The following is a 144,179-nucleotide window of genomic DNA, read 5'->3' as shown; positions in this document are numbered from 1 at the left end:
AACAAAAAACAAAACAAAAACAAAACAAAAACAAAAAATCTGCTAGTTTCACTCATTTAGTTTCACTCATTTAAACTCTGGCTGCAGGATTCTGTTCACCCCTGCCATCATGTTCCCCAAAATAATACTAATTCAGTCTTCTATATATCAGTTCTCAACCCACTCAATAAACCAGACAGGATGATGGTAACAGTATTGCCTACTTAAAATTGTGTTTGATCTTCATTGCGTGTGTGTGTGTGTGTGTGTGTGTGTGTGTGTGTGTGTGTGTGTGTGTGTGTGTGTGTGCGTGTGTGTGTGTGTGTGTGTGTGTGTGTGTGTGTTAGTCGGGTTAATACATTTTCTGTTTTTATGTAACTTTTTATGTACCTTCCCCCTTTTTCTGAAACAAAACTCCGTTCACTCCAAATTTTGTTTCAGAAACATCTAAATGAAAAACTCTGTCATAGTCAGGCACAGCTAAACCCCAAATGCTTGCAGGTTACCATCGGCAACCACACTGAGTGTTGTTAACCCCTTCTACAAATACCCTCTTTTAATGTGTAACACTTTGTGTATGATTTTTGTTATCTCTGGTGCATATAATGTGCATGTGTGGTGTCACCTTTCCATTGTTCTAACAGTACACTTGCATACCTCAGTGCTTGTCTTCCTCCCCCTTTTGTGGTGGTCTGGACACTGTGTCAATCCTCCACTTCCAGGCAGTCGCTTGTCTCCCCGGATTCCTTAACCTGATTTGATTCCCCACACTAAAACAGCAGCCTCAGCCCTCTTCTGCTCCTTTTCTTCTCTCCCACTTGTCAGTCCAATGGCAGTCAGTTTTCTCAGCTTTGTCCCGTGTATCTCTTTGTCCCACTGTCTCTTTCATCGCCATCTCACTCCAAACATGGCAAATGTCAAACTCAGACAGTCTTCTCAAAAGTCCTTCACACACAGTGAGGTTGCAGCTTGCTGGAAACGCATCTCCATCCATCCAATCTAGATGGTGGTTCTTCTCTTTCTGATGCCGTTTGCCCACAGCGCTGCTGGACCTCTCTGATCAGGACTCTGGTATTGTCTCTTGGACTCTTGTCCACTGTTGATGTTCATGCTTGTGCTTCTGGAACTGCACTCGGTGTCTTCAGGGAGAGATCAGCTTCCTTGGAGCTCGCTTGTTCAGGATGAGGACGGGGAGCTGCAAAACAATTCAGCCAAAAAAATTCTGGCTGGGTGTTTCTAATTTTTCTAACGATTTTAACCTATAATTTTCTTCCGACTGCTGCCCGTGGAGAATTGATCCAGGTCCGTTCCCCACCTGTAATCAACAGACTGAGAGACTTTCATTATTCACTGTGACTGCATATGTTTTCATCACTCCTAAAGCAACACATCTCTACTTATTTTGTTTTGAACTCTACTGACTTTAAACCCCAAAAATAAATTTTTATTTGGTCTTAACCGCAAACACAAAAATCTTCTTGATGTTGTTGTTAATTATTTTCATCCACCACACTCCAAATTATGTTTTCTTTTGTGTCCAGCAGGGGAAGGAGGTGACATGTAGCGTCACTGCTTCCCCCAGTTGAAGACAATTTCCCACTCACACTTCCACACTTTTTATTTTCTTTGTTTTCATCATTTTCTTTCTCTTTTTTTTATTACCCCATTGTTTTACACCCACACATTAACCTGTTAACTCACTCCTCCAACCTCATTTTCCTTTCACCCCAACAGCTCTCATACAGTCAGCAATCAAATTCTCCATTCATCCTTGAGTACTTGATCACCTTTAAATGTCACTGTTAATTTTATCAATTTATTTATCATTACTTTAACACTAATCCACTCTTTAATTTGCTTTATTTACTTTAGTTCACTTTCTCCTCTTTGATCACTACGATTTCTTTACTATTTATTATTTCACAAAAAAATCAACTAATCTACTTTGTCTCCCTCTTTGTCATCAAGGAATTCACACACACTCACAGGCTGGTCACTCGCCCCCACCTTTCTTCCTCTCTCACACACACGCACATTTTACTCTTCGTTCGTTCCACCTGTGGACCCGCCCCCTCGAGGCTGGCTCACACACACTTCATGCTTCTCGCAGTCCCATTCAAACTTTCTGCGCGACACTTCTTCCTCTGCTTATTCCGGACAACGCCCTAATCGGCACACAGAGCGGGTGCCGTCCGCTCGTGCGCCTCACAAATTATTCAAACTGCGCCACGGACTCGATACCGCGGTTTCTCTTCCCCTAAAAAATATAAAACCAAATTAAACCCACCAATTGACTTCACAGTTTGCAACAATTCGCGACACGGCCTCCTACCGCGATTTCTGCACACCACAAACACACACTTTTAGACACGAATTCTTTTTATTACTTTAATCGACTCCCGTACTTCAGACGAGACACAGACTCTAACGGCGCTTTCACACACACACGCAATCTACACACTGCAGTCAGTGGGCTGAGCCAAGCAGTCGTTCTCTCACTAACAAAGCAACTTGCCCCCACTCTCATGCACATTATCAACCACGACTAGGATCCAACACCTAGCTTTGGTTATTTAGGGCGCCCTCAGTGCCCAGGTTACCAACCTGGCAAATCCCAAGGACGCGTCCGACCAAGGGTGGAGTTGCCAAACTCTGAGCGCACACGGCCCTTAGCCGGCGACAAAGCTTTTCAGCCCCGCTTTCTAACTAATAATAACACACGTTTCCTGCTTTAACGCACGGGGACGGATCAAACACCGCCACTTTTTTCCTAATAACTAAGACGGATGAAACACCGATTCTATTAATCCGTAACAAGCGTCTCCTGCTTTAACGCACCGAGATATCCTTACGGGGCGCTAAACATCAACCTGAAGTTCTTATCAAAAGTCTCTTGCTTTAGTCGCTCACAGTACGCTAAACATCAACTTGGAGTTCTTAAAAAAGTCGCACTGAGACGGACGCTAGCCGCCTTTTTTTCCTACTGAGTGAATTTACACTGTGATACGTTCAACTTAGCGAACAGATAATTTAGGCTTTAAACAATATGCACGGTTCGAAAATAAACAGGTGGTGCTTACCTTTTAATCATGTGAGCTAGCTCTCTGTTCGCCTCGTTTCACGATCTCAGCTCTGCCAATTCATCTCTGGGCCTCGAGCGAATCCCGCGGGTTCGGCACCAAAACTGTTGAGAAATCAGTTTTACCCCGGTTCTTTTATTCCTCGAGCATCCAGAGATGGCACCGGACTCAGTAGTCATTTTCACAAAATCTTTATTCATCTTTACTCATCTTCATTTACTCATCTTCATTTAAGCATGCACTTCTAGAAGGGAAGACGAGGCCGGTGTCCCTCTGCAAAAATCTTCACCCCTTTGTTAGTTACAGCCAGCTTTATAGAGGTGACCCCATCATAAAAAAACCCCTACGGTGTGCTGGAAACTCTGTGTCTGTGTCTATGTGAGTGCTCGTGAGTGAGTGTGTGCGCATACCTGTGTGTATGTGTGTGCACATGAGTGAGTGTGCGTGTGGATGTGTGTGCGTGACAGTTAAAACACTGTGGGTGTAGTTGACTCCCTAGAGGTCATAAAACCCATCTCCCTTCCAGAGCACAGTTACAAATGTTGAGACCCCCACCCAAACATCCTCTGGGGAATTTCCACTCAGTGGGGGAGGTCTACAATCTACTCCTATAATCAACCTTTATTATAGTGAGGGCAGTGTCAGTGTCTCTACAACAGTTCTACATTATATTTTAACACATTTCTAAACTCTAAATCAGCTAAACATTCTACACTTCCTCACCTGTTGTTTTTGCTCGTTTATAGGAGGAAGAGATACAGAGCTGGAGGTTGGAGAGAAGGAGCCCGTGGATTAAGCTATTGGAGGAGAACACACACTCGGAGAATCGCTTTGGAAACTCACCTGCGCACCACTGGGAGTTTGGAGAAGATCACTGTTGGACTTTGCACTTCACTTTATGTTTTGAAACTGTTTTTGGGCACTGTAAATAAACGCACTGTGTACTTTGCATCCTGAGCTCCGCGACTGAGTCCGTACTTTCCCATTACCCATGACACACAGACACACAAGAAAAGAAGCAGGCAACATGAGGTCAAGTTATGGCAATTTTATTTGTGTATTTCAGTGCATGTATTTAGATTAGAGTTTTAAAAAACAAACAAACGTCCCAAGAAGAAGGATGGGGAGAAAGAAAGGTGGAGAGAGGAGGAAGAAACTATTGATGTCCTCAAACTCGATGCTGCTGGGTCAGTTCTTCCTCAGCAGTCTGCTCCAGAATCCCCTCCTGTCCTCGGCTTGCTTTGCTTTTGCCTTCAGTTCGTTTAAGGTCTTGTTGAGCTGCTCCTCGGCATCTTTAAATGTTTCTTTCAGCTGCTGTTTGGCCAGTTTCACTTTGTGTTTGAGGAGCTCTTTAGCTTCCTTTTTGTGCTTTCGTATTTCTTTAAGTGCGTCTTTGCAGTCTTTCTTGGTCACCGCAGAGCCGCTCATTTCTTTCTTGAATGCCTTCACCTCAATTTTCTCTTCTGCAAGTTCTTCTTGCACTTTCATCAGTTCCTTCTTCATGTTTTCATTGTGACTCTTTGTATCTTCAATTTCTTTCTTTGCTTCCTGTATTTTAATTTTCTCTTCCTCCAACACTTTTTGAGCTTCCAACAATTCTTTCTTCATATTTTCAATCTCATTTTCTGCCTCGTGGTTACGTTTTTTCTCCTCTTCAAGTTGTTGCTTCACATGCAGTAATTCCTTCCTTAGTGTTTCAGCTTCAGCCGTTACATTTGCAGCTTCTTGAGTTGCCAACTGCATTTTCCTTTTGCCCTCTTCAAAATCTTCCTGCACCTCCTGTAATTCCTGCATCACATTTCCTGCCTCCTTCTTTGCAGTTTGATATTTATTGTTGGCTTCTTGTGCTGTGCTTTTCTCTTCCTCCAATGCTTTTTGAGCTTCCAACAGTTCTTTCTTCATGTTTTCATTCTGGTTTTCTGCCTGTTGTTTTCCCATTTTCTCTCCTTTAAGTTTGAGGCCCACATGCAGTAATTCCTGCAATACTACTTCAGTTTCAAACTGTGAATTTTTAGCTTCTCCTCTTGATTTTTCTGCCTCTTCTTTTAATTTGACATTTTCAGCCTGTATCATTTGAAGTTCTTCTTGCAGGTTAATCAGCTGTACTGAATTGTGAGGTGAAGCACTCGCCGATCCTCTTCTCGTTCTCCCCTGATTCATTTTGGCCTTTTAAACAAAGGAGCCAACGTTTTGTAGAGGAGTGAAGTGAAGTTTTCGATGTTTCTTCGTCAGTTGTCGTTTGTCCTGCACAGAGATGCTGCTGTAGATGTGTCTCTAGCTGTGTCTGGATACAATGAAACATGCTGGAACTAAGTGCTTGTGTTGCACAGTTCTACTGAACATTCCATTTCATGCATGCTCCGCCCACATGGTCAGGAATGTCAGGTGCTGCATCGCCAAATGCTGCTCCGTTGCCTAGCAATAACAGCTGTTTACTTTTTGGGGTCTGGTTCATTGATTAATAAAGAAAACATGTCCAAGTATTGGGTGCTGAGGCTCAGCGCATATTCTAGCCTGCTGTGTGGGTGGGCAGCTAGAAATCACTGGTGGGCAACATGATTGTTTCAGGATGACCTGCCATTATCCAATCACACATCTGCTTACCTGTATCTTTTGCTCGTTTCTCTTCTTTTCTATTTTTTCTAAACTGAGCACCAGATGGCTTTGAACTTTTCCTGTCCATCTTCCACTGGTTTTAATTTTGCACTCCAGTATGAGCACCCATTCCCCAAACCGAGGATCACCACAACATAACCTAATAGACCTACACCTTGGTTCACAGATTCACTTTGTCTAAGGTTTATTTCTGGGATTTCACACAACCCAGGATTCAAATCATGAATACATAATTTACAACATTATGAGTGAAATGTGCTCTACTTGGAAGCAGCCGGCCCCTCCCCTTTCGACGGGTTGTGTGTGAGACTTTAAATCATCAAACTGTAAATTATACATTTTAAATTGTTATTGATCCTTTACCCCGAGTCCTAAAGTGTATATTTATTTTCTTACTCTTCTTATATTTATTGTTTGTTTACTTGCACTGCTGTAGCTGGAGCCTCGTCGTCTCGTCTCTCTATATGCTGGACTGTCTGTAGCGGAGATGACAATAAAGTTTACTTTGACTTCAGCAGCGAGCAGGCGCACCGAGGGCTCTCGCGCTCTCGCTTTTCGCGTATAGAATTTCGAAAAAACATCAGTGCAAATTATAAGTCTTATTATAATGTCTGGTGTTTTCGTGTTTGTTGGTTTGTTTTATTTTTTATTTTATTTTATAGAAAACCGATCGGTGCCTGTACCATTCCCAATATGAGCTGGCTGACGTCGGGGCAGCATGAGTACAAGCAATTTATTTATTTATTTTTGCCGATGCCCATGATGCCACCGCGGGCAACCGCCCATGTCGCCCGTATCAAAAACCGCTACTGGTGATGGTGTTGTGTTTAGTATGTTGCTCTCTTCTTTTTCTCTAAACAGGTGATCCAGGAGATTTTTTTTCTCTTCTTTCTCTTTTTAAGTGCCCTTTCTCACTGTCCCTCTTCCCTTCTGTTTTTCTTTTCCTTCCTCTTTCTTTCTCCCTTTCCTATCCCTCAGTCATGTCTGTCCTGTCTGTAACAACTGAAAATAAAATAAAATAAATAATAACAACAAAGGTCGATCAAATGGACCAATACGGCAAGGCCGTGATGATCCATTTGGCAAAGTAAATCCATTGGGTCTCCTTGTTGGTCTTCAGACAACAATTCTGATGGCTAAAGGACCAAATGGGACAGGCAAAAAAAAAAGTGAAGTTGACTAAAAGATCTCAGAAAGCAACATCGTGGACATCTAAAGAAACAGCTAAGAAACACTGAACTCTATCAGTCTGGAAAGGGTTACAAAGGCATTTCAAGCGCTTTGGGAATCGAACCACGATGAGGGCCTTAATCCAGAAAATGTGGAAAACCTGAAGGCCCCACTTGTCTCATTTAATGTGCCCTGAAGCTCAAGTGCAGCAGGACAATAATGCAAAACACAGCAGCAAGATCATCTCTGAATGGCTCAAAAAACAACATGGAGGTTGTCAAAGTGCAGACTGCAATCAGATTGAGATGGTTTAGCATGACCTTAAAAACTCAGCCTATGCTGGAAAACCCTCCAACCCTCCAGTTATTGCAAATGCTTGATTGCAGTTCTTGCTAGATGACAAAACCACTTATTAGGTTTAGAAGGAAATGACTTTTTCTACATGAGGTAAATTTGGAGCTGTTTCCCCAAACTCAATGAAATCATCATTTAAAAAACTACAATCTGTATTTACTCTGAACATCTGTGTTAACATTTGGAAACATGTAAGTGTAACAAACATGTTAAAACATAAGAAATCAGGAAGGGACATGTCCAGGAATTTCTTTTACTTATGTATTAATCACATTATTTTATTGTATGATACCTTGGTGCCACTGGATTTTAACATGTCTCACACTCATACAGTAAGACAAATGGCGGTGGTGTAGTAAGGAAGTTGGGGGAAGCAGACAGCTCCACAGGAAGAGTCTTTTGTGTCTTCAAGGACTCTGGGAGGTAGCAAGGGAGTGTGAACCTTAAGGTGTGAAACAGCTGTGTACTGCCTTTTGTTCCTGGAGAAGGTATTTCACTGAGAGCCATGCTGGGCTCAGACTCTGCTGACCGTCTGTCCCGCAGTCATGCAGGGACTTCATCAAGCTTGGTTGTCTGTTCTTTGTGTGTTTGATTAAAGAACGTTAGCTACCGCTCACCGCTCATCTGCAGGCTTTATTTGAATGGAAAACTTCCACAACAGGGGCCAACATCAAATTAATCCTGATGGATTAAGAATGAGATGTCACTCAAGTTCATGTGCGTGTGAAGGCACATGTGCAACCTTTGGAAGTAGTGCGTTCGTGTTTGGCCCAACAATGCATGCAAAGTCAGGTGCTGTAGATTATTCCTGATTGAGTCTCAGCAGGTTAAAAAAAGCATTAAACACCTCATCAATTTACTAAGTAAATCAAGGGCGTAGATTTGGTTTTGGCATTGGTGGGGACGGATGATTCAACCACTGAACCCTGCCCCGTTTCTTATTTTTCCTTTTTGTCTTTGCTTCTTGATAAAAGGAGAAATATACTTGCCTACATATGCTATTCTACGTGCTTTTAAACCATTTAAAATTACAATTCATAGTTTAATATGTGAATTATATAATGTTAAATTACTATTAAACAAATGACTGACTAAGTACTTTAGGCTTTAGTTTACTTCAGCCATATTTCATATAAATCAGGTATCATACAAAAATAAAAATAGCTTCAAATACAGTCGTGACAATAAAAGAATATGACTTTAAGGACTTAACAACATTACTTCAGTTACACCAACATCTCTGACACATCAGCACTAAGGGAACACTGAATGACCTGGTGGTTTTGTCCATAAAACTACTCATCTAAGATTAACACAAAGTAAAAGATCTCTCAGCAAAATTATGCAACATTTTAGGCACTGTTGCCCCGATCAGATCAGTGAGCTGGGATGTTTTATTCTAAACATGAACTACTGTTACAGCAACAGACATGGACATGCCCCACACAACAAACACAGGCCTGCTCCTCTCGTTAGCTGAAATGAACTGCTGGCATATTTGTTTTACATCTATAATGTCCAACCTCTCCTGGTGGCCATGGCATCACATTATTCATGGTTACATACAATTTTAGACTGATGTGGACCAAGTCTAGCGCCTACTTGCCAACCTTGAGACCTCAGAATTAGGGAGACCCGGAGGAATCCTCCCAAGAGATTAATAAAGTTTAATTTAACCTAATTTAATCTAATAACTTCAATCTCAGCCAAAACGATTTACTCACCAACAAATAAAACACAACTCGTCACGTCCCCTCCGTCCATGCCAAATCTACGCCCTTGAAGTAAATATATTTCTAGAGGTGCTAGGCACATGAAATCCTCATCAGATGTCGATAACAACCCATCCAATTTTCAGATTGATTAAGATCAGGTGATTGGCTGGTCATATGGGCAGCTCTGTTTTCTTTCTCTGAAATCAGTTGAGTTTCCTTAGCTGTGTGTTTGCGATCATGGGTTTTTCTGAAATGCTAACTCTCATTTCATCTTCATCATCCTGATGGATGACAGTGGATTTTTAGCAAGAATGTCTCTACATTTTTTCATTGATCTTTCTTTCAGTTAATTGAAGTGTGCCAGTGCCATATGCTGGAATACAGCCCCAAACCATGATGTTCCCACCTCCAAACTTCACTATTGGTATGGTATTTTTGCGGTGATATGGCATTGCCTTTTGACCTCCAGACATGGTGGGTGTTATGGCATATGTCCAGATTATTATCCCAGTATTTCACAGACATATCCTAAATTCTTCTGTAACCAATGCCATCAGTATGTTGTGGAGGTCTTGCATGAGTTCATGGGGTTTACCCATTATGTGCGGGGTTTTTTGTGTGACACCATAATAAGACACATTTTGATAGGCCATCATTTGAAACTAAACCAGCTAATATTAATCTGGACTAAGTGTCAGGATTGCTTTCTAAATATTGATAGATTTCAGCTGTGGTAATGTCTTTCCAGGTCTTTTTGCACCTCCCTTTTGTTCATGTTTTCAACACTTTTTCCCTGTGTCATTTGTTGTTATTACACATACATTTATATATCTGTGGTTTGATTCCTTTGCATGTGTGGATTTGATGGGTTGTAGCAACATCTGATGAGAATGTCATGTCAGTAACACCTTTAGAAATATATCTACTTAGAAAATTGGTGACATCTTCAATACTTATTTTAACCACTATATGTAACCCCAGCCTGTATGTAAATCAAAGAGCTACATGCTGTGAGGCATTGGTGCTCACTACCACACAACCACACAAGCGGGCTGCCCCATTTCATTCAATTAAAGTGTAAAGAGGAGAAGATGGCGCCGGGTGTCATGGCATGCTGTCTCTCGGTTCTGCAATATTTATGTTTTGTGTTCTTAGTGGTGTCTCTGCTAGTTTTAAAAACCCACTCTTTGTTGGTGTATGAGCGACAGACGCTGCTTAATATCCGTGACTCACTGCTGAAGTTTCCCAGCGTTAACGAGCGATGTGGAAGACTCCCGCCGCCTCTGGCGTCGGTACCGGGGGAACTGCATCGCCGTGATCCCCCCTGGAATCCTTCGAAACGGAAGCGCTGGAGAAGTGGACGAATGCGTGGAACACGCTCTGGGAAGCGTGTTTGGGTTAGAACTCGGATGCGGCAGGTTCTTACCATCGGTGACCCTGGCTGTTTAGGACTTTATTTTGGCCTGAAACAGCGCTGCCTTCTTCCTGTTTACCCTACGTCATCGGAGCACACTCACCCGAGGCTGCTTTATTGGTCGCCATGCCGACGGGATACGAGGGGAGGTGGAGCAAATATAAACAACCTACAATTACTGCCTGCTAACACGGATGGACAGAGAGTTAAATTAGCTCTCTTAAATGCAAGATCTGTATCAAATAAAACTCATGTTCTTCGGGACTTTTTTGATACTCATATGCTGGACATCTTGCTCCTAACTGAGACATGGCTGCGTGTTGGTGAAGTGGCACCCTTGCTGGAACTTTGCCCCTCCGATGGCAGCTTTTTCAGCTCCCCCAGGTTGTCTGGGAGGTAGCCTCTATCATCAAAGACTGTTTTAAATGCAAACAGATACAAAGTCCTGGTGTTTTTACCTCATTTGAGTCCCAACTCCTGACTTTAAGCTGTCCTGTGGTTCTAATTATAGTCATCTATCGTCCACCTAAATATAATGACTTGTTTACTTCGTAATTTTCAGACTTCTTGACATGTTTTATCGCTCACTACGAAAGGATTCTTATAGTGGGGGACTTTAATATTCATCTGTGTTGTGAGGATAAACCCCTGGTCAAAGATTTCTTAAATGTAATTGATTCCTTAAACTTCACACAATTTGTGTCTGGGCCAACATGTAAGGGCCACACCCTAGACCTTGTCTTGGGTTACGGACTGAATGTATCAATGACTGAAAATTGTGTTTTACCTATCTTAGACCACTCAGCAATTTTATTTGATATTTTAATCCCTAAATCTCCAGTTTCTGAGAGGGGAAGATTGCCCCTCAGATCATCTCGTTATATTAGCCCCGAAGCATTGCTTGGAGTTAAATTACATCTACCTGATGTATTGGACCCTATTTATACCCAGGAGTTACAGTATGTGTAGATACCTTGACTGTGAACCTTAATAATACACTTCTTGAATTACTGGACTCTGTTGCTCCCATAAAGAAGTCGAAATGTCAACAAAGGAACCCTATGCCTTGGCTAAATGAGGAGCTCCTGAACTTGAGAAGAAATTGTAGAAAAGCAGAGCGTCACTGGAGATCTTCCAGACTAGAAGTATTTCTCCAGGCTTGGAAGGACTCACTGTCTTCTTTTCAATCAGCGATGTCGGCAGCGAAAGCAAATTATTTCTCAAATCTTATCATGAGTCATAAACATAACTCAAAACTCCTTTTCAACACAGTGTCGCAACAGAAAGTAACTCAACTCTCTGCTGTTCAAATTTGACAGCTCATGACTTTCTTATGTTTTTCAGAGACAGGGCTGAAACACTTAGGAATCAGATTACTCCCTCCTAAAGCTTTTCATTAGACTACTCGGCTGCTTTGCCCGTTGGTGCCGATAAACTATTTTCTGACTTCGAGGTCATTTCCCTGTATGGATTAACTAAGGTTGTAAAAGCAGCTCGATGTACAACCTGTTCTTTGGATCCTCTACCAGCCTGGGTTACAAAGGAACTGTGGTCAGCATTAGGACCCTACAGTCTGTTTCTTTTAAATACTTCAGTGACGACTGGAGTCTTTCCTGAATGTTTTAAATCAGCTGTGGTAGTGCCGATCTTGAAAAAGCCTGGACTGGATGTTGATATGGTTGCAAACTATAGACCCATCTCACATCTGTCTTTTTTTTCTAAAATCTTTGAAAAAGTGGTTTTTAAGCAGCTCACTGAGCATTTGTCAACAAGCAATCTGTTTGAAGCATTTCAGTCTGCTTTTAAACCAAATCACTCCACAGAAACAGCTTTAGTAAAAGTGGTAAATGATCTGCTGGTTAATGCAGACAATGATCGCACTTCAGTTTTATTACTGCTGGATCTAAGTGCTGCGTTTGACACTGTGGATCACTGCATTTTATTAGATAGGCTTGAACATTTTATTGGAATTACAGGAAATGTTTTATCATGGCTGAGATCTTACCTGTCTGGGAGGTCTCAGACTGTTAGTTTTAAAAATGATCTCTTTGAGACCTGTGCAGTGAGGCATGGGGTCCGTCAGGGCTCTGTACTTGGACCATTGCTGTTTTCTATGTACCTGCTGCCTCTTGGTGTTCTATTACGTTCTTTTAATGTAACCTTTCATTGTTTCGCTGATGACCTGCAGCTTTATGTTCCTTTAACCATTGGAAATTGTGCTGAAGTCTCTAAACTAGAATCTTGTCTATCTGCAATTAAGGGCTGGTTATCAGATAATTTCTTGCTCCTAAATAATGATAAGACAGAGTTGATGGTCATTGGGCCACACAAATTTCAGCACTTGTCCCAAAATTTAATCTTGAGAATTGATGACAGTGTCATAAATTGTAGGGACAAGGTAAAAACCTTGGGCGTGTGGTTTGACATGGTGCTCTCGTTTTAAATCTCATGTAATAGAGATAACAAAGACCGCCTTTTATCATTTGAGGAACATAGCCAGACAAGTTTTGTCAAGCGACACTGCAGAGGTTCTTGTCCATGCATTTGTGTCTTCTCGTATTGATTATTGCAATGCTCTTCTTTCTGGGCTACCAAAGAAAAGTTTTAGAGGTCTACAGATGGTGCAAAATGCAGCTGCTCGCATTTTAACAAGAACTGGGAAATTTGAGCACATTAGCCCTGTTCTGAGATCTCTGCATTGGCTACCTTGTCAGGTTCGAGCAGATTTTAAGGTCCTGCTGCTCACCTACAAGGCTTTAAACGGATTGGCACCTTCATACCTCTCCGACCTTTTACATCTTTACGTTCCATCCCGTGCTCTCCGATCTCAGGACTCTGGCCTTCTAAAGGTTCCTAGAGCCAGAAAAAAGACAATTGGAGAGCGTGCTTTTTCTTTTCGTGCCCCGTTTCTGTGGAACAACCTCCCTCAAGATGTTAGGCAGGCATGCTCCGTGGAGGTTTTTAAAACTAAGCTGAAGACACATTTGTTCACTTTATCTTACAAGTCTTAATTCCTGGCTTTTAGTTTTTAAATTCTTACTGTTTTTAACTTGTGTTGTGTCTTTTACGTGTATTGCTATGTATCGCTTTTTATTATTTATTTATTTTTTATCTCTTTAGTTTTAAACAGTTGTACAGCACTTTGTTTGAAAGTGCTTTATAAATAAAGTTATTATTATTATTATTATTATTATTATTAATCAGTTCACAAAATGAAAACATAGCAATAATTGTCACTTAAAATTAGAGCAGCTCAATTACATATAATGTAGTAAGGCACAGTTTTAAAAATATTTAATCATGTATATGAGTTTCTTTTGTTTTTGTCTATTTTTTTTCTATGAAGCACATCAAAGACAAATATTCAAGCCAATCACTGGAACACGTTATGAATTGATTTAGTTTATTTTTGTCAAGAAAATATTGAGTCAAATGCAATGCTTTCTGTTTCTGCTCTCACTCAGGACAGTGATGTTTATCATGCTTCTGTGGCTCAGGGCCAGTTGCAGCACTTGCAGGAGTCCCAGTAGATGAGACCAGGCTGGCAATGGTGCAGGTAGGTGTTTCCTTGGAAGCACTGGAAGTAGGTGGTTTTGTCAGCTGGGTTTTCATACAACCCATCAGGACGGCCACGGCAGAAGTCAGCAGCAGGATCCTTAGTTGTGGTAGGGCGTGGTGTAGTGGTAGGTTTTGGACCAAAGCCTGTATCACAGGAAATTGAAAAAAGGTTATATGCAGAAAGTGACCAAACTTTTGTTTTTATTCTTTTGTTTCTTTCTGCTGAGAGTCCTTAATGACCTTCTTTTATTTGCTGACTCAGGGTGCTCTACGGTCTTAGTTTTATTGGACTTGACATCTGCCTTTGTTACGCTGGACCATAATATCCTCCTAATGAGGCTTGAACATACAGTAGGCATAAGGGGTAGTGCCTTTAACTGGTTTAGATCGTATCTATCGGATAGGTCCTACTCCGTCACTGCTTCTTTTCCTCTGTTGCTTCCCTGTGGTGTGCCCCAGGGATCTGTGTTGGGCCCTATGTTGTTTTCATTGTATGTGCTCTATCTTCTCTATCTTCGAGAAGTATAATATCTCCTTTCACTTTTATGCTGACCATATTCAAATTTACTTTCGACTGTCTGATGACATTTCGTCGCCAGTACACTGTCTGCTAGAGTGCTTGAGAGAGGTCCAAGACTGGCTCTCTGATAACTCTTATATTAAATGAGAAGAAAACAGAAACAGTGTAGTTTAATAACCATATTCCCCGGGGCCAATTTGCTGATACTCTTGGACCCCCTAAAACCCCCACCTTACATTTACGAATTCTCAGTGATTTTATCCACTAGATTACGCTGAGATGCTTTATTTCCTGTTTTATCTGTATTGATTGTTTAACTAGCATTTCTCACTTGTTAGTTTATTTGTACCCTGTTATCTGTTATGTTTTAACCTTGTTGTGAAGCACTTTGGTGTACCTTTGGTTTTACATCTGCTATATAAATAAAGTTGTGTTGTATTCTATTGTATTTTATAAACGCTGAGTTAGCTGAATTACACCACTTACCCATTGAAATCCTGAGGTGGTTGATGAGAGGATAATCTCCAGCTGAGCAGAAAGATCCACTGAAGTCATCCATATCCATAGTCCACACATGAGCACCTCCCAAATTGTGGGCAGTCAGCCACTGGACCTGCAGGACAGCCAACAAAACTGATTATAATAAAAGTGGGCACAATTCAATAGAACAGAACAAATGCAAGAACTTGTCTTATTTGAGGCATATCAAACCTGTTTACCTTGGAAGAATAGCTGCGCTGGTCATCATAGCCCAACCAGGAACTCCCATAGGTGGCATATGGAACCTCTTGCTCAGAGATCCATCCAAGAGTAGCAGTATTAGTGAAGTCACAGATCTGGTAACCCAGAAACAACACAGGCTTTTGGACTGACATTTTCCTTCTTAAGTGGATTAATGGTAGGTGAAGAGGTTCTTGCATAGGGCTTTTCTACTCTACTTGAGCACTCACAGGGATTTATGAAACATGCATTCATACAAGCACCTTTTCCACACCTAAATGCTTTCTATCTAACATTCACACTTTGATGAACACATTGGAGAGCAACATGGGCTTCAATACCTTGCCTAAGGATACTGGACCAGCCAGGGATCAAAACACAGAGCTTCCAATTAATAGATGACCTCCTCTACTTCCTGAGCTACAGCCACCAATCATGGAGTAATAGGTGACTTACAGCACAAACAAACTTGAGCTTTTTATGAATGTGTTATTGTACCTCATAGAAGGCCCAGAAACCTTCAGTGCGAGTGTAGGGTCCAGCACCTGCGGGCCCATTGGCTGGTGCTCCCAGGCCATTTGCCCCACCGCTAAGACGGAAGGTCCTTCCATAAGTAGGGAAACCTAGCAGCAGCTTTTCAGATGGTGCTCCCAGAGAGACCCAGTGGGCTATAGAGGAGTTCTACAAAACAGGGAGACGAACATTGCATAAAGCTTGTGTTAAACTTGTTATGTTACATTTGATTGGATAACCTTTATCTGAAGAAGAAAGCGAGGACAGATGTAGATGTGATAGTGTGGTTCTTACTATGTTGTAATGAAGTTGTATGCCAGAGTCCACAGCGCTCTCATACAGTGGGCTGTTGTGTCCAGTTACTGGATCCCAGTGACCATGGTAGTCATAGGTCATGATGTTGATAAAGTCAAAGTGTCTGTTGGGTTGGAAATTTTTGTTCAATACATTTGTTCATTTGTGAAAGACACAGACCATATGGGACCTTTGTGGTCACACAATACATGTAAAATTGGGCTCTGTGTCATTTGAAATAAGGAACACTAATAATTAATACTAATGAGTTATTTGCTAATGCTAAAGTTCAGTAATGGTGAAAATTTTGGGGGGGATTCCTTACTTTCCTGAAAATATGTACAAATGCTGAAATCAAGCTTACGGTGCAATCTTGGCGACCTCATATGCTCTATCAACAGTCTGAGGAATTGCAGCAGCATTGGCCGATAGCAGCAGCTGAGTTCTCTTGTTTTCTATGGCATCAGCCTCGAATGCTTTTACAAGCTCCTATAGGGGGAAAGGGCAAAAGCAACGCAGAGCCAGTCAGAGAAAATTCTGATTACAACAGTGAAGAATGATTATTCTCAAAGCAATGCACTGTTATGATAAAGGGTTTTTTGGGTTTTGTGAAGAAAAGGTGTCAGTTGTTACATAAATACAGTAATGTATAAGTAAAGTAATGTATATTGTAAACTGTTAGGAAAAAGAATGGTGACAGAGGCAAAATGAAAGAAAACACGGTAGGGTACATTCATCCTTTCATCAACCACAGGGTACAGAATGTAACACAAGAAACAAGATTTCCAGTGCAGTGTTATTTCAAGGTCAAAGACACACAGGACCTTATTTTCATTTAATATTTGTGAGGTTTAACATATGAGACCATGGAGACACTGAATGGATTGCTTATTATTGGCTGCTCTGTTTTACAAGAATTATTTCATTTCATCAACAAAATTTTGCAATGCAGTGATCAACAAAAATTCAACAAAAAGCAACTTTTTGAAATTAACCCAACCAAAAGAATCCAGTGGTAGAGAAAACACTCGATATTCAGCATCCATTCATTTTTTCCTGCTTATTCAGTTCAGGGTCCTGCTGCTACAGGGTGAGAGGCAGGTTACACTCTTCGTAGGTCACCAGTTTTTCACAGGGCTAACACAGAGACACCATTCACACTCATACTCACACCTACTGTCACCGCTAACAGCGCTAATCATCATGCCACAATGTAGTCTAGCTTCAACATTGCATTTAAAATTTGAGGCCAGTGTGAGCTGTGTTTACCGTGACCAATAGAGTGAACTTCTCCTTGTCACCTTCTGGGCTACCATTGTGTCCAGGATATTCCCAGTCCAGGTTTATCCCGTCGAAGTTATGGGCGTGCAGGAAACTGATGGCAGACTTGATAAAGAGTGCACGATTCTCAGAAGTGGAAACCATAGCAATGAATCTGGTGGGATGCAGGGAAATATAAAACATGACATCTCGTCTACATGAAAGTAATAGAGGTAGATATGAGATCTGAGAACTGGTGACGGTGAAACTCACGGGCTCACTCCATTAACAGTTCCTCCAACAGTCAGCAGAGTCTTCAGTGCAGGGTTGCTGTTAGCAGAGAGCAGGAGACACAAAGACATAACCTTAAATAATTAAGGAACACCTGACTTCCAGTCAGATTGCTGTCATCGTTGTGATCCCAATTATTTCTAAATAATTACAAATATTGTGACAGAATTCAAGGTTACTCATCCTTCTTATTTAAATGTTCTTCTAAAAGCTACTCTGCTGAAAGAAGCTGCGATGGAAACACTGAAACGTGGCTTTTGGCTTAAAAGTGGTTGCAGGCTAATATTAAATTGTGGTTAATACTGGTGCATTGCACGACTGAACTCACACATTCTTCAGGCTGTTAAGGCTCCTGTACAGCTCCTCATCATTGTGCTCAATGGGGCTGATCTGGTTGAAGCTGTTAATGGTGGCCAGAGCATAGATGACATGGGTGCACAGGAAGGGATCGATGTTATCTGGTGTGAATTTGCCAGCACTCGGTCTGTACTGGGCCCAGTTGGTCATATGGCACACCAGCTTATTGGCTGAACCTAAGGGCAGATAGAGCAAAGACTCGTTGGGTTTATTCTGAAACGTTGATCATGGTGGCAAGACTCGGTCAATGAACACAGGTACTTACAAATGTGTATAACACACAGAATGCCCAGAGCTGAAAAAAGGAAACAAGAAAACGTGAAAATCGTCGCTTTTGTTATTACTGTTGTTAGATATGATTGTTAACATTTTAGCTGATGCCCGGTGCTGGTAAATTGATGTGTTTTAAATGCCATGCAGCCATCTGCCTTGTTGTTGAGAAACACCATAAATCCTTAAATCATCGCCTGAGCCGTGATCTCTAGTAAATACACGTAATCTTTATCCAAGATAGAAGGATAGAAAAAAATACAGAGTAATTAAAATAACAATAATGATGAACTCAGTATTATAATGACGATGCTCTACCGCTCAATAAATTAACAAGGAAAAATTAATGGAAGAATGAATGAACGTTATTTACCTATAAGGAGTTTTGCCATGTTGTGGTCTGGAGACTTCCCTGGTGTCCTTCTGTAGAACTGAGCTTCTGAGTAATTATAAATCAGTGTCATTAGATACTTCATCCTACACGAGTCACAAAATCAGAGCTTCAACTACAATTGCTCCTTAATTAGTCAAATGAACATTACCTGAGTGAAATTTTACAGATTGTTAAAACAACACAAAAAAAAATCTAAAAACTAACTGAATCCTTAATTTGAGGCTTATGTGTAGTTGCTAGTATGTGCACTACAATGTACAAACAATATTCCCAGTTGCAGCAAAATACTAGCTGTGTACAACACAAATCAGAACCCGACTGAACTCATCGATCTCATTACCTTCCAGCAAGGCACACTGGAGCAGACTTCAGAGCTTGATGGAGTTGGACAGATTTATATCTTACTCATTCATGACTAATAGAAAGTATCAAAGTGCAAGTGATAAAGATTCAGGATGGTGGGAGTCTAGGTGACGTGCCTAATAACCCCCCTTCCAGGTAAGACATGGTAAACCCAATCAATAATTTGACTTGGAAATGAGCTATCAGATCAATAGCTGACATTGCAATGATAAGCATAATCAGTACTGTATCTATTAATTAATAACAGCAAATTATCCAGCCATACATTTTCTTCTGGTTAACCACTTCAGGTTTGTCTGGGTGCTGAAACCTTTCCCAGCTGTTAGGTTGAGATCAACTGTAATGATGCAGTGTGTGCAGAATGTTCATTGGCTGTAGATTAAAGTCAGAATGCAAAGCCAAGTATTTAAAAACTCTTATATCCTTATATAATTATATTAATTTAGTACTGGGCACATTTCTAAAAATGTGGGACTGTGTATAAAATGGCTGTAAGTTAATGCAGCACCATTTTAAATCCTTTGAATTAAAGCTGAAAGCTGATTTAATTTAAAACAGAGACCAACAGTGACACAATATACGACCCTGGAAGAATGAACATTTTCAGGGATTTCTATGAAACTTTATATTCACCACAAATAAATCCATCTAAAAATGAAATTAATCATTTCCTTGAAAAACGTAACTCTTCCAAAATGACTAGACAGTCAAGCAATGGCACTGGAGTCCCCACTGACGCCAGGTGAACTCCAGGAAGCCCTGATAAGTATGCCCAGTAATAAGGCTCCAGGTCCAGACGGCTTTCCAGCAGAATTCTACAAATAACTCTGGACAATTCTGCCACCAGTATCCCACATGATGTAGCAGGAATTCATGGAAAATGGCAGACTACCAACAAATATGAACTCTGCAAATATTAGTCTCTTGCTAAAACCAGGGAAAGACCCTGTATCCCTCAAGCTATCGTCCAATATCCCTTATTAATGCAGACCTCAAAATAATCTGCAAAGCTCTCTCAAAGAGACTAGAGGAGATAACCCCCCTCTTAATTCATCCTGACCAAACTGGTTTCATAAAAGGTAGGCACTCATCAACAAACACATGTAGATTACTTAATTTGATACTGTTCATGCAGAAAAAACACTGAAACCAAAAAATTATCTCTAAATGCAGAAAAAGCGTTTGAGAGCGTTAACTGGAAATTTTTATTTGCAACTTGACACAAATTTGGTTTGGAAACTCATAAACTGGTTAAAAAGTATTATACAATTTTCCAACAGCTTGTGTCAGAACAAATGACCAGACATCCTCCAGCTTCTGTCTCCTGAGGGCATCAGGCAGGGATGCCCACTCTCCCCTTCACTGTTTGCAGTGTTTTTGAAACAGTAGCAGCAGCAATTAGACAGAATACAGTGATTAAGGGCATAATATGCAAGGATGTAGAACCTTTTACTTTCATGTAGTAGCCTGACTACATCTTCTAAGGTATTAATATCTTTCCGCTTCTTTCTTTTTGGAGGCTCTGAGATGTTGCTTTTCCTCCAGAACTCACAAACCAATCTCTCTGAGGTAATTACATTAATAAACTATTTTTCAAGAGTTTTCAGATTATTCGATTAACTGGTCAAAATCTACAGTTCTTCCGATTAATTGCTCCTTCCATAATTCTTCTTCTACCCCACTGTAACCTGGGAATACTCAATATTTAGGTATTAATTTCTGTCCTAAGCTTGCAGATTTAACTAAATTAAACCACATCCCACTAATAAAGAAAGAAGAAGGTGATCTGGCTAGATGGAAATCTTTACCCATATCACTCATGGGAAGGGTCGCTGCAGTAAAAATGATGGTCTTGCCAAAAATCAATTATTTATTGTCAATGATCCCGAACAAACCGTCACCAGACTGGTTCAGATCTTTGGATTCTCATATTTCTAAATTCCTTTGGAAACATAAACTCAGTGTATCAGAGGACCAAGGATAAAGGAGGATTAGATCTACCTAACTTTCAGCACTACTTCTTAGCCAACAGGCTTCAGTTCATCTCAGGATGGTTCAAACACACTCTGTTAGATGAACCTTGGCTAGATGTAGAACAAGCACTATGCAATAATCTAGAGATTTCAGACAATTTATCAGCTCAAACATCAAACGACATGAATGCTTTAAAAGCATCAGCATCACCTCTTCTCAGACAGCATGGTGGGAGTTTCTGAAGTTGACAGAGTCTTCATTAATCCCATGCAAACGTACACCTATCTGGAACAACCCTGACATATTACAAAACATTAATATGATTAATTTTCCAGATTGGAGTGGTAAAGGAATCAAATACTTAGAACATATATTAGAAGGAACAGAATTTATCTCATTTGACGGACTAGTTACACAATATAGAATAGAATAGAATAGAATAGAATAGCCTTTATTGTCATTGTACAGAGTACAACAAAATTGGAGTGCCACTCCCTTGGTGCAAGTTTCAATAATAAATATAAATGTAAAATATAAAAAGTACAAAAAAAACAATCGTAAGTACTCAAACAATAGTATGTACAATATATACAGGATAGCAGCATTAATATAATGACAGTGACGGTATGGAATAGGTTCAATTGTTTTTGTGCTTATTTACTACGGTGATAGCTCTGGGAAAGAAGCTATCCCTGAATCTGTTTGTCCTGGTTTTATGTGACCTGTACCGTCGGCCTGACGGTAATAGTTCAAACAGTTGGTTGCTGGGGTGAGAGTGGTCCTTGATGATATTGCCAGCTCTGCTGAGGTACCGAGAATTTGCAGTGACCTCCAGGCTGGGCAGAGAGCAGCCAGTGATCTTCTGGGCTGTGTTGATGACCCTCTGCAGTACTTTCCTGTCTGCAGCTGAGCACCCTGCATACCATGTTGTTATGCCGTACGTTAGGATGCTCTCTATGGTGGCTCTGTAAAATGTCACCAGCAGCATCTCCTCCAGGTTGTTCCTCCTGAGCACTCTCAGAAAGTGGAGACGCTGCTGGGCCTTTTTAACCACCGCTGTAGTATTTGCAGTCCAGGAGAGGTCATCAGATATCTGCACGCCCAGAAACCTCATGGAGTGTACCCTCTCCACACAGCTCCCGTGAATGTAAAGTGGGGCCGGGTCTGCTCTGCCCTTCCTGAAGTCCAAGATAAGTTCTTTAGTTTTCGTGGTGTTCAGTTGGAGGTTGTTAACTGAACACCACTCAGTCAGTCTGTTGACCTCATCTCTGTAGTCCGACTCATCCCCCCTTGAGATGAGTCCAACCACTGTGGTGTCATCCGCGAACTTTATGATGGTGTTTGAGAGATGGGTAGGGGAGCAGTCGGATGTGTAGAGCATAAACAGGAGGGGATTCAAAACACATCCTTGTGGAGACCCGGTGCTGAGTGTGATGGTGCTGGACCGGTGGGGGCCGAGTCTGACAGACTGTGGTCTATTTGTCAGGAAGTCCTTGATCCAGAGGCAGATGGGGGTGGAGAGTCCCAGGTGAGACAGTTTCTGGACCAGGATCTCCGGGATGATATGATTGAATGCTGAGCTGAAGTCCAGAAAGAGCATTCTCACATAGCTTCCTCGGTGCTCCAGGTGACTCAGCGCAGTGTGGAGCGCTATGGTGATAGCGTCCTCGGTGGAACGATTTGTCCTGTAGGCAAATTGGTGGGGGTCCAGAGTGGGAGGCAGACCGGCCCTGATGTGCTGACAGACCAGTCTCTCAAAGCACTTCATCACTACAGGCGTAAGTGCAACAGGCCTGTAGTCATTTGGGCTGGCCACAGCTGTCTTCTTGGCGATGGGGATGATGGTGGAGGTTTTGAGGCAGGGTGGGACGGTGTTTGATGACAAGGAAAGGTTGAAGATTTTAGTGAAGACTCCGGTCAGTTCGTCAGCACATGCTCTGAGAACCTTTCCATGTATTCCATCAGGACCTGCCGCCTTCCTGGGATTCACTGACCTTAGAACACACCTCACTTGGTGCTCCCTAAGTGTTAGTGTGCCAGTGCTGGGGGCGGGTGGAAGTGGTGTGGCAGCTGAGGGCTTGGTCGTCTCAAAGCGGGCGAAGAAACAGTTTAGATCCTCAGCCAGCGAGGCATCAGTCCTAGATGTTGCCTGGTTATTGCTTCTGTAGTTGGTAATGTGATTGATCCCCTGCCACATTTTTCTGGGGTCGTTGTCAGCAAAGTGATCTTCAATCCTCCTCCTATAGGCAGCCTTAGCTTTCCTGATGCCTCTACTCAGGTCTGCCCTGGCCGCCCTATACGCAGCCCTGTCCCCTGACTTGAAGGCAGTGTTGCGGCTTTTTAGGAGGGATTGCACTTCGCTATTCATCCAGGGTTTTTGATTTGGAAACACCCTGACCCTTTTGTTGACGGTGACATTGTCAACACAGTTCCTGATGTACGAGAGTACAGTGTCCGTGTACTCCTGGAGGTTGTGGCTGGAGAATAAATCCCATACAGTTGTTGAGAAGCAGTCCTGCAGTTGAGAAAGGGCTCCTTCAGGCCAGGTTTTTATTGTCTTTGTCTGGGGCTTTGTTTTTCTCAGCAGGGGGGTGTAGGTGGGGGTGAGGGACATGCAGAGGTGGTCAGATCCAGCCAGGTGGGGGAGGGGTGTCGCTCTGAAAGCATGCCTGATGTTTGAATAGACATGGTCCAAAGTGTGTTCTCCTCTCGTAGCAAAGTCCACGAACTGGACAAATTTAGGAAGCACAGTCTTTAGGCACGCTTTGTTAAAGTCGCCGGCGACAATAAAAACCCCATCGGGGTGGGCAAGCTGTTGTTTGTTTATGGTGTTGAGCAAGAGGCTGAGAGCCGTGCTAACGTTAGCATCCGGCGGTATATAAACAGCTATCACAATAACTACTGTAAACTCCCTCGGGATGTAAAAAGGTCTGCACGAGACTGCCAGAACCTCCAAATCAGGAGAACAGTGTGTGTGAATGATCCTGCTGTTACAACACCACTCGTTATGCACGTAAACACATAGCCCCCCTCCTCTGCTTTTACCTGAGTTGCTGTTTCTGTCATGCCGGTGTAGCGTGCGGCCTGCTAACTCGACTGCAGCGTCGGGAATCAGCGGGTGGAGCCACGTCTCCGTAATAAGAATAATGCTGCAGTTACGTGCAAAGCTTGTGTTGGCTATCTGTAGCTCCAATTCGTCAAGTTTGTGGGTGATGGATCTGGCGTTCGATAGGAAAAGGCTCGGAAGTGCTGGCCGGTGTGGATGTTTGCGTAGCCTAGCGTCTGAGCCCGACCGGCATCCCCTCTTCTGCTTTCTTTCCCTCCGTCGCCTTCTACGCTTGCTGGGCGGGCAGACCATCCACGGTGACCCTGGCGGTCTCGCTATCTCCACCAGGATGTTGTGTGTTCGCTGATAGTCGCCAGAAACAGACAAACTATATTTAAAACCTAGATCAATTAGGTTCTGGCGACTGTAAGAGATGGCGGCGTTGCAAACATTCAAAAATATCCACATTAAAAGTAAAAACGAGCACCAAACTGGAGAGCTAAGAGCCGCTGCACCCGTGCGCGCCGCCATCTTGGTTTTCTTTTGTTTTTGTTTTTTTTATGGGATCAACAAGAAAAGATTTTTAGAATATCAACAAATTAAATCCATAGTAAAAAAGAAATTTAAACCGGGTCAAGTTGAACAACAAACACCACCAAGTGTGGTTCAATTTCTTACTCTTAAAACCCCCAAATTACTATCCAAAACATACAGAATGCTTTCTAAAACAGATGAATCAATATCACTTCCTATTGCAAAATGGGAAGCGGATTTATCAGTTAACTTAGACCTAAACTTCTGGTCTCAGATTTGCTTAAAAACCTTTAAATTGATTAGAAATCCCAGTCTTCAGTTAATTCAATACAAAATACTACATAGAGTGCACTATACAGGTCATAGGATGTTCAAGATGGGCTTTACGTCTACCAACAACTGCTCACACTGTCAAGGCAATACACCGGACAATTAGGCTACGTTCACACTGCAGGCGAAAGCGCATCAAATCCGATTTTTTGACCCTATGCGACCCATATCCGATCATGCTATGACAGTGTGAACGGCGCAAATCCGATATTTTCAAATCCGATCTGGGTCACTTTCGTATGTGGTACTGAATCCGATACATATCCGATGTTTTAGAAAGCGACTGCTGTTTGAACGGTCAAGTCGCATTAAATCCGCCTTTTACGTCACCGACACAAGACTGAAGCCAATTATCAGCGCCAGAGAAGCGCCCGAGAAGACATCGCGAACGCTTCCTGGCCATCCAGTGTAGATGTCAGTGAAACTGTTGGGAAGACAACGTAAACATTTTATTTGTACTGTATAATCTGCAGATTCTGACAGAAATCTACAGCTATCCTTTGAAGCACCGCTCCTCTCTTAAACGGCAATAAGGATCATTATTAGGTTATTTACATTATTATGTTATTTTGTTATTTACATTATTATGTAAATAACAAAATAACTTAAAGCAAAAATTGGGAAACGTGAAGACCGAAGTCTTTATATTAAGGGCCATCAGTCAAACAATACTGTTGCTCTGGGTCTAAACAGAGCGCGTTGTGTGTGACATCTTCTTTTGCGCATGCGGGCCGCTTTGAGCGTTCACACTAGAGAGCGTTTGCTGTCGCATTTTATTTGTAGTGTGAACGAGCAGACAAAAAAATCGGATTTGATCAAAAAATCGGAATTGAGCATTAAGACCTGCAGTGTGAACGTAGCCTTACATCCACGCTCTTTGGTTCTGTCCACCAGTTCAGAAATTTTGGCGCGAGATATGTGAAGAATTATCAAAGTGTCTGAAATGCAACATTCCAGCCTTTAGTGTGCATGCTGGGCAACTTGGATGAGGTCACTGCAGAAATAAACACAGCCCACGTTGTTTTTACAGCCCTATGCATCGCCAAGAAAACGGTCCTCATTAACTGGAAAAATAAAAATAATCTTAATTCTAACCAATATAAAAACCATCTAATAGATCACATTAGTCTTGATACAGCCTCTGGCATCACATTAGATCAATCCCTTTGGGCTCCTTTGAGCGGCTCCATCACCTAGTGAGGGTTGGGGTGTCGTGGTTTTGTCACGCCTTCGCTAGTATTGCTGGTGTGTGTCATAGGCGTGGGCTTGGGGCATCTGGGGAATCCCTAGGGACATTTCAACCGAGGAGCACCAACTGGGGCCCGTGGTCATGTTCTGATGGGGGCTCTGGTAACTCTTGGGTGGTGTTTTCCTGGTGGCTGCATGCAGCAGGGCTGGGGTGGGTTTGCATTGGTGGACATGGGTCACTGGCCCAGTGACCTAGCTGCCCCTGGGTTGTCTGGAGCGGGCATGGGGTCTTGGGGTTCTGGGAGTGCTCAGTCTCCAGGCTTTGGCTGGGTCCTGGGGGCTCGGGTCCTGGCTGGTGTGTCGCCGGGGTTGTGGGTGGGTGCATGCACTTGGGCCCTGCCCTGGCGTGGGGGGCCTTTGATGCGCCGGCGGAAATGGGGTTATTTTCAATCGGTGGGGAGTTTGTCAGATCCTTGCAGGAGGTCTCTGCTCCACAGGAGTCCACTCTGCAGGTGGGGGAGTGGCAAAGGAGAGGTGGAGAATGAACTCAACCTGGGTGTTGATTGTCTTATATAGTGTGGTAGACAGTGTTGGTCAAGTTACTTGAAAAAAGTAATAAGTAACTAATTACTGATTACTTCTCCAAAAAAGTAATCCCGTTACTTTACTGATTACTTATTTTCAAAAGTAATTAATTACTTAGTTACTTAGTTACTTTTTAAAAACACGATTTACAACCTGAAGAGGTGATAAAGCGATAGATCTTTCAGCCCAATTCTACTTTTTCTACATAATCCATCATACAAAATGTAGTCAAATGGAAAAGTCTCTTTTTAAAACTTGTTTTATCAGTTTTAATCTTTTAACTTCATGCATCAAGCAAACATTTTATTATATGCAACATTCTCTGACTGGAAGAAATTAGTTTAATATTTAGACCTATTTTCTGCACATTCCAGCACATAAAATAAAATATTTTTTGTGTTTACACTCAGTCTTTCAAATAGATGCAAGTAAAATACAGCAGAAAATAAATAAAGTCAAAGACTCAGCGGTCCTGTTGCTCTATTTTCTTTTTTTTGTGTGTGTGTGTGTGTGTGTCCTGTTTGGATCTTTAGCCATCAGAATTGTTGTCTTAAGGCCAAGAAAGATGCCAGATTTATTTTACCAAGTGGATCATCATGGCCTTGCCATATTGGTCCATTTGATTGACCTTTATTATAATTATGAATTTATTTTATTTTCAGTTGCTACAAACAGGACAGACATGACTGGGGGATAGGACAGGGAGAAAGAATGAAAGAAAGAGAGGGAGAGAAAGAAAACCAAAGGGGAGAAGAGACGGTGAGAAAGGGGGAAGAAAGAAAGAAAAACAAACAAAAACTCCTGGATCACCTGTATGGAGAAAAAAAACAGAAGACAAAGCAAACAACAAAGAGCAACATAATAAAAAAAACAGCACCATCACAATAAACTAGCTAGCAGTAGATAACAGTAGATACTAAATATTAAACGATATTGTGCAGCACGCAAGATAGACAGCGCACAATGTGCTTTGAGGCAGCAGCCAAGAAAGCTGTAGTCCGCGTCTGTGAACACCCGTGTGTACACCTGTGTGCACACCTGTGTGGATCAGCATGCTTGTATTCCAAAGGTTTCTCCATGTAAGGATCTGCTAGGGAGTGTGGGGAGCCATAGCCCCGTCCCCCAGGGCATGAAGCAGGTATGAAGGAGATCCAGGCCCCCGACATCCAGAGGCCCCAGAGTACAAGGACCCGAGGAGGACCACTAAAAGGGGGGGAACCGTGCCACCCTCCTGGGAAGAGCTGAGTAGAGCCCCAAACGAGAGGTCACCCAGCAGCCACGGAGCAGAGACCAGAGGGGGTTGCAGTGTGCAGCCAGCTGTGGCAGAGAGGACCGAGCTTCAGGCCCAGAGGCCAGAGGCCTGAGGGCACCCCACCCCCTGGAAGGGGCCCAGCCGGGCCACAGGCGCCAGGCCCTGCCAATCGGCCACCAGGAGTGAGCCGGTACATACATGAGCGCCCAGCCCCAGACGACAAGGACCACCAACACACCAACGTCTGAGGGCATCAGCCACCGGCAGGGAGTGTGGTGAGGGGAGATAGGCCTCCGTACTTTGGAGGGCCTGAGATGTACCCAGAGAGGTCGAGTCTAAGACCCAACCTGACATATAGACACAGACGAACAGGCGCACGCAGACAGAAACATGCATTCCCACCCCCATATACACAACCAAATACTCGGCACTCACCCAACGTGTAGACAGACACAAATAGACACTGCACAAACAGTCGCACTCCCCAGACATACTCTATATCCCAGGTCCAGGTACCCCCGCCCCCAGAGGGGCAAGCTGCACCTAGACCCAGGAGATGTAATCCTTCTGTCTGGGGTGGAGGCAAGCGGACCACCTCCTTATCTGCAGTAGCAGGGAGGCCCCACATCCCAGACCCCAATCTGACGGCCAGCACCTCCTCCCAGCCCCCCAGCCCTGACGGCTAACAGAACCGGGGTGAGCGAAGACCCCAAACCTCCCTCCGCCCGCTCATATGTTGTGTTGCCGTGTGCTGTTCTAAAGTGCATTTAAAACACAGGAGAGCATGGTACTAGCTTCCTCTCAGAGAGCAGCACGGCTCTTCCCGAAAACCCTTAGTGTCTACATGCATTTAAAATTGAGGGTAGGGCACCAGCACCAGAGGTGGGTTGGAGTACACCGACCATCCTCTGGATGCTGTAAAACGTGCCCACCCCCAAGGCCCTATATGTATGTGTTATGTAAGAGTGAGTAATGTGGATGTCTAGGTTGCAGAATAAAATTGAGGCACAGGCGGCCAGAAGGGGACAGAGGGGGAGTGCCTCCCCTGCACCCTGGTGACATACCTGCACCCCAAGCCCTGCGTGTCTGGGTGGGTGTGGTAGAGCGGGAATAGGGAGGCAGCTGAGGATGGGGAGGGAAGAAAGGGAGGGGCAAGCGGCCCCTCCCTGGGGCCAGCTCCCCCGCTGACCCCAGTAGGCACCCCCACACTCTGGAACCCACCAGGGCAAGGGGGCCCAGGCCCATCCGGACCGGGGCCCGCAGCAGCAGCACAGCCCCACAGAGTCCGGGGCAGCCCACCCGACTCCACCCCAGAGAAAACTGCACCCACCCCATCATCCAATCATCTCCCAAACTACACAAGACAATAGACACCCAGGTTGAGTTCATTCTCCACCTCTCCTATATCTCTCCCCCCACCTGCAGAGTGAGCTCCTGTAGTGAGGAGACCACCTGCAAAGATATAACAACCTCCCCACCAGTTAGAGAGCCCCCTAGTAGGGCCGATGCACCAGAGGTCCCCTGCACTGGGGCTGAGCCCCCCTGCATCCACCCGCCCACAAACCCCAGACCGGGGGCGGAGCACCCCCAGACCCCCAAGCCTCCACACCCGTCCCGGACCCACCCAGGGGCAGCCAGGCTACCAGGCCAGTAACCAACGTCTGCCAGCACAGACCCTCCCCCATCTCCGCTGTATGCAGCCACAAGGAAAACACCATCTAAGAGCCACTAACCAGGTCATGGCCACATCCCCCAGGTTAGTCCCTCCAGGGAAACAGCCCTAGGGACTCCCCAGACGCCCTAAGGCCGTCCCTACCCCCATATCAACCACAATAGCGAAGGCAGGACCAAACCATGACCCCCACCCCTACTAGGTGATGAAGCCGATCAAAGGAGCCCAAAGGGATTGATCAAATGTGATGGCAGAGGCTGTATCAAGACTAATGTGATCTATTAGATGGTTTTTATATTGGTTAGAATTAGGATTATTTTTATTTTTCCAGTTAATGAGGACCATTTTCTTGGCGATGCATAGGGCCGTAAAAACAACGTGGGCTGTGTTTATTTCTGCATTGACCTCATCCAAGTTGACCAGCATGCACACTAAAGGCTGGAATGTTACATTTCAGACACTTCAATAAGTCTTCACATATCTCACACCAGAATTTCTGAACTGGTGGACAGAACCAAAGAGCGTGGATGTAATTGTCCGGTGTATTTGCTGTGCAGTGTGAGCAGTTGTTGGAAGGCGTATAGCCCATCTTGAACATCCTATGACCAGTATAGTGCACTCTGTGTAATATTTTGTATTGTATTAATTGCAAACTGGGATTTCTGATCCATTGAAAGGTTTTTAAGGATATCTGAGACCAAAGGTTTTGGTCTAAGCTGATCGATAAATCCGCTTCCGCAAGTAAGAAATTGTACCACACTTGGTGGTGTTTGTAATTCAGCTTCACTGGGATTAAATTTCTTTTTTACTATGGATTTAATTTGTTGATATTCCAAAAATCGTTTCTTGTTGATCCCATTTTGTGTAACTAGTCTGTCAAACGAAATAAAGTCTGTTCCTTCCAATATATATTCGAAGTATTTAATTCCTTTGCAACTCCAATCTGGAAAGTTTATCATATTATTGTTTTGTAATATGTCCGGATTGTTCCAGATAGGTGTACGTTTGCATGGGATTAATGAAGGCTCTGTCATTTTTAGAAACTCCCACCATGCTGTCAGAGAAGAGCTGATGTTGATGCTTTTGAAGCATTCATGTCGTTTGATGTTTGAGCTGATAAATTGTCTGAAATCTCTAGATTATTGCATAGTGCCTGTTCTACATCTATCCAAGGTTCATCTAAGAGGGTGTGTTTAAACCATCTAGAGATGAACTGATGCCTGTTGGCTAAAAAATAGTGATTAAAGTTAGATCTAATCCTCCTTTATCCTTGGTCCTTTGTAGTGTTTTTAAGCTGATACGTGGGGGTTTATCTTTCCAAAGGAATTTAGAAATATACGAGTCTAGAGATCTGAACCAATCTTGTGATGGCTTATTTGGGATCATTGAAAATAAATAGTTTATTTTTGGCAAGACCATCATTTTTATAGCGGCGACCTTTCCCATGAGTGTTATGGGTAAAGATTTCCATCTAGCCAGATCGCCTTCTACTGTCTTTAAATATGGGATGTGGTTTAATTTAGTTAATTCTGAAATTTTAGGAGAGACATTAATACCTAAATATTTTATATTTCCAGAAGCAGAAGAATTATGGAAGGAGCAATTAATCAGAAGGACTGTAAATTTTGACCAATTAATTGAGTAATCTGAGACAAAGAATTTATCAATGCAATTACCCAGAGATATTGGTTTGTGAGTTTTGGAGAAAAAGTAACACATCATCCGCATAAAGGCTGATTTTATGTTCTACATTCTTACATTTTATGCCCTTAATTGTTGTAGCCTGTGTAATTGCTGCTGCTAGTGGCTCAATATTATTTTACAATAAATTGCAAACAGTGAAGGGGAGAGTGGGCAACCCTGCCTGGTGCCCTCAGGAGACAGAAGCTGGAGGATCTGACACAAGCTGTTGGGGAATTATATAATATTTTTAACCAGTTTATGAAAGAGGATCCAAAACCAAATTTGTGTAAAGTTGCAAATAGAAATTTCCAGTTAACTCTGTCAAATGCTTTTTCTGCGTCTAAAGAGAATATTGTAGTTTCTAGGTTTTTACTGTATGAGTAGTCTATCAAATTAAGTAATCTACGTGTATTTGTTGATGAGTGCCTACCTTTTATGAAACCAGTTTGGTCAGGATGAATTAAGAGGGGGGTTATCTCCTCTAGTCTCTTTGAGAGGGCTTTGCAGATTATTTTGAGGTCTACATTAATAAGGGATATTGGACGATAACTTGAAGGAAATACAGGGTCTTTGCCTGGTTTTAGTAAGAGACTGATATTTGCAGAGTTCATATTTGTTGGTAGTCTACCATTTTCTTTGATTTCCTGCAACATCATGTGAAAAACGGGTGCCAGAATTGTCCAGAATTCTTTGTAAAAATCTGTTGGAAAACCGTCTGGACCTGGAGCCTTATTATTGGGCATACTTATCAGGGCTTCCTGGAGTTCACCTGGCGTCAGTGGTGAATCCAGTGCCATTGCTTGGGTGTCTAATAATTTTGGAAGAGTTATGTTGTCGAGAAATTGATCAATTTTGTTTTTAGATTGGTTTATTTGTGGTGTGTATAAAGTTTTATAGAAATCCCTGAAAATTTTATTTTTTTAGGATCATGTATTGTGTTCCCAGATAAATCTTTAACAGCACAAATAGTTGTTTTTTCTTTATTGATTTTTAACTGGTTAGCAAAAAATTGTGCGGATTTGTTACCGTGTTCATAATTTTGCAGGCGAAGTCTTTGTACTAAGAATTTAGTCTTTTTATTAATAATTTCATTTAATTCTAGTTTTGTCTTGCGTATTTTGTTTAATATTTCTTGATCTTGGTGTGACATCACATAAGGATTTGATGTATATTTGTATATATTTTATTTATTGTTTACTCTATTTAATTTGTAAAATATGTGTACACACACACACACACACACACACACACACACACACACACGTAGAAAAATATTTAGTATACACATCCAGAAATGCATATACTATTATATATTGTACATATATTTATTAGTTTCAGATGTAGCCATTCTTGTATTTTGCTTGTTTACATTATTGTATTTTGCACAACTCTGTTGCTTGTGAAGCTCGCACACAAGAATTTCACTCGCATGTGCTGTACCAATGTACCTGCACATGTGATGTGACAATAAAAGTGATTTGATTTGATTTGATGTTTTTCTCTAGTTCCTGATTTTTTTTGTTTTCTTCTTTCTTCTTATGTGATGAGAAAGATTATTTTACCTCTCATCACAGCTTTCCCTGCTTCCCAGAGGACAGATGCTGATGTTCTAGGAATGTCATTAAAGCCTAAATATAGAGTCCAGTCTTTTTTAAAGTATCTTCGTCTTTGAGCAGTGATGTATTAAATCTCCAGTTTTTACTTGGCGTAGTATTATTCTTTTGCATTAGTGTTAAAGATACAGGAGAATGATCGCTGACAGCTATAGGGTGAATCTCAGTGTCTGAAATGTCGTTCAGCAGTGAGCTGCCAACCAAAAAATAATCCAGACGAGAGTAGGAGTGATGGACATGTGAGAGAAAAGTATATTCCTTACTGGTGGGGTGAAGGGAGCGCCATGCATCGCAAAGACCAAAGTCGCTCATATACTGTTTGATTATATTTGTGGATTGCCAATTACGCTGAGTTCCTGCTGTATTGAGCCTATCCATGTCTTCATTTAGTCCAAGGTTGAGGTCGCCTCCAAGAACAATTGTGCAATCTAGGTGTTCGGAGAGTGTACTGAAAAAACCGTGGAAGAATGAGGGGTCATCAACATTTGGACCATATACACTTACAATACCTAGCTTTTGGTTAAGTATAGATAGTTTGACGAATAGGAATCTGCTCTCTGGATCTATAACTGTATCGAGTACTGTGAAATTAATATTTTTATGTATTAGAATTGCTACTCCCCTTTGTCTAGAATTATAACAGGCTGAGAACACATTAGGAAACTCAGGTGTTTTAAGTTTATTCAAACCTGTGACAGGCATGTGGGTTTCTTGTAATAAAACAACGTCTGCCTGTAATTTTTTAAGTTGGTTAATTATTTTTAACCTTTTTTCCCTAGAGCCAGCTCCATGCACATTCCATGTACAAATCTTAGCATGCCCATAGTTGTGTGTTTGTGGCTAATGATGTACGCTGTATGTCTCGCTTAGACGGGTGAGGAAAATGGAAACACATCTTTTTTTTTTTTTGGTGAGTAAAGAGAAGAAAATGCGCGGTAAGAAGCTCCATAGGTCTGACTATGTGTGTGCATAATAATTAATATCAGCAAATGTGTGCGTGTGTCCTATATCTGTGTGCGCTGTGTGGCTGTTGTCAATGTGTTGCCTTTAAACGCATGTGTGTGCGTGATCGTGCAGAGTAAGCATGTAGAAATAGACAGTGTCGTTTGTGGATGGATAGGGAAACAGGTGATCGACGCAGTGATAGAAAAGAGAAGCAAATAAACCAAAGAGCAAGGTGCACGACACGAGAGAGAGAGAGAGGGAAAAAGAAATAAAAACGGAAACATTCCAATTAAAGCGTTGGCGGAGAGTGACGGTGACGTTATACTAAATTAGCAAACTGAAATTACATAGTTAAGCAAAAGTTAATACAAGAGAGTGTGAGTGAAGAGGATAGTGTAGCGGATTCTTATCTGGTGTGCGGTCAATACAGCCATGGAGTGATGCCGGGGTCGCGGTAGAGCTGTCCGTCCACGTAGAGCCGGTCCACGGCGATGACAGCTCGGGAGCCTTTCTGGATAAAACTACGTCTGACTGGGAAGAGGACCCTGCGTCGTTCCAGGATCTCTCTGGGGAACTGGTCGTTCACGCTGAAATCCGTTCCTTTCAGCTCTCTGCCACAACTCTTCACCTGCTCCTTCTGCTTGAAGTGGCCGAATTTGGCTACAATAGGACGTGGTCTTCCTGTCTTCGGAGCCCCTATGTGATGCACTCTATCGAACCCTATGTTTTTCACCGTGTCCTCCGGCAGCTTCAGGTGGATTTTAATGAAGCGTCTCACGGTCGTTTCCGGGTCCTCTCCGGCAGACTCTGGAATACCAGAAAACACCAGATTATCTCTCATGCTACGGGCTTGTAAATCCATAACGGTCTCTTTTATTTTTTTATTTTCTATGTTTAATTGGGTCACATTTTCGGTGAGAGATTTGACCGAGTCCCGTAGCGTGACGTTTTCCGCAGCAAGTGTTTCCACCTGCCGCTGGCTGAACTCCAGGGATTCTTTTAGAGATTTAAATTCCCGGTGTAAGATCTCCACCAGGGACAGCCTTGCATCAAAACTGGACAATCACTTATCAATTGACTCCAGGATGTCGATGATATCTTTGCTGGCAGGCGATGTTGTGCCGGGGGAGTCTGCCGGGCGATATCGCCCGTCTCAACTTTGGCCGGGGAAGACGCGCTCTGGGCCTTCTTCATCACTAAATCTTCGAAGCACCGGTCGATGTAATCTTGGAGAGCGTCTAAACTCTCCTCGTTGTCCTCCAGGGTGTTAGAGATGATAGGACAGATGTTGTTAGTTATATGACAGTTGGTTAGTTTATTTGGCAATACTGAAGCTTGAAAAAACTTTGTTAAACTCTATGCTACCATTCACTTTTTTTTTTCCCCGCCAAATCTCCGGCGTCTGACGTCACCTACAACATGGGTCGCTTACCTTTCCCCGTCACTTCCGTCACTTATCTCACCTTCCGTCACTTCCCTCCTGGACGTAGCGTTTTCAGCGGCTGAGGGCATCAGCCACTGGCAGGGAGTGTTGCTCTATTTTCACCTGTAAAGCAGGAGTGAGGTAGGCGGAGGTTTACCCTGGTGCAGGTGTGCCGCGGTCAGTGGAAGAATCCGTGAGTTTCTCTGTGAGTTTCCCATTACGTCGTAGCTACTCGGTCCTTGCTCGGAAGTTTAGGGGTTTTTTCGCTGTAAAAAGAAGTTTTCTTCCCACGCACGATGGACGCTAATGTTTTTGTCACTTTTTATGGAATCAAACTCAAAGTAAGGTCAGTACTTCCACGCTTTAAACGCTGCACACTCATACTCTCTCCCGGACTCGATATATGATCCATTGTTGATCTGCACACAGCTGTTGTCACGAACGTCGCACTCGCTTACGTCACTGTCATGAGACATTCTCGCAAAAAAAAAAATCACGGTTTTCGTAACGCAGTAACGCAGCGTTCCTACGGGAAAGTAACTGTAATCTAATTACCGTTTTTGCAATTGTAATCCCTTACTTTACTCGTTACTTGAAAAAAGTAATCGGATTACAGTAACGCATTACAAGTAACGCAGAACAACCTCCAGATCAACACTAGCAAAAACAAGGAGCTGGTGGTAGACTTCCACAGGCACAAACATCCTCCACTGCAACCACTGGACATCCAAGGTATGGACATTGAGACTGTGGACAGCTACAGGTACCTTGGTGTTCATCTGAACAATAGACTGGACTGGACTCATAATTCAGACGCCCTCTACAGGAAAGGGCAGAGCAGGCTGTACCTGCTGTGGAGACTCAGGTCGTTTGGAGTGGAGGGCCCACTCCTGAAGACCTTCTATGACTCTGTGGCGGCCTCAGCCATCTTTTACGGTGTGGTCTGCTGGGGCAGCAGCATCTCTGCCGGGGACTGTCATCCCTGTTGGACAACATCTCCCACCCCATGCAGCAGACTCTGACAGCACTGAGCAGCTCCTTCAGTGGGAGACTGCGGCACCCACAGTGTGGGACGGAGAGATTTCACAGGTCTTTCCTCCCCACTGCTGACAGACTCCACAACAAACTGTCAGGGCTCTGTGTGCGGGGAGGTGGAGATGTGGATCCAAGGACTCTGAGACGGAAATATAACTGAAAACCACAGCTTTATTGCTGGCACCAACAAAACAGAAACCAAACATGAAAACACTAACTGGAACACACAGGCAGGATCTGAGGGTACGACGTGACACTGGGTTGAGGACAACACAGGGCTAATATACACAGGGTGGTAATCAGGGAATGGGTAACAGAAGGGAGACACAGCTGGGGGAGATCAGGGCTAATGAGACGGGGGAGCTAAGCTGCACACACTAACATAAGACAAAGACTTTCACAATGAGACAGGAAACAAGAAACCACTAAACAAAGATGCAGACATGACACAGAGACAGACTAGACACTGAACAGAAACTGCAATACACATGAGAACGCAAAACCTAAGAACTGACACCTCACCAAGAATAACTGAAACAGATCTATAATGATAATAATAAGAAACTCAAAATGCTGACCCAGAACCGTGACACAAACACACACATCCAAAACACAATGATAACTTTCATCCTGTCTCTGCATGTTATTCTATCTTATCTTATTCTAGTCTATTGTTTTTTCTTTTTTTCTTCATTTTTACTGCTCTTGTACTTTCTACCATGACCAGATAAAGGTTTATCTTATCTTATCTTATAAAGTTAAAAGATTAAAACTAATAAAACAAGTTTTAAAAAGAGCCTTTTTTATTTGATTCAATTTCATATGATGGATTAGGCAGAAAAAATAGAATTGGCCTGAAAGGTCTGTTGCTTTATCACGTATTCAGGTTGTGTATCATGTTTTTAAAAAGTAACCAAGTAATAAAGTAACCAATTAGTTTTGAAAATAAGTAATCAGTAATGTAACGGGATTAAGTGCAATAATCCTTTCTGTCATCGTTGTATTTTTACTCAGTTGTATATAGCATTTGTATTTGTATTCTATTTTTATCTTATTGTATATTTATTTTATTTTATTCTACTGTATATAGTATTTTATTTTATTCTATTCTGTACAGTTGTGTACTGTATTTATTCTTATTGTATCCTAATTTTTGCCTCATAACTTTTGCACTGTCCACTTCCTGTTGTGACAAAACAAATTTCCCACGTGTGGGACTAATAAAGGTTATCTTATCTTATCTTACTTTCTTGAAGAAGTAATCTGTAATAAGTAACTAATTACTGTTTTCAAGTAACTTGACCAACACTACTCACCAGTTAGTTAAACTTCAGGAATGTCTGAAAGACACACAAATGATGATCTCTAATTCCCTGCTTTGTTTGGGAAAATACTGAGGTCACTCTACTCTGTAAAAATCTTAGAAACATGGTGTTCATGCTTTTGCTAAAAGTAAATCATCTTTACTCTTAATCAAAGATAAAAATCCAAGTATAAGTTTCATTAATATGTATGTGTGTGTGTGTGTGTGTGTGTGTGTGTGTGTGTGTGTGTGTGTGTGTGTGTGTGTGCGTGTGTGTGTGTGTGTGTGTGTGTGTGTGTGTGTGTGTGCGTGTGTGTGTGTGTGTGTGTGTGCTTGCTTCTGTGCCGTCTGTACCAGAGAATGTGTGCAAACATGGCAAACAGCCCAGATCCTGTGAGGGTTCCTCAGACATACGAGGGGTGGACATCAGAGGCAGTTAGAACTCCTCACCCAGCAGCTCCATAGGCACTGCCTACTGGTAAAACTCAGCATCAGGAACTGGACTTTGCAAACAGAGAGTCAATCCATACTTCATGTATTGGGGTGCTGGTTTCACAGACTAACAGAAGGTAAACTGTAAGAAATCTTGGAGTCATTTTGGACCAGTATAATTTCTTTAATGAGCATATTAAACAAGGACTGCTTTCTTGCATGTGTGAAATATAACTGTTAAATTAAAACAAAAAAAAACCTCAGAGTGATACTACAAATTGACTTGATTTGCACTGGTTGCATTTCTTAACATTTAAGCTGGACTATTGTAATTCATTATTATCAAGTTGTCCTTTCAGCTGATCCAAAATGCTGCAGCAAGAGTCCTGACAGGGACTAGAAAGAGAGCAGAATTCTCCTGTATTGCTTCCCTTCATTGGCTCCCTGTTAAATCCAGAATTCAAAATCCTGCTCCTGTCATGGTCCTGAGTCTGACGACTCTTTATGCTTTTGTTTATCCTGAGTATGTATTCTGTTATGATTTGCCATTTCTTAGGTTTCTGTTCTGTGCCTGCCCTGGTCCCACTTCTGTCTATGGTGTCACACTGTCTGTGTGTGAATCTGTCTGTTCAGTTCAGTGTCTTGTCTGGTTCTCTGTGTCCGAGTTTCCTGTTTTATTCTGAAGGTCTCTGTCTCATGTGAGTGTGTCCAGTTTCCGTTTCCTCTGTCCCGTCAGCTCTGATTCCTCCCAGCTGTGTTGCCCTCCTGTCTCTCATCCCCTGATTACTGCTGTGTGTATTTAGGCCCTGTGTGTTCTCCTGCTGGTTGTTGGTTCTGCGTCTCTCTGCCTCACACACCGTTTCGTATGTTCTCAGGTTTGTTATTTAGTTTTCCCGGTTTAGGTTTCTTTAGTCATTTGTCATTCCTCACTCCTCACTGCCTGTTCCATCACCCTATTACTTGCAAATAAACGTCACTTGCATCAGTCAACTGCCTGCGTTTTGGGTCCTTTTCCCTCCAACACCACACGGCTCGCCTCGACAGCGTGACAGCTCCTCACATACATCTCATCTTATCTTAATGACCTCGTAGTACCATATCACCCTATTAGAGCACTTCGCTCTCGCTCTGCAGGCCTACTTGTTGTTCCTAGAGTATTTAAAAGTAGAATGGGAGGCAGAGCCTTCAGTTTTCAGGCCCCTCTTCTGTGGAACCAGCTTCCAGTTTGGTTTCAGCAGACAGACACTGTATTGTAGGTCTACCTTACAATATAAAGCGCTTTGAGGCGACTGTTGTTGTGATAAGATAAGATAAGATAAGATAAGATTTGGCACTATATGAAAAAAACTGAATCGAAGTATACAGAACACATGTAGACAGGTTGGTCATAGGTTGGTCCCATCCACTCTCACACACTCTCAAGAGGATAAGGACCTGGTCCAGTGTTCCACAACCAGGACAAAAAAGATCTTGCTCTGACCGGACCTAACATTGGAGACTTAGGTCCAAAATTCAGTGTTCTGCTGACCCGTCCATCCACCTTAAACTTCTTGCAATACGTTCCTCATACACTCAACAAAAATATAAACGCAACACCTTTGTTACTGCTCCCATTCCCCATGGGATGGACGTAGAGACCTAAAATTCATTCCAGATACACAATATAACCATCCCTCCCAAACAGTGGTCACAAATCAGTCCAAATGTGTGGTAGTGGGCACATCTGCTATATTGAGATAATCCATCCCACCTCATCAGGATGCTGATCTGACATCATGAGTAGTGCACAGGTGTACCTCAGACTGCCCACAACAAAAGGCCACCCTGGAATGTGCAGTTTTTTGCGCTATTGGGGGTCTGGGGACCCAGAACCGGTCAGTATCTGGTGTGACCACCATTTGCCTCATGCAGTGCAACACATCGTCGCATGGAGTCTATCAGATTGTCAATTGTGGCCTGTGGAATGTTGGTCCACTCCACTTCAATGGCTGTGCGAGGTTGTTGGATATTCGTGGGAACTGGTACACGCTGTCGTATACGCCGGTCAAGCACATCCCGAACATGCTCAATGGGTGACATGTCCGGTGAGTATGCTGGCCATGCAAGAACTGGGACATTCTCAGCTGCCATCTGCCCTGAACAATGTGAACCATGATTCATCCGTGAAGCGCACACCTCTCCAACGTGCCAGACGCCATCGAATGTGAGCATTTGCCCACACAAGTCTGTTACGGCGACGAGCTGGAGTCAGGTCAAGACCCCGATGAGGACGACGGGCATGCAGTTGAGCGTCCCTGAGACGGTTTCTGACAGTTTGTGCAGAAATTGTTTGGTTGTGCAAACCAATTGTTCCAGCAGCTGTCTGGGTGGCTGGTCTCAGACGATCTTGGAGGTGAACCTGCTGGATGTGGAGGTCCTGGGCTGGTGTGGTTACACGAGGTCTGCGGTTGTGAGGCCGGTTGGATGTGCTGCCATATTCTCTGAAACGCCTGTGGAGACGGCTTATGGTTGAGAAATGAACATTCAATGCACGGGCGACAGATCTGGTTGACATTCCTGCTGTCAGCATGCCAATTGCACGCTCCCTCATTGCTTGTGGCATCTGTGGCATTTTGCTGTGAGACAAAACTGCACATTCCAGGGTGGCCTTTTGTTGTGGGCAGTCTGAGGTACACCTGTGCACTACTCATGATGTCAGATCAGCATCCTGATGTGGCACACCTGTGAGGTGGGATGGATTATCTCAATATAGCAGATGTGCCCACTACCACACATTTGGACTGATTTGTGACCACTGTTTGGGAGGGATGGTTATATTGTGTATCTGGAATGAATTTTAGGTCTCTACGTCATCCCATGGGGAATGGGAGCAGTAACAAAGGTGTTGCGTTTATATTTTTGTTCAGTGTATTTAAAGACCAGAGATATAGCTTAAGAGTCTGTGTGTCACACCCATGTCGCTCTCAGCCTCTTTTCCAAAGCGAAGGCTTCGCAGATGGTCAAGTAACATAGCACAGGAAACCTCTTTTACACTGTTTGGTTCTGAAACTTGATTTTGGTGTGTTTCAGTATATGATTCATGTGGACAACCAAAACATTTAGTGACGTTTTTGTTTTATACTTAAACCTAATGACTGTGACGATTCATTTTTTCGTATTTGCTTCATCACCTCACTTAAGTCGAGTGTGGCTAACATACACAAACATTTGAAAAAATCATTTTCTGTCTGTACGTAGATAGCTGTAGCTAGGTGTTATCATTATCTGTGCTCACATGTTGGTCCAGTTATTTTGGGCCAATAAACACCTGTGAAAAATTCATTAGTAGCACCAGTATTATTTACGGCTTGAGTTAAACATCTGACAGAAGCTTACATCTCTTGATTTCAGCTATATCAAGCTTCATGCCACAACTAGGTCTGCGCCAGTGGAAATGCTTTTTGACCCACTTAAGTTCAATAATTTAATTTAATTGTTTGACAGCACTAATATTATTATATATGTATACTTACCTATTAGTATATGGGTTGTTAAAAAGTTGTATTTCACAGGAGAGAACCTGTGCTGACAGACTGAAGAAGACTATTCAAACTCTCTTTGGATTTAAGCATTTAACATTCTTTGAGTTATGTTGTTTAGATGTCAGTTACAGGCTTAAATATAAAGTTGAAAAAAAGTAATTGCAACCAAGCTATTGATCAAGTAATTGTGATTAATCGAGATTTTTTTTATCTATTGACAGCACTACTAATAATATGTTTTGGGGTTAGGGTTAGACCCCAGCCTGATTGTTCGGTAGAATTTCTAATAAAAAAAATCCAATTTTCATCCTGCAGACATTAAACATGTTATTTATATTAAAAAGGGAAATCACGTGATCACTAGTGACTACTGATGATTATACACACACCACATGGGTGAAGTAATCGTCTGACCTCCCTGAAGTGCACCGTGAACAAGTGTCTGTGCTCCCTAAACCCATTTTAAACATTATCCTTTGTGTTGGGGGTGAATTGATTTATACTGTGTATGTTTGCATTTTTGGTCATGGAGAAAATGTTATTGGGAGTATTGGGAGTTATTGGGAGCACTCCAGGTCATTTTCCCATTTGAGTGTTGGTAGCGCGATAGATACATCAGTGTTGGAAATTACTTTGCATAGTTTGGAGGTTATTCTTCTGGGGTGAGTGATTTTCATTATTTCTTCAGCTAATCTGGAGGGAAGCAGTGGATTAATTGTTTTCTTGGATTGGATTTAATCTTTCCGCCAGCTTCCACCTTGGGAGCGCTGTCTCCTTGAGCTGGCCTTTTCTTTTGCAGCAGTCAGTGAAAACAAAGTGTTTTCGCCTTTCGTGCGATTGTGTCGTTTTACATGTTGGTTGCCTTTCAGTCATTTTGATTTTGGGGAACATTTTCTTCAATCCCATCATCATCATCATCATCATCATCATCCATGAAGTTCTACGGTGTAATAGCATTTCTGTTAGGACTACAACCTATTCTCCTGGCAATTCTCGCTCCAGCTTCAAGCTCAGTGCTGTGCAATTGCAAGAGCTTGATTTACACTTTTCACATATACAAGTCTGTACCATCTGTAAGCTCTGGTGAGCGCAAACAGCATGTAAATCTCTCGCTCAGCTGGGAGCGCTGTCTCTGTTGTCCTCTGTTTATGCTAGATGAAATCGCTCCCTGGGCCACTCTTGCTTCCCCAGGCTTCAAATGCATCTTTTAACTTGTGCACAAGGATTCAAGAATCTCTGAGGTAAAGCCAAATTCAGTTGTCTCTCAATGTCAGCTGAAAATAACAGGATGTCAAAAAAATAAATGAATCTGAAATCCTCTGATTGTCGGCACATGTCTGCACCTCTCATTCTCCCCTTTGGCTGAATGGGGGGATAAAAGCTTAAGTGACCTTCTTCTGATAGGTTAAAAAACTATAGTAATAGCCTTAAATGCTTTGCAATCTTCTTGGATTGACACAGAGATGGTGATCCACTGCTTCCACAGCTTCCTTAAGTAAGCCAAGAAGCGCTCGCAGCATAAATACTAACATTCAAGTTCATCTTCCATCAACTGCATCTCAACACTGCATGCAGAAGGTGAGGAGATATTTCTCACCTTAGGCAGTAGACCATATGTTCTGTGCAACCAACCTATATGGAGGCGGAGGAAGGGGGGGGGTCATCTCAAGTCATTTTATTCACCAAAAAACCCCAAAACAAAAACGGCATGTATATGCAACCATTTGCTCATAGTTCACTCTTGGGGAAATCTGCTCCAAAGCTGCTCCACCAAACATTGATCTCTAGTTGCGCTGCAATAGCTTATCAGCATTAGGGTGTTTAGGTTTTCATTTCCAAATGATATTCATCTGTGTAAGTTGTAGTAGAAGTGTACTTTCAGATTTCAGCTAAGGGGCTCAGTGACTTATTGGCTGGGCCTGGATGGCGAGGCTCATCCATACCCCAACACTGCTTTAGCAAGGTGGTGCATTCAGCGTGGCTTGCACATATCTGCATGAGTATGGAAGTCTATTCAGTCCACCATATTGAGTCTTTTATTTTTAATCTGTTTTTATTCCATAGTTAATTAATCCCCCTTCCTAGCCTTTTGACAACCACTACGCTTGGTGCCATCAGACACCAGCAAAGAGAAAAGCAAGCTAGTGACTCATACTCACGCTCCCTGTCTGAAGCTTCCCCAGCCTCCTCTCATAGCATCAGTTTCTCTTATTAAGCCTTTTGCATTGTATAGCTATCAGTCATGTATTGATTGTTATCCTGTGTAAGGACAGCAGAACTATTTCCATGATTATTCTGAGCAGATTATTAAGAAACCGTGATGTGGCTAAAAGGGGGATTTTATGTCTTTAAGAGATTATTTGGGGATATTACAATAAAATGATGTTAGAAAACTTATCCTACAATGCTACTATATATGGTTGGGATTAGGGGAAAGTGATGGCGATGACTCAGCATTAGACAGTGTGACTGACGTAACACAGGAATGTAAAAATCCACCAGTGTGACTTCTCACTTACTGACTTAGGAACAGACTGTATTAACAATGAACAGCATATTAAGCGCTGCATGCATTAGCAATAACATTTGGTACAGATGTAAAATAACAACAGAACCTCGTCCAGTACAAACTCAGTTTGAAGCATTGCAGTGTTTTACGGGTAGAAAACCAAAACGATGCATTCCTGCCAACAGCTTAGACCAAAGCAGCAGCTACCATTCAAACCAAGTCAAAGGTTCTGAGTATATCAACAACAAAATAATAAAAAAACAGCAGTTTTCAGCACGTGACGTGTATGTTTGATCTTAACTCTCGAGCTGTAGATAAAAATGTACATGACAGCGGCCACATGTTTCCTGTAAAGTGTGGTGGAGCAGAATCGTTACATAAGAGCTGATAACGGGGTTACAGTGAGGACAGTTTACAACACTGCTGATAACTTTGGTGATCGGTCATCTATCCCTGCTGCTCTGGCCTTTTCATCTCAGCCTATCAGCACAAGAGACACTGAGAGTAAACCCGAGAAACACAAACACAAGTATTTTTACATTCCTGTCAAAACGATTCAAAGAAAAAACAAAAAAAACATCAACAAAGAATTAAATACAATCAAATTTCAATTCCCTGAAATGAAACAAGACATCAAACAGTATAATAATCATCTAGACACGTGAGACAAGCACAGAGACAGTAGCTGGAAACAACAGTTAGCAGTTCTTTAGAGCCTCGGGTTTATGCTGTGTTCACACTGTGAGCAACAAGAGAAGCACTTTGTGATTCAAACAGGAGACGCAGGTGAAAGAGCTGGATTCTGTCTCTAATTCGCCACCTGGCAGGTTTAGCAGAACGCTTGACCATCAGCCTCTCTGGTATTTCGTCACACGTTCAGTTGGTAAAGTGACAAATGCTCTAACATCACCTGTAGACTCAGTAAGCAACCTGCCCTCAGTGTGAACACGCAGACCTCCACCACGTTGACTCTATTATTACATTTACACCTGAAGTCCTGCCAACTACAGTTTCAAGGACACATGTGTCAGCCACATGTGTCCCAGTAAGGCATGGTTTATACTGAGAGCAGTGCACAAACATAATACCTCCTGCAGACATTTTACAAAGATCCTTGTCATTATTAAAAGCGAATCCCCGTGTTTCCCACCCCCGGACCCACACCCACCTATCCATAAAGGAGAGCATTAGTTTCAAGCCACCCATAAGAAAAAGTTCCGACTGGCCGAGATCACAGGCCTGACACCACCGCAGAAATGAGCAGAGCCAAGCCTGAGAGGAGGTGGGCATGGGGACAGGGCAGTGTGGAGGAGGCATCCTTCTGCACCATCATACCAGTCCCTACAACACAGAGAGCACATGGACAGCTCAGCGTACATGTGGCTATAGCTCTGACTTGAAACAGCATTACTATCACAGCTATGGAAGCCTAGACGACAACAAGAAACGTGCACAAATAAAAACATCTCCTGGCTTGACCTTCATTTATAACCAGCATGCACTAAACGGCTAACATTTAAAGCCATAAATGTTTATGATCAACATTATAAATATCCTTATCAAACCATATCTCGGAGATAACATGGCCTTGGATAAATGCAGGTTCCAGGGGTCGTTTTTCTTCTGCATAACTATTTATCGATAAGAGCGTACGTGCATGGAATCAAAGTGCTGCAAACAGGTAAAAAGGTGAATAGAGTTTGTATAACGGCTTTTCACTGGTCCCTGAGAGTGCACAGTAAACATGTTTCTATACACAGTCCCCAAAGTTAACAGGCTTCAAATGAGCTGGACAGCTGACCAATAACCACATTCAGGTGAGGCCTGCTCATTTTTTCACTGTCATCGTGAATATAAGCGAAGGACCCAATCACGAGGCTGGAAAAGCTATGAAAACTTTCCAAATCGACCTCAACCTTAAAAAAAGCAGAGCAGCGTGAAAAGGCCTGCAAGACCACAGAGGACTGAAGTGACAGCTAAAACAAGTCTTTGAGGAGGGGAGTGTATCACTGAGAGGCTCTGGAATCACTGCCTTCACCAATGGAAATACAGGGGCACAAAATCCATGTGGCTGGTTTCCCTCAAGAAGACTAGAGCAGACTCTGTCATAGCTAACAGAGTCTGTACAGTTTAGAAACCTTTAGACTGCGTGGAGACGATGCTGCAGCAGAGGCCTGTGTTGGAAACCACGAAGCAAATCTGGCCTAATGTAACACAGCCAGGGAGCAAAAAGTGTTTTCCTTTCATTATTCGCACTATTTTTTAACTAATGAACTATTAAACCGGAGAAATATATGGTTTGTGCTTCCTGATTTGTCACCTGAATCCCGGGACACGATAATCTCGTGTGCTGGCCCGTCCCCGCCCTCGCCCCATGACCAAATCTCCAACACAATGTAAGCCTTGTCTTTGGGCAGCGGCAGGCTCACTGACGTCTTCGTCTTGTCCAGAAACTTCAAAGCTGCCTGGTCCTCGTGCTTGTACAGAACCTGGAGACAGAACAAAGTCTTTTTACAGTGTTTATCTGTTGATTTGATAAAGTTATCTTTGGGTGATTATAACATGACACAAGCTTATAAACAAGATCTTTGACTTTGTTTTACAGCCAGTTTATTGGTTCACATAATTCCACGATGAGGTGAGCTGTTTCACGATGAACCTTACCGAGCATGAGCGCTGCAGCAGAAAGAAAGCAGTTAATCCAACACACCTGTATGTGCTCAGAATACAGACATGACAATCCTCGAGTCCCTGAATGCTGGAGGAAAAAGAAGGATTTTCCCCAGGATAACATTTTTATATTCCCAAAGCCAAATCACAGCACTGCTAACTGTCCAGCTGTGAGCTCTGATCGCAGGCTTGCTCTTTTCTTATGATCGACTGTTACAAACTTTCTTTTAAGTCACAAGTACTGTAAACCATGCTACATGCAAGTGGCTTTAAGTTCCGACCGTAAATACAGATTCAAATGTATAAAGCATATCAACCACCTCCTGCCCACAGAGTGACAGAACACGTTGGACCATTACAAATGAACAAAAGCTGCAGTTTAAAATAAGCACAGATCAAATGTCCTTGGGCCACGTTGGAGACATGCTCAGACTAATGGGCTTTCCTGCACTTGGTCAAGCAGCCAGTGCAGACCATCCTGCTGACTGGTATCCCAATCCCACTACAAGTCTTTTATTATTGTTAATAAGCATGCAGGTGGGTGACAGGTATCAACGTGTACTCCATATGAATATTAGGAGAAGATAACAACGTTCTCAGGGTCACAACCATTTAAGATTTTCCAGGGGAAACTCCAAAATGTGAGAAGCTGATGATGCTTCAGCATGCATGCACAGAGAGTGCTCAGGACTGAATAAGACCAAATAAACTGATCAGGAAGGCTGGCTCTGTGATTGGCTGCACGCTGCAAACACCTGCAGATGTGACGCTGCTGGTACAGGGTGGTGAAAGTGTATCACAGCTAATCTTGACCACCATCTGCATCACCGGACAGGCAGCAGCTTACTTCTGTAACAGCCTGGCCCAGCTCTTATGCATTAAGACTATGCAACGCGCTTGCCTAGCAAACACTCGGATTATTTCTCCACATGTGGGATCAATAACATAAATCGTATTTAGATCCAGGACTCACTTTGTAGCCCAGTATGGCTGACTCGTTGTGCATGGCTGTCACTTGGTCCCATCTCACCGTGACCCGCGAGCCGTGAGCCTTCCACGACACGCTGCCCGGAGGACGATTGGGAGCTGAGAAGGAAAAAGCACATTTCAAAAGAATCGAGCTCATCCCTTTCAGTAGAAATGATGCCTCCTGAGTAACAGCAGCCATTTTCATGTGTATCACTGTGAGGGTATTGACCCTGTATAACAAAGTCACACCAGACAGAGTGGTGATTAGAAGAGCACAGACTGCTGGACGCAGCTTTACAGCTGCTCCATGAATGCAGCTTCCAAAGGGAACATTTGCATCTGAAGTGATTAAAGCTTCAGATCTGCTTTAACTTTAGTAAGCAGAGTAAACTCTCCTATAAAAGCACGTGGTTGACTCAGTCAGCAGAAGCAAAGCAGGATGGTTTCCTGTCGGGCATCACTGTGCTGGGGCCTGCTCGCCTCCAGGACAGAAACATTGAATTAATCTGATTTTAATGAGCTGTCATTCAAAATAAGTCCTGAGTCACTTACATGTAATGAATATTGAAGATATAAAATATGACATTTATGATTAAATTACAAGAAATAAATGTGTTCATGACATTCTCATTATCTGAGATGTATTATCGTGAAGAGCAAACACCAACGAGCAGCCAGCTGGATGTTACACCTGCATAATTTAAACGCAGTCGTATATGGTCTGAAAGGTTCGTGTGTCCTTTGCACGGGTGTGAGAGCAGACGTCTCTGTGAGTGAGTTGTCTTTGCTTTATGTTACGTGCTCTGTGCTGTCATCTTTCTAACAGAGAGCGCTGCACCCGTACGTGGTTTCCTGGTGGTGACGGCGGTGCGTGGCGAGGGCGGTCCTGTGCCGGCACTGTTGTATGCCAGAACAGCGACGTGGTATCGAGTGCTGGGTCGAAGTCCGGACACCCTGGCTGTCGGCTCCAGGCCCGCCGTCCTCACGCGGTCCGCTGCTGCTTCTCTTTCGTGCTGCCGCCAGTACCGGATCTGTTAACGCACAATGACACATCACTACAGACCTTTCACTCGTCTTTCTTCAGCTTATACATTTATACTCTTTTTAAAGCGTCCTTGGGTTTCTTCAAAGGTATTATTATTATTATTAATGTTGTCTTATAAACTCCATGTGAACAGTACTCAGAGCCTTCACTTTCAGACACACATGCTGTCCACAGCACATGACAAAGTTTGAAATAACACAAGGTTTTACATGATACAAAGCCATCAGACTGCTGTCATTTTCTATTATTTCCTCCACATATCTGTTCCTGCTGTTTTTAAGCTCGTAGTTTGATATAAATTGATGATACATGGCTGCACCCTGTGGATGAGCATTCACTCTTTAATGAGCACACATACTGTGAGTATGCATGCATTGTGCTACTGCTCCAGCTATCTGTGTGCTATCAATATGTCAGGTTATTTAGCTTCCTTTCCTTTGACATTTTCCTGGTCTGTTATATTCTGAACATTATTTACTGAAACGTTTTCCTTACTGTGGTCATTTAGGCCGTGCGTGTCCCATACACACAGTTATCACCTAAGAGACCAGCTTTTTGTGACTGCACGATATGTTTTCTCAGTTGTCCACATATTTGTGATAGTTACAGGCTATGCTGCTTTACAGGGATGAAGTCACTGAGTTCGTCACCTCGTATCCTCTCAGGATGCCATTGGTGCTGAGCTGCTGCACAGGCTCCCAGGAAACCTGGATCTCAAAGGCGGACAGTGCCGTGGCATTGATGCTGGAAGGTCCCACGGTTGGCTCTGTGAGGAGTCAGCCAGAGTGTAAAAGGTTAGCAATGTGCAGTATGTGCACTGTCTCACATAATTATATACTCTTACAGTGTTGTCCACTTTTCTGCTGCAGCTTTGCTGACCATGTTCTTACTGTGCTTGATTAACCAGCCCATATGTATCAGGCTTTTCATTACATGGACTACTACCATCAGTCAAGTTGTAAGTGAGCTGACTGTGACCCTTTCTAAAACTATGGCTGCCCTCTAGTGGTTACAGAAAAGACTGCAGGTGGAGTTACATTAGAAATCTTCTTGTGATCTTCAGAAACACTGGAAACTGATCCCTGCCCCGTGCTCTCACAGCCTTCCATCGTGCATGGATCTGAAATGTTGTTTGTCTCATGTCTCTAAGTATAAGAATGGTGTATGGACCTGCAAGTGAAGTAGGAGCTGACTGTACACACCACTGTGTCTTGTCTTAATTAAGTACACAGATGTGTAAACTTGCTAACGACATATAGAACCAATTGAGCTTATATAGATTATGTATTGTAGACGTGCAGGTTGGGAGCTTCAGCTAATGTCCTCATTAAACATTCAGGTGAGACTTCCAGTATCTAGAGTTTATTCAGAAACACTGAGTGTCAGCTCTGCAAACAGAGGCAGGACCGCGGCTGGAACAAGACTGCAGTAATAATGAGAAAGTCTTTGCAGCTGAGTTAAAGAGGCATGGGTGCACTCCCACAGTTTGAGACCTCTTTAGGCTAGACTTCAGTCAGCCATGAACAGCTACAGAGGCTGTTCATGGCGGTGGTTTCAGTTCCAGCTCTGTACACTCGAGTTAGCGCGTCTGCGTTTCTGTATTCCTGCTCCACAAACTCAGACATGAGGAGGAGAATGGATGGATGCTTTCTTGATACCAGGTTCTTTCTGTTTCTTGTCCTCTGCGTCTCCTGTGCAAATCAGTCTTGTCTCTGTGTTCTTTTACCTGTCTGAGTAATCACCTGGTGTATTTCACCTCCCTAACTACCTCGTGTGTGTTTTAAGTCCAACATGCTAAGATGCTGCTGCTGGTAAACTGGACGTTCACTTCAGAGTGCTCTGGTAGAGTAGAAACCAGTACATTCAGCTTTGAATACCAACCTGCTGTTGACTGAATGTCACACAGTATCTGAGCAGTGTTCAAACCTCATATCTACAGCTGGGATGTGGTGGGATGGTGGACTGGTTCCATGATAGAAGCAGATTACACTGGAAACAGGAACCGTGGCACACTTCTCATGTGGTCCCACAAACGTGTTTAGTAAGAAACAGTTTCTTGGTTCATTCATGTCATTTAAACAGAACGCTGTGCAGGTGAGCTCAGAGTCACTGAGTCAGTTCAACGTTTACAGTGAACCAGTCGACATCTTCGTGTGCACAAGCACATCCACCACAAACTACTTCTGTACAAAGCAGTGATGCGATCAGAGCAGTTCGGACGGACACTGGGACATCTGCCACAATGATCACACCGTGGTGGAAGTAGCTGAACGTCAGCGGTACTCACCTTCCTCTGCAGAGTGCACCACAGCCACCTGGCTAAACGGGCCTTCTCCTTTGCGGTTATAAGCTTTGATCTTCACTTCAAAGGGAGTGTACGCTGCCAGACTGCTGTTGTAGTAAACATGTCGAGAGGACTCTACACGTGGAACTCGCACCTCTGTCCATGATGATGTGTCCTTCTTTCTGAACCCCAAGATGTACCCGAAGCCGTCACCGTTCTGGTATTCTCTGGCCATGGGCTGGAGACAAAATCAGACATCCTCACACACCAAGTCTGAACCCAGCTGTCCCAGTAACACCATCATGATCACAGTGATACCACAGTATCTCCAGTACTGATCATGGTTAACTGCTCGTGTTTCTGTCTTTCTGTCTAATTGAATCTCTGTAAGTGTCTTATACTGTTTCCTACTTGTAATCGGAATACCACCGTTTTGGGTCTGGCCCAAGAGTGGACGATTAAGACCTCGGTCTCATTAACACTGCCTCTAAAATCACAGTATCTGTTTGTACTGGAACACCCGACAATAACCTGGCCCATAACACTAGAATGAAACTGTAACAACTAACCTGATACTAGATTACATTTTATGAATGAAACGAAAAGAAAATGACTATTTGTTAACGAATGAATGAAAAACTTTGAAAACATATGAACCTAAATTCAGCTCTGTTTGGAAAATAGAGAAAACCCATTTGGCCTTTCCACTCACCGTCCATGTAACGATGAGCTCATCACGGTCTCCTCCACCACCTCCCAGTCCACTCGGGGCCACAGTGGGAGCTGAGGGCCAACAGGACAAAGACACAAGATGAACCACGAGTGTGGATCAATGTACCAAAGTGCCTTTGAAAACTGGAAAGTACTGCTTTCAAGAGACAGTGACACACCAAATCTTTTTTAGTATTTATATACTCTCAGAAAAAATAGAGTACAGCATCAAATCAATGAAACTTCCTGCTCAGGAGAGTGGGTTGTTAATCAGTTTCATATGCGTCAGTGTTAATGAAATGAATGGTGCTGTACACGGGCATATATACTGCCTGTGACACTGTTTAACGTGAGCGGTTTGATGGTCCGGGGAGGAGGATGCACAGACCTCTACAGTGCAACGGCTCAATCCTTGGACCTGCTGTCAGACCCTACGCTGGCTCCTCCTGGTGCATGAGGATGTGAGAGCTTGCAGGCACTTCCTGGATGATGAAGGAATTGATCCAATGAACTTGCCTCCAAGCTCACCACACCTCAATCCAACACAACATCTTTAGCACATGTTTCTGTACCTAAGAGTTTCCAGCCTGAGCTCAGCGATGGTCCAGACCTGGGAGCAGATGATCAGGACACCATCAGGCATTTGGAATATGTCCGGATTAGCATACACACAGCACATGGAAGCCATATAAACTACTATCATTTTGAGTTAGATGGCATTTTGGCTTTCCACGTCATTTTTTCAATTCCAGGTTGTCTTTGAATTTAGCTCTCTGTCTTGGGTTGGGGGGGGCGGGTGTCTCTGGCTCCGCTGCAGTGGAGGGGTGGTGCCAGGGCAGCTGCTGCCACTCAGTAATCAGATTCTCCCTTTTTTCAGTGACGTTGGGGCTGGAGTGGACCGCAGAGTGTGGAGTGGAGACTGAAACGCTGACTGCCCCGACGTCAGAGTGACGGAAAGGAAAAGTACGTGGGGTGCGTTCATTTCACACAAATGATGTAACACCAGATCTCAGTCCGACAGAGGTCCTCTGGGATGTGACAGGAGCTGACAAATCAACTGCAAGATGCTACGATATCAGTACGGGCCAGAGGAACCATGGTGAACCTGTGCCAGAAAGAACTAAGGCAGCTCCGAACCAGCTGGTTCTGATGTAAACATCTGGTTCATGAACAGCTGTCCAAACTACCTCAAATGTGCAACTTACCTGCTTGCAGTGTCCGAACGATGTGGGAAGGCATGCTAGGCTCTCCACTGCCCAAGATGTTGCTGGCGATAACCTGGAATTCATAATCCGTCCAGGGAATCAATCCTGTCACACGAGCTGACTCTGCGTTTCCTTCAATGTTCACTGGATCTGGTGCACAGTGACACGTTTATTTCAATCAAAAACACTGATAGGAAAGTTTTACTGACCAACACTGTGCTAATGTATGAACACAGACACACCCAGTTCACTTTAATAACAACCCGACCCGATGAGTGTGTGAGTATACTGATACTAATGCTGTACAGGTTTCATGTATGCGCTTCCATCAGAAGCGTGTTAAAGAAGTCTGACATGCAGACGGACAGCAACATGTTTGAATCGCCACCATCTTCACTCGTCCTGTACGTCCGTCTGAGTTTCATCGTCAGCATTATTCCCTGTTTCACAGTGTGAGTCTGCCCTCAGCTCTGCTGCAGGTTTCCTCGCTGTTGTCACGGAGGGCTTGCTAACAGGGGCTCATCTGTTTGTTGGGGTTTTTCTCTGGGTCTTTACCTTCAAATATAAAGTGTCTGTATGTGACTGTACGCATGTGATTCAGGGCTGTATACATTTAATTCCAACAGTTTTTAGTTCCAGTAAAAACTGTCCTGACAAACATCTCAGTGTGTTATCTACAAGACCTGATAAATGACAAATACAGAAGAGAAAACAGAGTTATTTATAACAATGTTGGAGAGGCTGGAGTGTGTGCTACTGACTGACTGAGTCTCTGAGCAGGGATGTGATGAAAAAGCTGAGAACACCAACATCAGCCTGACATCTCAGAACAATCGATAAAAACTCCGTGAGAATGAAATCCTTTTGCTGCATTCTTGTTATCATTGTATTGTTGGTTGTGTTATTACTGTGGTTTTGTTATTACTAGAAGCACAACAAGAATACTCCTTTTGTTCAGGTGTATGGTTAAAGACACACACACCTGTCCTCATCTTCCTCCACTCAGACGACAGAGGAGAGCGGCCCATGATGACGTATTTGCCGATAGGACTGTGGTTATCGTAACCACGGCTCCACCTGAGTTCCACTGATGTCTCAGCCACGTTCTTCACCAACAAACCTCCAGGAGGTCCTGGGGGTCCTGTTCAAACCAGAGACAAGTTTAAACATATGACACAATCTCCACATCGACAGAGTAAAGCAGTAAAGGTTGGTTTACCATAACACACGTCACACAATGTCAGATATCTGCCTACTGCTACGTAGATGCCAAATCCTTACTTTAACACCAGGAGGCGCTATGCTAACTCCAGACTTATTACAGCTGTATAGGTTGAGCTACTCCCCAGTAAAACCTGTGATCCCTTTTCTCCTTTGCAAATCCACCTCCTATTATCTTCTTGCTTTAGTGTGACTGCCCATCTTATCATTGTTCTGTGATTATTCTTGTCCAGCAGCTTTCCAAACCTTTGAGTTGCCTTTAATAAACACAGGCGGCTTTAGTGCATAGAATAAAGTGCTGTCTTTGAAAAACATGAGTGTGACAACTACAGTTTCATCTTTTTTAAAAACTACTATGTGAGTTTAATTACATTTGCTTTCATTAAAACAGAAAGCTATCATATGGGTCTCTTTGCCCTGAAGCTGTCTTCCCATGCAGTGTTAGCTTAAACATCACACGAGTCCATAGACGGGACCCTCACAGGTAATGCTTGGCAGTGTTCTGAGTGTGATCTAAAACTCATGCTCACAAGCATTATAATCTATGTTCAGTTCAATTCATCTTTATTTATACAAATCACAACAACAGTCACCTCACAGGGTTTTATACAGCAAAACCAAAACAGGCCTTATTATGTAAATGCAGAGTAGTGAGAGTATGACATCAGAGGACAGCTGTTTCACCTCGAACCACCAGCTTAGCTGAGGCTGCGGCGCTGTCCACCACGGTCTGAGCTGTGCACACGTACGTCCCCGCCTGGCTCAGCTGAGCCCTCACAATCAACAGGTCACCAGTGTTTTCCTTCTGAAAGGACACACACACACACAGACACACACAGAGACAGACACAGACACACACACACACACACAGACACACACACACACAGAGACAGACACACACACACACACACACAGACACACACACACACACACACACACACACACACACACACAGACACACACAGAGACAGACACACACACACACACACACACACACACACAGACACACACACACACACACACAGACACACACACACAGACACACACAGAGACAGACAGACACACACACACACACAGACACACACACACACACACACAGACACACACACACACACACACAGACACACACACACACAGAGACAGACACACACACACACAGAGACAGACAGACACACACACACACACAGACACACACACACACAGAGACAGACACACACACACACACACACAGACACACACACACACACACACAGACACACACACACACACACACACACACACACACACACAGAGACAGACACACACAGACACACACAGACACACACACACACACACACACACACACAGACACACACAGAGACAGACACACACACACACACACAGACACACACAGAGACAGACACACACACACACAGACAGACACACACACACACACACACACAGACACACACAGAGACACACACACACACACACACACAGACACACACACACACACACACAGACACACACAGAGACAGACACACACACACACACACACACAGACACACACAGAGACACACACACACAGACACACAGACACACACACACACACACACACACACACAGACACACACAGAGACACACACACACACACACACACACACACACACACACACACACAGACACACACAGAGACACACACACACACACACACACACACACACAGACACACACACACACAGACACACACAGAGACAGACACACACACTCACACACACACACACACAGACACACACACACACACACACACACACACACACACAGAGAGAGAGAAAGAAAACAAATGTCATGAGTCTAAGTGGAGTTCGGTCATTCTGAGTATATTTGGGGAATCGGATTCTTGAAGAAAACTGGTTCCCAGTACTCCAATTCCCACTTGTCAGTTCTTGCTCTCACTCTGATCAGCTGATTTCATTTCAGGTGTCAGAGGAGAAAAACAGTGAGTCCAGAGCGTGGACATGGACATTTATTTTTATTGTGCAAAGACGAGATAAAAAACGTGGAAAAGCATCCAGGGCCGAAACAACTGCATATGCTGATAACACAACTTCAGTTCTTTGCAAGCATCTGCACAGACCAAGAACCAGAGTGAAAGCTGAGGGAAAGCGACTGGATAAGTGATATCGGTACTGGAGGTTTAATACAAAGAACATGTTTATTATGAGGAAAAGATGCTATTTCTTCAGTGCTCAGGTCATGTGCATTCAAAAGCTTCAATGAAACTGGAACTTAAACATGCTAAAGAACAGCTAGGTATGCAGCCTATCCTTAGCCCTGACAATAGCTAGCCAAGACACTGCAGCCAGTTTTAAGCTAGTTCAGGGGTCACGACCTTTAAGACCCAAAGAGCCGTTTGGAGCCGGTTGCCACGCAAAAGAAAACTCTGGGAGCCACAAATACTTTGTGACATCTAAGATGAAGATAACACTGTATATACTGTTTTTTACCTTTATGCTTTGTGTAAACAACTAAGGTGTGCTGCTTATGACATCCATGAAGTGCTACAGAGAAAATTACATTTTATTTATGTAACTAACACATTTTGAACTCTTAAAGAAATATAACAAAAGGAAAGCTGAACTAAAATGATCCAGCAAACAAAAACTGCTGTGAGCTGCCCTTATATCGCCTTTGGGCTTTTGGAGCCTTGACCTGACTTTTAAAAAAGATATATATATATATATATAAAAAAGATATAAACAATGAAAAATAGATATTTGCAGAATTCTGCCTAAATATGTATTTTACCTGGTTAATGTGTGTGGCGGGGCGTGGTCTGCTGCACCGCTGCAGGGGAGGCGACACACCTGAGCGGCACCCGCAATCATGCCTCGCCGCCTTAACGTCTGTGCTGTTGTGTTGGTGTGTGTCGGGCTGTGAGCTGCAAAGCTACAGCCGGCTGTGTGCACACAGCAACCGTGTGTGAACAGTGGTCAATAAAGAGATGCTGAAAAGCGCGTTCATGGAAACATCGTCGGGTCTGCTGTGATATGTTTACAACGGGACGTCTGCTCCTGAACCTCTGCGCACAGCGTCTGCAGGTCGGGGCTGTACGAAGTCACTTTATCTTTACAGGACTGTAAGCTGTCGTCTGTGAGGCGTGAGCGTGTTTGTTTTAACACAGTTCACGGTGGAGCTGATGTGACGCTTATTTTGAGCAATAATAATAGAATATAATTTTATTTTTATATTTTAATATCACAATAATCTTTCAATTTAGAACTACAAGTTATAAAAGAACATAAATAAAATACACTTCAGCTAAATACTTCTAATTTATTTTCCCAAACCACGTGGAGCCGCAGTGTAAGGACTAAAGAGCCGCGGCTCCGGAGCCGCAGGTTGTCGACCCCTGAGCTAGACCTTTATAGCAACATCTTATTACATCAACTTTCATGAAACAGTTAAATGTAAGGAGCAGGGACGTGAAATAGACATTAATCTCATTTAAAAGCATATACCTGTGAGTTATGCCACCGTTATATTCATTAATGAAGTAACTAGATCGCCTATAGCAGTTCAGTCCACCTAAAATCAACTCTGACTTTTTAACTGCTTTTTCTAACTTTCTCGCTGAAACCCTGCTCTTATCTCCAAATATACTACTGCTTTTAACATGGACAACACATCAAATTCAGCCACAAGAGATTTTATATGCTGTCTGGACCATTTTGGCTTACACCAATATATGAACGTTCCCAAACACTCCAAAGGACACATTTTGGATCTTGTTTGCTGCATTGGTGTCACCCCTAAGAACTGTGCTGTTTTGGCCTCTTTCAGACCATAAATTAGTTTTATTCAGTGTTAGTCTCCCACTATACAAAAATAAACAAAACCGCTCAATTACTTTTAGAAATATTAGGGGCATTGATCTATCAGCTCTTTCCCATGGCATTAATAACTTACCTACCATTGATGCCTCAGCTTCCATAGACGACCTGCTATCTCACTATAACAATGAACTTATCAACCTCTTAGATACCTTGGCTCCCCAAAAAACTCGAACTGTTTCTTTCTCTCGCTCTGCACCATGGTACTCATCTGAACTTCGCCAACTTAAAGCTACTGGACACCGCCTGGAACGTCTCTCCAGGAAAACAGGACTTACTATTCACAAGGACATGTATCTCAGTCATATACAACACTATAAAGAAGCTATTCATCATGCTAAATCTGCTTACTACACCTCTGTTATTGAATCCGCTGAAGGAAACACTCGCACTTTGTTTTCTACATTACACAATACTGTTAAACCCCCAGATACCTTTGCCATACATACACACTCTGCCAGTCTGCAACAAATTTATGGACTTGTTTTACACCAAGACTGAGAATCTTCATCAACACTTGCCCTCGTCCTGTGATATGGTCAAATGTATCTGCATTTTTTGTCCTTCTCAGCTGTCATCCTCTCTGTCCAATTTTGAACTTCCCACAATAACTCAGCCATCTTCCATAATTACTTAAAGTCGTCATCGTGTAAACTTGATCCACTGCCGACAATTCTGGTCAAACTCTCATTCCCGTCTCTTGCCCCACTGATTGCTAATATCGTACACTCCTCTCTTATATCTGGTTCTGTTCCTTCTTCCCTTAACCCTCTGAATCTGTTCAAAAACACCACCCTTTCAGCTTGTTCGTGGCCACAAGTGGCCACCTACAGATTAGGTCTGTAATTTCTTATTAATTTTGTTTTGTTGCCTTTTTTTTTTGCATAAAGCTTTTAAGTAACCAGTTCTTTCCATAAATATAAAATAATTATTACTTTTTTATATTTTAACCGTTTAAACACCAGTTTGTTTGTCCACTGCACCAGCTGGACGACAACCTCAAATCTCGCAATTTTATATAATTGCATTGCTACTGAAATTTCTTGTATTATTAATAGTAGAGTCTGGGGCATGTAATTGATTCACATCAACATTGATTATAATGCATTGTTATTTTAGTGCAGAGAGAGCAAAAACATAAAAAACCCCTTTCAGACTGTTCGTGGCCAAAAATGGCCACCCCTTGTTTACATTTACAAAATGCTATAAAATTATTATATATTAAGAAAAATGTCCAGTTTTTTTTACATGATTTTTTAGACTAGCATCAGGGCTGTTCATCAAAATCAAAATTTCATTAAAATTCTGAAATTTAACCCTTTAAATACCAGTTAGAGCACATAATCATAACAACTCATAAATAGAGAAAATCATAAAATCCCAGTTTTTTTTCTAAATAATACATGCCATCTGATTTATTTGCTAACCATGATGAAGGTTAGATGCATAGCAATAATTTACACCATCAATGACATTTATGCAACATTGTTTTTTTCTGCAGTGGCAGAAAAACATAAAAAACCCCTTTCAGCTTGTTCGTGGCCAAAAGTGGCCACCCCTTGTTTACATTTACAAAATGCTATAAATGTCCAGTTTTTTTTACATGATTTTTTAGATTAGCATCAGGGCTGTTCATGAAAATCAAAATTTCAATCAAATTCATAATTTTAAGCCTTTAAATACCAGTTAAATCACATAATTGTAATGATTTACATAGGGATAAAAGCATAAAATCCCCATTTTTTTCTAAATAATACATGCAAACTGATTTATTTTCTAACCATGATGGAGGTTAGATGCATAGCAATAATTAAAAGTATCAATGAGTTTTATGCATCTTGGTTTTTTTGTGCAGTGAGAGAAAAACAAAAAAAAATCCCTCTCAGCTTGTTCGTGGCCAAAAATGGCCACCCCCTGTTTACATTTACAAAATGCTATAAAATTCATATATATTAAAACATTTTTCTACTTTCATTGACTTGATTTTTTAAATTAGCACCGCTTCTAGTCATAAAAACCAAAATATAATTCAAATTCTGATATTATACCCTTTGAATACCAGTCAGGTTATGTATTATTATAGTAAAAATAGTAATAAAGTTCACATCTTTTAGCATATAAATGGTGAAACCTAATATGTTTTTTTATCATCATTGCAGGTCAGTAACAGTAACTGTTACAATGATTTATTTTTACTTTATTTATTTATGTATTTATTCTTTCTTTTGTTTGGGGGGGGGGAGGAGGAGATGAATGGCCAAAAGCAATGTCACACATGGTGTGTTAGTGGCCAGTGAGGCAATTTAGTGACCAAATAAAAGAGCTCAATATTGAGCCGGAGAACGCAATTTCATTGTTCTTTGACAATGACAATAAAAATAAATACTTGAATACTTGAATACGATCCGTGTCCTCAGCCAGGGAGCGATAATCCTTCGTGCCCGGAAGCGGAGAGTTGGCGAGGCCGGCTCTCACGAACGCCGGCAGCTGTCTGAGGAAAATGTGGGCGAAGAGAAATCCCCCGTCGTCCGGTCCGAGAAAGGACAGCATGTGCGCCATCAGTTCGAGAGCCGTACCACCACCCAGGCCTGAGAGGGAGAGGAGCTTCTCGGCTCGCTCTGCGTCGGTGAGGGCATAGCACCGAAGAAGAAGCTCCTTAGGAGCGGCGTACTCGGGTGGGTGGGTCCCGGAGGAGCGTCAACGCACGACGGGTTGCTAGCGGGTCGAGAAAAGCCACCACGTGGTGATATTTCGTGTCGTCAGCCGAGATGTCACGAAGGGAGAACTGGGCCTCCACGTGCACGAACCATGACGGGGGATCGTGAAGCCAAAAGTCCGGTGTTCTGACAAGGTAGGACGTTTGCGCCACAGCAAACGTAGCTGCAGCCGGAGGCAGAGGGCTGGCGCTGCTGATGCATCCAGAGCGGAGTCTGCGCCACCATCGGACTGCAGCATGTTCGAGTCAGGGGTCACCAATGTGGAGGTAAACACAGACGACACGAGAGCTCTCAATAAACACTGCTAGTTTATTGCTCATCACCACAGAACTCAACACTTTCACTCCAAAACACAACAACACTTCCTGAGAACTGGGTGTGAGTGGAGCCCTCCAGTGGTCTGGAGTGGAGTGGAGTGAGTGGAGCCCTCCAATCATTGGGGGGGGGGGCTCCACCTCCATGCCCCCCAACCCCAATCCTCCCCCAAAGAAGAGGATTCGGGCACTGGCTAGAACTCATCAGTGGTGATGCAGTCAGCCTCTTTGAAGATTGTCCCCTCATCTTCTGGAGAGGAGGTTTCTTCATCTTGGGCAGATGTATTTTCTTCAAGGACAGATGACTGCTGCTGTCCTTGCTCTCTGACCAGATCATATAGGCAGTGCTTGAAGCAGTGATGACCTTCTTGCCATATTGCCAGAATAAATGATCTGGAAGCTGTTAGGCTTACTTACAGCAGTAGCTCTGTCTGCACCTGCATAAACTCCAGGACACGTTTACAAACAGTGTTTGTTGTTGTTTGCGCTCCAGCTGCAGCTGCAGGTTTTGTTTTTGTTTTTATTTCTAGAGTTAATATTTTGGGTATGGTATCTTTTGATGAAAAATACAAGAGTAAAAGTGCTTTTAGCATGTGCTTCAAAGCTAAGTGACTGGGAACCTCAAAGCTCAATATCCTGCATCCACAGAAATTCACTGCAGCCTATGTAATGTTTGAATTTATTCCAGTCTATCTTGCAAATACATGTTTGTGCTGCAATGTCATGCATAAACACAAACTATTAGATCCTTAAGATCAAACCTATGTCAAAATTGTTTCATTATTTTGGTCCATTGGAGTGTGGTAGGCCATCAAAGGCTGCTACTAGAAACTCAGAATATTACATGAAATTGCTTGCTTGGCCAAAAATGGGTAAATGATGTCATTTGGTAAAAAACATTAAAAACTACAATTTTCATGTGTTGACTTTAGAATGAAAGCAATTTTACCTAAATTGCATGATATAGTACTGTCAGTAACAAGGAATCAAAAAAGGTGGTTATAATGGGTTTCAATTGGCCACAAATGGCCACGATAGAACCCAGAGGAACTATTTAGTATATAGTGAATATTATTGACATTATTAAGGAGCTGATGTTGAAAATTAAAAAATCTGACAAAAATACACACCTTTGGGAAGTTTCATTCCACTGGCATTAACAGAACAAAAATGGTTGAAAAGCGAAAAGCAAAGTGGCCACAAATGGCCAGGATAGGATTCAGAATTTATGGACTTGTTTTACACCAAGACTGAGAATCTTCATCAACACTTGCCCTCGTCCTGTGATATGGTCAAATGTATCTGCATTTTTTGTCCTTCTCAGCTGTCATCCTCTCTGTCCAATTTTGAACTTCCCACAATAACTCAGCCATCTTCCATAATTACAAACTTAAAGTCGTCATCGTGTAAACTTGATCCACTGCCGACAATTCTGGTCAAACTCTCATTCCCGTCTCTTGCCCCACTGATTGCTAATATCGTACACTCCTCTCTTATATCTGGTTCTGTTCCTTCTTCCCTTAAAACTGCAATAATAACTCCCATACTAAAAAAGAACGGTTCAGATCCCTCCAATCTAAATAATTTCAGGCCAATTTCAAATCTCCCTTTCTTAGCAAAAATTCTTGAAAAGATAGTGGCTGCACAGGTTCATCGTCATCTCACTGGAAATAACTTGTACGAACAGTTTCAGTCCGGCTTCCGTTCATGTCACAGCACAGAAACATCTCTAGTAAAAATCACCAATGATCTTCTGCTTGCAGCTGACTCTGGACTCATCTCCATCTTCATTCTCGACCTTACAGCAGCTTTTGACACTATCTCCCACCGCATCTTTCTTCACAGATTAGCATCTATTGGCATCAATGGTACAGCACTCGCCTGGTTTACCTCTTATCTCTCTGGCTGCTCACAGTTTGTTCAGTTACTCCCTCACAGATCAGCATCTACTCCAGTTAATTCTGGTGAACCCCAAGGCTCTGTCCTGGGTCCTTTACTTTTTATCATCTATCTCCTACCCCTAGGTAATATTTTTAGGAAGCATAACATCCAGTTTCACTGCTACGCAGATGACACCCAGCTCTACTCTTCGTCCCTCACTCACACCACACAGTACCGCCATACTTGTCAATGCTCTCGTCACATCTCATCTGGATTGCTGTAATTCTCTTCTCTATGGTTTACCTCATAAATCATCCATAAACTGCAGTTGGTTCAAAATACAGCTGCTCGTATTATTTCCAGAACTAGATCCACTGAACATATAACACCAGTTCTTAAACAGCTCCATTGGCTCCCAGTTCACCTCCGTGTCAAGATCCTGCTTCTCACTTTCAAAGCGCTTCATAACCTCGCTCCTCCATATCTATCCGATCTTCTCCACACATCCTCGCCCCTTCGTACACTCCGCTCTTCCTCAGCTTCCCTTCTGTCAGTTCCACCTGCTCGCCTGACTACCATGGGACTCAGAGCCTTTAGTTGTTCTGCCCCGAGACTTTGGATGCACTCCCACTTGCTCTCCGGACCACACACTGTCTCACCACTTTTAAATCACTACTCAAAACCCATCTGTTTAGAATTGCATACACCTGATCTGTCTTAGGCCATTTTTACCTGCTCAGTTTTTATATTTGCTTTTATACTTTTATGACTGTTTATGTCTAAATTTTATCTGCCATGTTTGCTATATATACATTTTTCTTATGTTTTTTATGGTATTGTTTACGTGCTACTGTGAGGTGACCTTGGGGGTCTGAAAGGCGCCTATAAATAAAATCTATTATTATTTATTGTTATCCGGTTGTTCAGTCTGACGTCACTAGCCGTGTCTGGGCCTAAACTCCGCTGCAGGTCCATATATCAAACGATCACTATGGCATTACTGAGAGTTGAAAAACTGTCTAAAGTCTTTCATCTTTAATAAAATGATCAGCGTTCTGCTCTACCAGGTGTAACAATTGAGTTTAACATCCAGGCATCCATGAAAACGGAATTTATGACATTTAACGGAGTTAGAAGTTAGCAGGAAGTTAGCTCGCTAGCTTCTATCTAAATACAATATAGCATGTGCTGACTGCAGGGTTTTGGAAACAAATTAAAACGTACAGCTCTGCTATCACTTCCAACATAAATGAAGACAGAAAACTAAACAGCAGTGACGTTTGTAGGGTTACTGAAGTTGGGCTAGCTGGTATATAATGATGTGCTACGTGACCGCTAGCGACACAGCTATGTTAGCATAATATAAACAAGCTAACTTTTTTCCCACTCGATAAAAGTTAACGTGAGTGTTCTCGGTGGTCAGGAACAAATGTAATCGCATGGCAGGATGCTGTAAAAGGACCAAACTTCAGCCAGGAGAACAACTGAGATAATCCATCCACAATACGAGGTTAGTCATTCATATACTGCTGCATGGGCTGGGCTGTAGTTACATCCTAAGGGTTTAAAAACTGAGCTTAAATAAATGATTAGCGGTAATAAAAGCCGAGGGAGGTCAACAGGGATCACTGACTGTTTTAGGAGCTTTTTGAGATCAAATAGAAGAAAATACAAAACATTAAACATGTTAACAACACAAAAGCCATATTAACGCAGACTACTTTAGGTCCGGAAGTAGGATTCGTCGTGTCATCCCTGAACAACCGGATAGTTTCTTTCAGTGTTTTGGAATTTTGGTTTCTTTACAAAATAAATTCAGGTGAAACTACATTTTCATGGAGCAGCAGTTTTCTGTCACGCTTGTTTCAGACAAGCTGCCGAGCTGTGAACCAAAGACTGAACAGACTGGGTCACTGCAAATCTGTGTGATGGAAATACCTATTTATTGATTATATCACATATGTGTTTATTGCACACGGTCGTGAGACAGTTGGAGACATCCGGGCACCGTTTATCGGGTTAAACAGATGGTGGAGCCTTTTGTTCTTGGCACCTTGGGGGGGACCAGCGTAGCAGCGCCCTGCTGAAGGCCCACTCGCTCTCATCCACACCAGAATAAAGGTGTCGATTACAGCTGACTGTGTCTGTGGACTTTGTTAATTAAACTTCCGCCACACCTGCACGTTTCACGATCAAAGCCCTGTTTAAAAAAAATGAAAGGATTCTGGTGATATTCCTTTTTTATTATGATTATCCACAAATACTTCAAAGCTCAAACTAACATTCACTGCATCCTTCTAACAAGCATAGATCTGTGTGTGTAACCTATTTATTTAGACTGAAGCTACATGCAATGTTTGCTAGCATTTAATTGGAGGAACAAGTGGATCTCTTTCTTTTATCTGGATTCATTCACCCTAACATGTGTGACCAGAGGCCTGGATTTTGGCTTATCCCAGTAACTTCAGTGTAAACTCAGACGAGCAGACTAGGCATGAAATCACCGCCTACTGACCAATCAATTCTCAGAAATAGCGTCACCTGGAAAATCTCTCTGCAGGAAGGTTTGATAGGCTTTTCAGTTGCATCTAAAGTCTTTGTGTTTCCATGATAAGCAAGCGAGTGTGAGATCCTGCATTCAAGGTGGAAGGCCAAAGCGGGCCAGCAGAGAGGCGAGTGTGAGAGCCTGAGACCAGGCTGGAGGGCTGGCATAGATCAGGAGGGAGGCAAGTATGAGAGTGCAGAAAGGCTAGAGAGAGAGGAGGGCCTGCGAGAAGGTTGCAGGGCCTCTGGAGACCGGGATGGTGAATGGATAGCATAAAGAGATGGAGGCTGATGCAGCTCAGAGGATGAAGCACTTGTTAACAGGAGCACAAATGTGACTTAAAACAGACGAGACTTTGATAACACCATCTTGAATGCCAGCTTTATGTTGACTTACCCTGACTTTAAGATTTGAGTGCCTTAGGAACAGGAAAAGCAGAAACCATACGTAGAAGAAGAGAAAACACAGAAACAGGATGGACTGTGGGTCAGCGGTCCATTTGTGGAAAAGAGGAGCTGAAAACACCAAAGGCACACATTTCCTGCCTATATATTTCTTTAGTGATGAGCTTTGAAATGTGGCCATGGAACATTATGAACAGAAATAGAAGCTTGCAGGTTCTAATTGAAAGCCTATCCTAAATTGGATCTTGAATTCGGGACAGGTGATATGGTGACAGCCAGAATTTGCCAAGGGGAGGATTTAGCCCTCAAAAAATGTCACTCATCCAAGCAATCTGAGTATGAACGACTGGAAAAGGGGCTACAAGGGATCACTAAGGGTTTTGTCTTAGGCAGCAGTTGTCCTTCTCTCCTGGACGGCCTGGAGCTTTCGTTGGGTGCCCTCCCAGCTGGGATAACTGCATTTACTTGATGTGATATTCTTCTGCTTCACTGGGCGCTACATCTGGTGACACCCAGTTTGTGCTTCTGTGGATGTGTCAAGCTGATCCATATGCACTGGTTTACAGTACATCATCAATGTCCCCCCTTACTCACCGTCTGCATATGATTGATCGTGAAACTGACCTCCCAGCCCATTGTTCCTTCAGTGGGCTGGTTTCAGTCACTGTGCAAATGTCCTGTTTATAAGGTTGAAACCTGCAGTCAGCTGAGACTGAAGACGTCACCTGATGAGTGAAAACGCGACGCCCTGATGAACTGAATCAACCTTTGGAACATGGATGACTGAGCATGCATCAAGATGGAAAGCACATCACAGCAATTAAAATTCTGAAATGACCTCTTAACTATTACTGACTCTGGGAAATCTGCTGCTTTAGTACTTTTAGACCTCGGTTCTGCTTTTGATATCATATATTATGGTGTCCTTATCTCCTGGCTGTAGGACTTAGTGGGCATCAGAGGGACTGCACTGGAATGGTTTCAATCTGATTTTACTAATCACCTTTGGCTCTGCTTTTAAAGCTCTCCTCACTGAGGACAGGTAGCTAACAGGTGACCAGTTTGTCACACAACCATTCACACTCATGGGAAATTTAGACTCACCAATTACCTAACTACTAATGGCATGTCTTCAGACTGTGGGAAGAAGCTAGCTACCAAAAGGAGGACCTACACAAACACGGGAAGAACATGCAAACTCCAGGCAGATGACGGATTTGAACCTAGGACCTTCATTCTGCGAGGTAACAGTGCTACTCGCCATGGCACAGGGTTAGGGTTAGCCTAAAGCACCAATAAAAACTCAAAACTGAAATTTGTGCTGCTATTTTCTGTGCTGTCTAAGTTCAACTCAATTCAATTTTATGTATATAGTCACAACAACAGTTGCCTCAAGGTGCTTTGTATTGTAAGGTTGACCCTACAATAATACATACAGAGAAAACGCAACAATCAAATGACCCCCTATGAGCAGCACTTTGGCGACAGTGGGAAGGAAAAACTCCCTTTTAACAGGAAGAAACCTCCAGCAGAACCAGGCTCAGGGAGGGGCGGGGCCATCTGCTGTGATTGGTTGGGGTGAGAGAAGGAAGACGGGATAAAGACATGCTGTGGAAGAGAGACAGAGGTTAATAACAGATATGATTCAGGGCAGAGAGGTCTGTTAACACACAGTGAGTGAAGAAGAAACACCCAGTGCATCATGGGAATCCCCGGCAGCCTACACCTATTGCAGCATAACTAAGGGAGGATTCAGGGTCACCTGGTCCAGCCCTAACTATATGCTTTAGCAAAAAGGAAAGTTTGAAGCCTAATCTTGAAAGTAGAGATAGTGTCTTGAAACCTTGATGAAGCTAAAAGTTAAATATCACAGTCTCAAGAGTGAATGATAGAAGTTACCAAATCAGAATTTTCTGCAGGCTTTCAAACCTGCACTGGTACTAATATAGCACTCCATTTAAATACTCAGAGTTCTTTCTACTACAGGTCACATACATCCAAGCATACACACTCATGCTTCAGTATTTTGCCCAGGAATACTTTGACACAGAGACAGGAGGAGCTGGAGATCGATCGACCATCCTTCCGATTGGTAGGCAAGCTGCAGTATCTTCGCAAGAACCTTCTTTTCAGCACAAACATTATAGGACTCACCCCCTCCACCCGATGGTAAGGCCCAGCAGAGTTCTCCAGGTCCAAAAGGACACCATTGAGAGACCATGTGAAGGTAAGATCCATAGCTGCATCATGGGAGGCATGGCACTGGAGCGTCACATTCTCGCCCTGATTTATGTCGGCATTAGAAGGGGCCAGCGTGATCTTGGTGGCATCTGTGAGGGGGTAAATAGTTCTGATTAGCAAGACCTTGTCCAAATGTCTGAAGATACCAAAATAAAAAATAAACAAGTCTGACAGTTTGGAAAATGTATTCATAGATGTTCTTGTGTACCATTCAAATGCTTTCTTGTTTTCTTCAGTCAGCGGTGCAACATGTCCTGGCCTTACAGAGGGCGTTTTTTAAATCGACAAACAAACTCGTTTTTTCCAGGATAAATGAAGAACTTCTAAATAAATGAGACACCATTTCCTCTCCAGCTTATCTGGAGGGGTAATGTTGGGTTTGATTATTATTTGGGATTAATATAATTAAAAATCTTTTACTGATTGAATAATTATGTAGAAACCTGCAGAAATATCAGTGAAAATGTAAGAATGTGTGGGGCAGATGTAGACATGATAACTGGTACCAGCAGCTTCTCCCCACCAGATTGAACCGGTTAGATAGACAGATGCACGTTCACATGTAAAACTCTGCCAGGGGGTCACTCTCTTTTGGGAAGACTGAGTGTTTTACGCCTGTGGTTTTCTAAACAGACCAGTTCCATGTACATGATACTTTTTAATTATTCAATGCTTTAATAAATAGTAATCAAAAGAAGAAGTGTTTTACTGGTGATTCGTCAGGGTGGATAAACAAACATGTTAACAGCTATCTGCCTTAAGGTGTGCATTTAAGGTCACCAGGTCAAATAATTCTGATTGGAGGCTTTCTTTTTCGGAGGAGCCGCAGTAGTGAACACAAGACAATCAACCACTGTGGGACTAGAGCAGCGGTCCCCAACCCCCGGTTCTCGGACCGGTACCGGTCCGTGAGTCGTTTGGTACCGGGCCGCGGTACCGAGGCTCAGGTGTGAAATGTCTGGTTTTCAGGGTTTTTATCGGTTTTCAGCGTTATTTTGTTATCGTTTTTATCGTTAACTCGGTTTTCCTGGGTCTTTTCACGTGTGTTATGAATAAATCTTCTTTTTTTCGGTACCGGTACTGGTTTTATTTTGTTGTATTTATCTGCGACACCTTAAAGGCCGGTCCGTGAAAATATTGTCGGGCATAAACCGGTCCATAGCGCAAAAAAGGTTGGAGACCACTGGACTAGAGGACTCATATCCTTTCATTACAGGGACACTGGTGTTCCAGCAGTCTCCAGTTCACGTACACTTTTTTGAATTGGTGGGTTGATCTGTGGCTCCTCCAGTCTCCATGCCAAAACTAAGTTTGATTAAGACAGTGAACCCTGAGTTCCTCCTTTTGCATTCATCAGAGTCTGAATGTTATATATTGTCTCGTTCATGCTTGATACAGTCGAAGGTTCAGGACCACTCAGTTCTATTAATTTACGAGAATGCGTTTTCAAACATAATTACATTTCAATGAAATAATTAATTCATGGACGTGTGTCAGAAGAGAACACAAGCAATCCAAAGTGCACAGTTAAGCTTATCTCGACTTTGAGATGATTATAGCGACTAGCAATAGGAACAAAGGCTTCAACTCACTGACATGTGGCATGAGGTTGTTTGTTACTTATGGCTGAGTTGTTGAGTTGTGTACCTCTCACAGACAGGTGTCCAGTGCTGTTGGCTTTGCCGAGGTAGTTTTCAGCAAAGCAGGTGTACTTTCCTTCATCTGCTCTGCTGATGTTATAAATCCACAAGATGCCATCTGGAGTTACTGCTATTCTGAGAAAAGACACAGTACAATATAACCCTTAATTTAATCTAAAACATTGTATGTGTTTGTACATGGAAAACTTAACTTATTCCAAGTTGTCTACGGAGCTTAGAAAGAAAGAAAGACAGCGACTGGACTTCTTAAAGGTTCGTGAAGACATTTCTTTCCTCGCCTAAGAGGTGTGTTCAGTGCTAAAACCAAATGTTTAAGAGTCCCAGGTATTTAAACTCTAGAGGGGTTGACCCTTTAGTCGATACTATTTATCATTTACCTCATCACATGAGCCAAGGTGTCATTTCCACCAGAGGTTTCAGGTGAAACCACTGTGAGCCCTTCTCCCACCATGTGACCTACTTAAGTCACCTAACGCAACAGTCAGTACGAGACTTATCAGTCTTTTAAGTGTTGTGTATGTTATACATGGTTATGCTGAGGATATGTCGGCCAGTTTCTACTGGAAATGCCTTTTGTTAGTGAGGAATTTGCATTTGCACTGTTACATTTTTATATTTTTACTGAAGAAAACAGCTGCTTGTTTCAGTGAAAATACATTGATGGTTTTTTTTGCACTAATAAAGTTGTGGAGTTGTAAAGTATTTTGTCTCACGTCAATTATGTTGTCAGTTATATCGTTATCGCAAATTTCCAAATATATATCGTGATAAATATTTTTGGCCATACTGCCCTGCCGTACGCTCAAATTAAACTTTTCTTTGCTCAAATTAATTTTCTCCCCAAAATGCAATGTTTGTATACAGGCACAAACATAACATTGGTTTATTTTGAGTGTTTTTCTTCTTCATGGGAGGCACATACATTGTTCCATATGCTGAAGTTGAATGCTTTTTGGCAAGTGCTGTTGTGCAATACATATAAACGTCAGAGAGCTGATATTTGACCTCACTGAGATGTTGAGTTCTAGTTTTGTACTCGCCAATGAGGAGTACATTCTTTGGGAATTAGAGTATAACATGCTAACATGCTCATTATGAACAATGATCATAATGCATGATGCGATGTGCTGCACAGTTAAGCATTATAGCGGAACGTGATTACTCGTTTTTTTTAAATGCCTTTGTTATTATATTTTGACACTGTCCATTAAATTGTTCTTAGTATTTCTTAGTTTCAGACTCAAATGTTTTTCCTCATTTAGTCAACTAAGAAATTGGTCACCAGGAACATCCAACCTGGTAATGACCCACGCCTTTTTTCACACCTTGGCTCATGTAATGAGGCACATGATTAAAACAGGTCAACAACACTCTTAAGGGACAACCCCCACTAGGGCTTCAATCCCTGGGACTGGTTTTAGATTTAAAGAAGCCTCTTGGATGAATCCAGTCGGTTTCTTTCCAAGCTCTAGGGTTTAAAGTTTGTCTGCTATTATTGTAGCCAAACAACTTTGAATTCACACCATTTGCAGATGAGTTTTTGAAAGAATGACAAACTTACATATATCATTAGGTGTATAAATGTACACCACTAAAGTGAATTTTAAATCAAACAATCAATATGTAATCTACCGTACTTTTTGGACCATAAGGCGCACCGGATTATAAGGTAGACTGTCAATGAACGGGTCTGTTTTCATACATAAGGTGCACCTGATTATGAGCATTAAGCAAACAAAACAGTCAGATAAATCAAACTTTACTCAGCTCATTCTTCTTGCTTCCTCCACTTCTGTACCATTGATTCATTAATGCTGAATTCTATCACAGCTGCTCTATTCCCATGTTGTTGCAGTATATTAATGACTAACCTCGTATTGTGGATGGATTATCTCAGTTGTTCTGACTGAAGTTTGGTCCGTTTACAGCATCCTGCTATGCGATTGCATTTGTCTCTAACCATGAAGAACCTTCACGTTAACTTTTATAAGTGGAAAAGTGTTAGTGTTCGTCCTCCAGCTTCACTGTTTATGTTATGCTAACATAGCTGTGTCGCTAGCGATCACGTAGCACATCATTATATACCAGCTAGCCCAACTTCAGTAACCCTACAAACGTCACTGCTGTTTAGTTTCCTGTCTTCATTTATGTTGGAAGTGATAGCAGAGCTGTACGTTTGAATTATTTCAGAAAAATCTCAGTCAGAACATGTTTAGGTGGAAGCTAGCGAGCTAACTTCCTGCTAACGTCTAACTCTGTTATATTTAATAAATTCTGTTTTCATGGATGCCTGCATGTTAAACTTAATAGTTACACCTGGTAAAGCAGCAGCACTGATGATTTTATTACAGATGGAAGAATTTAGACTGTTTTTACCTCTCAGTGTTCGTTTGACTTTAGGACCTCAAGAAGAAGGAGTTTAGGACTTGAAGCAGGCAGAGTCTGGGACCCAGATCACTCCGCGAGGCTCCTGACTACAGTAGCTGTAATGCTCCAACAATCCATCAAGCGGTGCGGCTTCGAAGCTTAGCAAAGTCATACTAAAACATTTTTGACAGATTTTTGAGCGCCGTGTAGCACATAAAATCAGTTTGAGGTCAGTAAGCACAACCAGAATTCATACATAAGGTGCGCTGTCGATCTTTGAGAAAATTAAAGGATTTTATATATATATATAATCCTTATATTGCAGAAAATACGGTAAGTGCACACTTTAAATTTAAATTCAAGGTATTTAACAAAGGTACTATATTAATTGTTATGTTATTACAGCCAATTTTGTATATTGTCTACCATCTCCAAAAACTTAAAATTAACAAAACTGTCTCTGTCTATATATTGTTTTTTAAGTATAGGTTATATATACTTGGCTACTCTGACTGGTATGATAGACTCCTTTACTTGCAACAACATCTCTCTGGACCTCGTGTTGAAAGTTCCATTAAAAATAATAATATACAAATCAATGAGTTCAGTGCTTGGAACAACAGATATTTTATCTGTGTCATTTATCATAGAATAGCATGGGAACAGGCCTCAGCTAGCTGTGAGACTGCTTTCAGTTGTTCTTGTACTATTCATGGAATAGAAGCTTACAAAAATGAAAGACCAAGCAGCCAATGTTCTTTTGCAGCCATCTGTGTGCATCACACTTTGGCCTGAGATGCTACATGAGGGTGCACAAAACAATCAGTGCTAGGATCGACTTTACTGACCATGGTAGTTGACCATACATGCTGTTTACACTGTAGTATGAACTGTAACACTGGCTTAGCTAGGGAAATACCTGCTGCTGTTGGTGAGCAACTCTGTTCCACGACTCCAGAACAGACTGGGCTTCGGGGCAGCTCGAGGGCGACAATCAATCATCACCTGTCCCCCTCTAGCTGCTGGAATAAGCTTCCTTACTGGATTCAACCGGAAGTCTGGAGCCTGAACTGAAAGGAAGAGACACACAAGGATAGGGGAACAAAAGAGAGTGGTGCATTGCTGTCAATTGTATCTCCTGTTTGTTTTAATCCAACGAAAAATTAATACGTTTTTTTACACGTAATGGCATGCTTTTATTATGTTGTCTTTAGGAATTATCAATACACCTTTTTACAGGTAAAAGTAGAATAGATTGAAGTAACAAGAGTCCTATTTATGGGCCAGTAACTAAAGAAACAGGTATCTGTGTCTATCACATAGACATAAGTGAGAATGCTGAGACAGTGACAGTCAGTGAGAAGGACTCTCGCTGGGGTCAACCCACAAAAAGTTACTGGACCAGACAATATACCTGGACGTGTGCTCAGAGCCTGTGCCAACCAGCGGACATTTTCAACATCTCCCTGAGCCAAGCTGTTGTGCCACAGTGCTTTAAAAACACCACCATCAGACCAAACTGGACCCACTACAGCTCACATACCACACAAACCGATCAATGGATCTCAGGTTGGACATACAAGATCCATCACACTGAGCACAGGAACTGTGTTCGACCCCTCCAGAGGATTGTGTGGAGCACATCGTTGGCAGCTCTCTACCCAGCCTACTGGACATTTATACCTCATGCTGCATTCATAAAGCCACTACCATCATGGCTGACCCGCATCACCACCCCCTCCAACTTTTTACTTCTCCCCCATCCAGAAGACGACTCTGCAGCATCAGGAGCAGGTTGGCGAGATTGTGCAATAGCTTTTCCCCCAAGCAGTCCAGCTCCATGCTGCCCCCCTCCACACTGGACTCTCTTCTCCACACACACTTCTTTGGACTACATAACACTTTCCTCTCACTGTCCTCTGTGCATCTTCCTTTTGTTTTGCATATTATAATTTGTATTTTTATTGTGTTGTGGTTTGCAGTGTTTTGTGTTGTTTCACTTTCAATTAGTTTAAAAGGAAAAGGCTGAAAATTTAAATAGTTAAAAGTTGAAATGTAAATAGTTGGTCTTTGTATTTTATAATTTGTTTATTGCATTTTATGTGGAGTAAATAAATAAAAGTATACTTACGGTGGCCCCTACAGACAAAGCCCGTACAAACTCCGAAGCATGTGAAACCTCCAAAACGCAACAGAAGTGCTCCAGGATGCTAGGGGGCAGTGTGGAGCTTTTGTTACCGAATGGCTACACAAGCCAGGAAGTGACAACGACCGATTTGGTGTGTGGTAGTAACAGGTGAGTGCTTGTGTATAAATACACAAACAATACACATATGCTTTCAATTGTGTAATAATAATAATAATGGATTGGATTTATATAGCGCTTTTCAAGGCACCCAAAGCGCTTTACAATGCCACTATTCATTCACTCTCACATTCACACACTGGTGGAGGCAGCTACGGTTGTAGCCACAGCTGCCCTGGGGCAGACTGACAGAAGCGAGGCTGCCATATCGCGCCATCGGCCCCTCTGGCTGTGATTTAAGTGATCTTGGTAGCTCTGTTTTGGAAGTTCAGTTAACTCTAGAAATGTGTTTTGGAGTTTGTACGTGTTTTGTCTCTAGGGGCCACCGTATATATTTATATATAAACATATATAAATAAAACCACTTTTTTTTACATTAGTAATTACTTTTGTCCATAATTTTATATTGTTGTTGATAATAAATTAATTAAAGCAACAAAACAACCTGAAGAGCCGGCTGGGAGCCGAAAGAGCCGGAGCTGGAATTCCCATCACTAATTCTTACTCTATTTCTATTCAAGTACAATACTGTTGTACTTATTCGTAGTTTATCTTGTTTCTGTATAGTTGTACGTATGTATTTGAATTTCTTTCATTGTACAGTCTGCACCTTTGATATAGGAGGACGATATTTCACCCGACTGTATACTTGAGTGTATATTGTTGGGTTGACAATAAAAACTACTTGGCTCGAGAATGAAAAGTCTCTATCTACCTTGGACCCTGAGCTCAGCAGTCGAGTAGATGGTGCCATGCTTGTTTTCAGCCACACACTGGTACATGCCAGAATCCTCCAGAGCAAGGTTGATGATTCTAAGATGAACTCCATTCACCTCCACACGATCCTTGAGGTCCGAAGAAGGTAAAGAAGAGATAAAGTTACAGAAAGCACAAACCGATCTGTGACATGTGTAACAAAGCATGCTGTACAGTACTGCATTATTCAGCTCACTGTTTGCAGAAATAACTAAAGTGACAATTAAACTATTAAAGGACAAAAGCCATATTCATACACGCAGGTGTTCTTAGGTCGAATCATTAACTGAAGCACAGCTTTCCTTATTTGTCTGATTATGCTTTGGCTCCTTTTTTCACTGCTTTTAAGAGGCAGTATCCATGGTTGGGATCAAGACAAAGTCCCTAATAAATAAGGAACTTATGAAAGTTATGCCACAATGTGCTCATAGCCCTCTCCATAAACCCCATGCCCCATTTTAAGGAGTTTTCAGATTTACAATATCTCTAAGGTCTTGGAACTTCAGAATACTATTCCAGAAGGTTAATGAAGCCATTTCTGAACAACTGCAGATTTTGAGGTCAGTTCTAGAAATTGGACATAAATACAAGTTATTCTGATTTGCTGTTGTACTCAGAATCAGAATTCTTTATTAATCCCTAAGGAAATAATGTGGATTACAGTTGCTCCTGTACAGTAACAAAAACAGACAACAAACTATTTAACAATACAATATGTTACAGATTTACAAATTTAAGAAATAGCACAATATATACAAATCACTCAATAATAAATATCAATGATTGACAGAGGTGGTTATAGATAAATATCAAGAAAGTTGAGAGCAACATTAGCGAGTAAGAGAAGAGCGTGTGCAAAAAGGTGTAACTATTACAGTGTTTAAAGCCTATTAGATGGAGGAGTGGTGCAGCGATATCCTATGTCGTTCAGTGGTGCATCATGGGTAATCTCAGTCCCCCACTGAGTGTGCTCCTGTGACTGGCCAGCACGTCATGGAGTGGGTGGGAGGTGTTGTCCAGTATTGTCTTTATCTTGGACAACATCCGCCTCTCAGACACCACCCTAAGAGAGTCCAGCTCCGTCCCCACTACGTTACTGACATTACCCTATTGTAGGGTACTGTAGGTGAGGTAACTGTTGTTGTGATGATGTGCTATATAAATAAAAACTAAAAATTTAAATTGATCTGATTGAAAATCCAACCTGTCACCCACCCATGAGAGGAAATTTGTTAGGATGTAAGACCTACCATAGAACCAAGTCCGCCAGAGCTTACTTTATATTTTTACATGCTGTGGAGCCATTTTTGGGAGCATTTCAAGTTTCTATACATCAATACAACTGTTATAGCCCAGATTTTAATAATATGTATGCATTAAGTCCATAGTAACTACATTAATTACAAAAAAGTGCAATAAACTACAAAAGAATTGAAAATCGTTTTTGGTTTTTTTACATATATTTCTACTTGGAGAAATTTAAGAGGCTTATCCCTCAAAACTTTAAATACAAAAAAGTTGCAAAAATAGTTTCCCACCACAGGAAATTTATTTTGAGTGTCTTCATAGTTTTATTTTGGAGATACAGCAATTTCTATATACTGCAGGAAAAACAAAAAACAATCCTATGATGCTAATTTGCAAAGAAAACAGCATCAAAATAAACTATTTCCAGCAGTGCAATTCGAGTTCTAAGCATCCCAGCAACTATTCAGAAAAGCATAAAGTCAACCATGACCTATAAAAACACCAGTATAGGCCTTTAAGGCCTACAAGTAAAAAACTATATTTTTCACGAATGTGACGTCACTTCCGGTTTCGGGCAGGAAATGGCGGACATGTGACAGTTCGCGCTGAAGTCTGTTTCACTGTGGGAAGTGTTACGAACAGCTGATCGGATCGGCAAAGCGTGTTTCTGGAATATTATGTTTTTGTTCCTGCAAGGCTTTTTATGCAATTTTTGCAAAGCTATATGTGGAAGGAAACCGTGACCGAGGACAAGCTGATGGCATCAGATGTAAGTACAACTCCTCCGGTTTCATATGCAAAACAAATTATTGCGCTAGCTCACGCGGTTCCGGTTCTACAGGGATTTAAAAATAGTTACGCAAAACAGAGCGTGCCGCTCTGACCGGCTTTAAAGGGTTAAGGAACAACACAGAAAGCACCAAGGGTTGAGGCTGCCACCAGCTGGAACTACTGGAATGCCCACAGTACCATCATGATGGGCTGAGAGGTTGTCATCAAAGAAATATCTCTCTGCTTCAAAATCGAGTCCAAAGGATAACTGTACCCACATGGTCATGTCAAATGCCTTCTTCAGAAGTTTTATGGTCAGGTGTGTGTGTGTGTGTGTTGTGTTACCTGTGTACTAAGTGGCTGTCCATTGCGTAGCCAGCGTACAGAGGGTCGAGGTTTTCCAGCAGCCACACAACTCCACTGAAGATCTGAGCTAATCTCCACTTCTGAGTCGGTCATCACCTGCAACCACTCTGGTTGAGCTGGACGAGAAGAAAGTCAAGAAAAAACAAATACACATGAGCTATAAAATGAACACGAGTGCATTAAAATGAAATGACACATGCTTTGCTGCACAATGAAGAACCTGTAGTCACCTTGGACATTAATGCGTCCCTGGTACGTGTCCCTTCCTTCTGAGTTGTAGGCTTCACACTCATAAATGCCCTCATCGTCAAAGGAGAGTTCAGGAAGGGTCAGGGTGGGACCCTCCACAGTGGGGCCTGCCTTGGATGGCATTAGACCATCCACCTTCCTCCACCGCACCTTTGGAACTGGACTTTAAGATGAAAAGCAAAGCGAGAGTTGAGAGATGGAAGTAAGAGGTCAATAAAATGCAGTGCAGCGATCAGAGAGTGATAATTAGGTTTGAGGTATGAGGATGTAAAAATGGCTGGACATGTATTACTACAGCTGAACCGCATCACTCTATAATATAAGACACATCAGAAGCATCACACAGCAATTTCTGCGATGGACACTTACTTTCCATAAGCAAAGCACTCTAACTGGGTGGTGTGTCCAGCCAGGGCATAGGTATCTGCCAGGAAGCGCACTTTAATGGTTGGAGCTGACTTCCTGGGATTGGCTGGAATGAAAAAGCAAATCTTCTTAGATTAGATTATCACTTAATTCTGTGCCATAACCTCTTTTTAGTGTAAAAATCCAAATCCTTTCAGTCTAAATGAGATCCTTAGTGGAAGGCTTGGGCCAGTATTCCATGGGCTGACCAGCAGGGTTACTGATGAGAAGGAGAAAGTCAGCAGCTGTCTCTGAGTCGACTTTGCTTCAGCCTTTAGTAAACTGATAACAGGCAAGCTAATGCCACAACTTAAAACTGGACGTTGCACTGGGCTATCAGTGAACAACAACACCCTGTTATCCTATGTTTTTAGAATCATTGATGCTCAACTACAGACAGCGGAACAACTATACGTGAGGATGCTAAGAGACGAGTGATGCAGCTGTAGGTCTTTCATACCATCAGGGACTACCGTGAGCTGGTTGGCCTTGCTGAATGTGCTCTTCGTGCTAACTTCCATGTTGATCGTTGTGAAGCAGAAGTAGTTTGCTGTGTCATTAGGTTCAGCTTTGGCCAGGTACAGATTCCCCGTGACCTGTGACACAAACCAGCGCCCATCATCCTTCCTGATGAAGTTGGGAAACTCGTTGAGAAACCAGCGGTAAGACAGCGCTAGAGAAGAAAAGAATCGCCGTCAGTCACTTTAGTCATTTCATTCTGTCAGCGCTTAGATTTCACTGTAAAAAGTCACAATCATGACAGTCACAATGTATCAGTGAGAGATTTCATTTCATATTTACTGTCATATTCTGCCCCTCTGACCTGTTAATCACCTTCTGGCCCTGGGCACTAGTGGTGAAGTGGCTAGCTGCAGCACGACTCTTTTTTTCTTAGTCAAGGAAAATGATGCAAAAGAAAAAACTAATGTTCCAGCCACACACAGGACTATTCTGTGGCTCTCTGACAATATATATAATAAATTATCATTTTCAAGAACAATGAAACAGAGAGGTACCTGGGTAATGTGGAGGAGGTTGGCAGGCCAAGAACGTTCCTTGACCTTCAGTTATTGTTTGAGGACTTCTGCCATCTGGAGGGAAGTCATGGAGGTCTGGAACAAGCAAATGCAGACAAATAAGTAATAAATGCTGAAAAAAACAGAGAAAAGTCCTAAAACCAGCGAGCTCTGATCCAGAAGCAGACAAAGAATGTAAACTCGTGTTTTTGTCTGGTGCCTTTTCTGCCATGTTTTTAAAGCCGGCAGCTCAAACAAGTAAAATGACTGAAAGGTCTTTATTACTTACAACCAAACTTGAGGTTGGCTGCTCTGCTAATGATGGTGCCACAGCGGTTGATAGCTAGACACTGGTAAGAGCCTGTATCCCGGATGGGGTCGGGGCTGCTTATCACCAGGGTACCAGCCACCAGGGAGTATCGGTCCAAATTCAATGGAACCGCAGTCCCATTCACAAGCCACCTGCATGATAAATGGAAATAATCATTTGATTCAGGCTTTTTTTTATCCTGCAGTATAAAAAAATAATTCAAATTTTATGGTAGTTTCATTTTAATGGAGTGAAAAAGAAACATTTGACTTTAAAGATCCAAACTGATTTGGATGTCACTGAGTTAAAAAATTCCAGCTCTCACAGATTAGCTGTGTGCCCATGGAGCAGTCACAGATATGGCTGGGCAGGTTTAGCTAACAACTGAGTTTGTTCAGCCTGAGATGCTGCAACTCTGGCTTCCTGTTGCAGATAAAAAGTTCACTTCAACTTTGAGTCAGTCACTGGGGTCTGTGATACTAACATACTCACGGCCAGCTTTTCTCAAACAAACCCCAAGTTTCTCTCTAACTCCTCCCATCCTGCTGACTGACTCTCCGATCCATGTCCTCACTCATAAAGGAGTGGACACATTTCCAGAAGGACTTGACCTTAGCAGCTAAAGAAGGGCAGGAGACTGATGCTGTCCAGTGGAGCGAGTGATTTATTCACCATTTTGTGACCAAACAATATTTACAAAACTTAATAAGAAACTCAACTCCATAGTTAACTCAGTTCAAATAAACATAACTGAACTTAATTCAATGGAAATGAAGGTGAAAATGTAAACAGCTACACTGACCTGGTTCTTTTCTGCTTAAATGGTCCACTTAAACAATCTCACCCTGGACTACTCCATTAGATAGGTAAGACAAACATTTCTGGACTCAGACACAATACGTATTACAACAAATCAATTTCTCTATAAACACAGTCTAAAATCAGTTTTATTAAATTACAAAGGTTCTCCTGCTTCTTCACCTGGTGTCTTCCTGTGACCTCAGATTAACCAGGAAGCTATAAATACAGTAAAACTACATTTCCTGCTTTTGTTCCTGGCACACTGGTAGGTAAGGTGAGTTCAAACTAAACCAATTAACAGTTGAAATGAAAAAAAAAAAACATGTTAACTTAACAAACCTGTCAGAATCGATTTAAACCAAGATTTTACATGATATAATCTGTAAAAGTGGAAAACATAACCAAACTCGGCCAAATGAAGCTTTCTGAAGTATTGAAGCACGTTTTCATTACTCGAAGCTTTTCAACACAGTCCTCTCTGGTTGACATCTGGTGGCCAAAGATATGAAGAGCAGCTTGAATCCACAAAATAAAACCAACTGCTTCATTATGACTGCTCACGCTGCAGAGTGGAGTTCTGTTTGACACTGGGCCACCGCTGTGCTGCTTTGAACATGTTTTTGTTTGTTTATTTATTTAATAAATTATTGTGATCAATAAAGTTCCCTTGTTCAAACATGCACCATGATGTGGTCTTTCTTTACTTCTGACTTCTTGATGTTGGCAAATACAATAAGTGAAAAATACATATAATAATGTACAACACATTATTGAGTATGCTTCTGCTGTGAGGTCCTGCCTCCATGCACTAATCGCTGGACAGCTGGACAGGTATGTTTATAAATAATATTATATTAGGCCAATTTTCTTACACATATTTTTGACCTGGGGGTAGATTGATTGTGAACTGGAAAGAGATCATGCATATGTACTTGCAAATTAAAGACATGATCCATTTAAGGAAACCCTTTTAAATTTTTATTTAAAAAGAGAATTTGTTCCTTCGTGCGATGGCTGAGATGATTTCTCCTTTGAAGAAAATCCTCTCACACAGAAACTGTAGAGATGCAGGTGTACGGTCTTCCTGGGTCCCACAGACTATCAGCCAGAAAACATTTTGAGATTATTTTTAAAATAAAATATATTTTATTACATTAAATAAAAAGAGTCAAATGGATGTGTTTCTAAAGTTATTTAATGATATTTATATTATGAAAAGCAGATTTTTGACATGTTAAGTTTTTCACGTTTTCAGAAAAAATAAACACGCACTAAACAAAAACAAACAACAAGAACACAAAGCTGGAAAACCCAACCAAAACTGACCAAAATCAACTCTAAATACTCCCACGCGACAGAACCTCCTCGCTTCCTCGCTGGCTCCAAATCTCTCAATACAATAATCAGTGGTTTGCTGTCTCTCACCATCAAAACACTCCATGAATCCCGCGAATGATTCACTTCCCTATAAACCACCGAAGCAGTTAGGTTCTAAATGAAGCTTCGGACGTCACTGATCACGTGACTCTGGCCAAACAAATCAAGTCTCCACACAGTGCTTCTTTTTGACACACACAGCGTCAGCTTCAAGCGGGCCACCACTAATGTTTGATATTACAGAATACATATGAGATATGGCTAAATCAAAACAAGAATGTTAACTAAGAATATAGACAAGTGGTGTTCTCACCCACTTGGTTTACATTAGTTGGCTATTCTGTGATTTTCCAGTCGCTCAGTTATCAATATAAAAGGACAGAAACACAACAATGTGTCTAACGACTGGATCTTGGAGAAAATGTAAATATTAGAGTCAGAATGAGGACTTAACACCTGAAAACATATTAAAAGTATTAAAACTAATAACTGAAATTCAGAGTCTGAGTCTGGCCTCAGCGGGCTGATCCACCCAAAGATATCATAGGTTCTGTAAGAGATCGGCTACTGTGTCCAAGTCTATTTGCACGGTAGGATGAATCCAATGAGGAACACATTTCAAATCACAGATTCAGCATGATCAGTCAATGCTGACACCTGTGTAACCCATATTTAAGTATGGCTTGGATAAAATGTACCAAAACATAAAAAAAGACTATCAATCTTAGCAGTCACACTCGGTTTATAGTGAATGAGCCACAGGTTCAGCAGTGAAAGAGTTAAGAGTTCTGAAGTAAACGTGGGTTGCTCTTAGCCAATGAGCTGCTGCAACGTGGTGCAGTGCCCCGCACGCCATCTACGGCTGAGAGAGCGCAGGTTTGTCCTCCTCTCTCACGAATACCCCATGAGCACGCTAGCGAGGAAAAAGAGACGGAGATTAACTGAAACGAGGTACGGGGAAAAGTGATATAAACGGAAGAGTTAGCACTTGCTGCTTATGAAAAATTGTTTTATTGCATGTGTATTGGTAAGACGAGTAACTAGTTTGGTTCCTTTTACATTGTTAGGTCGGGGAAGGTCGAGAATTAGACAACGCCATTTCATCGTTCCTGCGCCATCTCGCGCTCCTGCGCCATTCTTTTTTGAGATCGGTGAGCATTTTAATTGTTTATTGTTTATCTGCACTTTTCATGAGTTCATTGTAAGCAAAATTTTCTAGTATTTATTAGGAAATTGTTTACAATGTTTTGCGAAAAACTTTATTTTACTTATTGAAAAAAAAAGCTTTTGAAACTGTTGCACAGATTGTGTGTTTATTTTCAATTTGTAACATGGGTAACGTTACAAATAGTACATCTTAAGTGATAGCAAGTTGTGATCTGTGATTATATGGGAACTTAATGTCCTATGACACTGTCGTGGACAGGTCAGATTTTTTCCTTTGTGTCCTTCCTATCGATGCATTGCAACGGATCCTGTAATCGATGGCGAGCCAACCCCGTTGACGGACCAATTGACTTTGTTCTGTGCTGCACAGCAGAGTGTGGTAGGCCAGCTGCAACAAAAAAACACACCACGCCACTTTGATATTACTGTTCCCTTTCTTCACACAAACCCCCTGGACTTATGGACGGTTTATTTTAAGGACTTTTTACGGACTCTATACATCCCATGAACAGGAAGAGAAGTGGGTGTGGGCCGTTGGATCTATTTTTCCAACTCAATGGTTGTTGCAATCAGCTAACAAAGTCTGTGAAGTTGCAGATGAACGTTGCTATTTGGATTTTGGTAATTGAGATTGTGGTTTATCTTGAACTTGAACCCTGATTATACACTTAGAAGGGTGCACCCAGGTAAGGTTTTTTTTAAGTGATTACTGTGATTGTACCACAGGGTCACTGAAGGAAAATACTGGTACCAAAAAGGGATACTTTCATTTGAAAAGTATGTTTGTTATTAATTTTCATTCTTTTATTTTCTGAATGAGTAAAAATACACAAGCCAGCGGTTTTCTAAACTCACAGTTGCCTGAGTCTCATTCAGTTTGCCTCTCCTGTACGTAGCCGAACCTACTGGTCCAAAGCAGTGAGCTCTTTTGCATCAAATGTGGGTGAAGTACAGTTCAGTCCAAACTGAAGGCCTATAAAAAAGTGTCTCATTACCAATGCACCCGATAAACAGCTTGTGATGGGTAAAACCAATGAGCTCTCACAAGGTCTTTGCAACCTAATTGTTGCAAAACATACTGATGGCAGTGGTTAGTCCACAAGTGGAAAGAACATCATTTTGACATAAACTGGCCATGACCAGGTGCCCCCTGCAAAAAGAAGAGTGAAAAGAATTTTTACAAGGGTTGTCCCAGAGCCAAAGACAACCTGTGGAGAGCTCCAGGAATCAGCAGGTACAACGGTTTCAAAGAAAACAATAAGTAATGCACTTAAGTGCCATATGCACACTCACCACTCCAGACAACATTGCTGAAAGAAAAAGCATGTTGAAGTGTGTTTAAAGTTTGCTGAACAACATTTAGACAAGCCTGTGAAATGTTGGTTGACTAGAGTCTGGTTAGATGAGACCAAAACTTCAAGATCAAGTTTTTGAATGCAATAATATGAACCATGTTTGGAGGTCACAAGGCACTGCATGGACATGTGTGGCTTGATTTCTTTACACGTGTGGACTGGATGTGTTGTTACTGATATCTGATGAGAATTTCATATCAAAAGCACTTTTAGAAATATATTTACTTAGAAAATTGGTGACGTGTTCAGTACTTATTTTCCCCACTGTACAAATTCACCAGGGGATCAAAAGATTATTCGCCCCATTCTAAACCAAAATAAGACAGCAATTTAATATAGGAATCAAAGTAAGTACCCTAAAACAAACTTAGAAGACCAACTCATTTTATAAAATGTGGGCTCCACAGGGAATGAGTGTGTAAGACTCACCTATAAGCAGCAGCTGGATTTGCTCTGGCCTGACAGCTCAGGGTCACTTTGCCTTCAGTCAGGCCTTCAGGGTAAATTAAACTGCTCGGCTGTTCTTCAAACACTGGCCCGCTGTCATGACCTGCCACACACACATCTCCACCTGGAACCAAAATAACAATGATAACATTATAAAAACACCCAGCACGCCCCTGCGGGCGGTTTACCCTTCAAGCTCGGGTCCTCTACCAGAGGCCTGGGAGCTTGAGGGTCCTGCGCAGTATCTTAGCTGTTCCCAGGACTGCGCTCTTCTGGACAGAGATCTCCGATGTTATTCCCGGGATCTGCTGGAGCCACTCGCCTAGCTTGGGAGTCACCGCACCTAGTGCTCCGATTACCACGGGGACCACCATTACCTTCACCCTCCACATCCTCTCGAGCTCTTCTCTGAGCCCTTGGTATTTCTCCAGCTTCTCGTGTTCCTTCTTCCTGATATTGCTGTCATTCGGAACCGCTACATCGATCACTACGGCCGTCTTCTTCTGTTTGTCTACCACCACTATGTCCGGTTGGTTAGCCACCACCATTTTGTCCGTCTGTATCTGGAAGTCCCACAGGATCTTAGCTCGGTCATTCTCCACCACCCTTGGGGGCATCTCCCATTTTGACCTCGGGACTTCCAGGTTATACTCGGCACAGATGTTCCTGTACACTATGCCGGCCACTTGGTTATGGCGTTCCATGTATGCCTTGCCTGCTAGCATCTTGCACCCTGCTGTTATGTGCTGGATTGTCTCTGGGGCATCTTTACACAGCCTGCACCTGGGGTCTTGCCTGGTGTGATAGACCCCAGCCTCTATGGATCTTGTGCTCAGAGCTTGTTCTTGTGCTGCCATGATTAGTGCCTCTGTGCTGTCTTTCAGTCCAGCTTTGTCCAGCCACTGGTAGGATTTCTGGATATCAGCCACCTCCTCTATCTGCCGGTGGTACATACCGTGCAGGGGCCTGTCCTTCCATGATGGTTCCTCGTCTCCCTCCTCTTTCTTGGGTTTCTGCTGCCTGAGGTATTCACTGAGCACTCGGTCAGTTGGGGCCATCTTCCCAATGTATTCTTGGATGTTCCTTGTCTCATCCTGGACTGTGGTGCTGACACTCACCAGTCCCCGGCCCCCTTCCTTCCGCTTAGCGTACAGCCTCAGGGTGCTGGACTTGGGGTGAAACCCTCCATGCATGGTAAGGAGCTTTCTTGTCTTTATGTCAGTGGCTTCTATCTCCTCCTTTGGCCAGCCTATTACCCCAGCAGGGTACCTGATCACGGGCAGGGCGTACGTGTTGATGGCCCGGATCTTGTTCTTACCATTCAGCTGACTCCTCAGGACTTGCCTGACCCTCTGCAGGTACTTGGTGGTTGCAGCCTTTCTAGCGGCCTCTTCATGGTTCCCATTCGCCTGCGGGATCCCCAGGTACTTGTAACTGTCCTCTATGTCTGCAATGTTGCCTTATGGTAGTTCAATCCCCTCAGTTCTGACTACCTTCCCTCTCTTTGTTACCATCCGACTACACTTCTCCAGTCCGAACGACATTCCAATGTCATTGCTGTATAGCCTGGTAGTGTGGATCAGTGAATCGATGTCTCGTTCACTCTTGGTATACAGCTTGATGTCATCCATGTACAGGAGCTGGCTGACAACTGCTCCGTTCCGTAGTCGGTATCCGTAGCCAGTCTTGTCAATTATCTCACTGAGGGGGTTCAGGCCTATGCAGAACAGCAGTGGGGACAGAGCATCTCCTTGGTAGATCCCGCACTTGATGGTGACTTGTGCTATGGGCTTGAGGTTGGCCTCTAGTGTTGTACGCCACATCCCCATTGAGTTCCTGATGAAGGCTCTCAGGTTCCTGTTGATCTTATATAGTTCTAGGCATTCCAGTATCCAGCTGTGGGGCATTGAGTCATAGGCCTTCTTGTAATCAATCCAGGCAGTGCACAGGTTGGTCAGTCTGGTCTTGCAGTCTCGGCTGACTGTTCTGTCTACCAGTAGCTGGTGTTTTGCGCCTCTGGTATTCTTGCCAATTCCTTTCTGTGTCCCACTCATGTATTGAGCCATGTGCCTGTTCATCTTAGCCGATATGATGCCTGACAGGAGCTTCCATGTAGTACTGAGGCAGGTTATTGGTCGGTAGTTGGAGGGGACCGGTCCCTTCTTGGGGTCCTTGAGGATCAGGACCGTTAGCCATTCTGGGTGTCTCTCGTTAACTAGCAGCTGGTTCATTTGTGCTGCCAGACGCTCGTGGAGTGCAGTCAGCTTCTTTAGCCAGTAGGCGTGAACCATGTCGGGCCCTGGTGCTGTCCAACTCTTCATACTGGAGACCCTTTCTTGGATATCTGCCACTGTGATGGTTACTGGACCCTGTTCAGGGAGGTCGCTGTGGTCTGCCCTCAGATCCACTAGCCACTGAGCATTGCCGTTATGGGTTGCGTCCTTCTCCCATATGCTCTTCCAGTATTGCTCCGTCTCCAGCCTTGGTGGTGCTGTTCTCTTATTATTGTTCCCTTGCCACTGAGAGTACACCTTTGCTGGTTCTGTGGAGAACAGCTGGTTTATTCTCCTGCCTTCTATCTCTCTGGTGTACCTCCTCAAGCGGCTGGCCAAGGCTGTGAGTCTTTGCTTGGCAGTTTCCAAGGCCTCAGGTATGGACAGCTTGCTGTATTTCTAATGCACCTTCTTTGTCGCACCTTTCTGCAACTCCGTTAGTTGGCTAACCTCCCTCCATGCTACTTTGAGCTTGCCCTCTAGCCTCCTTCTCCATGGAGGGTACTGCCCATTGTGGCTGTTCAACTTGTAGCCAAGCATCTCACTGATCACTGACCGTATTGTAGATCAGCTTGTTAGTGTCGGTAATCGTGGTTGTAGGTATTGTCCGTAGTGCTGCATTAACATCATCTAGCAGACCTTCTGAGGGTACTTCACGTAATCTCGGTAACCGGCTACGGGGGATCCAAGTTTCAAGCTTGGCCATTATCCTATTTTTCAGGTCAGTTCCTCTCGCACTCAACGATCCTTCTCCTATCGCCCCAGGCAGGAATCTAACCACTACGCTATCCAGCTGTGTGTGTGTGTGTGTGTGTGTGTGTGTATATATATATATATATACACACACACACACACACACACACACACACACACACACACACACACACACACACAGAAATGTCTCTTTCCAAAATAAAAGCTATACTATACGCTTCTTCTGGGCTATATTCTCAGCAGCATATTAAACATATCAGGTCCCCATAAGGAGAATCATGTGCTAACGGCTGTCTAAATGACTCGGGTAAAGTTTGTAGCATGCGTGCTTGTTGTTTTTGTCTGCTTCCACTTGTCTTTGCACTAGGATGATGTCAGCGTAAATGTGCAGTCATATTCGTTGTGTTCCCACTAGTGCTGTCAGCGTAAATCTCGTTGAAATGACGTTAACGCCACAACACGGCAAATCTCCGTTAACGAGCTACCGCGGATCACCCCGTGCATGGGGCTGGACGGCCAACACGTTAACGAGCTAACTGCGCTAACACACTAGCTCCCACCCATGTAATTGAGCATTGCGTGGCACATCCAACATACTGTTTTACTTTAGTCCATGACGCGCTTACCTTCAGGGTCATACGTCACATGAAGACCAAAATAGTTCCAAACGCCAGATCTGAATGAGGATGGGGGAGGTTCAATTTGCCATGTTGCAAGGAGAGCTTAACTTCTGTCTCGCTAGCTTGCCCTGCGCTCAGTGAATCTGCACTCGACTGCTCCGCTTAGGCTGCACTGTCGAGTGCAGATCCACTGAGCGCTCAACACAGACAGCATCGTCAGAAGAAAAGTTGATAAAATAAATTAAAAATTTTGTATTGTTCGATACATATGCGTACCGAACCGAAAGCACTGTATCGAACGGTTCAATATCAATACGAATATCGTTGCACCCCTAATATTTATATATATATATAGCAGCAGTGATCAGTGAGATGCTGGGCTACAAGTTGAACAGCCACAAGGGGCAGTACCCTCCATGGAGAAGGAGGCTAGAGGCTAAGATCAAGGTAGCACGGAGGGAGGTTAGCCAACTATCGATCGGAGTTGCAGAAAGGCGCGATGACGAAGGTGCCTAGGAAGTACTGGAAGCTGTCCACACCTGAGGCCTTGGAAACTGCCAAGCAACGACTCACAGCCTTGGCCAACCACTTGCGGAGGTACACCAGAGAGATAGAAGGCAAGAGAATAAACCAGCTGTTCTCCATGGAACCAGCCAAGGTGTACTCTCAGTGGCAGGGGAACAATATGAGAACAGCACAACCAAGGCTGGAGGCAGAACAATACTGGAAGAGCATATGGGAGAAGGCCGCAACCCATAACGGCAATGCTCAGTGGCTAGTGGACCTGAGGGCAGACCACAGCGACCTCCCTGAACAGGGTCCAGTAACCATCACAGTGGCAGATATCCCAGAAAGGGTCTCCAGTGTGAAGAGTTGGACAGCACCAGGCCCTGATATGGTTCACGCCTGCTGGCTAAAGAAGCTGACTGCACTCCACGAGCGCCTGGCAGCACAAATGAACCAGCTGCCAGTTGACGAGAGACACCCGGAATGGCTAACCGAAGGCCGGACAGTCCTGATCCTCAAGGACCCCCAGAAGGGACCGGTCCCCTCCAACTACCGACCAATAACCTGCCTCAGCACCACGTGGAAGCTCCTGTCAGGTATCATAGCGGCTAAGATGAACAGGCACATGGGTCAATACATGAGCGGGGCACAGAAAGGGATGGGCAAGAATACCAGAGGCGCAAAACAACAGCTACTGGTAGACAGAACAGTCAGCCGAGACTGCAGGACCAGACTGACCAACCTGTGCACTGCCTGGATTGATTACAAGAAGGCCTATGACTCAATGCCCCACAGCTGGATACTGGAATGCCTAGAATTGTACAAGATCAATGGGACCCTAAGAGCCTTCATCAGGAACTCAATGGGGATGTGGCGGACAACACTGGAGGCCAACCTCAAGCCCATAGCACAAGTCACCATCAAGTGTGGGATCTACCAAGGAGATGCTCTGTCCCCACTGCTGTTCTGCATAGGCCTGAACCCCCTCAGTGAGATAATTGACAAGACAGGCTACGGATACCGACTACGGAACGGAGCAGTTGTCAGCCGCCTCCTGTACATGGATGACATCAAGCTGTATGCCAAGAGTGAACAAGACATCGATTCCAAACGAGGAGATAGAAGCCACTGACATCAAGACAAGAAAGCTCCTTACCATGCATGGAGGGTTTCACCCCAAGTCCAGCACCCTGAGGCTGTACGCTAAGTGGAAGGAAGGAGGCCGGGGACTGGTGAGTGTCAGCACCACAGTCCAGGATGAGACAACGAACATCCAAGAATACATCACGAAGATGGCCCCAACTGAAAGCGTGCTCAGTGAATACCTCAGGCAGCAGAAACCCAAGAAAGAGGAGGGAGACGAGGAACCATCATGGAAGGACAGGCCCCTGCACGGTATGTACCACCGGCAGATAGAGGAGGTGGCTGATATCCAGAAATCCTACCAGTGGCTGGACAAAGCTGGACTGAAAGACAGCACAGAGGCACTAATCATGGCAGCACAGGAACAAGCACTAAGCACAAGATCCATTGAGGCTGGGGTCTATCACACCAGGCAAGACCCCAGGTGCAGGCTGTGTAAAGATGCCCCAGAGACAATCCAGCACAGCTAAGATACTGCGCAGGACCCTCAAGCTCCCAAACCTCTGGTAGAGGACCCGAGCTTGAAGGAATGACCATCCGCAGGGGCAAGTGGGGAATTTTTAAATTTTTTTAATATATATATTTCTGTGCTCACAAATGATAAAATCTCTAATAAAAGATTATTTTTTGTGTGTGTATTTAATTAGGAAATAGTAAGTGGAACCCCCCAAAAGACGTTTCTGTTACCGAGACTAGATAAAATATTTATAATCTTGAAAAGTGGAACTTACCAACAGCAGTCATCAGGGCCACTGAGCTGAGGGTCAGGAGACAGACCAAGAGCCACATTTGGACCATAAACAGATCTGAAGCAGAAGGAAAACCATTCAGACAGGACATGTAGGTATGCAATTTATGCTAAAAAGATAACAAGACTGCTTTAACGAAAGCACCAACAGGAAATTCCATCCAGAGACAGAAAACCATTCAGGTCTCTTTACGGTCACAAATTAGCCTCACAAGTTCACCTTTGGACTGTCAAAGGATGTCTTAATATCTTGAGGACGGTGCAGGCACACAGAGAAATTGAAAACTCTACAGATAAAAGACATAAAATAATACCTGTGGTTGCCAATTCTACCTGTTAGCCTACCAGTAGATGCACCAATGGTATCCATTTCAAAATCCTAGGTGCACAAGGTAAAACTTGAAGTCTGATCTTAAGGATCAAACATAGATCAGATGAAACTAGACCGTACACTCCATTCATATAAGCCAAGCACACTGAAAGACCAACATTGTTTTCATGGCCGTGGATGGGGACCTGTAGTGTTGGATTATTTTTCAGGAGCTGGGTTTGAACCCTTAGTTCCAGTGAAGGGAACTCTTAACGCTTTAGCATACTAATACATTTTGTACAATGTTATGCTCCCAACTTTGTGGGAACAGTTTGGGGATAGCCCTTTCTTCTTCCAACATAACTGTGCATCATTGCACAAAGCAAGGTCCATAAAGACACAGATGTGTGAGTTTGGTGTTAAAGAACCCTGACCTGACCACAACCTGATAGTGAAACTTTGGCCTCCTTGTCCAACATTAGTGTCTAACCACACAAACGCAGTTGTGAAAAAATCAGAAATTCCCATAAATATACTCCAAACATTGTGTAAGGCCTTTCTAGAAGGTTTGAAGATGTCATAGCTGCAAAGGGTGGGCCAACATCACATTAAAGCCTATAGAATGGAAATGGGACATTACTTGAGTTAATATTGTATGGTCTTAACCTCACAATACAAAGCAGCTTGACACAACTGTTGTTGTGGGCTGGTGATATATGAACACAACTGAATTGAATACACGTGTGAAGGCAGATGAGAAAATGCTGCTTCTTCTAACCAGGTAGCGTTGTTTAACTTGGTTTGGCAAAGAACAGAAACTTCAGTCTCCCAGGTAACAGCCCTGTGTTTGATCCCTTCATCCAACACTAAAACAACATTCACTTCAATAAGGAGAACTCATTAGGAGGACTTGACTGATAGTCACTTGATATATTTTTGGTTGATATTTGAATAATCTTCAGTTTTCTGGGTCAGGGAAGGAGATTCTCGTTCAAGTTATTACAGTACATGGCCGATTCCATTGATCGAACTGTTAAGGACTTTGGATTAAAGTTGCCCTTTTGAAAAAATATGTGGGGATTCTTTTGCAGCTCAAATTTCTGTGAGTTTAACTGTTTTGTCCTCAGATCATGTCTTATGCATGTGTATCCCATATGGAAAAGAAATAGTAAAAACTTCTATGATTTACTCATGAAAGTGGCCACTTTCTCATTACTTTCATATATTGTTTTAGTAAGTATCCAAAACATACAAGTTTCATTTATATAATTTTTCAAGGGATCTTATATCTGTTTTCACTCTTGTATGCTTTTCATACAAGTTTCACACAAGACAGATAAAAGCTTTATAAGATTTATATATATATCTTTTCCATATGGGATGGATTTGTCCTGAGGTTGACCTTTACAAGAGCCCACACTATGAAATTACTGTCTACGTCTCTGCTCTGTGTGTATCCCTTTGCTTTGGGAGTGGCACATCACAACCAGAACAAAAAGGTAATTTTTTTATTAATTTCTTTTGATATTTTAGACTAAAACAACCCAAGGGTCTAAATGAAAGCTGCTTTCAGTGAGTATCAAGAGACTTGTCTTCAGCTTCTAACAAGCAGCTGATTTCACAATTACAGATCAAGATCTTTCTTAGATTGTTAGGAGATTATCTCGTTATGGTGTCCATTAAACCTTTCCATTTTCTGGACAATCTGGCATAGTGTGTTTTTTTCTTAGTTTTATCAGTGAGGAAGAAACAAGTGCTGCAACTGCACATCAGAGTGATGAACTGTTGCTCCCAATCAATGTGGTTAAGGCAACACATGATGTGATGTCAAATTCAGCTGGCGACACAAGCAATGCGGTGAGCTTAATGGAACTGTTACAAGACCAAACAATTTGAAGTCCATCGTTCTATAGTAAGCATGATTATTCGTCAGTGTCAAAAATTCAAGACAGCTTCCCATCAGCAGTCCCAGGAGTGGATGTCCCAGCAAATGTATACCACGGTCATGCTGTGCATTGCTCAGAAACACTACAAAATCCAAACAACACATCTTAGCCAACTAAGACTCTACAGTTGCCATGTTAAATTTTAAACTTTGTCCGAATAAAAAAATACTAAACAAGTATAGCTTGTTTGGAAAGGTTTGCAGGAGGGAGCAGCTTATCTCCAAAAGTAAAATGGCAGCATGGCATAGGTTTGAAAAGTTGCATCTGAACAAACCACTATACTGGCACAATGTCCTTGGAACAGATGGCAATGGTGCAGAGTGCCATGTTTAGTCCCACCTTTCTGGTGGGAAGGAGCTTGACCCAGTGCGTGAGTTAATAAGAAATACTGACTACATTTAGTTGGGCTGACCTCAAAGCACAGCTCGGGTTCTAGAGCCAGTATCATGGCGAGGGGCGGTTTCTGTCTCGAGTGAGAGGCAGCAAGCAGGGGTAGGTATCATAGTGTCCTCTCGAGGGCTGGGTATCGTCACTGATTTCTAGAATCGATTCGATTCACAAGGTCCCGAATCGATTTGATCCACGATTCGATTCGATTCAATTCAATTCGATTTTGAATCAGTCTGAAATATTATTATATGAACCATAATATATATAAAATTATGATTGTTCACCTTGTATATGTACTGTCAAAAGAACCCTCTAAGCCTTGTGAATGAATTACATAAATTTCAAAATTAAGAGCAGATACTAAAGCAGTTACAATAATGTAATTTTTAATTAACATCAGTATATATTTATTTTCATACATACATTAACAATAGTGGATCAGGGATCCAGTGCAAATAGAACATATCTTTTGTAAACATCAGTAACGCCTCAGAGAAATAGTTTTGCTGTTCGTGTCTCACACAGCTTTCCTGAAATCCACTCTTGTGTTTTGGAGACACACAGGATAACACAGCGTGTACAAGTGAACTGACAGAAACTGACCGATCACAAAAGGAAAAACTGCCTTTTAAAATACTTCAAAAAATGAAAACATACTGAACAGTATTGTAAAACCTCTGTGAAACTCTTGCAATTTAGCCTCATTTATAACTACCCCCTCACTTCTTTGAGACTGTAAGGTTTTTCTGCAAGAAGAGAAGCTGGTCTACATGTTGTGGAGTCAGGCAGCTCCTTTGTGCGGTAACAGTGTCACCAGCAGTTGAAAACACTCGTTCAGAAGGAACACTGGTCCCAGGTATGGAAAGATACTGCTTTGCTTGAAGAGCCAAAAGCGGATACTCCCTTTCATGGTCCCTCCACCAGATCAAAGGATCCTCAGAAAGTGCAACAGGCTCAACGTCCCTGTATCGATTCACTTCTTCCTTTGCCTTCTGAGTTGGTGTTTTCTGTGGTGCTGTGGTTTTTGTTGAGTAGGCGGGCCCAAGGAGAAAAATTAATGCAGAGTCCTTTGACCTCTTAATTGGAGGGGCATAATCCACTTCATCAACACCACCGAGAGAGATGTCAGGGACAGTTTCTTCAGATGTGTCACCATCAGACTGTCGCTGTAGAAAAATGAAAACTTAATTAATAAAGAAATTACTATTTATATTCTAACTCGAGTAGTGCAAAAAAACCAATAATTTTTGTTTTTGTTTCTGTAACTCACAATAGCTGTGTCCACGTTCTCCAAACCTGCTGCTTCCAACACCAACTGAGAGAATGTGTTGTTACAGGTCTCTTTGGACAAGAATGGCAGGGCCTTAAAGCGAGGATCTAATGCTGATGCAATGTACAGCTTGTCCTTTAGGGCCACATATCTTGAAAAGAGATTTTGCACATTTAACTCAGTTTATTATGTTGGATATACATGTGCATGGTTACATACACTCATGCAAGATCAGAAACATTAATATACGACTTTGTTTCCATAATTTATATATAAACATCTATAGATAGATAGATATAAAATCAAAAGGCCTATTACTGGACAAGAGGGCTTAACTAACATTTTTATAATATATATATTTTTTCACTATAATAAGAATTTTCATGTAATATATGCATCCATACAGTTACACTCATTCATGGCATACACACACAATTCATAAGCATACCTTGACTCCAAGTTGTCGTATACAGCAGTCTTGAGGTCTTTAATCAGTGAGGAGTCGTGAGAGACACTGATCCTCTTCTCCAGCAGCTGTGCATGCAGAGGTGCAATGATGGAAAGGGTCGGGGACTTTTCTTCAGACATAACCAGTGTGGCTGCTTTCAGCGGCTTCAAAGCTTTCACTATATCTTCTCCATCAGTTATGTCAGCCTCTGTAAGACTACAGCGATTACTGTCACTTCTCCTCACTTCAGGTGAGAGTAGAGCTGCAGAGATTGCTGGTTGTTGCTCTAGGAAGCGTTCCAGCATCTCCAATGTGCTGTTCCATCTGGTCACCCCATCAGTCACCAGCTTATGGGCAGGGAGATTCAGTATCTTTTGCTTCTCTTTAAGCTTGCGACTTGCAACAGTGCTGCGATGAAAAAAGGATGCTATGCGTCTCACTCGGCCAAGCAGCTGCGCAACAGCTGGAACTTTCAGTCCTGCTTGTGAAGCTAAATTGAGTGTGTGGGCAAAACAACCAATGTGCAACCAGCCCGTTATTTCCACAGCTCGCACCATATTTGCAGTATTGTCAGTTACGATGACTGGATTTTTGTTTGTAAGCTCCCATTCTTCGATTGCTTTGAACATAATTTCAGATAAATTAGCTGCTGTGTGGCTTGCTTCAGTGGTTCTTGTCTGTGAGACATGAGACACGAGTCTCCACTCCTGGTCGATATGGTGTGAGGTGATAGTCAGGTAGTTATCTGTTGCTCTGGATGTCCAGCTGTCACAGGTTATAGCGACTCTCTCTGCTGACGTGAGTGAGGCTGTAACATCGTGTTTCACTTTTTCATACATGTTTGGGATTACCACTTCACTCAAATGTTTGCGTGTTTGTAAAACATAGCGTGCTTCTAGCGTATTAATGAGGTTTTGGAAGCCATCACTTTCAACAACGCTGTACGGACGTATATCTTTACATATGAAAGTTGCCACAGACTGGGTTATTTTTTGGGCACGTGGAGAAGTGGATGCCAACTTCACTGCAATGCCTTCAATGCCTTTTCGAGTGAGCGTTGCTTGGTGTCGGCCGTTTTTGCTAGCGGGATATCTGGATGATGCCTCGTTAAATGATTTCTGAGATTTGTGGTATTTCCACAGTGCTTTACCTCCATTTTGCACATCTTACATACGGCTTTGCTTTTGTCCGGCTCTTCACTGTCTTCACAGTTCTTAAGGTCAAGGTCAAATTTATTTATATAGCACATTTCAAACAGCCGATGCTGCACAAAGTGCTTAACAATATAAAAATGGTATTAAAAAGCAACAATGTAATACAATAATAACAGTAAAAAACAATAATAGGACAGTAAAAGAATTAAAACAATAACTAAACTAATTCAAATAAGACCAGAATGCTTGGGTCATAGTGTGTTAAAGGCCAGGGCATAGAAATGTGTCTTTAGTAAAGATTTAAATTGATCAAGTGTTGTGCAGATCTAATATTTAGGGGGAGACTATTCCAAAGTCTGGGACCTGCCACAGAGAAGGATCTATCACCACGGGATGTGAGGTTAGTCCGTGGGATGGACAGCATTAGTTTGAGCTGGACCTCGTGGTTTGTCCTGGAGCATAAACAGAGAGGAGCTCAGACAGGTAAGGAGGGGCTCGGGCATTAAGTGACTTAAAAACAAAAAGTAGAAGTTTAAATTGGATCCTGTAGGAGACAGGAAGCCAGTGTAGAGAAACTAAAACTGGGGTTATATGCTCTCTCCGTTTGGTACCAGTTAGCAGGCGAGCAGCTGCATTTTGGACCATCTGAAGACGATGAATGGAGGCCTGATCTAGACCATAACACAATGAATTGCAGTAGTCCAATCTGCAAGTAAGGAAAAGGTGAATAACACGCTCAAAGACGTTAGCCGGGAGGTATGGCTTTACCTTGGCTAGCTGTCTTAACTGAAAGAAGCAGGACTGAACACTGCACTCACCTGCTTCTTCACTTTAAAAGAACCATCAATGTAGACACCGAGGTTTTTTACATGTGTTTTACGATACGAGGAAAGGGCGCCCAGAGTGCTGTCGATATGATTCAAGTTGCCAAAAATGACAACCTCAGTTTTATTTTCATTTAGCTTTAAAAAATTTAATGACAACCACTGTTTGACATCATCAAGGCAGCGTAATAAGAGCTGGGGATGGTCTGACCCTGCTTTTAAAGGTAGATAAATCTGCAAATCATCAGCAAAACAGTGAAATGAAATGCTGTACCGCGAGAAGATGGAGCCCAATGGCAACAAATAGAGTGCGAACAGGGCAGGACCCAAAATGTGTTGCCAGACATCTGCCTTTAGGCTCGGTGGCACATTCTCGGGAGTAGCCATGATGGTTCATGCGTCCAGGTCACTTAACTCTCGCGTGACTTCCTCATGTTAACCGCTTGCAAGTTTCATACGCGGCAAACTACATATGTATAGAAAAAATTGATTTCAGGATTTAATGAATCGATATCGTTTTATTCCAGTTAGAATCGATTTTAATCGATGAATCGACTTTTTAAACCCACCCCTAATCCTCTCAGTGCCTATACACTGGGGGCTTTGGTAGTAGACGGACAAGTTGTGTTTCCGTGTCTTTGGGTTAAGGATTTGGTCCAAACTATTGTTTGTGTTTATGTGTCAAATGACACTACAGAGTGCACAGCTTGGAGTCACTGGGTGGTGTGCTCGAGGGTGCTCCATATGGTAGCTCTGCTGTCCTGCTGGGAGACAATGGCAGCAAAACGTGGAGGGGCGTGATTGGGAGGAACTACCTGCCTGAGCTGAACTAGCGTGTTGTTCTGTAGAGATGACAGTTTTTCCATAATGAACTCATTTCAATTCAATTTTATTTATATAGCGCCAAATTTAAAAAAACACAGTATTATTATTATTGTAAAGTAATGACCCTAAAGTAATACAGAGAAACAGAGAAGAACCTTGGTGACAGTGGGAAGGAAAAACTCCCTTTTAACAGGAAGAAACCTCCGGCAGAACCAGGCTCAGGGAGGGGCCATCTCCTGTGATTGGTTGGGGTTGAGGGGACGGAGACAGGACATGCTGTCCCAGAGATTAATAATAACTAAGTGGAGAGTAGTATACGGACACATGGTGGTTGAAAAGGGGTGAGAGATGCTCAGTGCATCATGGAAAGCCCCCAGCAGCCTACACCTATTGCAGTATAACTAAGGGTGGACTCAGGACCACCTGATCGAGCCCTAACTATATGCTTTAGTAAAAAGGAAAGCTTAAGTCTAATCTTTAAAATAGCAGGAATGTCTTAAAGACATAAAGACCTGGATGGCCGCTAACCTTCTGCTTCTTAATTCAGATCAAACTGAGGTTATTGTACTCGGCCCTGAAAAGCTTAGAAATATGGTGTCTAAGCAGATTCTTACTCTGGATGGCATTACCTTGGCCTCCAGTAACACTGTGAGGAACCTTGGAGTCATTTTTGACCAGGACATGTCCTTCAATGCACATATTAAACAAATATGTAAGACTGCGTTCTTCCATTTGTGCAACGTCTCTAAAGTTAGACACATTTCCACCCAGACTGGGTCTGATCATGTCTCAGGTGAACATAAAAAGGGAGTCACCTGTTGTGACTGTTTGTTGTCTCAAATATAACGAGTGACGTCTGGTGCTGCCAGTGAAAAAGGTTTACTGCTGAAGCAACTTTCAGATTCACTCAGAGATTATTGTAAATTAATTAGTGTTTTTTCACAGGATTACTGGGTTTATGTGTGAAGGAAACTGTGTTCACAGGTTATATCTTGGTTATGCTATTATACTGTGTTGTTGAGAAAATGTGAATATTACTGTGAGAATGTGTAAACAATGTGAGACATACTGTGTTGAAACCAGTGTCACTCCTTTTCACTGCTGTGGATGGTTAACTTTGACCTTTCTGCAGCACCTCTGGAATCTGTTGATCAGCACTGACCTCCAGGATGCTTCATGTGTTTTGCTAATGTTTGTTTCCCTCTAAGAGTGCTTGTGAAGGATTCAGCACAGACAGACAAGTGATGTTACAGCAGAAGTGCAATGATTAGAGGACATTTTTAAAGGTTGGGCCCATTATCTGACTATTGTTGAGCTCATAGTGATGAAATGAGTGAGTGGCATTACTTAAGGAAAGTCACTGATTACAGTAATGTGGAATAAATAATAAATAAATTTGGGGCACATTATGGCAATAGTAGTGGTTTAATGATTTGAGAAAACCTGCACATGATACTTGTCTCTGTGTTGCTGAATACTTTATTAATGAATACTTTATTGAGGTGGAAGGTCGTGCTGTTTGGGGCCCTACTAGTCATCATGTGACAATTTCAGAACCACAGCAATGATCATAAAGCTGCGTTGGAATGAGAGCTGTGCCATGAGGCTTTCCAGAGGTCATCAAGAGATGATTGTGGACAACAGATGGGCATCTGAAGGATGAGGGGAGCGTGCCAAGCTCCGATCGACAGCGCAGAGGGAGTTCAAGGATGCCATCAGAAGAACAAGAACAGGAAATTGTTCGGGTTACATCCGAAGCAACCAAGCAAGGAGCGCTTAAGTGGGAAAACTGCACGAGTGTTTGCACTAATGGAGCAGCAGCCATGGTCAGGCGCGCCAAAGGTTTCGTTAGCAGAGTGAAAGTGATACAGCCAGATGTTATTGTTACACACTGTTTCTGCACCACGAGGCACTTGTTGCCAAGACTTTACCAGCAGACCTAGCTCCTGTGTTGGATGATGTTGGACCTCTGAAAACTCGCATATTTGCATCTCTGCCACGTGACAACCATCGGACCTCTGCGTGGAGCAATAAGGCTTTATGATCCGCTCCCATTTCCTCGCACAAAGTACTGGCCCATGTGCATGAGCTGTGGGAACAGCTAGAAGTGTTTTGAGTGATGAGAGGTACAATGATGCAAAGCTGCTTGCAAGTGATGAGTGGTGTGCAATAGGGCTGGGCCATATCACACCATTCACGGTAATACCAGTATAACGTTAGGCAACGATAAGAAAATGAAATATGGCGATAGAATATGGGTAAAACGCACATGTGCAGTGCCTTTGTTTTCATACGCACATGGTGGAAAAAGCATGGCGGCGACGGAGAATGAGAAGGGCGAAAGCAGATCGTTGAGTGAAACAGATGAACCAGAACTGGTTTGTAAAAACGCTGCAGCTTCAGTGGTGGAACTGGTTTAGCTTTCGTCCGTCAGATACACAACAAAGCACTATTTTTGGTGGCGCATGCTAGCGGGCCGTCGTTATTACCTTTATTACCGAACTGATTTTATGTGATACACTGCACTCAAATCTGTCAAAAATGTTTTAGTACGACTTTGCTGAGCTACGAAGCCGCACCGCTTGATGGATTGTCGGAGCATTATGGCTACCGTAGGCGGAGCCTCGCGGAGTGTGCTTCAACATAATATTACCGTATTGTGTGTGCATATAACCTCTTTTTATACATGGTTATGCTGAGGATACTGTTAAATTTTTATATAGCTTTCACTAGCTGGGACCACAACCTCGGAACGATGAGCAATGTGGGGGGAGGGGGGGGGGCATGAAAATGAGAACAGCGGGTATTGGAGAAGGAGACATTTATAGTCTGAGGAGACTATATATGTCCCCATTTATACGCTTGAGCAGAAGCTGTCCGTTTATTTTGCCTCAGTCTCCGCTGAATGCCATAACTGGGTAAGGGACCCGTATAGCTCAGCAGCAGTTTCTGGAAGGATATGACTTTGCAGGAGCAGGAGGAACTAACTGAACTGAGACAAGAGCGTGGTTTAAAGCTAAACTTTGCTGATCTGGACAGTTTTTGGTTGACTGCTGCCAAGGACTTCCCCATTCTGGCAAAGAGATATTGTGACATTGCATTTCCCACAACATATCTATGTAAGCAAAGCTTTTTGAGCCTGCCAGAATATCATCTTTGTGTTCAACTAGACAGGCCGATGTTTGTTTGTTTTTTTGTAACGGTATAAACAATGAAAGGTGGTGGATTGGCCAGATGCTGGCTGATGTGTAACGACAACTCAGTTGTTTGGTGGTGGCTATGGCGGAGCTTCCACAGAGGGAAGGAGAGGCAGGAGTAGGAGAGACCAGAGTTATTCTGCGTCTTTACGCTGCAGCTGCCTCTTCTCCTCTCATTCTCTCCCCTCCCTCTCCTGTTTCTACTTCAATCATGAAACTGATCAATGATCAGCTGATCGGCTTTTCTCTCTTGTTTGTTTATCGCCCACTTTGCGCCAGAAAGAGGAAACCAGCGGATGTCGCGCTAAACAACAGCAGCACGTTTAAGCTTGATCAGCTGTTGTTAGAATTTATTTAATATTAATTTCTAGTATCAGCTGATGTTTGCTGGAGCCACAGCTGTAAAGCTGCTGGTCATGATGTCGGTTTGGATATGTGGTGAGAGGGAAACATGAAGATGAAACCAGGAGATGTCCTTACTGAATCATCAGAGCTGAACAGGTGATGGAGAAACAGGTTTACCTTTTAGGTGACATGAATGAGTTGAAGGGAAGTTATGAACTGTTTCTGAGAGACAAATAACACCAGGAGCCTTTTCTAAGCAGCTGACAGCTGGTAACTGTGCAGGGGTGGGTCTAGCAAAGCGTTGCCAGGGGGGCAGGTAGGGCATTAACAGGGAGAGGGGGGCACAAAGAAATACTTTTCTTTCTTATTCTCATTTAAAATGTCTCGCTTTTAATAAATAATTATCTGAAGCTTACAACCAAAGTTTTTATCTCATGTCAAATGTATAGAAATCACACATATACCAACAAGACTGTACATCACTGTCACCACAGTGTTTGTTTTTATTCAAAGGCTTTATGGCTTTAATACCTGGTGGGCTGAGTTAATCTGAGAAGGTGCATTAAAAAATAAATGACCAGGCCAGCAGTGCACATCGCAAATCAGCTCGCATAGACACATTAGCTGTGCCGCTTCTTAATGACGGTATCTTAGCTAACAACCCCAACTACCAGATTCAACTTGTAGTTGGCTAAAAATAACTTAGCCTACAGGTGAGAGGGACGTGGTTAGCTGGCATTCTGACACTTCAAATGCTTCAGGAGCTGTCCGCTCAGCGCAGCATCAGCACCACGGATACATCCGTAGACTTTTTCGGGACTTTCAGGTGTTTGGACCAATGTTTTATTTTCTGATCAAACCAGAAGCTTTAATGAGCAGCTGGATTTGTCTCACATTAACTGGCTGAGTTAATGCCAGTTAATGTAACATCGAAGCAGCTGGAATCCACAGCTGTGCGTGTTCATGGAGCTGCATGTTCACCTGCTGGACATCACTACCTGACAGGTTTAACTGGCTTCAGAACATTGCAGAGGCCTTATTGACAGTGTTTGGCTCCACATGTCTGTGTGAGCAGGTTTTCTCTCACATGAGTCCTCAGGTAGCCTCTGAATGCTGGACACTCGGAGACCACAGATCACATTAACATGTCTGTCTCTGTATTAACAAACATGCCATATTGGCCCAGTTTATTTTTCTTATCATTGTTGTGAGGAGACCATAAATAGCATTTGTATTTTCTGTTGTACAGTTCATTTGCTGTTATGGATAAAAAGTCTTTTTTTGTTTCAAACGTTAGATCTTTAGCTGGGAAAACATTTTAATTAATGATTTAATCACTAAGCACAGCCTTGATTTTATGTTTTTAACTGAAACTTGGTTGGACCAAAGTAACAGTGGAGCTGTTCTCATCGAGACGACCCCTCCTAACTACAGTTTTATCAGTGAGGTCAGGGCGAGCAGGAGAGGAGGAGGGGTCGCTGTCTTATTTAATGAATCATTTCAATGTAAGCAGCTATCTCCTGGAAGTTTTCAGTCTTTTGAATATGTGGCTTTACAGCTGAAGGCCCCATCCAAAGTTGTGTTTCTTAATGTTTACAGGCCTCCCAAATACTGCACAGACTTTTTTAATGACCTCAGTGAACTGCTGTCTGTGATCTGTGTTGATTTTGACTGTGTAATTATTGTTGGGGATTTTAACATCCATGTGGACAACCCTCAGGACAAAGGGACTAAAGACCTGAGTAACACTCTGGGCAACTTTGGGCTGACTCAGCATGTAACAGAGGCCACACATAATAGAGGACACACTCTCGACCTACTGATCTCCAAGGGCCTGAGCATTTCAAAGGTTACTGTGTCTGATGTGGGCCTGTCTGATCATTACTGTGTTTTCTTTGAAAGTAAAATCTCAGCCCACACAAATATATCAACAACAGTGATCACAAAACGGTGTGATCCCTCAGGTCATCTGGATCCGGTCTTTTATCAGTTCCCAGAGTCAGAACCAGACACGGAGAAGCTGCATTCAGCTTTTATGCTCCTTATATCTGGAACAAACTCCCAGAAAGCCTCAGATCAGCTGAAACACTCAGTTTATTTAAATCCAGGTTGAAGACTCACCTGTTCTCAGCTGCATTTGAATAAAGCACCAAATCCACACTTTAAGCTTAAATTTCAAAACTTACACTAACTACTGATTTTATCTATTTCTGATTTTATCTGTTTGATTTTATATACTGTTTTGTTTGTTTGTTTGTTTGTTTGTTAAGTGGGTTTAGAGCTCTGGGTAGCTCCCCAGCTGGGTCTAGACTGGGTCTAGAGAGTATTTTAAATTCAGGGAATTTAAAATAGAAAGTAGCTTGTCCACAGAAGGACTGGTAGCTCCCCTTACGATAAGGGTTCAGATCGCGCGAACAGGTGTGAAATGTGTGTGTTTAGTTAGTCTGTTTGTTTGCTTGTTTTAATCAATTTTAAATCATGCTTTTTATTTGTTTTTGTTTCTAATGTCTCTGTAAAGCACTTTGAATCACCTTGTTGTTGAATTGTGCTATACAAATAAATTTGCCTTGCCTTGCCTTGCCTTGCCTATAACTGAACACAGTAGTGCAATTTTTAACCAGGTCTTCCCATTAAACAAATGTCAGTCCTAGTTTTACTGGATCTCAGTGCAGCATTTGATACAGTTGACCACAACATATTACTCAAATGACTGGAGAACTGGACAGGTCTTTCAGGAACTGTACTAAACTGGTTCAAAACATACTTAGAAAACAGGAAATACTTTGTATCAATAGGTAACTTCACATCTGAGCAGACAAGTATCACATGTGGAGTTCCCCAAGGTTCCATCTTGGGACCCCCTCTGTTTAACATTTACATGCTCCCACTGGCACAGATTATAAAGAACAACAAAATAAACTACCACAGCTTTGCAGATGACACACAAATATATATCACAATGTCACCAGGAGACCGAGGCCCTGTACAGGCTCTTGGTAAATGCATTGAGGAAATCAATGACTGGTTGTGCCACAATTTTCTCCAGCTAAACAAAAACAAACTGAGGTAATAGTCTTTGGCGCCAAAGAAAAACGATTACAGGTCACCAGAGAACTTCAATCTATACATCTAAAAACCACAAACCAGGCGAGAAATTTGGGTGTAGTGATGGATGCAGACCTAAACTTAGAAAAACACATTAAGACAATAACAAAATCAGCTTACTATCACCTCAAGAATATTTCAAGGATAAAAGATCTGATGTCTCAACAGGACCTGGAAAAACTAGTCCATGCATTCATCTTTAGTAGGCTTGATTACTGTAACAGCATCTTTACAGGTCTACCTAAAAAATCAGTCAGACAACTACAGCTCATTCAGAACTCTGCTGCTCGAGTCCTCACTAAGACCAAAAAAGTGGACCACATCAGTCCAGCTCTGAGGTCTTTACACTGGCTGCCTGTCCGTCAGAGGATAGACTTTAAAGTTCTGATGCTGGTCTATAAAGCTCTGAATGGTTTAGGACCAAAATACATCAGTGACCTCCTGACCCAGTATGAACCTTCCAGATCCCTCAGGTCATCTGGATCCGGTCTTTTATCAGTTCCCAGAGTCAGAACCAGACACGGAGAAGCTGCATTCAGCTTTTATGCTCCTTATATCTGGAACAAACTCCCAGAAAGCCTCAGATCAGCTGAAACACTCAGTTTATTTAAATCCAGGTTGAAGACTCACCTGTTCTCAGCTGCATTTGAATAAAGCACCAAATCCACACTTTTAAGCTTAAATTTCAAAACTTACATTTAACTACTGATTTTATCTACTGTTCTGATTTTATCTGTTTTGATTTTATATACTGTTTTGTTTGTTTTGTTTGTTTGTTAAGTGGGTTTAGAGCTCTGGGTAGCTCCCCAGCTGGGTCTAGACTGGGTCTAGAGAGTATTTTAAATTCAGGGAATTTAAAATAGAAAGTAGCTCGTCCACAGAAGGACTGGTAGCTCCCCTTACGATAAGGGTTCAGATCGCGTGAACAGGTGTGAAATGTGTGTGTTTAGTTAGTTTGTTTGTTTGCTTGTTTTAATCAATTTTAAATCATACTTTTTATTTGTTTTTGTTTCTAATGTCTCTGTAAAGCACTTTGAATCACCTTGTTGTTGAATTGTGCTATACAAATAAATTTGCCTTGCCTTGCCTTGCCTATAACTGAACACAGTAGTGCAATTTTTAACCAGGTCTTCCCATTAAACAAATGTCAGTCTTAGTTTTACTGGATCTCAGTGCAGCATTTGATACAGTTGACCACAACATATTACTCAAACGACTGGAGAACTGGGCAGGTCTTTCAGGAACTGTACTAAACTGGTTCAAAACATACTTAGAAAACAGGAAATACTTTGTATCAATAGGTAACTTCACATCTGAGCAGACAAGTATCACATGTGGAGTTCCCCAAGGTTCCATCTTGGGACCCCCTCTGTTTAACATTTACATGCTCCCACTGGCACAGATTATAAAGAACAACAAAATAAACTATCACAGCTATGCAGATGACACACAAATATATATCACAATGTCACCAGGAGACCGAGGCCCTGTACAGGCTCTTGGTAAATGCATTGAGGAAATCAATGACTGGCTGTGCCACAATTTTCTCCAGCTAAACAAAGACAAAACTGAGGTAATAGTCTTTGGCGCCAAAGAAAAACGATTACAGGTCACCAGAGAACTTCAATCTATACATCTAAAAACCACAAACCAGGCGAGAAATGTGGGTGTAGTGATGGATGCAGACCTAAACTTAGAAAAACACATTAAGACAATAACAAAGTCAGCTTACTATCACCTCAAGAATATTTCAAGGATAAAAGATCTGATGTCTCAACAGGACCTGGAAAAACTAGTCCATGCATTCATCTTTAGTAGGCTTGATTACTGTAACAGCATCTTTACAGGTCTACCTAAAAAATCAGTCAGACAACTACAGCTCATTCAGAACTCTGCTGCTCGAGTCCTCACTAAGACCAAAAAAGTGGACCACATCAGTCCAGCTCTGAGGTCCTTACACTGGCTGCCTGTCCGTCAGAGGATAGACTTTAAAGTTCTGATGCTGGCCTATAAAGCTCTGAATGGTTTAGGACCAAAATACATCAGTGACCTCCTGACCCAGTATGAACCTTCCAGATCCCTCAGGTCATCTGGATCCGGTCTTTTATCAGTTCCCAGAGTCAGAACCAGACACGGAGAAGCTGCATTCAGCTTTTATGCTCCTTATATCTGGAACAAACTCCCAGAAAGCCTCAGATCAGCTGAAACACTCAGTTTATTTAAATCCAGGTTGAAGACTCACCTGTTCTCAGCTGCATTTGAATAAAGCACCAAATCCACACTTTAAGCTTAAATTTCAAAACTTACACTAACTACTGATTTTATCTGTTTTGATTTTATCTGTTTTGATTTTATCTGTTTTGATTTTATATACTGTTTTGTTTGTTTGTTAGTTTGTTTTAATCAATTTTAAATCATGCTTTTTATTTGTTCTTGTTTCTAATGTCTCTGTAAAGCACTTTGAATCACCTTGTTGTTGAATTGTGCTATACAAATAAACTTGCCTTGCCTTGCCTTGCCTTGCCTTAAAAGGGGAAAGCAGTGCTCTACTCACTGTTCTCACTTACTAGTGAGAACTTGGGCTATCTAGACAGGACCAACTTCACACCCGATCAGATCTGCACCCTGTTAGACCTCTGCCTCACCACTACATATTTCAAATACAACGAAGGCTTTTACAGACAAAAACATGGCTGTGCCATGGGCTCCCCCGTATCACCTATTGTAGACAACCTTTACATGGAGGAAGTGGAAAGGAAGGCTCTTGGCTCTTTCAAAGGAAGAGTACCCAGCCACTGGTACAGATATGTGGACGACACCTGGGTCAAAATCAAGACACAAGAAGTGGAATCCTTCACTGCGCACATTAACGCTGTGGATAAGAACATCAAGTTCACCAGGGAAGACACAAAGGACAACTGTCTGCCTTTCCTGGACTGCACTGTGCACATTGAAGAGAACGGCAACCTCAACATCGAAGTTTACCGGAAGCCCACACACACGGACCAGTACCTCCTCTTTGACTCCCATCACCCTCTGGAACACAAACTTGGAGTAATCAGGACCCTACACCACCGGGCAGAACATGTTCCCTCTAAGCCTGAAGGGGAAAAGAAGGAACACACACATGTAAAGGAAGCACTCAAAACGTGCGGCTATCCTAAATGGGCGTTGTTAAAGTCAGCAAAGAGGCACAGAAAAGAAGACCAGACACCAGCGAGGGAGGACAGACGCAACAACATTGTCATCCCCTATGTAGCCGGTGTATCAGAGAAACTCAGGAGAGTTTTCTCCAAGCATGACATCCCGGTGCATTTCAGACCCAGCAACACGCTCAGACAGAAACTGGTTCACCCGAAAGACAAAACGCCAAAACACAGACTTAACAATGTGGTGTATGCTGTACAGTGCAGCGAGGAATGCTCAGACCTCTACATTGGAGAGACCAAACAGCCACTTCACAAGCGCATGGCACAACACAGAAGAGCCACCTCCACAGGACAAGACTCAGCAGTCCATCTGCATCTAAAGGTCAAAGGTCACTCTTTCGAGGATGCCAATGTTCACATTTTGGACAGAGAGGACAGATGGTTTGAAAGAGGAGTGAAAGAAGCCATCTATGTCCACTGTGAGCGACCATCTTTGAACAGAGGCGGGGTTTACGACACCAACTCTCTGCCATCTATAATCCAGTTTTGAGATCCCTTCCCAGACGCCTTAACGCCCACTCACATCCTGGGCCATCTGACCTCAGGAATGATAAGGTGGGGCCAGGTTTCACAATGAACACACCCGAAACTCTGGCTGATTGGGACCCACACCCAGTTTCACACCTTGGCTCAGGTGATTAGAGGATCATCAGGGGGTCTTTTTGTCCCTCTGTGGGGGGTCACTCCCACTAGGTTTATATCTGGGACTCTCCACCATTTGACCTTAGAACTGAAGAAGCTTCTCGGATGAGAGGTGAAACGTCTTCAAGCAACTTAAAGAAGTCCAGACTAGGGATGGGTATTATTTAGGTTTTATTCGATACCAGTGCCAAACCGGTACTTTTGAAACGGTGCTCGAACCGGTGCTTAAACAATGGAAAAAACACAAACTTTGTCCAAAAACCTCTCATGTTTAGCTGTTTTCCACTTTTTCTTTGGTCATTTTAGTCTTTTTGGCCAGGGTGAAGGGAGTATCTGCCATCAAACAAGCTTTAATATTTATATTAATAAATGTAAAAGCAACTGAGATAGTATTTTATATAATTTCACTTTTAATCGGAAAAATGAATGAAATGAATGAATGAAAACCTTAAAATGAATATGGTCTAGTACACCCCTTGCCCCCCTTTAGACTCACCCTGTCCGTGTCCATGTAAAACAGGACAGCTGCCCTCAGCCTTCAGTAAGCTGTATATTTAAACCATTCTGGTCTCAGACTGAGTTAACAGTTCCTCTGCGTATTTTAAACACCTTCTGGAGGCTTACTGCAGATTGTTGGCTGTGTAAAACAAATGGTGGTGAATGTAGCAGCTACAAAGTTCACTTTTCTTCACGTCAGAGTTTGTCGATCAGGTGCTTTGATTTTTGTAAAGTTTTAATGGTGATCACAAGAACTGTGCTGCTGTTTTAGAGGCTAGAAACATATTTTCTTTCACTCAGCCTGAGCTCACCATCACAGTGACGGCTCCGCCTCTTTGCGCTTTACGGTGTGTAACAGATACTGGTTCCAAGAGTGCAAAGCTGCAAAAGTGAGTGAGCTATCTGGAGCAAGTACAAACTGATATTAATCTTTAATGGGGCTGTCAAAATTGAGAGCAAACAAAAAACTGCTGTACAATGCCGTCCGCCATCTTAGTTGAATTGGTCACATGACTACATCATATGACTAAAATGCGTCAAACAAAAGCCCCCGTTTTTCACAGTCCACACTGCGATGCAAAAATGGTGTTTTCAAATGTATCCACTTTGGCGAGTGTTTTCAAAACACTCAGTTTTCCTTGACGAAAAATGGCCAAAACGGAGAGAAAAAGATGCGTTTTCAAACGAAAATGTATTAGTGTGGACATTAGTCGCAAATGTTCTATACATGATCGCATTTGCATTGTTAAAATTGCACGCTACAGAGCGTGCACTACAGAAGCATCGAAGCAAAAAAGTTGTGTAGAGAATATTTTAAAATCCAATTATTCAAAGTATGAATGATTGCAGCCCTAGCTTCAATTAACAGTTACACAATCTGTCCAACATTGCTTATCATGTTAATGTTATGAGTGATTGCATAAATATCCGTCGCAATGAATTGAGGGACAATTTTTTTCTCCCTCACTTTTCCTAAAAGATGGCCCAGTTTATTCTATGCTACAGGAAGCAATAAATGAAGCACAGCGGGGTGGCTGTAGCTCAGGAGGTAGAGCAGGTCACCTACTGATCGGAAGCTTGGTGGTTCGACCCCTGGCTCCTCCTTCCTAAACAAAAGCGGCTACGGGAATGTACAGTGTCATGTCTAATGTCATTACAAAAATGTGGTCGCACTGTTTTCTGCCTTATTGAGTGATGAAAATATTGGACAACATGGATGAGTGGTTACAGCAGATGATGGCTATATGGCCTTAATTCTAGTCTTGTGTTATGGAGGTTTTTTTCAAATAAAAAATGTAGGTATTGAGGAGACCTTATGTCTCCAACAATTACAGGTGCTCTTTTTAGACGCACCCAATTCTACAAATATCATTACTAACTTTAGAGTCTAAATTGTGTTTTTCGTCACAATCTCATGATGACAGCATTACATGAGGACCCGCTTGTTTACCTGATGATCTTTCCATATAGTTTAATTATACAGTCCATCTCCTCAGCACTCAGTCAAGAGGCCTCCCAGATGAGTGAGGGCAGCTTTAGAGGAGGAGTCAATATGCACATCAGTATATACACTATCTCATAAGAGTGAGTGACCTCTCAGATTTTTGTAAATATTTTAATGTATCCTTTCAAGGGACATCACTGAAGATGTGACACTTTGGTACAATGTAAAGTAGTCAGTGTGCAGCTTGTATACTGTAAATTTGATGTCCCCTCAAAATAACTCAACATACAGCTGTTAATGTCTAAACCACTGGCAACAAAAGTCAGTCCACCCCTGAGTGAAAATGTCCAAATTGTGCCCAGTTAGCCATTTCCCTCCCTGGTGTCATGTGACACGTCAGTGTTACAAGGTCTCAGGTACTGAACTGCAGCACGGTGACCAAGACCATACAGCAGTTTAACAGGACAGGTTCCACTCAGAACAAACCTCGCCATGATCCACCAAAGAAGCTGAGTGCATGTGCTCAGCGTCATATCCAGAGGTGGTCTTTTAAAAATAGACGTATGATTGCTGCTGGCACTGGGGAGCTACAGTTAATTGAGGGAACCATGAATGCCAACATGTACTGAAGCAGAGCATGATCCCCTCCTTTCAGAAACTGGGCCACAGGACAGGTTCCAACATGATAACAACCCCAATCACACCTCCATAAAGACCAGTGCCTTGCTAAACTGAGGGTAAAAGTACTTGACTGGCCAACCATGTCCCCAGACTTAGACCCTATTGAGCATCTGTGGGGGTCATATGATTGTTGAGTTTTCTCTGTATGTATTATTGCAGGGTCTACCTTACAATATGAAGCGCCTTGAGGTGACTGCTGTTGTGATTTGGCGCTGTATGACTACAACTGAATTGAATGAATTTACTTGGTATTGGAATGACACGTTGTTATGGCCCTGGCCATAATGTGTTTTGGTGGCTGCTTCTTTCGCTGTGTCTTTAAGTCTCTGCAGGTCCCTGATTGAATTAGCTGGCGGCTGCTGATCGGTCCCCTGATCATGTGGTTGCTTCAAAATCTGTCACCAGCAGTTGTCCCGGGGCAGCAACTGACCTGAGCCTTTCCTCCAAACTGTGATATTTGTGATTCTCGTGACTTACTGAGCTTGTATATATAAATCAGCCTTCTCTTGTAAATAGTCACTGAAGCCGAAGGGGTGAGCTTCCCTGTTGTTTTCTGTATAGTTTCCTCCTGTTATTCAGTTAGGGAGTTAGGCGTAGCATTTGTCTTTTGTTTGTTCTTTTCATCACGTATGGTTTAGTGCGCATGCGCCAACCAGCGTGCAGCCTGTTACAGTCGCTCCTGCTTTTCTCTTAGTTTAGCTTTTTTTTCTTACGTATTCTTTTTTTTTCTGACTTGTATTTTCCTCCGTTTTCTATCTCTTACTCAATCATGTGGATTGAGAGAGTTTTTGTTCTTCTGGTGGCCGTGGAACTCTTACTTTTATCAAGGAACGGGACCGCGGCACATCTCCTACACGCACGGACTGTTTACTCCAGAGATCAGCTGATCGCCCTGATGCCGGCCGGCTCGCTGGCCAGGCCCGCAGAAGTACCAGCTGAAATTTGGAGGAAAACACATCGGGGATGCAGAGATCAAGGACAGAAGAGAAGAAAAAAGGTGACGGTGAGACAGCGGAGGCTCGAAGCGAGGAGGAGGTTTAAACCGTGTCTGCCGTCTATCGTGATGGGTAATGTGGGATCGTTGGCAATTAAAATCGACGAGCTCTCAGCACTGGTACGGAGTCAGAGGGAATACCGAGAGTGTAGCCTGATGTGTTTCACCGAATCATGGCTGCACCAGGTCATTCCCGATGAGAATGCTTCCGTGGAAGGCTTCCACACTGTTCAGGCGGACAGGGACAGCATCGCTAGCGGTAAGCGTAAAGGAGGTGGGCTTGCTGTTTTAGTTAACAACCGGTGGTGTAACCCTGCCAACATAACAATCAAAGAAAGGATTTGTTGCCCGGACACTGAACTGTGTGCTGTTGGACTCAGGCCGTATTATTTACCCAGGGAATTCTCTCACGTCATCTTGGTGGCTGTTTATGTTCCCCCCTCTGCTAACCCCACAGCTGCATGTGACACTATCCACTCTGCCATAGCTCGGCTACAGACTCAGCACCCGAGTGCCTTTATTGTGATCTCGGGTGACTTCAACCATGTATCACTGGACAATACACTACCAACATTCAAACAATATGTGGACTGTCCCACCAGGGGAGAGAAAACTTTAGACTTACTGTATGCTAACGTCAAGGATGCATACAGCTCCTCCTCCCTCCCCCCACTTGGTAGGTCAGATCATAACCTGATTCACCTCACCCCCCGCTATGTGCCAATTGTGAGGAGGGAACCTGTGACTACCAGGACTGTCAGGAGGTGGTCAGAGGAGGCAATAGCGGAACTACAGGGCTGTTTCGAGGTGACCGACTGGGAAACACTCTGTGAGCCTCACGCCGAGGACATCAATGGGCTTACTGAGTGTATCACAGACTACATAACTTTCTGCACCGACTCCATTGTTCCAGCTCAGACTGTTCATTGTTACCCAAATAACAAGCCGTGGGTGACTAAGGACATCAAAGCCCTCCTCAACAACAAGAAGAGGGCTTTCAGAGGGGGCAACAAAGAGGAGGTGAGGAAGGTCCAGGTGTTACTAAAGGACAAGATCAGAGAGGCTAAGGACAATTACAGGAGGAAGCTGGAGTGGAAACTCCAGCAGAACAGCATGAGAGAGGTGTGGAGGGGCATGAAGACCATCACTGGATTCAGGCCAACCAACAGCAGGGGAGCTGAGGGAGGTGAGAATAGAGCCGACGAGTTGAATCTGTTTTTCAATAGATTCGACACCACAGTGTCTGCTCCCACCCCCACAACCTCACCTGCAGTCAGCCTGGAATCCAGAGCCACACCACTGTGCCAGCCTCTCTCTTCACATGTTGCCTCCTGTGAGATTCCTGGCACCCCTCCCCCACCCATCACCTTCACTCAATACCAGGTTGAGATGCAAATGAGGAGACTTCACTCAGGCAAGTCTGCTGGACCAGACGGAGTGAGTCCCCTCGTCCTCAAGGCCTGTGCCCCCCAGCTGTGTGGAGTCTTTCATAAACTGTTTATGCTGAGTCTGAGTCTGCAGAGGGTCCCGGTGATGTGGAAGACATCATGCCTCGTCCCTGTACCAAAGACGCCTCGTCCCAGTGGCCCCCAGGATTACAGGCCCGTGGCATTGACCTCCCACATCATGAAGACCCTGGAAAGGCTCATCCTGGACCAGCTGCGACCCATAGTAAGACCACACCTGGATCCCCTTCAGTTCGCTTATCAGCCTCGTCTCGGAACAGAGGACGCCATCATCTACCTGCTCAATCGTGTCTACACCCATCTGGACCAGCCGGCGAGCACTGTGAGGGTCATGTTTTTTGACTTTTCCAGTGCTTTCAACACCATCAGGCCGACCCTCCTGGGTGATAAGTTAGCAGCGATGCAGGTGGATGCTTCTCTGGTGTCCTGGATTGTTGATTACCTGACAGGAAGACCACAATATGTACGTCTCCCACAGTGTGTGTCTGACAAGGTGATCAGCAACACAGGGGCACCACAGGGGACTGTCCTCTCCCCCTTCCTCTTCACCCTCTACACCACAGACTTCAGCCACTGCACGGAGACCTGCCATCTTCAGAAGTTTTCTGATGACTCTGCGGTGGTTGGATGCATCAGCAGGGATGATGAGACAGAGTACCGGGCTGTGGTCGACTCCTTTGTCACGTGGTGTGAGCAGAATCATCTGCAGCTCAACGTGGCAAAGACCAAGGAACTGATCGTGGACTTCAGGAAGACCAGGAAACACTTGACCCCTGTTTCAATCCAGGGGGTCAATGTTGACATTATGGAGGACTATAAATACCTTGGAGTACACATTGACAATAAACTGGACTGGGCTAAAAACACCACAGCACTTTACAGGAAGGGCCAGAGTCGTCTCTATTTTTTGAGGCGACTGAGGTCCTTCAACATCTGCCAGAAAATGCTGAGGATTTTCTACGAGTCTGTGGTGGCCAGTGCGATCCTCTATGCTGTTGCATGCTGGGGGAGCAGGCTGAGGGTCGCAGATGCCAACAGACTTAACCCTTTAAGACCTACCATAGAACCAAGTCCGCCAGAGCTTATATTATATTTTTACATGCTGTGGAGCCATTTTTGGGAGCATTTCAAGTTGCTATACATCAATACAACCATTATAGCCCAGATTTTAATAATATGTATTCATTAAGTGCATAGTAATTACATAAATTGAAAAAAAGTGCAATAAACTACAAAAAAATTTAAAATCATTTTTGTTTTTTTAACATATATTTCTAGTTAGAGAAATTTAAGAGGCTTATCCCTCAAAACTGTAAATACAAAAAAGTTGCACAAAATAGTTTCCCACCACAGGAAATTTATTTTGAGTGTCTTCATAGTTTTATTTTTGAAATACACCAATTTTTATACACTGCAGGAAAAACGAAAATAAATATTATACTGCAAATTTGCAAAAAAGCAGCATATGCATCAAAATAAACTATTTCCAGCAGTGCAATATGAGTCCTAAGCATCCCAGAAACGACACAGAAAGTCATAAAGTCAAAGATAACTTTTAAAAAGAGCAGTATAGGCCCTGAGGCCCTGATCGCAAAAAAGACTACATTTCCGCGAAAATGACGTCACTTCCGGTTTCGGGCAGGTAATGGCGGAAATGCAAAAGTTCGCGCTGACGTCTATTCCAACGTAGGAAGTGTTATGAACAGCTGATCGGACCGGCAAAGCGTGTTTCTGGAATATTATGTTTCTGTTCCTGCAAGCGTTTTTTATGCAGTTTTTGCAAAGCTTTATGTGGAAGGAAACCGTGACCTAGGACAAGCTGATGGCACAATATGTAAGTACAACTCCTCCGGTTTCATATGCAAAAAAAATTTTTGCGCTAGCTTACGTGGTTGCAGAGCTACCGGGATTTAAAAATAGTTACGCATAACAGAGCGTGCCCGCTCCGATCGGTTCTAAAGGGTTAATAAACTAATCCGTAAGGCCAGCAATGTTGTGGGGATGGAGCTGGACTCCCTCAAGGTGGTGTCGGAGAGGCGGATGCTGTCCAAGATAAAGACAATGTTGGATAACACCTCCCACCCACTCCATGACATGTTGGTCAGTCACAGGAGCTCGTTCAGTGAGAGACTGAGATTACCAAAAAGCACCACTGAACGACACAGGAAATCATTCCTGCCTGTGGCCATCTCCCTGTACAACGCATCCACTTAACACACTGTTTGCTGCTACAACTACACATGTTTCTTTTCCAAATATTTATTTATAAGTGACTTATGTATGTATGTATGTATATATATGTATATATTGTACTATTCTTAGTTAGCGTATTGTCTGTCTTGTCTTAATGTTGGTTTAAAATGGAGCACTGTAACAAAAAATAATTTCCCCCAGGGATCAATAAAGTATTCTGATTCTGATTCTGATTTAGGTAGCACCTCCTTGACTGATTAAGCTGGTTTTGTTTGTTATTTTGGCCTTTGTTCACCCCGGAGTCACGCTTCAGTTTAGACCAGGGGTCGGCAACCTTTCTGATGGCGAGTGCCATTTAAAATTTCCTCAGAGGTCAGTGTGCCATATGATTGCATTAGCAATAAATTTAATAACGTTCTATATGAACAACAACAACAAAAAATCAGCCCGGGCATTTTGACGAGAGACCAGCCCCCCAGGTATTAAAGCCATAAAGCCTTTGAATGAAAATGCTGCTGTGACAGTGATGCACAGTCTTGTTGGTATATGTGTGATTTCTATACATTTGACATCAGATAAAAACTTTGGTTGTAAGATTCAGATAATTATTTATTAAAAGCTAGACATTTTAAATGAGAATAAGAAAGAAAAGTATTTCTTTGTGCCCCCCTCTCCCTGTTAATGCCCTACCTGCCCCCCTAGCAACACTTTGCTAGACCCGCCCCTGCACAGTTACCAGCTGTCAGCTACATAAAAAAGGATCCAGGTGATATTTGTCTCTCAGAAACAGTTCATAACTTCAACTCATTCATGTCACCTAAAAGGTAAACCTGTTTCTCCATCACCTGTTCAGCTCTGATGATTCAGTAAGGACATCTCCTGGTTTCATCTTCATGTTTCCCTCTCACCACATATCCAAACCGACATCATGACCAGCAGCTTTACAGCTGTGGCTCCAGCAAACATCAGCTGATACTAGAAATTAATATTAAATAAATTCTAACAACAGCTGATCAAGCTTAAACGTGCTGCTGTTGTTTAGCGCGACATCCGCTGGTTTCCTCTTTCTGGCGCAAAGTGGGCGATAAACAAACAGGAGAGACGATCAGCTGATCACTGATCAGTTTCATGATTGAAGTAACAACAGGAGAGGGAGGGGGAGAGAATGAGAGGAGAAGAGGCAGCTGTGCAGCAAAGACACAGAATAACTCCAGCTTTGTGCCTTTTCCATTCTAGCTGAAGGACAAACTGTGTTCCTTCTCAGCTCAACATGAAACGCGTAATATTTTCTCTGAATGCGAGACGATTCTGTCTTTTTACAGGACATTTGGCAACTCTACTAACTAACCTTATGAATAAAACAAAGTTCACTATCAGTAACATCATAGCACCACCCAGCTGTATAGAAACTGCTAGCAATAACATATAACATGCTAGCTAGCAACGAAAATAAACTCCACCTAAACTTGGTTCATATCTGACCCAGAGAGACTGCAGGTCATAACTTCTTACCTGAAGTTCAGTTCACCTGACACTCGGACCGGCGGCCGCCTCAGGTCTCTGCTCCTCCACCTGCTGGCCTCCACCACTTGTTACTGAATCTGAGGAAGCTCCACCACAGCCACCATCAAACAGCTGAGTTATTTTTACACACCGGCCAGCATCTGGCCGATCCACCACCTTTCATTGTTTATACCGTTACAAAAAAAATAAAATAAAATCATCGGCCCACCGTGCAAATGCCCGGTGGGCCGATGGCCAGTCCAGCTATGGTCGTGCCATCAGTTAACCCTTCGCGTGCCAACTGTGGCACGCGTGCCTAGGGTTGTCGACCCCTGGTTTAGACAACAAACCACTGTTTCACTAAGAAATCGTTTTCCCCTGTGTATGGTTTTGGGGACCAGGGCGGGGTCACTTCCTTTTTTTCTAACTCTTATGTTGCGTACCAGTATCCCTAGATTGGGGCGTAACACACATGAATATTGCTGTGTAGTATCACACAGCAATATTCCCCACCTCACAACAAAACTTTATAAATTGTAGTTTAAATATAATTTTTTAAACAAAAACTGGAGTGAAAATATACACATGAGAAAAGCTTCACCGCCGTGATGGATTTTTAACTTTAAGAAGCAGTTTGTTATGGCTTTAATAAGTGCATGGTGCTTTTTGAAGTTTTACCATCGTTTACAAGTATTTGCAGACAAATATGGAAACTACAGACAACCGTAGCAATCTGTTAGCAACCAAAGGAATCACAAGGATGTTTTTGCATAGCACCTTACTTGCAACCAACTTCCAGAGCAAAACTGTAAATATCATGCAGGATGTGCCCAACAGGTGCAGTGTCACATGATAGTTATTACTATAATGCAAGTCAAATGAAACAGCAATGTTTCAAACAGCTTGACAAATACCAGCACAAACTGTTCTCTATAGTGCAGTGGCTGTCTTTAGTGTGTCTTTAACTGTCAGATATGGAAACTCCTACATCCCCTCGTTCTCGACTTCATTCGCCTGTGATTGATTTTATTAATCAATGGCATTCACTAACACCGTTTTAACAGACAGGGAGAGATGGGGTTGCTGGTTATCTACAGATGGGAAGCTCTTATTTCATCATTAAGAAGTGATGAGATTTTCAATATAATGCACAACAGCCAAACAATAAGCACTGAAATGAGAAACACAAAAATGCCTCATTTCAACGTTTTCCTAAAGTTGGGGAAAATACAAGGCCGAGGACTATTTATATACCACTGATCTGTAAATACTTTGATTCATGGAAAGGGGACCGTGTAACATCACAGCCAGACACAGATATTTGAGCAGGGTTTGGAAGTTGTTGGCCTTACGTGTGGGATCAGGGACCCATTTAAATGGTCGTCTCATGTGTGATAAAGAATCTGTTGCAATGGTAATGATAATCTGGGCCAGCTGTCTGAAAGGGTTATTTTGGGCCTCAGAATGACTGTAGCGATTCATCAGAGATGTGCAGAGCGCTGAAGGAGAGTTTAAAAGATGCAAGTGGTTCACAGTTTACTGCATTTTAAAATGAAATCCATACATTATTAGTAAAACTAATGTTAAGAGTAGTGCTGTCAGTGTTAGTCGTTAAAATGACGTTAACGCCATAAACGCGTTAACGCAGCAAATCTCCGTAAGGGAGTTAGCCAGGATCGCCCCGTGCTTGGGGCTGCATGGCGTCAACGCGTTAGCGCGGTTAGCTCGTTAATGTGTTAGCGCTGTGCAGCCCCATTCACGGTGCGATCTGCGTCATTTTAACGAGATTAACGCTGACAGCACTAGTTAAGACATCTAAGTAATACATTTTGTGTTTATTTGCTGTAGCTTTTTTAAACTCTCCTTCAGCGCTCAAAACTGACCTCAGAACAGCAACGTTATGTCTACGTTAAGTATTGGTGAACCACAAGGGTCATCAAGTTCACCGTTCGCCGACAGTCATGGGATGGTCAGTCTTCACTGCAGATGTGTTAGTTTCTGTTAGCCTGTTAGGTTAACACTACAGGCCCAAATTGTGTGTTCTAGCAAAAGTAAACTGACAGACTTTTTGTTCTTTCCCAACATCAGTCAGGATTCAGAAAACAACACAGCACAATAACTGCTGCTGTTAAAGTGGTTAATGACATCGTTGATTCAATGGACTGCAAAACCTCCTGTGCTGCTCTTTTTCTTGACTTGACCATGCTATTTTATTACATAGACTAAACAATATTGGTCTATCTGTAAATGCTGTAAGTTGGTTTTCAAATTACTTGTCAGCAAGAAACCAGTGTGTCCATGCTGCTGGGTCTTCTTCCTCTTTTCTCCCAGTATCCAAAGGAGCTCCGCAGGGCTCCATATTAGAGCCATTGCTATTTCCTCTTTACATAAACAACCTTTGTGATAATTTGTCAAATGCAGCATTTCATCTTTATGCAGATGATACAATTATTTATTGTTCATCCCCTTCAGTAGCACAAACCCTGCAGTTTCTGCAGTCTGCCTTTGATGTCGTTCAGTCCCATTTAACTCAACTTAAGTTGGTGTTAAATGCAGAGAGATCCAAGTTCATGTTATTCTCAAATGGCAAAGAGTTGTTAGCTACGTCTCCTAAGATTAAAACAATTCAAGGAACTGAAATTGAAATGGTCACATCCTACAAGTATCTAGGGATCATTATAGATCAGAATTTGTCATTTAAGACTCACATCCAAAGGCTTGTGTTGAAGTTAAAACTAAAACTAGGTTACTTTTTTAGAAACCAATCCTGTTTCTCCCTCCAAGTGAGAAAACATTTGATTCGTGCAACCTTTTTACCTTTATTGGATTATGGTGACCTGCTTTTTATGAATGCACCTGCCCACTACCTAAAGAGGTTGGATACTGTGGACCATTGTGCTTTACGTTTTATTACTGGCTATGGAAATCATGTACATCATTGTTCTTTGTCTGCTGCTGCTAAATGTCCATCTTTGCATATTCGCAGACTCTCCCATTGGTTGATCTTTATTTATAAATCTCTCCTTGGGCTGGTTCCATCTTATTTATGTGTTTATATGTGTAAAAACCACAACCAATACAACCTTCATTCGCACAAAATCATACAATTGATTGTCCCAAAAATCAGAACAGTATTGGGGAAAAGGCTTTTAAATACGCTGCCACTGCTTCCTGGAATAATCTGCAGGAGGAACTGAAATTATCAGAACTGGTTACCTTGGGAGAGTTTAAGTCTGTCTTAAAGGAACGAGAGAACAGGGCCCTGTGCTTCGTACGTCGCTTACTACATCCAAGATCAAATGAAACATCCAAGACCAAATCATCGCGCTAACTCTGAGCTCGCTATTCCGGTTCCCCGAACACACCTGTTGTTGACGATTAGTATAGCTGGATGAAGTAATGTGAGATCACTGGGTGGCCCAACAGGGGCTACGCATCGATAGTAGAAACATTGATCGGCAACCCTTTGATTGGTCGGCGAAAATGTCGAAGGAGCGCACTCGGTATTTTTCGGCAGCAGAGCAAGAACTCTTGAGTGAGGGATTTCAGGAGTTTCAGAGTTTAATTAAAACGCAAGGGAACACTGCAAAGGCTGCAAAAGCAAGGAGAGAGGGCTGGCAGGAAGTTGCTGACAAATCAAACTCGTAAGTAATTCAATAATAATAATAATAATGGAGTGGATTTATATAGCGCTTTTCAAGGCACCCAAAGCGCTTTACAATGCCACTATTCATTCACTCTCACATTCACACACTGGTGGAGGCAGCTACGGTTGTAGCCACAGCTGCCCTGGGGCAGACTGACAGAAGCCAGGCTGCCATATCGCGCCATCGGCCCCTCTGGCCAACACCAGTAGGCGGTAGGGTAGATTTATCATATCACACCATATTATCCAATATTATATTACATTATATTATATTATAATATGTTATATTATATCCTCTTTCACATTAGAGCCACAACAGGACCCACTAGAACATGGGAACAAGTAAAAGTGAAATATAAGAATATGCTACAGAATGGTAATATTTATCACTTATATTGCTTGTCGTCTCTTGGAAAGAGACCCTGAAATAATCTGTTTGTTTATAACAGCAACCAAGAAAAGGGCAGAGCAAAAAAAAAGACAGGTGGTGGTCCTGCACCCCCTCGTCAACAAGTTGGTTAAGTAAATAATATCCTCACGGGAATATCGATATCTCTCTATGAGCACACTGTCGCGCTGAGCTAAAGGATCCTGTCTGTCCCGCAATATACGCTGAATTCTGAGGACTCTCCTTATCAATCTTGCACCTTCCGCAATGGGTGGCTCGCGTATACGGACAGGACATGGCTGCGACAGACTTCCCAAATCCACCTTCGCTTTTATAGCCGTGGTCTCTCATCTTGATTACACGAAGTAATTTACAATTACTACTCTGAAATATGAATTACATCTGTAATAATCACATACATGTAATAGAATGTTAATAGTTCATTTCCCTTTTTTAGGGAATGACCTGTATGTATCTGTGTGAAATCAATAAATGGATCAGGTGCTGCATTATCTTTAGTTACATTGATGTTATTTATTTATGGTGAAACAGTGGTGGAATATCGCTGTTGCTTTCGTATGAATGACGCGGGCATACCTGCGTGGCCGCGATCTAATCCTGTTTACATAAAGTAAACCTGCTCCCCAGCAGGTTTACGCTTACGGCTCTGTTGCTATGACAGCAAGTCCCGAATGGGCTTCGGGGAACCGAACGATCCAGGATCACGCGAAATCGTCAACAATCTCATCCAGCTAACTCACTTAGCGCGGTACGAAGAACAGGCCCCAGCTCTTTTACTCAGTGTGATTGTTTTTAATGTACTCTTAATTTGATCTGTTATTGTATATTTTACACATGTTGGTGTGGGATACTGTATTTGTTTTAAATCTTATATACCTATGTGGTATGTGACTTTTGTTGCCATGATGCCAGGTCTCTCTTGAAAATGAGATTTTTAATCTCAATGAGATTTTTTACCTGGATAAATAAAAGACTAATGATAATAATAGCTGCAGACGTCCTGTACAGGGGTAACTGTACGGGACAGCCTAGCTGTAACTGACTAGGTCTGCGGACAATCCTAACATCCTCTCATGATGCGACCAACTAGCAGCCCTCACAGTTAGCTGCAACCAACAGCCACGCTCGCCCCTGATCCTTGCACTTGATAAAATGGCTAGGTCATACTTTAGCGGTCAGGAAAAGAAGTCCTGGAGATCTGTTTACAGGATTAGAACAGCCAGGAACCATAAAAGATGCATACACGGTTTAATCTTTACCAGTTCACAGGATTAAAAAGGAAACGATTAAATGCAGGTAGGATTTTTTTTATTTAAACAATTTAGCAGGGACAAAGCAAATATCTGAACCAAATAATATGACTCATAAGATCAAATCACATAAATCCTATAAATTCTCAACTAACCAGTTCTGTGCTAATGCTTCTTGTCTACTACTGGACTTGAATTAGTTAGAGTTTACGCCCATGCCTGCAGCACAACAGTCTCCCGGTCGTGCCTGAAGAAGTGAAAACGTGGAAACAGAGACTCAGTACAAAGTCGAGCAACTTCATCAAGGCCTCATTCCAACACAGCAGGATGAGAAAAGACTTTTAGGTCGTAGGTTTATCTTCCAGGACTCCAGCTGTGAACTTTTCTTCAAGAACAACTCATTTTACACATAAACATCACAGCCACGCTGATCTCAAATGGACCTGACCAACGCAACTACGAGATAAAGGTGCAAACTTACAGTTCTAACAGTTCCGTCCTGTAACTGTAAAATATAAGCTTTCTGTTAATTCACAGAAAATGTGAATGACTGAAAAAACCTCTGTCATTATTGTAACTGAGTGATGGATGACTGATACCTCCTGTTCATGATGCTACTGCATTTCTCTCATTCAAAATCATTACTGATCATTTTCATTTATTCTCTTATAATTACCATGCTCACCTCATACGGCTGCATCCTGAGCCTTTTATGCAGACGGACTCAGGTGGATGAGGTTTATTTATATGTGTTTAATAAGTATTCATTTGTTTGGTGTTTGAAAATAGCCGTGTTAGTTATCTTATTATAAACAGTAAACATGAACAACAAGAACATGATGATAAATTTATATTTTTTACACATCAGCATAGTAAAAAGTGCCACAGTAATAAAACAACACATGTAAGATGTGTAGGCCTGTGCCACTGTACAGGCGTCCCTCTGACACCGAGTACCAGAGAAATACTTCCTTAGACACTTTAGTTTGTGAACTTATAGCCATAAATTACAGCTGAAAGATTAAGGTAAGGTATAAAACAAGTTTTCAGCAGGTCTTCAAAACCAAGCACCGATTCGGCCAACTTGATTGGCTGAAGAAACTTATTCCAAAGTGCGGCTGCCTCTTTTTAAAACAAGAGCGTCCAACAGTTAAAAAAGACTCAGAGCAGATGATCAGAGGAACTGAATGCTGGAGGAAGGTCTCAGTAGCTGATATATGTGGGAGCCGGTCATGTAGGGATTCATGTTATTAATTACATTTCACAATGAATTTCACTTGCAGCCGCTGAAGAGATAAAAGAATAGGCGTGTTGTGTAAGCAGCCTCTGGATGCCTGAGGAGGACTGATACATGTGCAAAGTGATTTTTGTAATGGTTCATGGATTCAAATTTCAAATGCTGTTCAAAAGTTCCAGATTCTTAGCAGATGCCTTTATAGTGGTGGGAAGAGCGCGATGTAATGGCTGACCATCATTAGAGAGCCTGGGAGCCACAGGAACCTCGGTTTTCTTGGATGGGATTTCGGGAGATTACTGGGCTGTTTTTCTGCTCCTCATGCCCACCCTACTCACTCTGTTTGGAACCGAAAGATCGAGCTGCTTCAGTGTCCCCAGGAGGCTGAGCCACTACACGAATATGTGTCCTGCATGGATGCAACCCCAAAGCAGCAACAATAAGAAGATGATCTCTGACATATACAGATCTTATCTGATTCTGCGACCCCTCGGTTAATGCAGGACGCTTCATTATTTCATACAGGCAGAGATTTCCGGTTGAAATGTAGCTAATAACGCACAGCACATTACATGTTGGCGTTATGAGTCAGTGTAAAGGAAGAACACATGTGACAGATGTGTGAACACCACCAGATCAAATGTTAGTGCTGCTGCCAGTGAGGAAGCAGAGGCGTCGCTGTGTTTACCTCGCCGAGATGCGGACACTTTCTCTCCGGCACTGAGACGCAGCCGCGGATCGTGATGCTGCTCTGCGTCCTCAGTCCTCCCTGTCTGCCGTCCGTCTGCTCTCCTCTTCTGCGTTATCAAACGCTGGTACTGCGATGATGGGCCAGCCTCCAGCCCTCCCTGTCTTACTCCTGCTCGAATTTCTTCCTCCTCACAATGTCTTGCCTTTCTTTCGATCACCTTCTGGTCACTTCTCGCTACTGTCAAGTCTGCAGAAATACGGCAGCAACACTTCCGGTCCCCACAGCCGATAGATTTGATCTACTAACCCGGGACAACAACTTACATATTTACTGCCAAAGAACATAAGATACGTATTTTTCACAACAGAATCATTCCACTTGATGTCAGTTTGACTCAGGTGCTACTAACACTAACTACCTGCATAAATATGTTTTTCTTCTGCTATTTTTTTCAGCATACCGAGACAGTAAGAAAAACATTACCACCGTTTTTCTTTTAGCGATAGTTGGCCATGATGTGAAAGCAGGAACTGAGTGCTTTATAGTCTAGGTGAAGAAAAGGTTTCAGTGTTGGTCAGTGTGCAATAGAGTTGTTAAGCTTCATATTTTGTGATGGGTCTCCCTCATACGTTACAATTTACCCTAAGCTGTGTTATAACTAACCACAGCAATGAGGCAGGTTGAAACAGCTGAACTCCTTGTGTTTGATACCAATTCATTCAAGTAAAAACATTGTGACTTCCGCTGGAGAAATATTGTCTCATCTGATAAATCTCATAAATAAACTAAATATATGTGTATATATATATCATATTTCAGACAAGCACAAACGTACATGGTGAACAGTTAAAAGCTGTGCCTCAGTAATACTGGTGCGTTTGACCTACATTATTTATTAGTTAATGTATTTTATTTTTTAATTTAGTGTGAAACGTGACACCAAACGTACAACAGGACACAGGGTGGAGACAAGGCGATGACAAGACAAAATAAAATACGCATATTTACATATTTCATCAAACTTTGTGAAATATATTCTTGAAATATATAAATTAGAACAAAAATATCAAAATGAAGATGTTGACTTTTGTCTTCATGTGTGCTGTATTTGATTTATAGCCACTATGATCCTCGCATATTTTTTTTAACTTTATTTGAAATTATAAAGCGAACAGTCAGTCATTCCAGTTCATTTAAAGCAAGTACAGCAAAACTAATGGCGTCAGACGGCTGGCCAAAAACTCTTATTTTGAAGACAAATTCAAGCTACTTCCGGTACTATTCGCTCTCTCGGTCCGTGAGCTTGACGCAGCTTCGCCATCTGTCAGATACAAAGGCGGCATTTTTTCTTTCCCTTTTGTTGCGGCGCTAGGCCGCCTACCAATGAAGCAGAGCGGCGGCAGGTGTTAGCGCCCATCCTCCCACCACACCCCGTTTCCCCGGGGACGAGGGGGAGAGAGGAAGCCCCCGAACAAGCCCCAGAACTGTATGTCGATACAGGGCTGATGTCATGCATACACACATGCATGACATCAGCCCTCTATCTGGCTTTTGGCAACAAACGTTTAAAGAGGTTAGCATTTAGTAGTTCTGTATTAAACATTTCTATTAAAATGTAATTAGTAATGTTGTTTAAGCTTCTGTTCGTTGCTGACCAAACACAACGGCTAATTATTAGCAGTAATATAGATAACAAGTCAATAAGGAAAAAATATTTATCCATTCCACAATAGAACCGCTGTCATATGTTTTTACAGCTATATGGTTAAAAAATATGGTTCTAAGTCTGAAATTTAAAGCCATGTTGGTCCCTTAATCCAGGATTACATCTACTGCCAACAGGCTGAACTCTTCTGGCTGCAAAGACACGTCCGATTGTGTGGAAATCTTTGCAGAGATTGCCCAGCTCCTCACTTGGTCTATGACCTCACCAGACGCTTTCACAATGGGTTCATGGTCCCAGCTGCTGGCCTCAGCACTTCAGAACACTGGATTCAACACATACTGTGTTCAAGAGTGTTCCTTACAAAGAAAGGAACACTCTGTGTTTTTATGATAGCTTCATTTTAGTGGAGAGAGACAGAATATCAACCAGATATTCACAAAAACACATGTACACCCCGCATAAAGTAACAACATATTAGGTGGACACAGCACACAACCAATGTCAGATGCAGATAGATCGACAGACAGACAGACAGACAGATCGATAGATCAATAGATAGATAGATAGATAGATAGACAGACAGACAGACAGACAGACAGACAGACAGAGAGACAGATAGATAGATAGATAGATAGATAGATAGATAGATAGATAGACAGACAGACAGACAGACAGACAGACAGACAGAGAGACAGACAGATAGATAGATAGATAGATAGATAGATAGATAGATAGATAGACAGACAGACAGAGAGACAGACAGATAGATAGATAGATAGATAGATAGACAGACAGACAGACAGACAGACAGACAGACAGAGAGACAGACAGATAGATAGATAGATAGACAGACAGACAGACAGACAGACAGACAGACAGACAGAGAGACAGACAGATAGATAGATAGATAGATAGATAGATAGATAGATAGATAGACAGACAGACAGACAGACAGACAGACAGACAGACAGACAGAGAGACAGACAGACAGATAGATAGATAGATAGATAGACAGATAGACAGATAGACAGATAGATAGATAGATAGACAGACAGACAGACAGACAGACAGACAGACAGAGAGACAGACAGACAGATAGATAGATAGATAGATAGATAGATAGACAGATAGACAGATAGACAGATAGATAGATAGATAGACAGACAGACAGACAGACAGACAGACAGACAGAGAGACAGACAGATAGATAGATAGATAGATAGATAGATAGATAGATAGACAGATAGACAGATAGATAGATAGATAGATAGATAGACAGACAGATAGACAGATAGACAGACAGACAGACAGCCCTACATTGATTAGCCTAATCACCCAGTCTCCATGTTTTACAGTAAAGCTAAGTCCCGAGCAGACTGAGCTCTCCCCTAACACTTCACTGAGCCAGTGTGAGGAGCACAATCAATACTTCTGATGTTAAGGACAGCTGAAAGCCTGCTAAGAAATCTGAGCGGTGTTTTCATCCCTGAGCTGGAGCTGCCACCCGAGTGGCCTTCTGAAGGCAGATTCACCCACATATACTCAGAGAATGGGTGTGTTACAGATGACACGTACAGTTCCTTTTGTTTGGATTTAAACATTAGATGTGTACAAAATGTGTAAGAAATGTAAACATCCATAAAAAGCACAATGCACCTATGCTGCAGTTTAACATGTTATTGTCAAAAACGCCATCAAATAACTCAGTGTGTGCCCATCATACATGCTCTTAAAAACTTAATTAGTATATATTAGATTGTGTTCATTCTTGGCCTTGGTGCCATATTTGACTTCTTTACTATTATTTTTTACTGCTAGCATTTTTATGCCTCTATTGCTCCCATATTCATCTGACCATTTATTCAGAGTGTTGTTTGATTAACTGTTCACCTTCATCCCATGATGATTTCATATTCAAATGGCGGGTGTAGGTGGTTATCATCACCTGGATAGGTAATGTAATTAGGTAGGTTATTTGCCTACAGATAAAAGCCAAGCATTACTCCATATTTGGCTCTAAGAAAGGCACAGGGGTCATAAGCCAGCATGCTCCTAGCACAGGTCCTAAGCCTGGATAAACGAGGAGGGCATCGAGGACATTCAGCATAACATCTTTGCCAAATCAAACATACAGATCACCAAGAATCAGCATTCATACCAGATCGATCTGTGCCTGGGTCAACCATGACACCCTCCAGGGCTGGTGCCAACAGAGTGGAAACACTGGAAAAAAGGGATTGGCCATCTCGTGGATTTATGTAAGCATCTTGTGTCATTCTTTAAAGTTAAGTGTAACTATGTAGTGTAGAAACTACATGATATGCAGAGAGGGTAGATTAAATTATTCATATCGTGCTCGAGTGAAGTAAGTACGGTGGCCCTGAGAGGCCAAACAGACAGCAACTTCAGAAAACACTTGCAAAAAGAAAAATGCTGCAAAAGCACACAAGACACAATGGAAATGTTTCTGGGGAGACGATAACCAGACGGACCAGTTGCACGAACCAAGGAACTGGGAGACACTTCAAAGGAGTGAAGGAGAGGTAAATGTGTTGTAATTTCATGATTCTTATCATACTACAGATATGTTTGCAGTGTTGGGGAGTAACAGAGTACATGAACCGCCGTCACGTATTTAAAATATAAAACATGAGTAACTGTATTCCGTTACAGTTACCGTTTAAAAAGGTGGTAATCAGAATACAGTTACTTTGATGAAATAAATGGATTACACGGCGGTCTTTTCCTGTTACATATGTTAGGCTGTCCCCTCTCTGTTTTTGGTTTCCACGCCGGTGGAAACCCAAACAAAACACGCATTCAGAGGCTCTGATGTCTGTGTCTCAGTCTCGCGGCCCATGTTACCTCTACTTGCGGCCGCATAGTGACGTGAAGAAATATTTTCAATAATTATTATTTAAAAAATGATTTAATATGAAGGCAACAGGAAGTGTTACAGGCATCGCCTTAAAGCATGTAGCCTGATGGGCAGTGTAGTCCGTGCTGCAGGGAGAATGGACTGCTGTACCCGTGATGTGTCTGTGAGGAGGGACAGAAAGGAAAAGTACGAGCTGTCACCGAGCAGAAACGGGAGCTGGAAGCATGTAAATATAATAATAACCACTGCAGCCAAACAGAGAGCCTGACGAGCCCAGCTGTAAGTAAGCTGTTAAGACTCGACTGTACACTGTGTTCCTGTTTTCCTCTGAAACAATAAGTCCTGTTGGAGCAGCCTTTCAACGCCTCTCTCTGTCTCTGCTAGCAAAGTGACCCAGACAACAAAGTAAAGCTAGTTTTCGACGTATTAGCCAGAGGTCCCTTTACTACGGCTCGGAGCCGCGGACCTGTTTTATATACGCGCTGAATAGTTTTCTACACGAGATCGCTGCAAAAAGTGCAGCCTTACCTAATGTCCACCTACTGTTACTCATTTATATTAAGATTTAAACATCTAGTTGGTGTTGGTGTGGAGAGTAACCTTCAGTAATAGTAATAAATCACAGCAATAGTGCATTCATGTAGTTGTAAACAGCATGATAATATATTATTAAGTAATCCAAAGTATTCAGAATACGTTACTGTCATTGAGTAACTTAATGGAATGTTACAAAATACATTTGGGGCATGTAATCTGTAATCTGTAATGGAATACATTTTAAAAGTAACCTTCCCAACACTGTGTCTTTGCTATTAGATGTTAAGTATTAGCCTAAAAGCTTAATACAACATATGTTAAAACCTCACTTGTTTTGTTTTGTTTCGTTGTGTTTTTTTTTTTTTTATTTATTTATTTTGTTTGTTTGTTTTTGTTTGTTTGCTTCTTGCTTTTGGTTGTTACATCTCTGTATTTGCTGTTATAAAATGCAAAATCTAATAATACTTGAATTATAAAAAAAAAAAAGTATTAGCCTAAAAATCCGTCGTCTGTTGAAACCAACACAATGTTTTATTTGACTGCTTTGTAAAGTAAATTGCTAAAATCATGAACTCGTGTTTTTCAGGATAAGATGTATTATCCATTCTGTGGACTCCAGTTTGAGAACTTGACAACATTTTGCTGTTCCTTTGGAAAAGACGTAAGTTTTGTAGCAGCTAAAGATGCTTCCACAGAACAAGAACACTCAAGAGGTAATTTTGTGTGAGCTTCCTGCTATTGTAACTCCAACTCGTTCTATAAGGAAAACATTGAAAAGGGCAAGATTTGTTCAGGTGTTTGTACTTTACAGATAAGACAAGATAAGATAAGATAAGATAACCTTTATTAGTCCCACACGTGGGAAATTTGTTTTGTCACAGCAGGAAGTGGACAGTGCAAAAGTTATGAGGCAAAAATTAGAATACAATAAGAATAAATACAGTACACAACTGTACAGAATAGAATAAAATAAAATACTATATACAGTAGAATAAAATAGAATAAATATACAATAAGATAAAAATAGAATACAAATACAAATACTATATACAACTGAGTAAAAATACAACGATGACAGAAAGTATTGCACTTAGTGTTATTGCATATGTATGGATGTGTGTGCTTGATCAGTTAAAGTCTTTATTATGGAGTCTGACAGCAGTGGGGAGGAAAGACCTGCGAAATCTCTCCGTCCCACACCGTGGGTGCCGCAGTCTCCCACTGAAGGAGCTGCTCAGTGCTGTCACAGTCTGCTGCATGGGGTGGGAGATGTTGTCCATCAGGGATGACAGCTTAGCCGCCGTTCTCCTGTCACTCACCACCTCCACTGGGTCCAGAGGGCATCCTAGAACAGAGCTGGCCCTTCGGATCACCCTGTTCAGTCTCTTCCTGTCCCCAGCAGAGATGCTGCCGCCCCAGCAGACCACGTCATAAAAGATAGCAGAAGCCACAACAGAGTCATAGAAGGTCTTCAGGAGTGGGCCCTCCACTCCAAACGACCTGAGTCTCCGCAGCAGGTACAGCCTGCTCTGCCCTTTCCTGTAGAGGGCGTCTGAGTTATGAGTCCAGTCCAGTCTATTGTTCAGATGAACACCAAGGTACCTGTAGCTGTCCACAGCCTCAATGTCCATACCCTGGATGTTCAGTGGTTGCAGTGGAGAATGCTTGTGCCTGCGGAAGTCTACCACCAGTTCCTTGGTTTTACTGGCGTTGATCTGGAGGTAGTTCAGCTGGCACCAGTCCACAAAGTCTTGAGTCAGTCCTCTATACTCCTTGTCGTCCCCATCAGTGATGAGGCCGACTATTGCAGAGTCATCAGAGAACTTCTGCAGGAAGCACTGGGTGGAATTGTGGGAGAAGTCTGCAGTGTAGATGGTGAAGAGGAACGGAGCCAGAACCGTTCCCTGTGGGGCCCCCGTACTGCAGACGACCCTGTCCGACACACAGCCCTGAGTCCTCACATACTGTGGTCGGTCGGTGAGGTAGTCCAAAATCCAGGTAGTGAGGTGATGGTCCACTCCAGAGTTCACCAGCTTGTCCTTTAGAACCGAGGGAAGAATAGTGTTGAAGGCACTGGAGAAATCAAAGAACATGATTCTCACAGTGCTTCCAGCGGTCTCCAGGTGAGCGAGGGAACGATGTAGGAGGTGAATGACGGCATCATCCGCTCCAATGCCAGGCTGGTAGGCAAACTGAAGTGGGTCCAGTGATGAGCTTATTAGGCGCCGAAGCTGAGCCAGGACCAACCGCTCCAGGGTCTTCATCAGGTGGGATGTCAGAGCCACCGGCCTGTAGCTGTTGAGGTCCTTGGGGCGTGAAGTCTTTGGCACTGGTACAACACAGGAGGTTTTCCAGAGCTGTGGGACTCTTCCCAACCTCAGGCTCAGGTTGAAGAGGTGCTCCATCACCCCACACAGTTGGTCCGCGCAGGACCTGACGACCCTCGAGCTGATGCCATCTGGGCCCGCTGCCTTCTTGCCATTAATCCTCCTCAGTTCCCTCCTAACCTGGGTGGTTGAGAGAGACAGGCTGGAGCCTTGTGTTGAGTGTGTATTGGATGCTGTTGTTGGGGGTGGGGAGGAGTGAGCAGGGTGAATAGAGGAGGTGTGAAGTGTCTGAGGTGGAGCAGCAGCAGTGGGGGTGGGTGAGTCTGCAGCCGATGTTGCAGACTGCCTCATGGTTGAATCAAATCTGTTGAAGAAATGATTCAGTTCATTTGCCCATCTCACATCCCCCCCAGGCAGAGAGTTCTGCTGTTTGTGGCCCGAGATGGTTCTGAGGCCTCTCCAGACTTCACCAACGTTGTTTTGTTGAAGCTGGTTCTCCATCTTCTGCCTGTAGCTCTCCTTCCCATTCCTTATCAGTCCCCTCAGCTCTCTCTGCACCCTTTTCAACTCCTCTTTGTCTCTGGATTTGAAGGCCCTCCTCTTCTGCTTGAGGACGGTTTTAATTTCTGGGGTAATCCAAGGTTTGTTGTTGGAGAAACACCGTACAGTCCTGGTAGGTACGGTGTTATCCACACAGAAGTTTATATAGTCAGTAATGCATGTAGTAAGGCTGTCGATGTCCTCTCCGTGGTCATCACAAATCACCTCCCACACAGTCGACTCAAAACAATCCTTAAGAGCCTCCTCGCTCTCCTCTGACCATCTCTGCACTGTGCGGGTGGCTGGTGGCTCCCTGCGCACTAAGGGCTCATACACAGGGACAAGGTGCACCAGGTTGTGATCAGATCTGCCCAGGGGAGGGAGAGGTGATGAACTGTATGCCTCTTCTGCATTGGCATACAGTAAGTCCAGTGTTTTATTGACTCTGGTTGGGCAGGTCACATACTGGGTGAAGGTGGGCAGTGTGGAGTCCAGTGAGGCATGATTGAAGTCCCCTGATATTATGAGAAGGGCTCTCGGAGATTGTGTTTGCAGTCTGCTGACCACAGAGTGGAGAGAGTCACAGGCTGCATCCGCGTTGGCCGAGGGGGGGACATACGCTGTTATTGCGATAACATGCGAGAACTCCCGGGGCAGGTAGTACGGACGCATGCTAACGGCTAACAGCTCAATGTCTCTGCTGCAGAGTTGCTCTTTTACAGTGATGTGCCCAGGGTTACACCATCTGTCGTTCACAAAAACTGTCAGTCCCCCTCCTTTCCTCTTACCGCTGTCTCTGGTCCTGTCCGCTCGCAGCAGCTGGAATCCCGGTAGTGTCACGCTTGTGTCCGGAGTTAGCGATGTTAGCCCCGACTCCGTTAGCATCATGATGCTACATTGCCGGTACTCCCTCTGTGACCAGGTTAGCGACATGAGCTCATCCATCTTATTGGGCAAAGATCTTACGTTTCCAATGATTACAGAAGGAAGAGATGGTCGATAACGTCTCCTTCTTGGGCGACGGCGCTCCTATAGTGTCATAAATGAAAAAGTATTGTTTTAATTGGGAAATTATAGACACCTGGTGTCATGTGACTGAAAGCAAAGACATTTTTCTGCTGGATGTGACTGTGGGGAAGAGGTAGAGTGTTAGGTGCATTATGTTCATAAATTTTTTGAATAATGACTTTTTCATGTTTGCTTTTGAATTATAAACAACAATCAAAGGAGCTTGCAAAGAAAAGCGTTTGGACTTGTTTAAGTTGCTTGAAGACGTTTCACCTCTCATCCAAGAAGCTTCTTCAGTTCTAAGGTCAAATGGTGGAGAGTCCCAGATATAAACCTAGTGGGAGTTTCCCCCCACAGAGGGACAAAAGGACCCCCTGATGATCCTCTAATCGCCTGAGCCAAGGTGTGAAACTGGGTGTGGGTCCCAATCAGCCAGAGTTTCGGGTGTGTTCATTGTGAAACCTGGCCCCACCTTATCATGCGAATTCCTGAGGTCAGATGGCCCAGGATGTGAGTGGACGTTAAGGCGTCTGGGAAGGATCTCAAAACTGGATTATAGATGGCAGAGAGTTGGTGTCGTAAACCCCCGCCTCTGTTCAAAGATGGTCGCTCACAGTGGACATAGATGCTTCTTTCACTCCTCTTTCAAACCATCTGTCCTCTCTGTCCAAAATGTGAACATTGGCATCCTCGAAAGAGTGACCTTTGACCTTTAGATGCAGATGGACTGCTGAGTCTTGTCCTGTGGAGGTGGCTCTTCTGTGTTGTGCCATGCGCTTGTGAAGTGGCTGTTTGGTCTCTCCAATGTAGAGGTCTGAGCATTCCTCGCTGCACTGTACAGCATACACCACATTGTTAAGTTTGTGTTTTGGCGTTTTGTCTTTCGGGTGAACCAGTTTGTGTCTGAGCGTGTTGCTGGGTCATGGTTTTGGGGCATTCTGCACTGCTAGTTTTCTGCTGTCTAACAGTGTTCTGCCTTCTCCTGTAAGCTTATGTCCGAGGTACGTAACCTCTTTGCCCCACAACTGTAACTTGTGTTGTGAGACTTTATGACCCTGCTCTGTTAAGTGTTGCGTGTCTCCTGTAACGAGAATATCATCAACGTATAGAAAAAACTGACCTGTGGCAGGGAGCGTGCATAATGACATAGATTTCTTTAAAGCTTCTGCATACAGGGTGGGGCTGTTCTGGAATCCCTGAGGCAACCTTGTATAGGTATACTTCTGGTCGTCCAAAGTGAGTCCAAATAGCTTTTGTGAGTCAAAATGTAGTGGTACAGAAAAGAAAGCATTGGATAGGTCTACCACAGAAAACCACTGTTCCTTTGGTGTTGCTTGATTTAAAATGGTGTGTGGATTTGCCACCACAGGTGGGATTTGTTCTGTTATGTCATTTATTGCTCTAAAGTCATGTACTAGTCGATATTTCCCCGTGTTTGCTTTTTTCACTGGGAAAATCGGAGTATTACAGGTTGTTTCAGTTGTTTTTACTAAAATGCCTGCTTTTTCCATATCTGCAATTACTGGCCTGATCCCTGTTTTTGCTTCTGTGCTTAAGGGATATTGTGGTTTAACTGGCCTGTGATTTGTGGTAGTTTTTACTACAACTGGATCTGCTAGATCTGACAACAGAGGGTTTGTGTTCAGAGCCTAGAAGTAATTGTTCTATGTTATACACGTCCGTGTTTCCATTGCTCTTTGCTTCCTCGTCTTTGGTTTTTTTTTTGTTCATTACATTTTCACCTGAGGCATTCCTAGATACCTTCTAGTTTTTCAAAGAATTCACACATTTCACACATCTTACATATTTCAACTTTGAAGTTAAAGTTTTCTTATTTTTATCTCTCTATATATACATATATTTAAACTTTGAATTGCTCACAGTTTACAGCTCTAAAACTGGGCATTTGTAAATCATGTACGTGAATTTGCATATGTTGCTTTTGCAGTGTTTCAGACTCCTGCACAATTCTCCGCTTAAGCAGTCAGTTTTATTTCCCAAATTTGCTAACCTATGGGTTTCTTCCGACCGCTGCACCTGGAGAATTGGTCCAGGTCTGCTTTGCTCCTGAAGAAACACAACTAAGACATTTTCATTATTATCCTGAGTACTTAAACTACCCGTTTCCCTCTCTCTGGTCAGAAATACCAACTCATGTTATGTGTATAAGTGTAAGCAGGTCTTCATTACATCTCCTATGCATGTTAATGTTCAGTGAGTGTAAGCTGCTTCCTTCATTGCCTCTGTATGTTATTATCAGGTTTAATTCATGCATCTTTTCACTGATTTCTTAATTCAAAACCATCTCACTTCTGATTCTTTCCAAAAATAATTTCACATGTAACAATTTGTGTATGTGTGTTTCCTATTCATTGATAGATAGCTCCCTGTGCTGTCCTCTATGCAGCTTCTGCTCTAAAAACAAATAAATAAAAATGTTTAATTCGCTCATTAGCTTAGTAGTGTCCACATATTTAAATCAGCTTCTCAATCTTGTAGCTTTAGCTATTATCTACAGGGTTTGGCTTATTAGTTGTCATTATAAATGTGCTCTACATCTCAGTAATATTTATCTAGGATAAATGACAGGTTTTCAAGCAGGTTAAGTGCCTCTATGCACCTAATTGGTTTAGATATTGCCTTTATTTTCTTCATCTCATATGCCATTATACTGAGTTTGAGCAAACCTTAAACTTGAGGCAGACTACGTCATAACAATTATCCATCTCACATCATACTGATTAGGATACTTGTCATTAATATTATATTTTTATTAATATTATCATCTTTTTCTTTCCATATAATAACAACAGTATATTACAACATTTTATCAGTGTAAATCACTATACTACTACTGAGCCAATTCAATAGTTTGGATCATTTTACTCAGCAAACAGATAATTTAGAATTCATCCAATCTGTACAAATTTGTTTTTTCTCTGAGCAGGTTTGTGCCTACTTTTTAGACTGGTCTTCTGTTTGCCTCATCTCAGATCCAACCTTCAGTCACATTCATTCTCTCTGTTGCCTGTCGAACCAAGTAATTTATTATTATTTTTATTTCTATATTTTATTTTGTATCCATCAAGGGCTTCGGGTGGGCTGCAGTCCCACCCTCACCCAGGCTGGAGACATTTACCTTTTCACACACTTTCCTCGGCTGAACAATGAGACAGCCTTAATCTACCTTATGTATCTCTCTTTTTATAGAAAAGGTTTTCATGTGAATGATTTCCTTTTATTTATTTCATACAATCTGGGCATGATCGTCATGCCAACTATAGTTCATTGTTTAGTTCTGTTTGTAAGGTTCCTCTTAAAATAGTTACTGCAGAGGGACTGCAAACCATTTGGTTTCGTTTTGTAGAAGGTTTGTTTACAAGGTATTTTATCAAGTTAAATATACAGACAGACCCGTGAAGCTGTCACTGGCACGAAGAATGAGAGAAGTTATCAACAACAGGCTTCTACTTTCAAGCTATTCTTGAAAGCGGTTGTCGATTTTACGTGATGACGCACAACTTTTTCCTCATTCAGCCAGTACGTGAGCTATCAACGGTAAACAATTCAGTGGAGTAGTTCAGCCACCTTAATGTGCTGTTAAATCAACAAAACAGTAAAAACAGTTTATGCGCGCAAGATTTATGCTGGACAGTCTGGGCCTCTCTTTAGTATCTACCACTAGCCGTCTTTCAGGCGTGCTGCTAACCGTTACACGGCTTCCAGCCCTATTTCAGGCGAGCGGGTAACTTGTCGGGCTTCCAACCTCTCACAGGTGAGCGGACAATCAATTCTATCAGGCTACCAACCTCTTACAGGTGAGCGGATAGTCAGTCTTTCTATAGACTTATGTTAGCGAATAGGTCACTTCCTATTTAATATACTTAGAGCAGACAGACTGTCCCAGCCGATCGTTTTACGCAAGGTGTGTCAAATGTGGAATAATCACCTGGCTTCGCTGTTGCCGGTCTGTCGGGCGTCCACTTTCAAGCCCCAGCGCCGTGGGCCTGTATAACGTCGGCCAGGACCCGAATTTAGCGTCCCTGGACTTTCAACCCTTCCTGGAGGGCGCTCTGCAGAGACTTCGATGCAGGCTTGTCACGGCGTCGGGACTTGAGGAAGGATACCACTGTGAAATGGAGCATAATAGTATTATTAATACCAGTCCATTAACGGCTTCGAAGGACCAATTAAATGTCAGAGATTTACAGTTAACAAACAGTCAGGTGAATAAACAACACTGAGACACTTAAGATTGACAACGTACGGCACGGGTGAAAAGCTCAGAGCAAATCACACCGAACTGCAGCATTCGTTTATTTTTATAGGTTACATCGTCAATATGCAAATATAATCACATTTCCTGTTACGCAGGTCCTGATGCTGTCTGTGCGTGTAAGCTGTGTGTGTGTGTCACAAAGTATGTTTGTTGCAAGTCAATTTCTAAGAATAATATAATGCAAGTCAACTTCTGCGGATATGTATTTCTGTACTGGTCTCTTGTCAGTGTCACAGGGTCAGCTTCCTGTTTCTACAGAAAACTGTGTCTGGTGGAATATGTGTAACATAACTTTTGAAGCATAAGCAAATAAAACAATAAAAACTCCCTAACAAGATCCCTTCCCAGACGCCTTAACGCCCACTCACATCCTCGGCCATCTGACCTCAGGAATTCGCATGATAAGGTGGGGCCAGGTTTCACAATGAACTCACCCGAAACTCTGGCTGATTGGGACCCACACCCAGTTTCACACCTTGGCTCAGGCGATTAGAGGATCATCAGGGGGTCCTTTTGTCACACATTCCACTGAGAGATTTGGAACCAGTGAGGAAAAGAGGAGGTTCTGTTGTGTGGGAGGATTTTGAGTTGATTTTTGTCAATCCGGTGGGTTTTCCAGCTTTGTGTTCTGGCCGTTTGCTTTTGTTTTGTGCGTGTTTATTTTATCTGAAAACTGGAAAAAGGTAAAATGTCAAAACTCTGCTTCCATAATATAAATATCATTAAATAACTTTAGAAAAACTTCCACTTGACTCTTTACATGTAATGTTGTGAAAATATATATTTTATTGTTTAATTAATCTGAAAATGTTAGTCTGCCAAATGTGCAGCAATTGAATGTATTTATTCTCTTTAGCTGATAGTTTGTGGGGCCCAGGTAGACTGTATACCTGCATCTCTACCAGTTTCTCTGCACTCCAGCCTCCTCTGTGCCATGTGAAGGGATTTTCCTTAAGGCAGGAGAAATGATCTCCACGAAAAGGAACAGGTTCAGCCATCGCACACTAGAACAAATTCTCTTCTTAAATATAAATGGAAAAGGGCTACTTTAAATGCATCATGTTTTTAATTTGCAAGTTCATAAGCATTTTCCCTTTCCATTTCACAATCAATTCTAACCCCAGGTCAAAAATATGTCTGGGAAAATTTCCCTAATATAATATTATTTATAAATACACCCGTCTAGCGATTAACTGCATAAGTGCATGGAGGCGGGACCTCAGAGCAGAAGCATACTCCATAATGTGTTGTACATTATTATATGTATATTATATGTAACGTGGTATTTTTCAATTATTGTATTTACCAACATCAAGAAGTCACAAGCAAAGAAAGACCACACCATGGTGCATGTTTGAACATGTTTACTGGTCAAAATTATTTATTAAACAAATAAAACACATTTTTTTAAACCACCAAAAAAATACACGTTCAAAGCAACACAACGGCGGCCCAATATCAGACAGAATCCCACTCTGTAGAGTGGGCCATCTTAATGAAGCGGTTGGTTTTATTTTGTGGATTCAAGCTGCTCTTTGTATTTTTGGCCACCAGATGTCACCAGAGAGGACTGTGTTGAAAAGCTTCGAGTAATGAACCGTTTTCAATACAAGCTTCAATGCTTCAGAAAGCTTCATTTGGCCATCACTACCTGTCACAATCAGCAGGGCTGACTGTGTGTAGAGTGAAGGGTGGACCCAAATGCAGACGGAAACAAAATGTGAAACATGACTTGAATAACAGAAAACGAGCCGTTTATTGAGGCTGGCAAAATAACTGCAAACAAAAGGCAAAATGCAAGGCTAACAATAACTAAACTGGGTGAGCTAAATTAACTAAAAACTTACTACAGGAACATGGACTTGACATGAGGAAACTTCTTGGCTTGCAAACAAAGCAGACGATCTGACAATAACACTGAAAACAGAGGACTTAAATACACAGGAGGTGATTAGGGGAAGTGGGAACACATGGAGGAACAGCTGACTGACATGAGCCTAATGACAGGACAGGGGAAGTGAAACTAAATACAATGAACAAAGAACACACAACTCCTTCAAAATAAAACAGGAAACACTGAAACTAGACATGACAACATGAGCTTAACAGACCTAACACGTGATGAACGATACAAGAACTCAAACATAGAAACCAAGGAAACAATAAATAATAACTGCCTTTCCTTAACTAAAGCTAAATAGGAATGACACATAAACTAATCACAAATTTAAAATGAGTCAAATACAAAATGAACTCGGGGCGCTGACCCAGCCTGTGACAGTTGCCATTAATTCTTTTTTATAGTCATATTGTTAAAGAATCTTGTGATTACTGTCTTGAAGATTTTAACCAAAGTATTTCATACGTTCCCACAGATGTTAGTGTTTCAGAAGATGAGGAGAATGATGAAGTTATCGTTAGGGTACCACCCGTTACGTCACCCCTCTCTGACACAGTGGTATGTAAATCTCATGGATTCATTAGTTTGAGATGTTAGTGCTCTCAGTTCCAGCATAGTGCATTCAATGTCTGGATATAAGACTAATATCATTCTATTATTGTGTATATATAGTTGTAAGAATCTGAGCAGCCATAATCAACGAGTTTGGTGTTTGATGATTTTATCTGACAGCTTTGGTCAAGTCCAGAAAGCAGTACACCAGAGCCTATACGTCGGTAAGTTGGCTACCTTCTAGCACATTGATCTGGCGTCTGTGGCAGGTATATAAACATCTAATGTTCTTGACACTTTAATGTTAGCATTTGATGGCCACTAAAGGATGTTATGTTTGTTAAGGGTTCAAATTTTGAGGAGGGATACAGGAGGGATTCAAAATCACAACACTGGTCCAGGAGGGTTAGGTCAATGAACACACGCGTGGGGAGGTGTACACTGCAAAACATCAGCTGTAGCTCTCCGCCCAATAATACACCAGCAGTTGTTTTTATAGCATCAGGGTATTATTTATGACGCCCCCTCATGCGTTAAGAAGATACATCACATCTACATCACAAATGTTCTGTTGACGACCGTGACACAGTCAGAAAAGAACATTTTCTTTGTCTCCATGCCAGGTGCTTCCTGTAGCTCGTCTCGCTCTCGCTTCTCCAAAACCTCAGATGCATGCTCTGCAACAAAACTGCAATTCTGCAGGCACAAAATGCAGTTGCAAGCAAAATATGTCTGAACTCTTACCTAGAATATAAGTCTACCTACAGTGTGTGTGTGTGTGTCCTGACCTCAGTTGCACTCTGTCTCACCTCTCACCTCGCCTACTAAAACTCACAACCAAACGGAGGTCACTCTCATACAGGGAGTGCAGAATTATTAGGCAAATGAGTATTTTGTCCACATCATCCTCTTCATGCATGTTGTCTTACTCCAAGCTGTATAGGCTCGAAAGCCTACTACCAATTAAGCATATTAGGTGATGTGCATCTCTGTAATGAGAAGGGGTGTGGTCTAATGACATCAACACCCTATATCAGGTGTGCATAATTATTAGGTAACGTCCTTTCCTTTGGCAAAATGGGTCAAAAGAAGGACTTGACAGGCTCAGAAAAGTCAAAAATAGTGAGATATCTTGCAGAGGGATGCAGCAGTCTCAAAATTGCAAAGCTTCTGAAGCGTGATCATCGAACAATCGAGCGTTTCATTCAAAATAGTCAACAGGGTCGCAAGAAGCGTGTGGAAAAACCAAGGCGCAAAATAACTGCCCATGAACTGAGAAAAGTCAAGCGTGCAGCTGCCAAGATGCCACTTGCCACCAGTTTGGCCATATTTCAGAGCTGCAACATCACTGGAGTGCCCAAAAGCACAAGGTGTGCAATACTCAGAGACATGGCCAAGGTAAGAAAGGCTGAAAGACGACCACCACTGAACAAGACACACAAGCTGAAACGTCAAGACTGGGCCAAGAAATATCTCAAGACTGGTTTTTCTAAGGTTTTATGGACTGATGAAATGAGAGTGAGTCTTGATGGGCCAGATGGATGGGCCCGTGGCTGGATTGGTAAAGGCAGAGAGCTCCAGTCCCACTCAGACGCCAGCAAGGTGGAGGTGGAGTACTGGTTTGAGCTGGTATCATCAAAGATGAGCTTGTGGGGCCTTTTCGGGTTGAGGATGGAGTCAAGCTCAACTCCCAGTCCTGCCAGTTTCTGGAAGACACCTTCTTCAAGCAGTGGTACAGGAAGAAGTCTGCATCCTTCAAGAAAAACATGATTTTCATGCAGGACAATGCTCCATCACACGCGTCCAAGTACTCCACAGCGTGGCTGCAAGAAAGGGTATAAAAGAAGAAAAACTAATGACATGGCCTCCTTGTTCACCTGATCTGAACCCCATTGAGAACCTGTGGTCCATCATCAAATGTGAGATTTACAAGGAGGGAAAACAGTACACCTCTCTGAACAGTGTCTGGGAGGCTGTGGTTGCTGCTGCACGCAATGTTGATGGTGAACAGATCAAAACACTGACAGAATCCATGGATGGCAGGCTTTTGAGTGTCCTTGCAAAGAAAGGTGACTATATTGGTCGCTGATTTGTTTTTGTTTTGTTTTTGAATGTCAGAAATGTATATTTGTGAATGTGGAGATGTTATATTGGTGTCACTGGTAAAAATAAATCATTGAAATGGGTATATATTTGTTTTTTGTTAAGTTGCCTAATAATTATGCACAGTAATAGTCACCTGCACACACAGATATCCCCCTAAAATAGCTCAAACTAAAAACAAACTAAAAACTACTTCCAAAAACATTCAGCTTTGATATTAATGAGTTTTTTGGGTTCATTGAGAACATGGTTGTTGTTCAATAATAACATTATTCCTCAGAAATACAACTTGCCAAATAATTCTGCACTCCCTGTATGTGTACTAGCCTAACTGAAAGTATATATGTAATATATCAAATAAATGTTTTAATCAAATGGCCCTACTTAAAGCTTAATAAAAAACATAAATGAACAAAGGATCATACTGAATAATATGTTATAGTTGTTTTAACTCACTTTACTCAATAGATCGGCCGGACATCGCGCCGACCGAGGCTTGAAACCTCCAATTACTTGACTGAGCTCAACTCTTTAATAAGCACAGAATGCAATGTGTATAAAATGATTATAGCCGTTCCTGTAACAAAGGTTAAATGATGCCAGTATGTTTGTCTTAAAGTTATAAGCTATATTTGTTAATAGAATATAAATGCCGCAGGTTACATGATAGCAAAAGAACATTTTGTTTAATCCCACATGTTTTATAACATTTTCTTTTTATCATTGGATCTGTATTTTATAGGTCACCTTCAATATCCCAAACATCTGATGTGCAAGTATATAATAGTCTTTTGTATAACAATGTTGCATATTTAATTGTTAAGTTTCATTTGCATGCCATTACATCTGCAGTTGTTATGGTATTGTGTTGTGTTTGTGCTCAAGGTTCAGTGTGGTACAGAATCTCAAATCCACATCAGGAGAACATACTACAAGTTACAAGTTAGTCTTAAGCAGTGTTGGTCAAGTTACTTGAAAAAAGTAATCAGTAACTAATTACTGATTACTTCCCCAAAAAAGTAATCCCGTTACTTTACTGATTACTTCTTTTCAAAGGTAATTAATTACTTAGTTACTTAGTTACTTTTTAAAAACACGATTTACACCCTGAAGAGGTGATAAAGCGATAGATCTTTCAACCCAATTCTACCTTTTCTGCATAATCCATCATACAAAATGTAATCAAATGGAAAAGTCTCTTTTTTTAAACTTGTTTTATTAGTTTTAATCTTTTAACTTTATGCATCAAGCAAAAATTTAATTATATGCAACACTCTCTGACTGGAAGAAATTAGTTTAACATTTAAACCTATTTTCTGCACATTCCAGCTCATAAAATAAAATAAAATATTTTTTGTGTTTACACTCAGTCTTTCAAATAGATGCAAGTAAAACACAGCAGAAAATAAATAAAGTCAAAGACTCAGCGGTCCTGTTGCTCTATTTTCACCTGTAAAGCAGGAGTGAGGTAGGCGGAGGTTTACCCTGGTGCAGGTGTGCCGCGGTCAGTGGAAGAATCCGCGAGTTTCTCTGTGAGTTTCCCATTACGTCGTAGCTACTCGGTGCTTGTTGGAAGTTTAGGGGTTTTTTTTCGCTGTAAAAAGAAGTTTTCTTCCCACGCACAGCGGACACTAATGTTTTTGTCACTTTTTATGGAATCAAACTCAAAGTAAGGTCAGTACTTCCACGCTTTAAACGCTGCACGCTCATACTCTCTCTGCACTCGATATATGATCCATTGTTGATCTGCACACAGCTGTTGTCACGAACGGCGCACTCGCTTACGTCACTGTCGTGAGACATTCTCGCAAAAAATCACGGTTTTAGTAACGCAGTAACGCGTTACTGCCCATCTCTGGTCTTAAGTTATAAAATTACATGATTTACCCTAGGGATCAATGAAGTATTCAGATTGTGATTCTAAAATTTAAAAAATATAAAATGATATAGCTTATAAATAATTATAAAGTAATAAGCTCAGTGAAACCGTTTGTTGTTGTTGTTGTTGTTGTTGTTGTTTTAATTATAGAGGCTCTCTATCTAATCCATAACTTGAGCAATTTCAGTCACGGTGAAGTACTTCAGACCCAACCCAGCCAAATGTAGAGCCAGAATTA

General features: G+C 42.5%; 2 protein-coding genes and 1 long non-coding RNA gene across 4 annotated transcripts; all 3 read right to left on the bottom strand.

The window, feature by feature from the left end:
- Positions 1–505: 505 nt before the first annotated feature.
- On the bottom strand, positions 506–2,036 carry LOC309707041. Its single transcript, XR_014276888.1, has 3 exons — positions 2,014–2,036; positions 1,584–1,738; positions 506–725 (listed from the first exon to the last, which is right to left on the bottom strand). It is a non-coding gene; the product is annotated as an uncharacterized lncRNA (long non-coding RNA).
- An 11,699-nt stretch (positions 2,037–13,735) lies between these two features.
- On the bottom strand, positions 13,736–18,898 carry LOC309707010 (acidic mammalian chitinase-like). Its single transcript, XM_082534091.1, has 11 exons — positions 18,485–18,898; positions 18,107–18,136; positions 17,813–18,017; positions 17,467–17,523; positions 17,203–17,368; positions 16,298–16,422; positions 15,934–16,057; positions 15,625–15,807; positions 15,126–15,242; positions 14,893–15,019; positions 13,736–14,030 (listed from the first exon to the last, which is right to left on the bottom strand). The coding sequence occupies exons 1-11, from the start codon at positions 18,585–18,587 to the stop codon at positions 13,822–13,824; spliced, it is 1,446 nt and encodes a 481-aa protein (XP_082390217.1). The 5' UTR covers positions 18,588–18,898; the 3' UTR covers positions 13,736–13,821.
- Positions 18,899–43,140: 24,242 nt separating this feature from the next.
- On the bottom strand, positions 43,141–124,690 carry cntn2 (contactin 2). Of its 2 annotated transcripts, XM_082534079.1 has the most exons (23): positions 124,270–124,690; positions 90,582–90,656; positions 84,576–84,717; positions 79,426–79,598; positions 79,137–79,232; positions 78,581–78,793; positions 78,085–78,187; positions 77,697–77,878; positions 77,446–77,582; positions 75,041–75,170; positions 72,940–73,090; positions 69,640–69,767; positions 67,906–68,081; positions 54,703–54,823; positions 53,780–53,938; positions 52,798–52,947; positions 51,594–51,664; positions 50,885–51,119; positions 49,248–49,363; positions 48,397–48,583; positions 47,557–47,669; positions 46,234–46,402; positions 43,142–45,254 (listed from the first exon to the last, which is right to left on the bottom strand). In XM_082534079.1, the coding sequence occupies exons 2-23, from the start codon at positions 90,646–90,648 to the stop codon at positions 45,145–45,147; spliced, it is 3,129 nt and encodes a 1,042-aa protein (XP_082390205.1). In that variant the 5' UTR covers positions 90,649–90,656; positions 124,270–124,690; the 3' UTR covers positions 43,142–45,144. The 2 variants fall into 2 exon arrangements, with proteins under 2 accessions (XP_082390206.1, XP_082390205.1); XM_082534080.1 differs by lacking the exon at positions 47,557–47,669 and having other exon boundaries at positions 43,141–45,254.
- Between the last annotated feature and the right edge of the window lie 19,489 nt (positions 124,691–144,179).

This window comes from Aulonocara stuartgranti (assembly GCF_965226115.1).
Source record: "Aulonocara stuartgranti genome assembly, chromosome: 5".
NCBI classification, from domain to species: Eukaryota; Metazoa; Chordata; class Actinopteri; order Cichliformes; family Cichlidae; genus Aulonocara; species Aulonocara stuartgranti.
This window is presented reverse-complemented; position numbering and strand designations above follow the sequence as displayed.

What these genes read in the sequence shown, in the direction of transcription:
- LOC309707010 (XM_082534091.1), bottom strand. Translation starts at nt 18,587, where the DNA reads ATGAAGTATCTAATGACACTGATTTATAATTACTCAGAAGCTCAGTTC. An exon ending in CATGGCAAAACTCCTTATAG is followed by an intron (nt 18,137 to 18,484) that starts GTAAATAACGTT and finishes TCCTTTTTTCAG; the next exon opens with CTCTGGGCATTCTGTGTGTT. An exon ending in GTTTCTGGGCCTTCTATGAG is followed by an intron (nt 15,243 to 15,624) that starts GTACAATAACAC and finishes CTGGGTTACCAG; the next exon opens with ATCTGTGACTTCACTAATAC.
- cntn2 (XM_082534079.1), bottom strand. Translation starts at nt 90,648, where the DNA reads ATGGTCCAAATGTGGCTCTTGGTCTGTCTCCTGACCCTCAGCTCAGTG. An exon ending in GCATCCTGAGAGGATACGAG is followed by an intron (nt 48,584 to 49,247) that starts GTGACGAACTCA and finishes GTGCGTTAACAG; the next exon opens with ATCCGGTACTGGCGGCAGCA. An exon ending in CAGCCATACTGGGCTACAAA is followed by an intron (nt 46,403 to 47,556) that starts GTGAGTCCTGGA and finishes TTCTGTCTCCAG; the next exon opens with GTTCTGTACAAGCACGAGGA.